Genomic DNA, 144,179 nt, shown 5'->3' with positions numbered 1-144,179 from the left:
ACATATGAGTTTATCTTGTTGGGCAGACTGGATGGACCATGCAGGTCTTTTTCTGCCGTCATCTACTATGTTACTATATTATGTAGGCAGTCGAGGAGTATGGTGTAATCGATGGTACTGACAGGTATTTTAAGTTGCAATTGTACGATCTTCTCATTGAAGTATTTTGCGAGATTATCTGCTCCTGGTGTGTCTTTACTGTTGGTTGTGATTGGTGTGATATCTAGTAGTTTGTTCACGAGTTGGAAGAGTTTATGTGTGTCCTTGTAGTTTGGTCCAATTACAGTTTTGTAATATAATCTTTTAGTTTGTCTTTTGGTATATTTATATTTTCTTTGGAGTTGTTTCCAAGCGTTAAGTGTGGGGTCATCTTTCTTTTTATTCCACGCACGTTCTAACCTTCTATCTTGTGTTTTAAGTTTTTTCAGTTCTTCGTTTAACCATGGTGTTGAGTTCTTTCTGTGTGAAGTTCTGGTTTGGGTTGGTGCAATATTGTCTAATATTGATCTACATCTATCGTCCCATTCTAGGAGGAATTGGTTTGTATCTGCCTTTATTGTCCATCCGTTGTGGTAGATCTGTTGCCAGAATATTATCGGGTCTATTTTTCCTCTCGTAGTGTAGGTTTTTCGTTCTTGTTTGTTGATTGTGTCTTCCATTCGCCGTTGGAGGGAGATATATGCTTTATAGTGGTCTGACCACGGTGCGGGTGTCCAGTTTGTATCTGTTAGTATAAGGTTTGAGTCGGAATCAAATTTGTGTGTGATAATGTCTAGTGTGTGTCCTTTAGTGTGAGTTGGTTTTGTGTTTGGTCCGTATAGGTCCCACAGTTGTAGGAACTCTTTGCATTCTTGAGTGCTTGTTGAGGTAGAATCTTCAAGGTGCAGGTTGATATCTCCTACTATGCTAAGGTTTGAGGTAGAGACACAAGTGTTCGAGATGAAGTCCATGAAGTGTGTTTGGGAGTCTTGCCAGTTGCCTGGTGGTCTATAGAGTAGGACTGCGTTAAGGTGATCCTGCAAATTTGGGTGATTGATTCTTACCAAGGCGATTTCAAGTTGTGGTAGAATGGATTCAGCTGTGGTTGTGATGATGAACTCGGATTTGTATATTATGGCTATTCCTCCTCCTCTTTTTCCGTTTCTTGTCCAGTGGGTAATTTTGTAGCCTGGTGGGCATAGATCTAGGATTATGGGGTCTTTAAGGTCGTGATTCCAGGTTTCAGTGATGAATAACAGATCTAGATTGTCTGCTGTGATCCAGTCTGTTATAATTTCTGTTTTATTAACTACTGATCTGGCGTTTACATATCCCAGTTGGATTAGTTGATAGGGTTCATTTTGGGGCGTAGATGTGTTAATCTCTATTAGTTGTCTGTTATCTTGGTGTTTGATTCTGTTGTGTCCTTTCTTCCCTTTTTGTTGGTTGTTTCCGTGTGTGTTTGTTTTTCCTCTTAGTTGGTTATTGTTCTTCTGGTCCAGTGTGTTGTAATTAGGTTGTCTGTAGGATTTGTGTTCTGTGGGTAGGTTATTGTCTATGTGGGGAGTTGTCCATGCTTAATGGATTAGAGGAAGAATGTAAATTATTAAAAGTAGTCCACTGGTGTTCATGTTGGCTATGGTTAGTGTTGATTGGTGGTGTTAGGTGGTGTTAGTAAATGAGATTTAGTGTGAACATCGATTATTATCAACATCAGGCATCAGAGAGAGCAGATGATTTGCATGTCACAGATAAGCATGAACATTATAGCACTGTATAAGAAAACGTTTTAAAGAGAGGTAGATTACTTACATGCAACGTTATTGTTTATCCCTTATGACTATGCTATGTTACTTAGTATAGTTTAGGCAAAAAAGGAGGTAAAAAATCCTCACGACACCGTGAGGATGAAACAAAAAAGTGAGGAGAATGGATGAGGATACCAACTGTTTTATATTTATTCACTTAAAAATTTTTCAGCATTTTCACAATTTGCCGATAACTCTTAGGAGAGGAGTATTTAGATGCTCGGTTTAAAAAAAAAAAATATATCTTATATATATTATTTTGAAGAGAGGAGACCAGAGAGATTTGTTTCCTGTTATTTCCCTTGGAACATATATTCTAAACTACATCATTCAAGGTTATAAAGACCCCTGAAGCAGGCCATTGTGCCGAAACACGGCCGTGTCGGGTCGCTGTTATGTACATATAAATTTTTAAGTGAATAAATATAAAACAGTTGGTATCCTCATCCATTCTCCTCACTTTTTTGTTTCATCCTCACTTAGTATAGTTTACCATCTTATCGAAGGTATTAGAGATAGCAGATGATTTACATGTCACAAATAAGCATGAGCATTACAGCACTATGTAAGAAAAGTTCCTAAGAGAGGTAAGTAGTTTACAGCTGAGCGTGAATATTAGAGATCTGTAATTGCAGTTTTGTTATAGTTATACAATGCTAGATATGCATATTAACAGTTATACGTACGTAAGAGATTTAATAGACTGGAGTGGAAGTGAACCTGTCCAGTTCACTGTAGGCAGGGAAGCCAGTCGGCTTAATCTTTGTTTCCCCTATCCTGCGCAGCCGTCATCCAGTGCACTCAAAACAAGTATGCAAGCCTATGAGCTGCTGCAGGGGTTTGATAGACAGGAGTGGAGTGAGTCTGTCTGGTCATTGTTGGCTATGAAGCCAATTTGTTCATTTTCTATTTCTACTTCCCTTAGCAGCCGTCATGCAGTTCACTCAGACAAAGTATGTAAACCTCGGTCTCCTCTGGGCTGGGGCACCTCAGCCTGCAGTCGATATGTACCACGTGTGTAGGGTTTGTTTCTGGAGCGGCTCCGTTAGCAATGTGGCAATGGCACGATTAAGGTTGGTTCTCGTTGCCGGTCCGTGGCCACGAGGGTTGCTGGACATGTATGGATGGAGGAGGGGGCAGGGGAGAATGGAGAGTTGCTGGACATGGATGGATGGAGGGGAGGGCAGGGGAGAGAGCAAATTTGCTGGATATGGGTGAATGGAGGAGAGGGCAGGGGAGAATGGAGAGGGGAGGGAAGTCAGGAAGGAGATGCACGTGGATGGAGGAGAGGGAAGAGAGGAGAAATGCTGGACATGGATTGAGGGGATGGAAGAGAGGAGAAATGCTGGACATGGATAGAGTCTGCGTACTCTTTATCTTTTAAAAAATACTGTAAATAAAAATCACAAAAAAGAAAGATTAAAATACAAAAATAACATAGATAAAACAATCTGTATCTCATACCCCTGGAGCATATTACTCATTATACACCCTTCCCAATTATTACTTATCCTGACAGAACATTTCTCCTAATGGTTCCCTTAAAAACATAAGCGCCATTACATGAAAACCTTGCTAGCGCCCGTTTCATCTGTGTGAGAAACGGGCCTTTTTTTACTAGTATATATATATTTATACTAGTAAAAAAGGCCCATTTTGCACTCAAATGAAACGGACGCTAGCAAGGGTATCCTCAGAGTTCCAGCCTGGCCCCCTCCCTCCTCCCTCTGATCTGAGTTCCAGACCCCCCTCCCTTCTTTTAAAACAACATTCTTCTGTTTACCTTAGTCTCCTTCCCAGGCCCGCTTGCCTGCCCCCTAAGGGTATCATAAATTCCAGAGATCATGCAGGCTCATCAATCTTTAACAGACTTCAGAGTCATACATCTCTGACAGACTCCAGAGTTATACAGACTTTATCAATCTCTGACCTTTTAACCCATTCCATAATGCATAACTTGTGCTCATAATTTCTCCAGTGGTTCAGAGGAAGATGACAAAAATGGTATGGGGCTTTTGCCAAAACATGTATAACTTCCATCTGTTGCAGCCAAGTCCAAAATAGAGATGAACCACCATTCACAGTTTGTATGTTACACTTCAGAATATCTGCTCTGCTTAACTGTGGTCTATGTTTGATTTTGTTTTATAGGCTGGGTGTATAAATTAGTTCTCCGTGCACCTGTAGACTACTTGATTGAATTCTATGTCATTTTGCACACAAGTAATGGGCCAACACAGGAATATCGTATTGAAAGGTAAGTGTTAGAGGGCAGTGGGGAATGTGAATCTTGCCATGTAGAGTGGTTAATCCAGATCTTCTCAGCGTGATAATTACCTAATCAGAAACTTGCATCATCATTCCATTTGTTTGAAAAATTGGTCAGCAATCTCTGTCATAAAACATATAGGGACAGGCTCAAGAACTTCAACATGTATATGCTGGAAGAGAGGCAGGAGAGAGGGGATATGATAGAGACATTTAAATACCTCAGTGGCATTAATGTACAAGAGTTGAGCCTTTTTCAAATGAAGGAAACCTCTGGAATAAGAGGGCATAAGATGAAGTTAAGAGGAAATAGGCTTAGGACAAATCTGGGGAAATACTCTTTCATGGAAAGGGAGGTAGATGCGTGGAATGGCCTCCCGGTGGAGGTTGTGGAGACGAAAACTGTGTCAGAGTTTAAGAAGGCATGGGACAGATACGTGGGATCTCTAAGGGAAAGGAGGAATTAGTGGTTACTGAGGATGGACAGACTGGATGGGCCATGTGGCCCTTATCTGCCATCATATTTCTATGTTTCGGTCAGGTATACATACGCAGGAGATCTAGAAGTTCTGTCTCGGTGGGTTTCAGCAACCCCTTTTGTTCTCACCTGTCGGGTGGAGAATTGAACACCTCCCTTTCCAAAGGAGAGCAAGGTAAATTGCATACAGCAGTACATTTCCAAATGAGAGCAACGTAAATTGCATACAGCAGTATTTTCAGGAATTTAGTCTGTGTTCAGTTGTGTTGATCCAGGGTACTGAGGTTCTTTCTGCTGTATTGCCAGTCAGAGGTAGGGATCCCTTTAAGACATCTGCAGTGCAGGGCTGTGGATGTGTGCCTGGGATGGTAATTGTCGGCCATGAGGTCGGGCTGGCTGCAGGGCTGTGGATGTGTGCCTGGGATGGTAATAGTCGGCCACAAGGTCGGGCTGGCTGCAGGGTCTCCGTCTGGGTTGTGATTCATGTTGTTCTTCCGATGTTTTGTATTCCTCTGTTCCGTGGAGTCGCGGTGGATGGTGGGTTGTTTGGCGCTCTTCGGCTTCCAACGAGCGGAGGCCGGGCTCCACCTGTAGCCTGTGGTGTCGGGGTCAAAGGAGGATGTCGTTGTCCGAGCTGCGCTGCTGTTGTCCGAGTCGTTCTGCGTTTATCTGAGCCGCTCCGCAATCCCAGCTGGGGGAGTCGTCTCTGGCGTCGGTTCACCTGGGAAGGGCTGTCCCGAAGTTTTCGGCCGTTCGACCTACGGACTGCAGGTGAGGCCTTCTGTTCGAGCGAGTGGGGTTTAAGTCTGTCTAGGGTCGTGCCTCTAAACATAAGGAGTTAGGAAGACTGGGGATTCCTAATCTCAAAGGATATTACACTGTGGCTCAAACATATGTCATATCTAGGACTGGGGGGGTTGTTTACAATTCACTCAGACTGAACACTATTTTAATCATGTTCCACTTTCAGGGTACCCTGGGGATTTATTTATTTACTTATTTGTTACATTTGTATCCCACATTTTCCCACCTATTTGCAGGTTCAATGTGGCTTACATAGTACCGGAGAGGCGTACGCCGACTTCAGTATGAACAATTACAAGGTGATGTTGTGGTAGAATAAGGATCATTGGAACAGACACATAGGGAATTGTTGAACGGAAGAGTTATGTTATGCCATTACTTGGGTATGCCTTTTTGAACAGGCTAGTTTTTAGTGATTTCCGGAAGTTTAGGTGGCCGTACGTTTTTTTCACGGCTTTAGGTAATGCGTTCCATAGTTGTGTGCTCAAGTAGGAAAAACTGGATGCATAAGTTGATTTGTATTTAAGTCCTTTGCAGCTTGGGTAGTGGAGATTTAGGTATGCTCATGTTGAACCAGATGTGTTTCTTGTTGGTAGGTCTATAAGGTCTGTCATGTATCCCGGGGCTTCGCTACAGATAATTTTATGAACCATGGTGCAGATTTTGAAAGTAATACGTTCTTTGATTGGCAGCCAGTGCAGTTTTTCACGTAGGGGTTTTTGCGTTCAAATCGCATTTTTCCAAATATGAGCCTGGCTGCCGTGTTTTGAGCGGTCTGAAGTTTCTTTAGGATTTGTACTTTGCATCCCGCATAAATTCCATTGCAGTAATCTGCGTGGCTTAGTACCATTGATTGTATCAAGTTGCGAAATGTTTCCTTCGGAAAGAATGGTTTCACGCATTTGAGTTTCCACATTGAGTGGAGCATTTTCTTAGTTGTGGATTTCACTTGGCTCTCTAGTGAAAGGTTACGGTCCAATGTAACTCCAAGGATTTTCAGGCTGTCTGATATAAGGAGGGTATAATCTGGTGTGCTTATACTTGTGGGGTTTTCCGCATTGTATTGGGATGAGAGGATAAGATAGTGTGTTTTTTCTGTGTTGAGTTTTAGTTGGAATGCATTTGCCCATGAATCCATGATGTTCAGGCTGAGCTTGATTTTGTTGGTGATTTCCGTCAGTTCAGATTTGTAGGGAATGTGTATAGTGACATTGTCTGCATGAATGAAAGGGTTGAGGCCTTGGTTGGATAAGGACTTGGCTAGTGGGGTCACCATTAGGTTGAAGAGGATCGGTGATAGTGGTGAACCTTGAGGTACTCCGCAGTCTGCTTTCCACTGTGGTGATATGTTTGAATTTGACTTCACTTGGTATGTTCTGTTGGTCAGGAAACCCTTGATCCAACTGAGTATGTTTCCACCGATCCCAAAGTAGTCTAGTAGTCTTAGTAGTATGTTATTGTTTACCATGTCGAATGCACTAGACATGTCGAATTGGAAGAGTAGTATGCTTTTACCTGTTGATATTTCGTTCTTGACTTTGGCTAGGAGGATTATTAGTACTGTTTCAGTGCTGTGGAGGGTGCGAAATCCTGATTGTGATTCATGTAGTATTGAGAATTTACTTATGTAATCAGTAAGTTGTTTGGTTACCATGCTTTCCATCAGTTTGATTGCCAATGGGATTGATGCTACTGGGCGGTAGTTGGTGATTTTGTTTGTTTTTTTATTGGTGTCTTTTGGTATTGGGGTAAGTAGGATACTGCCATTTTCCTTAGGGAAGAGGCCTTGCTGAAGCATGTAGTTTAGGTGGGAAGTGATGTCAGCGATGAAGCGGTCAGGGGCGGATTTTATTAGGTAGCTGGGACAGGTATCCAATTTACAGTGAGTGTTGGAGAACCTACTAAGCGCCTGGCTGACTGTTTCAACGGTGAAGAGTGTGAAATTTGACCAGGTTCGGTCAGCTGGATATTCTCCAGTGGTTGGGTCCCAACCATTAAGGAAGTTTTCAATATCGGTAGTGTCATGAGGTAGCATGTTGTGTATGTTTGCATAGGATCTTGGGCATTGGTTGTGGGTATCTAAGTTACCGAACCCATGTACCAGACAGAAATCTATTGCAACTTTACAGACTGAATTTCAATTGAAACAATCTTTTTTAAATCAATACTTTCAAATTAGACATTGTTTATCCACTGCGTTGTATAGAGGGGTGTTAAGATGAGGCTTCTCCTCCTGCTCACCAGCAGGCCTCACTGGCCTGTGGCTCCTGAGCAGGACTCCGGCCGGTCTCTTCCCAGCACCCTGAACACACCAACCTTCAGGATCCTAGGTCCCTTGTTCTTCTTAATATGCAAATTAGATGTAGATTAGACAGTTCTCAACAACAGCATATTCATCAGGCAGCTCTTTATTCCACACTTCTTCCAGCTTAAACACCTTCACAGGTCTTCCCACTGAGCCCTCACACACAGACACCTGGGCCCAGTGCTAACAGCCCCTCTGGCCTGAACAGGATGTTCTTCCCTCACTCTGTATCTACACACAGTCCACCAAAAGTCCACAGGGTTCAGCCAGTACTTTCAAAGGGATCATCTTCTTCCAGCTGCGAGGTCTCCAGCTCCTTTCTCTTCTCTCTCCTTTCCAAACTCAGGTAGGTATAATGTGGTTGATTAGCTTATCCACCCCTTTAGGCTCTTTCCCCTAATTCCAGGCAGGACCCAGCCCATAACAACTTCCACCTGTTTCCACCCCAGGACTCTCCCTGGTCCTAGTAACTTCTATCTGGACATTCCCCTACTGGCTCCCTCTAGTGACTCATCCTGGAATTTTCCCCCCATTTCTATGGGAACAGCACCACCTAGTGGCCTACCCAGGATAGGACAGCCCCTTATTCTTCACAGGGGTTATGAGTCAACAGATGCTCCCTATGAAGGGCTTGTGAGTGTACAATCAGCAGTCTAGGAGCTTAGTATCAGCACTTTATAACGTAGTAAAATATTATAGGTTTCATAAACTTAATTATTTAGAGGTATATGAGTGGGACTTAATGACAGAATATTCAGAGAAAGAGTGGGAGGACATTTTTTTCTATTTCAGCTAGATATCTAGGGGGTTACTACAGAAGTACTTGGACTTGAATTCATGATATTAAAGGGGGAATTTGGGGGGGGGTTGTTATATTTCTGGAGGGCTTTGTTTTGTTATTGGTATGCTTCAAAACTTTAATAAAGCTTCAAATTAAAAAAAAGGTACAATGATATGTAAAACATTAATATAAATAACTAAAATAAGAAATAATCTGAATGATTTTGGCATCTCTTCTCCTATCCTTGATGTCAACATGATATGATTCTTACTAAATTCTTTTCCTCTTTTTCATGGGATTACCTTATATTACAGGCTGTGATGTTTCAGCCAATACAGTTCTAGAGAGCTGAAACCAGTTGGCCTAATATTTTAAAGGAATTTAACGGGATATAAAGGCTCTCACCTGATTAAATTGAATTTGATAGCCCTGCTTCTAATATTCACAGTCTCTTAACTGGATAGTGTGGCCAAATATCAGCACAGACCACTGTGGTAGATTTCGGGCCTAGCTGTGATTTAACCAATTAACATCATATTTAGTCCACTAACCAGGTAAGTGCCTGGATAAAGCTGAGGCAGCAGAAATGCCATGCTAACTTTATTCGAATACATATCAGCCAATACCTGGATAAGTCCCAGCAGCCGGCCATACCCAGATATTCAGTGCCAGAATCTGGATAAGATCCAGCACTGAATATCCAGTTATATAAAGCCCTGGCAACTGACATTTAAAGGAAAAATGCCAATTGCTGATGGCTGAATATTGACCTCAGTAATTCTTGTCTAGTTATAAAACAGAAAGCACTGTGATCCCTTTTCTGATTGTTCTTTATGCTTTTCTATTTACAGAAAAAGAAGCTTTCAAGATGACACTGAAGGTAAAATCTTCATTAATTCACAAGAATTCCTTGGGACAATTTATGAAGTTACACTTCGCTGGAAATTTACCATCCCCGGAGCTCCTCACGCTTTCGGAGCAGATTCTGTGACTGTTCAATTTGGGAATGATGAATTTCCGTATGTATATTTCTCAATCCTGGTTTTTATTTTTCAGCATATAAAATGCCACCTTACCAGCTTCTCTGTCAGTGTCCGACTCCTCCTCTTTCGAATTCATTCACTACTACTGTATCACAGTTTGTGAGGAGGAGGAGAAGGCCAGTGTGGTGTCTCAGGATGCCTCCTCCTACCGTGCTTCTTGGAGCTAGCATCAAGCTTTGAACCACAAGGTATAATGTATTCTCCGAGGACAAACAGGCTGCTTGTTCTCACGACTGGGTTGACATCCATGGCAGCCCCTCAAACCGGAGGAAAAAAATCTAGCGGGAGGTCCCGCACGCGTAGCACGCCCACCGCGCATGCGTGGCCATCTTCCCGCCCGTGCGCGACCGTTCCCGCTCAGTTTTTTTCGCTTTCCGTGCTGGAGAGAGACGCGTCTTCGTCCCTCTCTGTGTCAGCCCCGGAAAACCGATTTGCGGCCTAGTCCGCGATTTTCTTTATTGTTTTTTGTTTTCCGCGCATTCGCGCACCCCTTTAAAAAAAAAAAAAGGACTTTCCTTTCCTTTCCATCGAGTTTCATCCACTGTTCTTTATTTTGTGGTGTGCCCTTTTACCGCCACCATCGACGATTTTGACCTCGCCGACGCGATTTTTACGTCAATGTCCTCGAAGGTCCCAAGCGGATTCAAAAAGTGTGGTCCGTGCGGCCGGTAGATCTCGCAGACCGATCCTCATGCTTGGTGTCTCCAGTGCCTCGGCCCGGAGCATAATTTCCCAAGAAGCGCCAACATCGGGAGGAGCGCTCCCCCTCTATCGAAGAGGTGTCGATGCGCAGGTCGTCGGGTACCCCGGTACCGTCTCCTGGACCCGGGCAGCTTCCAGCACCGAAGCCCGCACAGGCCCCCAAGCCCCTCCCGACAGCGGGCCTAGACGAGTGCCTCCGAGCCATCCTCCCGGGGATCCTGGAGGGGCTGATGCGCCAGGCCTTGCCGTCACTGGGGGTGCTTGCGCCCACGGTGCCGTTGATGGAAGCGCCGGCTAGCTCTGGCCCTGTGATGCGGTCTTTGACACCCGGTCTCGAGCGCCACTCAGGTGGAATCCCCGTCGACGTCGATGGAGGGAGCTTCGTCCCCGCCGGCGCGGGAGTCCACCTCTTGATACCATCGTCGAGGACATGGTTCCTCGGGATCGAGATGGGCCCGGTTGCAGTCTGAGCTGAGAGAGCTCATGTCCGACACCGAGGAGGAGGCCTCTTGGGAGGAGGCGGCAGACCCCAGATATTTCTCCTCCGAGGAGTTTGTGGGTCTTCCCTCCGACCCCACGCCTTCACCGGAGAGGAAGCTCTCGCCTCCAGAGAGCCTCTCCTTTGCCTCTTTTGTCAGGGACATGTCTATTAGCATTCCCTTCCTAGTGGTCACCGTGGATGAGCCACGGGCTGAGATGCTCGGAGTTGATGCGGCCTCAGCTGCCACATAACTCAGCGGTCGTGGACTCTGCTCTCAAAAGGGCAAGGAGTTCGAGGGATACCGCCTCGGCGCCCCCAGGGCGGGAGTCTCGCACTCTGTACTCGTTTGGGAGGAAGGCCTACCATTCTTCCATGCTCGTGAATAGGATCCCATCATACCAGCTCTACACGAGCATCCACATGCGGAACAATGTGAGGCAACTGGCGGACCTGGTTGACAAGCTCCCCCCGGAGCAGTCCAGGCCCTTTCAGGAGGTGGTCAGGCAGCTGAAGGCGTGCAGAAAATTCCTGTCCAGGGGTATCTATGACACCTGTGATGTGGCATCCAGAGCCGCGGCCCAGGGTATAGTGATGCGCAGACTCTCATGGCTGCGTGCCTTTGACCTGGACAACTGCACCCAGCCAAGGCTGACGGATGTCTCTTGCTGGGGGGGGGGGGGGGGATAACATTTTTGGCGAGAAGGTCGAGCAGTTGGTGGACCAACTACACTAGCGGGAAACCGTTCTCGACAAGCTCTCCCACCGGGTGCCTTCAGCATCCGCCCCCACTGGTGGACGTTTTTCCCAGACCAGGCAGGCTGCACCTTACGCTTACAGCAAGCGTAGGTACAACCAGCCGGCCCGAAGGCCTCCTCAGGCACAGGGACAGTCCCAGCGCGCTCGTTCCCGTCAACAGCGTGCGCCTAAGCAGCCCCCTGCGCCTCCATAGCAAAAGCAGGGGATGGGCTTTTGACTGGATCCATGGGAACATAGCCGCCATCAAAGTAGCCGTGCCGGATGGCCTGCCGGTCGGGGGGAGGCTGACAGTTTTTCACAAAAGGTGGCCTCTCATAACCTCCGACCAGTGGGTTCTCCAAATAGTGCGGTGCGGATACGCCCTAAATTTGGTCTCCACCCCACCAAATTGTCCACCGGGAGCTCAATCCTTCAACTCCCACCACAAGCAGGTACTTGCAGAGGAGCTCTCTGCCCTTCTCAGCGCCAATGCGGTCGAGCCCGTGCCACCCGGGCAGGAAGGGCAGGGATTCTATTCCAGGTACTTCCGTGTGGAAAAGAAAACAGGGGGGATGCGCCCCATCCTAGACCTGAGAGGCCTGAACAGGTATCTGGTGCGAGAAAAGTTCAGGATGCTTTCCTTGGGCACCCTTCTCCCCATGATTCAGAAAGACGATTGGTTTTGTTCCCTGGATTTAAAGGATGCTTATACTCACATCCCAATACTGCCAGCTCACAGACAGTATCTGCGATTCCGTCTGGGGACACGTCACTTCCAGTATTGTGTGCTGCCCTTTGGGCTCGCCTCTGCCCCACGAGTGTTTACCAAGTGTCTCGTGGTGGTGCACGTGTTCCTGTATCTCGATGATTGGCTGGTGAAGAGCACCTCAGAGGCAGGAGCTCTTTGGTCCATGCAGTGCACTATTCAACTACTGGAGCTGCTGGGGTTTGTGATAAATTACAAGAGAAGATGTCATCCGCCTGCCCACCAGTTGTCGCAATTCGCTGCGCTGGTGGACGATTCGGACCAATTTTACCCTGGGACGCCCGTTCCAAATTCCTCAGCCGCAAAAAGTGCTGTCGACGGATGCATCTCTCCTGGGGTGGGGAGCTCGTGTCAATGGGCTCCACACCCAAGGGGTGTGGTCCCTCCAGGAACACGGTCTTCAGATCAATCTCCTGGAGCTCTGAGCGGTCTGGAACGCGCTGAAGGCCTTCAGGGATTGGCTGTCCTTCCAATTTATCCAAATTCGGACAATCAGGTTGCAATGTACTACATCAACAAGCAGGGGGGCACCGGATCTCACCCCTTATGTCAGGAAGCCGTCAGGATGTGGCGATGGGCAGGCCAGCACAGCATGCTTCTCCAGGCCACGTACCTGGCAGGCGTAAACAACAGTCTGGCCGACAGGCTGAGCAGACTCATGCAACCGCACGAGTGGTCGCTCCATTCCAGGGTGGTACGCAAGATCTTCCGAGAGTGGGGCACTCCCTCGGTGGACCTTTTCGCCTCCCAGACCAATCACAAGCTGCCTCAGTTCTGTTCCAGACTTCAGGCACACGGCAGACTAGCGTCGGATGCTTTTCTCCTCCATTGGGGGAAGGGCCTCCTGTATGCATATCCTCCCATACCTTTGGTGGGGAAGACCTTACTGAAGCTCAAGCAAGACCGCGGCACCATGATACTGATTGCGCCCTTTTGGCCCCGTCAGATCTGATTCCCTCTTCTTCTGGAGTTGTCCTCTGAAGAACCGTGGAGATTGGAGTGTTTTCCAACTCTCATTTCGCAGAACGACGGAGCGCTTCTGCACCCCAACCTTCAGTCTCTGGCTCTCATGGTCTGGATGTTGAGGGCGTAGATTTTGCATCGTTGGGTTTGTCTGAGGGTGTCTCCCGGGTCTTGCTTGCCTCTAGAAGGGATTCCACTAAAAAGAGTTATTTTTCAAGTGGAGGAGTCTGGTGGCCCTAGAACCTCGTTCTTGCCCTGCACAGAACCTGCTTGAATACCTTCTGCACTTATCAGAGTCTGGCCTCAAGACCAACTCAGTAAGGAATCACCTTAGTGCAATTAATGCTTACCATCATCGTGTAGAGGGTAAAGCCATCTCTGGAGAGCCTTTAGTCGTTCGATTCATGAGAGGCTTGCTTTTGTCAAGGCCCCCTGTCAAGCCTCCTGCAGTGTCATGGGATCTCAACGTCATCCTCACTCAGCTGATGAAACCTCCTTTTGAGCCACTGAATTCATGCCATCTGAAGTACTTGACCTGGAAGGTCATTTTCTTGGTGGCAGTTACTTCAGCTCGTAGAGTCAGTGAGCTGCAGGCCCTGGTAGCTCATGCTCCTTATACCAAATTTCATCATAACAGAGTAGTCCTCCGCACTCACCCTAAGTTTCTGCCAAAGGTGGTGTAGGAGTTCCATGTTAACCAGTCAATTGTCTTGCCAACTTTCTTTCCCAGACCACATACCCGCCCTGCTGAACGTCAGTTGCACACATTGGACTGCAAGTGAGCGTTGGCCTTCTATCTGGAGCGGACACAGCCCCACAGACAGTCCGCCCAAATGTTTGTTTCTTTCGACCCCAATAGGAAAGGGGTCGCTGTCGGGAAACGCACCATCTCCAACTGGCTAGCAGATTGCATTTCCTTCACTTACGCCCAGGCTGGGCTGGCTCTTGAGGGTCATGTCACGGCTCATAGTGTTAGAGCCATGGCAGCGTCAGTGGCCCACTTGAAGTCAGCCACTATTGAAGAGATCTGCAAGGCTGCGACGTGGTCATCTGTCCACACATTCACATCGCATTACTGCCATCAGCAGGATACCCGACGCGACAGTCGATTCGGGCAGTCGGTGCTACAGAATCTGTTCGGGGTCTAGAATCCAACTCCACCCCCCTAGACCCAATTTTTTGTCTGTTCCAGGCTGCACTCTCAGTTAGTTGGGTAAGTTTAGGTCAATCTCAGTTATGTCCTCGCTGTTGTGAGGCCCATTTGACTCTGTTTGTTGTTTTGAGTGAGCCTGTGGGCTAGGGATACCCCACATGTGAAAACAAGCAGCCTGCTTGTCCTCGGAGAAAGCGAAAGCCACATACCTGTAGAAGGTATTCTCCGAGGACAGCAGGCTGATTGTTCTCACCAACCCGCCCGCCTCCCCTTTGGAGTTGTGTCTTCCCTTGTCTTTGCTTTTTACTGGACTGACGAACACGCTCGCATTTGGGTGGGAAGACGGTCGCACATGCGCACTGTGCATGCGCACGTGAGGGCTAGCAAACGTTGTTGCTAGTGAAGATCTCCGATCGGAGGGGCTGCCTTGGACGTCATCCTACATGTGAAAACAATCAGCCTGCTGTCCTCGGAGAATACCTTCTACAGGTATGTAGCTTTCACTTTGCGGGTTCGTCAGTTCCGCATGGAGACTTTAAGTGCAGGTATTGCTCCTGTTCAACCAGGCGAGTTTTTAACGGCTCTTGATTTGAGGGAAGCTTACCTGCACATTCCCATTTTGCAGCTCCATCAGAGATTTCTCAGATTTGCGGTGCTGGGTCAGCACTTCCAGTTTCGGGCCCTTCCTTTCGGAATGGCCACTGCCCCATGCACTTTTTCCAAGGTCATGATGGTGGTGGCGGCGTTCCTGCGGAAGGAGGAGATTCGAGTGCATCCATATCTCGAAGACTGGCTGATTCGGGCGATGACAGCAGAGGAGAGTCGAGTGGTCACCGCCCAAGTGATTGCGGTGTTGCATTCCTTAGGTTGGGTGGTCAATATGGACAAGAGTCATCTGGTTCCTACTCAGAGTCTGGAGTATCTTGGAGTGCAATTTGATACAAAGCGGGGGAAGGTGTTTCTCCCCGAGGGGCGATGGATCAAATTGCTTTCTCAGGTACGGACCTTATTGAGTCGTCGCGCTCCCCGAGTGTGGGACTATGTTCAGCTCCTCGGTTCCATGACAGTGACCTTGGAGGCCATTCCATGGGCAAGGGCTCACATGCGGCCTCTTCAGAATTTCCTTTTGAGTAGATGGTTGCCAACGTCGCTGGATTATCAACGATACCTTCCTTGGTCGAGCCGGGAGTCTAGAGTTGCAAGCAGTCGTGAATGCGCTGCAGAGTTTTCAGGACTTTCTGCAGGGGCAGGCGGTTCGTGTATTCTTGGACAACACCACGACGGTGACTTACATCAATCGGCAGAGGGGCACTCACAGTCTTCCCTTGGCAATAGAAGGGTCTTGTCTTCTAGTATGAGCGGAAGCGCATGTTCAGAGTCTGTTGGCAGCGCACATTGCGGGTCAAGACAATGTTCAAGCAGATTTTCTCAGCCGGACTCTTTTGGACACAGCGGAATGGACTGTCAGGCCCCGGAGTAGAATAGTGAGTCCCTGTGTCAGACAAAGTCCAACAGCCGAACAACCCTGACCTTACCTTGGGGAATGGAGATGACGAACCAAGGTACCATGGCACCGTCCAGGTCCAGGCAAAGACAGGCGAAGCACAGTCCAGGTCTAGGCAAGGCTCAAAGGCAGGCTGCTAGCAGAAGCACAGTTCAGGCCCCAGCAAGGATACAAAGCTAGGCAGCCAGCAACACACAGTCCAGGTCCAGGCAAAGGTTCCAAGGCAGGCGGCAAGCAAAACACAGTCCAGGTCCAGGCAAAGGTTCCAAGGCAGGCAAAAGTCCAGGTTCAAGCAAAGGGGCCAGTCTTCCCTCTCTACCCCTAGGGGCTGTGTGAGAGAGCTCCAGGTCTTCTAAGCATGCCTTTGTGACCAGCAGCTGTTCTAGGGGGCTGATCCCTCCTTAATCTACTGTATGTCCATCAAGATTTTTCATCATCTCCCCATGTCTTTCCCTATTAATTTATCCTAAGTTTCTTCCCCTTATTTCATAGTAACATAGTAGATGACGGCAGAAAAAAGACCTGCACGGTCCATCCAGTCTGCCCAACAAGACAACTCATGTGTGCTACTTTTTGTGTATACCCTACTTTGATTTGTACCTATGCTCTTCAGGGCACAGACCGTATAAGTCTGCCCAGCACTATCCCTGCCTCCCAACCACCAGCCCCGCCTCCCAACCACCGGCTCTGGCACAGACCGTATAAGTCTGCCCAGCACTATCCCCGCCTCCCACCATCGGCTCTGGCACAGACCGTATAAGTCTGCCCAGCACTATCCCCGCCTCCCACCACCGGCTCTGGCACAGACCGTATAAGTCTGCCCAGCACTATCCCCGCCTCCCACCACCGGCTCTGGCACAGACCGTATAAGTCTGCCCAGCACTATCCCTGCCTCCCAACCTCCAGTCCCGCCTCCCACCACTGGCTCTGGCACAGACTGTATAAGTCTGCCCAGCACTATCCCTGCCTCCCAACCTCCAGTCCCGCCTCCCACCACTGGCTCTGGCACAGACCGTATAAGTCTGCCCAGCACTATCTCTGCCTCCCACTACCGGCTCTGCTATCCAATCTCGGTTAAGCTCCTGAGGATCCATTCCTTCTGAACAGGATTCCTTTACGTTTATCCCACGCATGTTTGAATTCCATTACCGTTTTCATCTCCACCACCTCCCGCGGGAGGGCATTCCAAGCATCCACCACTCTCTCCGTGAAGAAATACTTCCTGACATTTTTCTTGAGTCTGCCCCCCTTCAATCTCATTTCATGTCCTCTCGTTCTACTGCCTTCGTATCTCCGGAAAAGGTTTGTTTGCGGATTAATACCTTTCAAATATTTGAACGTTTGTATCATATCACCCCTGTTTCTCCTTTCTTCCAGGGTATACATGTTCAGGTCAGCAAGTCTCTCCTCATACGTCTTGTAACGCAAATCCCATACCATTCTCGTAGTTTTTCTTTGCACCGCTTCGATTCTTTTTACATCCTTAGCGAGATACGGCCTCCAAAACTGAACACAGTACTCCAGATGGGGTCTCACCAACGACTTACACAGGGGCATCAACACTCCCTTTCTTCTGCTGGTCACACCTCTCTCTATACAGCCCAACAACCTTCTAGATACAGCCACCGCCTTGTCACACTGTTTCGTCGCCTTCAAATCCTCAGATACTATCACCCCAAGATCCCTCTCCCCGTCCGTACCTATCAGACTCTCGCCGCCTAACACATACGTCTCCCGTGGATTTCTATTCCCTAAGTGCATCACTTTGCATTTCTTGCCATTGAATTTTAATTGCCAAACCTTAAACCATTCTTCTAGCTTCTTCAGATCCTTTTTCATGTTTTCCACTCCCTCCCTTAAGCTTTTCTGTTAGCATGGCTGAAGTTCTGGCCATCTCCTTGCCTTTGGGGTGGCTAGATGCAGACTCTATTGCAGAAGGCAAGAATTCTGTCTAAGCAACTGAACTATAAATTGGACTTTCTTTGTTTTAATATTAGTACTACAATAAAAAAGATTTGCTTAAGAATTGAGAGTCTACTGGTAAAACTTCAACTTGGGGATAGTTTAGCTGGCTGTTTCAGCTACACTATACTTTGCCTAGAGCAGAACACTCTCATTTTGAAGAAACGTTTGATATTCATTCCTGATTATTGTATTTATATCAGATTGATAACATCAATAGTTGTGTTGAGTCCTGTGTTATGATAGTATCATTACTAATAAACTGATGTGACTTTTACACCTTGGAGTCTTATTTTTGTTGGACCTCAGTCCGTTTTGTTCCTTTATGCACCCATTAGGGTTTTGTATCTCCTTGGTTTATTTTTTATATTTTTAGTTTACATACCCAAACTGGTATATATTAACTGCAAAAAACAAGCTTAATGTAATTTATTTATGAAATTTATAACCTGCCTATTAACTAGGGGCCTCTTTTACCAAACCACACTAGTGATTCCCATCGCGACAATGCCGACAAAGCCCATTCACTTTGAATGGACCTCGTTGGCATTGCCATGCGGAAATCACTACCGTGGTTTGGTAAAAGTAGCACTAGGTGAGGAAGAAAAGAATACATGTATTAAAATATATAAAACATAACAAACAACATATTACAAATCGTAAAGCAAATCTAAAACTAAAAACATAATTCAAAATAACAAATCCTTTTTACAGATTTTAATATTACTACTACTACTACTACTTAACATTTCTAAAGCGCTACTAGGGTTACGCAGCGCTGTACAATTTAACATGGAAGGACAGTCCCTGCTCAAAGAGCTTACAATCTAGGAGACAAGTGTACAGTCAATCTGATAGGTCAGGCAGATTGGGGCAGTCTATATGTTCAAAAGGTTAGGTTCCAAAAGCAGCATTGAAAAGGTGAGTTTTAAGCAAGGATTTGAAGATGGATAGGGAGGGGGCTTGGCGTAGGGGTTCAGGAAGATTGTTCCAGGCATAGGGTGAGGCAAGGTAAAATGGGCGGAGCCTGGAGTTGGCAGTGGTGGAGAAGGGTACTGAGAGGAGGGATTTGTCATGTGAGCGGAGGTTACGGGCAGGAACGTAGGGGGAGATGAGAGTAGAGAGGTAATGAGGAGCAGCAGAGTGAGTGCATTTGTAAGTAAGGAGGAGAAGCTTGAATTGTATGCGGTATCTTATCGGAAGCCAGTGGAGTGACCTGAGGAGAGGGGTGATATGAGAATAACGGTTTTGGCGGAATATAAGACGTGCGGCAGAGTTCTGAACGGATTGAAGGGGGGATAGATGGCTGAGTGGGAGGCCAGTGAGGAGTAGGTTGCAGTAGTCGAGGCGAGAGGTAATGAGGGCGTGGACGAGGGTTCGGGTGGTGTGCTCAGTGAGGAAAGGGCGAATTTTGTTGATGTTGAAGAGGAAGAAGCGACAGGTTTTGGCAGTCTGCTGGATATGCGCAGAGAAGGAGAGGGAGGAGTCGAAGATGACTCCGAGGTTGCGGGCAGAAGAGACGGGGAGGATGAGGGTGCCATCAACCAAGATAGAGAGTGGAGGAAGAGGAGAAGTAGGTTTAGGTGGAAAGATGAGGAGCTCGGTCTTGGACATGTTCAGCTTCAGGTGGCGGTTGGACATCCAGGCAGCAATGTCAGATAGGCAGGCCGATACCTTTTTACAGATTTTAATATAACAGCATCCTAGAACCAGTCCCTAGCCTTCTTACTCCATAAAATTTTGAACAAATAGAAGGGTTTTCAACCTTCATTTAAATTCAATAACAGATGTTATCATCTGAATACTTCCATGCAGTTTATTCCATAGGCCTGGACCAGCCAAGGAGAAAACATATCGAACCTTTACTAAAGAAGGCTGCACAAATAGCCAAATTTCTGTTGATCTCAGGGAGTGATCTTGGTTCATAGAGCTTCAGAGAATGCTTCAAAAATTCAGGAACACCACTGGTCAAAGTCTTAAAAGTAATCATCAGTACTTTAAACGTTATCTTGAAGCTTCTTCCTTCTCTCCTTTCCAAAGTGGCTCCTCAGGTTCTGGCCACATAGCCCTCATTGCCAAAACAAAATGACACAAATGAGGATTCAAATCATTTCAGCTCCCCAGTCATTCAGTTCCTCAGTCGTTCAGTTCATTTAAGAAGACACACACTAAAAATGGCCTCACCTATTTCTTCTGAATTTGATTTTAAAAAGAATGCCTGTCCCAAGAGTTTACACTTAACTATCTTGTTTCTTCTCAGGTCTAAATTCTGTAGCGACAAGAATGTGAATGAGGGTGAAATACAGACTCTTACTCCTTGCTGAGAAATGCAGATACGAAGGATTTCAGGTAAAAATCCTTTAGTGGGGCATGGAGAATTCTGAGGTTGAGTCTAGGGTTGTACAACCCAAAAATGTTCATGTTGGTTTATGGGAATTTTTTTGTGTTTTTGTCATTTCTGGAGCAATAACAGCAATATTGTACCATATATTATAGGCTCATTTACTAAAGTGCAGTAAACTCTGGCATTAAGGCATTCTAACAAGGGCTTTACCATACCCTAAGCCCAGATTTAATGTGTCATTTTGTAGGGGCATGTGCTAATGTTCCTATTATCACACACAAGCTGCAAAAACAATTAACATGGGAACACTAAACCTTCTGTTTTGGAGGTACGATAAATGCTCCATTAACCCTGTGCTATGCAGTTAGTGCAAGCTAATAGTAACATAGTAGATGACGGCAGAAAAAGACCTGCACGGTCCATCCAGTCTGCCCAACAAGACAACTCATGTTTGCTACTTTTGTGTATACCCTACTTTGATTTGTACCTGTGCTCTTCAGGGCACAGACCGTATAAGTCTGCCCAGCACTATCCCCACCTCCCAACCACCAGCCCCGCCTCTCAACCACTGGCTCTGGCATAGACCGTATAAGTCTGCCCAGCACTATCCCCGCCTCCCACCACCGGCTCTGGCACAGACCGTATAAGTCTGCCCAGCACTATCCTCGCCTCCCAACCACCGGCTCTGGCATAGACCGTATAAGTCTGCCCAGCACTATCCCCGCCTCCCACCACCGGCTCTGGCACAGACCGTATAAGTCTGCCCAGCGCTATCCCTGCCTCCCAACCTCCAGTCCCGCCTCCCACCACTGGCTCTGGCACAGACCGTATAAATCTGCCCCGCACTATCCCCGCCTCCCAACCTCCAGCCCCGCCTCCCACTACCGGCTCTAATCCTAATGTAATAGCTGGATAATGAAAGAATAGCCACTTTCCACTCATGACACACCCCTTCCAAAAATATTGTTTAAAAAAATCAGTAATGTGCAGAGTAGCGCATACCAACAGGCAAAATACCACAAAATAGCCTCTTAGAATGCACTAACCATGAGTAAAGGGTTGAACGCCCTTAAGTAAAAGGGCTGCTAAGAAAAACTGTACACTCCTCTGAAAATATATACATTATTCACGTAGAATTCACGTTCTTTCTAAAACAGTGTGCACCCTTCACAAATGCAGCACACTCCCCCGGATTTTAAATAGCGCACCTAGCGTTCAGTACCAAAATCCAAGCGTATTCTATAACAATGTGCATAACTTAATTGGCTTAACAAGCTAATCAGTGTTAACAGCACTTAACAAGCAATAATGAGCAGCAATTAACAATTAGAATTTATGCACACAACTCACTGAGCGTATTCTGTAATAAACTGTGTCTAACTTCTAACATGCGTAGGCAAAAGGGGGCATGGTTATGGGTGGAGAAATGGGCATTTTGTAGGCGTTCTAAAATTCATGTGCACTGTTATACAATATGGTCCTCTGTGCCTAAATCTATGCGTTGGGATTTATGCCATATTTTCATTGGTGTAAATGGAGGCGTGTAGATTTAGGTGCTACGATTTACACCTAAGCGTATTCTATATACCGTATCTAAATCTACGCATTGCTTACAGAATACGCTTAGGTGGAAATGTTTTACACATGGATTTTTTAGGTGCCATATATAGATTCCTCCCCCCCCCCCCCCCCCCCCACTATGAATAGTCTGCAGTTTTTCAGAAATGTGAGCAATTTTTTTGGAAGAGTGTGCGCTTTTAACAACACATTTATAAACCTAAACATTTGGGGGTTTCCCTGTTGTTGGACCAAAAAGAAATGACATGAGAAATCTTGTTTCAAATGAATGAACCAAAATAAATAAATAAAAAGAAAATCCTTAAATGAAGCCAAAATAATAATAATAAACATGTGAGAGGGATGAGTCTTAGACTGTCAGAATTACCATACTGACTGCAACACTTTATAGCAAGCTAAGTAGCAAGTATGATCTTAATCGTTGACCACATAAGCATTGCCGTACTGGGAAAGCCTAAAGGTCCATCAAGCTCAGCATCCTGTTTCCAACAGTGGCCAATCCAGGTCACAAATACCTGGCAAGATCCCCAAAAAGTACAGAACATTCTATACTGCTTATCCCACTTATATCATTCCAAATCAATCTGATTGAATTCTTTGACTGGGTGACCAGAGAACTGGATCAAGGACAAGTGCTAAATGTAATCTACTTCGATTTCAGCAAAGCCTTTGACACAGTTCCTCATAGGAGGCTCTTGAATAAACTTGACAGACTGAAGTTAGGACGCTAACTGGTGAACAGGATTAGGGATTGGTTGACAAGACAGACACCAGAGTGTGGTGGTTAATGAAGTCACTTGGAGGAAGGAAAGATGTGTAGTTGAGTGCCTCAAGGATTGGTGCTGGGGCCGATTCTGTTCAATATATTTGTGAGTTACATTGCTGAAGGATTAGAAGGTAAGGTTGTACAGTTTGTTTGTTTTTGCAGATTATACCAAGATTTGTAACAGAGTGGCAATTAAAATTCAATGCAAAGTGATGCACTTAGGGAGTAGGAATCCAAGGGAGACATATATTCTAGGTGAATAGAGGCTGATATGCACAGACATAGAGAGGGAGCTTGGCCATAGCCAGAAGGATGCTAGACTTCATAGAGAGAGGTGTAACCAGCAGAAAAAAGGAGGTACTGGTGAGGCCCCACCTGGAGTATTGTGTTCAGTTTTGGAGGCCATATCTTGCTTAAGATGTAAGAAGAATTGAAGCAGTCCAGAGGAAGACAACAAGAATGATATGAGCCTTGCGCCAAAGGACATATGAGAAAATAGAAGATCTGAATATGTATATCCTAGAGGAGAGGAGGGACAGGGGCGATATGAATCAGACGTTTCAATACTTGAAAGGTATTAATATAGAAACAAATATTTTCCAGAGAAGGCAAAGTGGTAAAACTAGAGGGGATGAATTGAGGTTGTAGGGTGGTATACTTAACAGTATTGTCAGAAAATTATTTTTCAAGGAGAGGTGGTTGGTAACTGGAATGCCCTCCCGATGGAGGTGGTGGGAAAAAAATCTGGTAGAATTCAAAAAGACATGGGATGAACGCAGGGGATCTCTAATTAGAAAATAAGTGATATAAAAAAACAGAACTTAAAGGGTTTCATATGTGTTTGCATGTCAAGTGGTGCTTAGATGGCGACTCTGGCTGCATCAACTAAGGCCGGTGCTGGGCTGGTTTCTACGGTCTGAGTCCAGCATATAGCAATCTGGTTTAGGATGGGCTGGAGAGAGCTTCCACAGAAACTCCAATAATTTGGAACGTGAGGACAGTGCCAGGCAGACTTTTACAGTCTTTGTCCCTCAAATGGCAAGACAGATTCAGATAAGCTAGTGTAGGCTTGGACAGCAACTACAGTAGTTGGAACACAAGGACAGAGCTAGGTGGACTTCTATTGTCTATGTCCCAGAAACACCAAAGAAAGACCATGATCAATTATATAATATCACGTTCATTGTTTTTGTCATTATAAATCTTGAATTGATAATGAATGTGACGGGCAGATGGATGGACAATTCAGGTCTTTATCTGCCAATATGTAATTTATCCTTAAAATCGAGCGTGGTACCGGAAGATTGGAGGGTAGCCAATGTAACGCCGATTTTTTTAAAAGGTTCCAGAGGAGATCCGGGAAATTATAGACCGGTGAGTCTGACATCGGTGCCAGGCAAAATGGTAGAGACTACTACAAAGAACAAAATTCCAGAGCATATTCAAAAGCATGGATTAATGAGACAAAGTCAACATGGATTTAGTGAAGGGAAATCTTGTCTCACCAATCTACTACGTTTCTTTGAAGGGGTGACAAACATGTGGATAAAGGTGAGCCGGTTGATATTGTGTATCTGGATTTTCAGAAGGCATTTGACAAAGTACCTCATGAAAGACTCCCGAGGAAATTGGAGAGTCATGGGATAGGAGGTAGTGTTCTATTGTGGATTAAAAACTGGTTACAAGATAGAAAACAGAGAGTAGGGTTAAATGGTCAGTTTTCTCAATGTAGAAGGGTAGTTAGTGGGGTTCCCCAGGGGTCTGTGCTGGGACCGCTGCTTTTTAACATATTTATAAATGACCTAGAGATGGGGGTAACTAGTGAGGTAATTACATTTTGCTGATGACACAAAGTTATTCAAAGTCGTTAAATCGCGGGAGGATTGTGAAAAATTTCAAGAGGACCTTACGAGCCTGGGAGACTGGGCGTCTAAATGGCAGATGACGTTTAATGTGAGCAAGTACAAAGTGATGCATGAGGGAAAGAGGAACCCGAATTATAGTCATGTCATGCAAGGTTCCACGTTAGGAGTTACAGACCAAGAAAGGGATCTAGGTGTCGTCGTCAATGATACGTTGAAACCTTCTGCTCAGAGTACTGCTGCAGCTAAGAAAGCAAATAGAATGTTAGGTATTATTAGGAAAGGAATGGAAAACAAAACTGAGGATGTTATAAGGCCTTTGTATCGCACCATGGTGCGACCGCACCTCGAATATTGTATTCAATTCTGGTCGCTGTATCTCAAAAAAAATATAGTGGAGTTAGAAAAGGTGCAGAGAAGGCCAATGAAAATGATAAAGGGGAAGAGACGACTTCCCTATGAGGAAAGGCTAAAGCATCTAGGGCTCTTCAGCTTGGAGAAAAGGCGGCTGAGGGGGAGATATGATAGAGGTCTATAAAATAATGAGTGGAGTGGAACGGGTGGATGTGAAGCATCTGTTTATGCTTTCTGGAAATACTAGGACTAGGGGGCATGCAATGAAACTACAATGTAGTAAATTTAAAACGAATCGGAGAAAAGTTTTCTTCACTCAACATGTAATTAAACTCTGGAATTTGTTGCCAGAGAATGTGGTAAAGGCAGTTAGCTTAGCGGAGTTTAAAAAAGGTTTGGACGGCTTCCTAAAGAAAAAGTCCATAGACCATTATTAAATGGACTTGGGGAGAATCCACTGTTTCTGGGATAAGCAATATAGAATGTTTTGTAATTTTTTGGGATCTTGCCAGGTACTTGTGACCTAGATTGGCCACTGTTGGAAACGGGATGCTGGGCTTGATGGACCCTTGAACTTTCCCAGTATTTCTAACAATAGCTCCCCTTTTGGCAAGGGGGTGTGGTTTAGGCATGTTGTTGGACGGGACTAGGTAAGGGCCAAAATATGAATGTCCAAATCAGATTTCAGAAAAGGAAGGGGTGTCTATGTCTAAAAAAAAATGGTTATTGGTATTTAGGCGTGGTATCTGGCATGTCCAGTTTACAAAAAGGTACTCCAATTGAGCAGCTCTCCAGTGGAGGGAGTAAAGAAAGTCACAGTAGGTATTTTTCTGGTCCTGGATGGCTCACAAAAGAAATAAATACAATTTTTAAATAATAAATTTACAAAGAGCTGCAGTGAGATTTGAACTGGGGTCCTATAGTTCTGTGCCTTGATTCTCACCAGGCTGCTCCAACCACATGGATGTTTACTTGGCCATTTTATAACATGGATGGCCCTTTTTTGCTGCAATAATGTCCATGCTCCTTGTCTTGCCCTATTCATAGTTTGGAACACTGTTCCCTTTAAGCTGAGCAGGAGTCCTCCACATACAATCTTGCCAGTGGGAGGTGCTGTTTCACTATCACATTTTCAATAGTGAGGGACAGACAAGCTCTGCAATATTCCAGGGAACCTGCCTACTACTACTACTATTTAACATTTCTAGAGCGCTACTAGGGTTACGCAGCGCTGTACAATTTAACATAGAAGAACAGTCCCTGCTCAAAGAGCTTACAATCTAAAGGACAAATGTACAGTCAGTCAAGTAGGGGCAGTCAAATTGGGGCAGTCTAGATTTCCTGAAAGGTATAAAGGTTAGGTGCCGAAGGCAACATTGAAGAGGTGGGCTTTGAGCAAGGATTTGAAGATGGGTAGGGAGGGGGCTTGGCGTAGGGGCTCAGGAAGTTTATTCCAAGCATAGGGTAAGGCGAGGCAGAATGGGCGGAGCCTGGAGTTGGCGGTGGTGGAGAAGAGTACAGAGAGGAGGGATTTGTCTTGTGAGCGGAGTTTTTGGGTGGGGATGTAAGGGGAAATGAGGGTAGAGAGGTAATGAGGGGCTGCAGACTGAGTGCATTTGTAGGTAAGAAGGAGAAGCTTGAACTGTATGCGGTATCTGATCGGAAGCCAGTGAAGTGACCTGAGGAGAGGGGTGATATGAGTATATTGGTTCAGGCGGAATATAAGACGTGCAGCAGAGTTCTGAACGGATTGAAGGTGGGATAGATGGTTAAGTGGGAGGCCAGTGAGGAGTAGGTTGCAGTAGTCAAGGCGAGAGGTAATGAGAGCGTGGATGAGAGTTCGGGTGGTGTGCTCAGAGAGGAAAGGGCGAATTTGCTGATGTTAAAGAGGAAGAAGCGACAGGTCTTGGCTGTCTGCTGGATATGCGCAGAGAAAGAGAGGGAGGAGTTGAAGATGACTCCGAGGTTGCGGGCAGATGAGACGGTGAGGATGAGGGTGTTATCAACTGAGATCGAGAGTGGAGGAAGAGGAGAAGTAGGTTTTGGTGGAAAGACGATAAGCTCGGTCTTGGCCATGTTCAGTTTCAGGTGGCGGTTGGACATCCAGGCAGCAATGTCGGATAAGCAGGCTGATACCTTGGCCTGGGTCTCCAATGGTGATGTCTGGTGTGGAGAGATACAGCTGGGTGTCATCAGCATAAAGATGGTACTGGAAACCATGAGATGAGATCAGTGAGCCCAGGGAAGAGGTGTAGATTGAAAAAAGAAGGGGTCCAAGGACAGACCCCTGGGGAACTCCAACAGAGAGCGGGATGGGGGTGGAGGAAGATCCATGAGAGTGTACTCTGAAGGTGCGGTGGGAGAGCTAGGAGGAGAACCAGGAGAGGACAGAGCCCTGGAACCCAAATGAGGACAGTGTGGCAAGAAGTAAATCATGATTGACAGTGTCAAAAGCGGCGGATAGATCGAGGAGGATGCGGATGGAGTAGTGGCCTTTGGATTTAGCAAGGAACAGGTCAGTACAGACTTTAGAGAGTGCTGTTTCTGTCGAGTGTAGAGGGCAAAAACCAGATTGAAGTGGATCGAGGATGGCCTGAGAGGAGAGAAAATCAAGGCAGCGGCTGTGAACGGCGCGCTCAAGCAGGGGCGTAGCTACGGGTGGGCCTGGCTGGGCCCAGGCCCACCCAATTTTCGGCCCAGGCCCGCCCAGCGCCCGCCCCAGCACCCATTGCTGGCCACTGCTGCTTTTCCTGTTGAGCAGCAGGGCCGGCGCTACAAAAAGAAGAAGCGCTAACGGCGCTAAGGAAGACGAAAAATGTTTAAAAAAAAAAAAAAGCGCGGCACCGGCACTGGCAGGCACTGTCTAATAGGCAGCCTTGAGGCATTGGCTGCTGGCTCGCAGGCTCCTCCCCTCTCTACGTCACTGCAGTGACGTAGGAGACGGGAGGAGCCTGCGAGCCAGCAGCCAATGCCTCAAGGCTGCCTAGACAGTGCCTGCCGGTGCCGCGCTTTTTTTTCTTTTAAACATTTTTTGTCTTCCTTAGCGCCATTAGCGCTTCTTCTTTTTGTAGCGCCGGCCCTGCTGCTCAACAGGAAAAGCAGCAGTGGCCGGCAATGGGAGCTGGGGCGGGCGCTGGCATGCAGGGCGGGCCTCGTCGAAGAAAAGAGGGAAAACATGGAAGAATGGGGAGAAAAAGAGGGAAAACAGATGGAAGGATGGGGAGAAAAAGAGGGAAAACAGATGGAAGGATGGCAGAGAATGAGGTAAAACATGGAAGGATGGCAGAGAATGAGGGAAAACATGGAAGGATGGCAGAGAAAGAGGGAAAACATGGAAGGATGGGGAGAAAGAGGGAAAACATGGAAGGATGGGGAGAAAAGAGGGAAAACAGATGGAAGGATGGCAGAGAATGAGGGAAAACATGGAAGGATGGCAGAGAAAGAGGGAAAACATGGAAGGATGGGGAGAAAGAGGGAAAACATGGAAGGATGGGGAGAAAAGAGGGAAAACAGATGGAAGGATGGCAGAGAATGAGGGAAAACATGGAAGGATGGCAGAGAATGAGGGAAAACATGGAAGGATGGCAGAGAATGAGGGAAAACAGATGGAAGGATGTCAGAGAATGAGGGAAAACATGGAAGGATGGGGAGAAAAGAGGGAAAACAGATGGAAGGATGGCAGAGAAAGAGGGAAAACATGGAAGGATGGGGAGAAAGAGGGAAAATAGATGGAAGGATGGCAGAGAAAGAGGGAAAACAGATGGAAGGATGGCAGAGAATGAGGGAAAACATGGAAGGATGGCAGAGAAAGAGGGAAAACATGGAAGGATGGGGAGAAAGAGGGAAAACATGGAAGGATGGGGAGAAAAGAGGGAAAACAGATGGAAGGATGGCAGAGAATGAGGGAAAACATGGAAGGATGGCAGAGAAAGAGGGAAAACATGGAAGGATGGGGAGAAAGAGGGAAAATAGATGGAAGGATGGCAGAGAAAGAGGGAAAACAGATGGAAGGATGGCAGAGAATGAGGGAAAACAGATGGAAGGATGGCAGAGAATGAGGGAAAACATGGAAGGATGGGGAGAAAGAGGGAAAACATGGAAGGATGGGGAGAAAAGAGGGAAAACAGATGGAAGGATGGCAGAGAATGAGGGAAAACATGGAAGGATGGCAGAGAAAGAGGGAAAACATGGAAGGATGGGGAGAAAGAGGGAAAACATGGAAGGATGGGGAGAAAAGAGGGAAAACAGATGGAAGGATGGCAGAGAATGAGGGAAACATGGAAGGATGGCAGAGAATGAGGGAAAACAGATGGAAGGATGGCAGAGAATGAGGGGAAACATGGAAGGATGGCAGAGAAAGAGGGAAAACATGGAAGGATGGGGAGAAAGAGGGAAAATAGATGGAAGGATTGCAGAGAAAGAGGGAAAACAGATGGAAGGATGGCAGAGAATGAGGGAAAACATGGAAGGATGGCAGAGAAAGAGGGAAAACATGGAAGGATGGGGAGAAAGAGGGAAAACATGGAAGGATGGGAAGAAAAGAGGGAAAACAGATGGAAGGATGGCAGAGAATGAGGGAAAACATGGAAGGATGGCAGGAAAGAGGGAAAACATGGAAGGATGGGGATAAAGAGGGAAAACAGATGGAAGGATGGCAGAGAATGAGGGAAAACAGATGGAAGGATGGCAGAGAATGAGGGAAAACATGGAAGGATGGGGAGAAAGAGGGAAAACATGGAAGGATGGGGAGAAAAGAGGGAAAACAGATGGAAGGATTGCAGAGAATGAGGGAAAACATGGAAGGATGGCAGAGAAAGAGGGAAAACATGGAAGGATGGGGAGAAAGAGGGAAAATAGATGGAAGGATGGCAGAGAAAGAGGGAAAACAGATGGAAGGATGGGGAGAGAAAGAGGGAAAACGGATGGATGGGGAGAGAGACTCTGGATGGAAGGATGGGGAGAGAAAGGGGAGAGACTGGAAGGATGCAGAGAGAAAGGTGAGAGACTGGAAGGATGTGGAGAGAAGGGACACTGAACAGAAAAGGGTAGAGTGATACAGAGACACTGGTTAGAAAGAGGGAGAGAGAGACATTAGATGGAAGGATCAGGAGAGAGGGTAGATGGATGGAAGGATGGGGAGAGAAAGAGGGAAGACGCTGGATGGAAGGGTAGGGAGAAAGAGGTGACATTGGACGGGAGGATGCAGAAAGAAAGAGGGGAGACTACTGGAAGGATGGGGAGAGAGAGGGGAGACTGGAAGGATGGGGAGAGAAAGAAGAGAGCTGCTGGATGGAAAAGGAGAGTAGTGAAAGACTGGAGAATAAGAGGAAGGGACATGGGGAGAACAAGGGTGAGAAAAAGATGAAAAGCCATAAGTAGATGAAGGAAATTAAAGAATGGATAGAAAGAATGAATTAAATCAGGACAGAGAGAGAGAGAGGCAGAAAAATATTGAAGAAAGCAAAGAAAAAGGAGAGAAAAATGAGAAATGGCCAGGAAACTGTGTCAGAAGAGTTAAGTGAAAACGAAGGAAAGCAGAATCTAGAGACTGGGAGCGACACAATGAGAAAAAGTAAATGGCCATACAAGAAAGGTAAAGAAAATAATTTTATTTTTAATTTAGGATAAAGTAATATGGTACCTGTGTTAATGAAGTTTCAGAGACCAATACTTCCTTCCTTAGGTCAGGCGAGGATACCGTAACAGCATTATACTGACCTGAGGCAGGAGGTTTTGGCCTCTGAAAGTTCACTGAAAAGGGTGTTAGGCTATTAAATAAATTTTCTGAAATCTGATGCACTGAAAAGCAGCACTTTACCCTGTGTGACAAATGCATCTGATTAGCGTGACTAAATTTTGCTGGGGGAGGGGGGTAGAGAGAAAATTTTGTGCCCACCCGCTTTGGGTTCAGGCCCATCCAAAATTGGCAGTCTGGCTACGCCACTGCGCTCAAGTAATTTGGAGAGGAAGGGTAGGAGGGAGATGGGGTGGTAGTTGGAGGGACAGGTAGGGTCAAGAGATGTTTTTTTGAGGAGAGGTGTGACTACGGCGTGCTTGAAGGTGTCAGGGACAGTTGCAGTGGAGAGAGAGAGGTTGAGGATATGACAGATGGAGGGGGTGACAGTATGAGAGATGGTGTTAAGTAAGTTGGTGGGGATGGGATCAGAGGAACAGGTGGTGCATTTTGAGGAGGAAAGAAGGCGGGCAGTTTTCTCCTTGGTGATATCAGGAAAGGAGGAGAAAGAGTTGGTTGGTTGGTTGAGGGAGAGGGTTGAAGGGTGAAGGGGAAGAGGTAACATAGTAACATATAACATAACATAGTAGATGACGGCAGAAAAAGACCTGCACGGTCCATCCAGTCTGCCCAACAAGATAAACTCATATGTGCTAGTTTTTTGTGTATACCTTACCTTGATTTGTACCTGTCTTTTTCAGGGCACAGACCGTATAAGTCCGCCCAGTACTATCCCCCACCTCCCAACCACCAGCCCCGCCTCCCACCACCGGCTCTGGCACAGACCGTATAAGTCTACCCAGCACTATCCCCGCCTCCCAACCACCAGCCCTGGCACAGACCGTATAAGTCTGCCCAGCACTAGCCCCGCCTCCCAACCGTCTCTGCCACCCATTCAAAGCTAAGCTCCTTAGGATCCATTCCTTCTGAACAGGATTCCTTTATGTTTATTCCACGCATGTTTGAATTCCGTTACCGTTTTCCTCTCCACCACCTCCGGCGGGAGGTGGCTTGGTAGTGAATTCAAGGTTGATCTTTTGCACCTTGTCGCAGAAGTAGTCAGCCAGTGATTGAGGAGAGAGTGAGGGGGGGGGGGGGTGGGAGTGGAAGGCACTTTGAGGAGGGAGTTAAGGGTGGCGAAGAGACAACGAGGGTTGGAGCTGAGAGAATTGCTCAATTGGGTGTAGTAGTCCTGTTTGGCAAGGAATAGGGAGGACTGGAAGGAGGATAGCATGAATTTGTAATGAAGGAAATCTGAATAGGTGCGAGATTTCCTCTAGAGGCGTTCAGCAGATCGGGCGCAGGAGCGAAGGTAACGGATGCAAGGGGTCAATCAGGGCTGGGGTTTAGTGCGCCTTGAGGGACGGGAGATGGATGGTGCGAGGGTGTCCAGAGCAGAGGAGAGAGTGGCATTGTAAGCGGAGACAGCCTCGTCGACAGACTCGGAGGACATGATGGAGGGGAGGAGATTAGAAATACTAGAGGATAAGGTGGGAGGGTCAATAGCCTGGAGATTCCTGGAAGTAGTGGTTAATGTTGGGCGGGGCTGGGGGGGTGAAGAAGTGTGAAGGTGTTCAGGTGATGATCAGAGAGAGGAAGAGCTGAGGCGTGGAAATTGGAGGGTGAGCCGGAAAAGGAGAGGACGAGGTCAAGACAATGGCCATTTTGGTGAGTAGGGGTGGTGGAGCTCAGCTGGAGGTTGAAGGAGGATGTTAGAGTGAGGAACTGAGAAGCGTGAGAGTCGGATGGGTCATCAGCGTGTATGTTAAAGTCTCCGAGAATGAGAGATGGAGATGAGAGATCAAGAAAAACAGAAAGCCAGGCATCGAAGTCAGTGAGGAAGGAAGAGTGAGATTTATCAGGGGGGCGGTAAATGACTGCAACTCTGAGTGGCAGCGGGTAGAATAGACGGATGGAGTGAACTTCAAAGGATGAGAAGCAGTGAGATTGCGGTAGGAGGAGGGGTTGAAAACTACAGGCGGGTGAGAGTAGTAACCCGACACCTCCTCCGCGGCTGACTGGGCGGGGAGTGTGGGAGAAAAGATAACCTCCATTGCATAGGGCTGCGACTGAGGCCGAGTCATCGGGGGTGAGCCAGGTTTCAGTTAGGGCGAGCAGATGAAGGGAGCGGGAAATGAAGAGATCATGGGTGAAGGAAAGTTTGTTGCACACGGAGCGGGCATTCCACAGGGCGCACGAGAAGGGGAGGGAAGAAGGGGGAAGGAGGGGAACAGAAATGAGATTGGAGATATCTCGGAAGCGTTTGCATGGATAGGACGAGGGCAAGTGTGGGGGGCCTGGATTGGGATTGATGTCTCCGGCGGATAGTAGGAGAAGGAGCAAGAGAGAGCGGAGGAGGGTGGGGGAGGTAGGGCGACGAAGACGGGATGAGCTTAGTAGGAATGGGGATGGGCTAATGGCAGGAAGGAAGTGTTGAAGGTTGAGCGCTAGGAGGGAGGGGGGATAGGAGAGATGGTGAGGTGGTGAGGGACGGGGGTGGGTAGGGTAATGCAGTAGTGAGTAGGACGGGAGAGGACATGGATGGGCAATGAATACCTGCGGTGGACAGCGGTGGGGGGAGGGAGGAAAGATTAGGAAGGGACAGGGCGATGAAGAGAATGTGTATAGGGGCCATGGTCAGGGAGGCAGGCAGGTGATAGGTGAGCTGGTAGGCTCACAGGTGGGTCAGCAGTTAGCTAGTTGTGCAGGCTTGAAGGCAGGCGGGGAGGCAGTTAGGTAGTTGAGCAGGCTAGATGGCAGGCAGGTAGTTGATGGGTTGATAAATAGGCAAGTTGATGGTCTGGCAAGCAGGCAGGTTGGTTGTTGATCAGCAAGCAAATTGATGGACTGACAGCATGCAGGTTGGTTGCTGGCAGGCAGGCAGGCATGCAGGTAGGCTGGAGTGGATGCGATGGGACTGGAACAGGCTGGACGAAGGACTGGAGACAAGCTGGAACAGATGGACAGACGGATGGACTGGAGCAGTAGGACTGGAACGAGCTGGAGCAGATGGATGGACTGGAACAGTAGGACTGGAACGAGCTGGAACAGACGGATTGGAGCCAACTGGGACAGACGGACAGGAATAGGCTGGAATAGATGGATTGGAACAGGCTGGGACAACCGGAATGGGTGAGCTGGAACAGATGGACTGGAACAAGCTGGAACAGACGGATTGGAACAGGCTGGAGCAGATGGACTGGAACAAGCTGGAACAGACGGTTTGGATCAGGCTGGAGCAGATGAGCAGAAACAAGCTGGAAGGGCTGGAAAAGCTGGAATGGGCTGGAACAAGCTGGAACAAACTGGAACAGACGGATTGGAACAGGCTGGAGCAGAAGAGCAGGAACAAGCTGGAACAAGCTGGAACAGACGGAGCAGATGAGCAGGAACAAGCTGGAATGGGCTGGAACAAGCCGGAACAAGCTGGAACAGGTGGATTTGAACAAGCAGGTGCAGATGGTTACCAGGCAGCGGAATGAGGGAGACGGCTGCCACGTGGATGCGCGGTCCCGGGCTGCACAGCCTCGATCGCCCCGCTACCGCTGCTTTCGACTTCTCACTCACATCGCCTGCCCGTCCGCCGATACAGCCCACGCCGATTTCGTCCAGCCAATCCGGACAGCGACACGAAGCAGCAGGAGGCGCTGATTCCGTGAGCGATTCCCGTGTTTAGTGTCCTCCTGGGGTTCACACTGCGACTGCGAGACGCTGGAAAACCGATCTTCTGATCGATTCTCAGCGGAGTACTACTGTACTACCTATGAAAAGTTATTCCGTTATTATACTTCCTCTGTGTACATCCATATGCTGCACAAGCCAGTTTGTTTGAAAATATAGGTGAGATTAAATACAAATGCTACCAATAATAAAGAGAGACAACGTGGATGCAGCAGTTCATAGGTCTGCTCGCTTTGTTTTGAGAGTACGGCCTGTCCCTAGTGATTGAAAACACAATATTGAAGCACCACCCCGAACTGGCAGCAATGCAGTTGGAGGACTCCTGCTCAGCTTAGAGGGAACAACGGTGGGGAGGATTCTGAAAAATTAAATTTTTTTTTGTTACATTTGTACCCTGCGCTTTCCCACTCATGGCAGGCTCAATGTGGCAGGCTGGGGGGTTAAGTGACTTGCCTAGAGTCACAAGGAGCTGCCTGTGCCAGGAATCAAACTCAGTTCCTCAGGACCAAAGTCCACCACCCTAACCACTAGGCCACTCCTCCACTACATGCTGGATGTAGCTGTTGTGTATTTTAGAACAAGCTGTATTGTTTTGAGATCCTGTACTAAAATACATGCGAAATGGACATCCATATGCGATGTTCTGACTTGAATGTCCTTATTCTGAGTTGGACCTTCTTTCTAAAATCTGCAACCGCATGTCAAAATAGTATGTGTTATTGCAAACAATGTTCACTGTTCTAGTTTTTAGCACACAAACCTTCTTTTTTTTCCTGAAAATTTTCACTGATTGGTATATCAGCTTCTAAAAGTAATTTGGTTGACCCAAATATGTAATACGTAAGAAAATATAGTTTCATAATAAATTACACTTTTTAAATTTATTAATACTTACATTTCTCCTCTCCTTTCAGCTCTACAATCTCCATCATTGCCACTGTAGAAGAATCATTTTCCAGACAAGTTACCCTTTGCTAAAAGATGCTTAAAACTACTTTTGCACTTATTGAAAAATAAAGTGTAGTCATTACCATGCTTGTTGTGACAATATCAATAAAATCTTTACATGCATCAATACAGAATGTCGTCTTCTTTATAAGAACTCACATCACTGAATTCTGGCTAATAAAGATTCATTTCTGAAATCAACTCACTTGAAAACGATTAACGAAATAACTAACTTTTGCAAATCGTTGAAAACCTATCTCTTCAACAAAGCCTACCAATAGAATCCATAACTAACCACAACAAATCACCACTCCTCCCTTATTCCGACTGTCTTCTTTCCATAATTACTTGATTAGATCGACTTGTTAGCCTTGACATCTTTGTAACATCAATTGTATCTCTTGTACCCTGAAATGGTGATGCCATAACAGGTCTTTGTAAGCCACCTTGAGCCTGCAAACAGGTGGGAAAATGTGGGATACAAGTGCAATAAATAAAATAAATAAACATTAGATACATTAGACTATGATTTCCTTTTGGAACCTATGTACAATTGAGACTTTGGCAGTATTTTCTTTTAATGGTTTACCTGAGGACAGCTGTTCAGTTCGCTGGATACTGAATTGTGGGGAACCTGGATTGGCCACTGTTGGAAGCAGGATACTGGGCTAGATGGGACCATGTGCCTGACCTAGCATAGCAATTCTTCCTCTGGGAAATCAGTTCGATACCAATCACAGTTTCTAGTCTGATTATATCCAAATGTACACTGCTATAGATAATTCTCCTGTAGGAAAATAAATTGAAGCCGTTGCCTTTAATGGTACCCAGTTGGTTGCAGGAAGAGAAGCTGAGGTTAAATCTAAATCCAAAATGTTATCAATTAGTGAAATAAAAGGTTTTCTTACCTTTTTTTTTTGTTTGTTTTGTTGCTCTAGTTCTGCTACATTTTCTTTTACTTATTTTAAAATGGCTTTAATGCACACTACTACTACTACTACTATTTAACATTTCTAAAGCGCTACCAGGGTTGCGCAGCGCTGTACAATTAACAAAGAAGGACAGTCCCTGCTCAAAGGAGCTTACAATCTAAAGGACAAAAAGTGTAGTCAATCAAGATTGAGGCAGTCTAGATTTCCTGGATAGAGTTACAATGGTTAGGTGCCGAAAGCGACATTGAAGAGGTGGGCTTTGAGTAAGGATTTGAAGATGAGCAGGGAGGGGGCTTGGCGTATGGGCTCAGGGAGTTTATTCCACGCATAGGGTGAGGCGAGGCAGAAAGGGCGGAGTCTGGAGTTGGCGGTGGTGGAGAAGGGTACTGAGAGGAGGGATTTGTCCTGTGAGCGGAGGTTACGGGTAGGAGCTTAAGGGGAGATGAGGGTAGAGAGGTAAGGAGGGCCTGCAGATTGAGTGCATTTGTAGGTTAGTAGGAGAAGCTTGAACTGTATGCGGTACCTGATTGGAAGCCAGTGAAGTGACTTGAGGAGACGGGTGATATGAGCATATCGGTCTAGGCAGACGATAAGATGCGCAGCAGAGTTCTGAATGGATTGAAGGGTGGATAGATGGTTAAGTGGGAGGCCAGTGAGGAGTAGGTTGCAGTAGTCAAGTCGAGACGTAATGAGAGAGCGGATGAGAGTTCGTGTGGTGTGCTCAGAGAGGAAAGGGCAAATTTTGCTGATGTTATAGAGAAAGAAGCGACAGGTCTTGGCTGTCTGCTGGATATGGGCAGAGAAGGAGAGGGAGGAGTCGAAGGTGACTCCGAGGTTGCGGGCAGATGAGATGGGGAGGATGAGGGTGTTATTGACTGAAATAGAGAGTGGAAGGAAAGGAGAAGAGCAGGCTGGGAGGTCAGCAAGAATTTGACATGTATGAAATCAGCATGGGCACGGGATTTCAGCCAAAGGCATTCGGCAGTGCTGGCACAGGAACGTAGGTATCTGATTCTAGAGGTCAGCCAAGGCTGAGGTTTGGTACATTTTACAGAACGGGGAATGGGAGGGGCGAGAGTATCCAGAGCAGAGGAGAGAATAGTATTATAGGACTTGCCTGCCTGGTGCGAAGGTGGTGGACCTCACGTGCCACCTAGATAGGATTTTTGATAGTGCTGGAGAGGAGTCAGCTGTCTTGCTACATGTGGGTACCAATGACATGTGGGAGAGAGGTTCTGGAAGGCAAATTTAGGCTCTTAGGTAGAAAGCTGAAATCCAGATCCTGTAGGGTAGCATTTTCTGAAATTCTACCTGTTCCACGCGCAGGGCCCAAGAGACAGGCAGAGCTCCGGAGTCTCAATGTGTGGATGAGGCGATGGTGCAGGGAGGAGGGTTTTAGATTTGTTAGGAACTGGGCAACATTCTGGGGAATGGGGAGTCTATTCCGAAAGGATGGGCTCCACCTTAACCAGGGTGGGAGCAGGCTGCTGGCATTGGCATTTAAAAAGGAGATAGAGCAGCTTTTAAACTAGAAACGGGGGGAAGGCCGACAGTCGCTCAAAAGCGCATGGTTCGGGATAAGGTATCTTTCAAAGATATCACCAAAACAGGGAAGATAGGGTATCCTGATAGTGAGGTTGCATAAGAGACCGTAGTAGATCAGGTGTCCTTAAATAAAAATAAGACAAAAGATTGCAAATTAATACTGTCAAGTACTGAGTATGTTGTAAATAGGAACAACAAACATAGTTTGAAATATCTATATGCGAATGCCAGGAGCCTAAGAAATAAGATGGGAAAGTTAGAATAGTTAGTGATAGACATCACTGCGGAGACCCAGGCCAAAGTATCGGCCTGCTTATCCGACATTGCTGCCTGGATGTCCAACCGCCACCTGAAACTAAACATGGCCAAGACCGATCTTATCGTCTTTCCACCAAAACCCACCTCTCCTCTTCCTTCACTCTCTATCTCAGTCGATAACACCCTCATCCTGCCCGTCTCATCTGCCTGCAACCTCGGAGTCATCTTCGACTCCTCCCTCTCCTTCTCCGCGCATATCCAGCAGATAGCCAAGACCTGTCGCTTCTTTCTCTTTAACATCAGCAAAATTCGCCCTTTCCTCTCTGAGCACACCACCCGAACTCTCATCCACTCTCTCATTACCTCTCGCCTTGACTACTGCAACCTACTCCTCACTGGCCTCCCACTTAACCATCTATCCCCCTTCAATCCATTCAGAACTCTGCTGCATGTCTTATATTCCACCTGGACCGATATGCTCATATCACCCCTCTCCTCAGGTCACTTCACTGGTTCCCGATCAGATACCGCATACAGTTCAAACTTCTTCTTCTTACCTACAAATGCACTCAGTCTGCAGCCCCTCATTACCTCTCTACCCTCATCTTCCCTTACGTTCCCACCCGAAACCTCCGCTAACAGGACAAATCCCTCCTCTCAGTACCCTTCTCCACCACCGCCAACTCCAGACTCCATCCTTTCTGCCTCATCTCACCCTATGCTTGGAATAAACTCCCTGAGCCCATACGCCAAGCCCCCTCCCAACCCATCTTCAAATCCTTGCTCAAAGCCCACCTCTTCAATGTCGCCTTCGGCACCTAACCATTATACCTCCATTCAGGAAATCTAGACTGCCCCAATTTGATTGACTGCACTTTTTGTCCTTTAGATTGTAAGCTCCTTTGAGCAAGGACTGTCCTTCTTTGTTAAACTGTACAGCGCTGCATAACCCGGGCAGCGCTTTAGAAATGTTAAGTAGTTGTAGTAGTAGTACCAGGCTTTGAGCCAGCTATTGAAATTTTCAGTACTTTGCAATCTTTTCTCTCCCTTTCCAAAGGTAGGCAGTAATTCAGAAAAAGCTATTGTTTGTATCAAAAGTTTTAATCCCTCTGTACTGCAAGTGGTATATTACTGGACAAGTCATTTGTTCCCAGGTGGATAACAACATCGTATTTGACTCCTTAGTTTCTTCTCTGATAATAGAGATTATTTGCTTGGTACTCCTGGTAGCTGAGGAGCCTGGAAGGCATTTCACTTTGCATGGCCCCTTGAGCTGTGTTTCAAAGTTAATGCCTCTGATAATGGAATCCCCTAGTAGCAACGGTTTCCTGGTATGAGTTTCAATATTAGTGCTATGGGGGTGACTTTTATTCTTTGGGCACCTTCATTGCTTTTTGTTCCACCTTCACCACTTTTTGTTCTGCCTCAGTCCTATTTTCAGGGACATCACAGTGCTGTAATGGAGCAAATGAATTCTGTAGGGGCAACACTTGTACTTCTGAGCTACATAACATAGTCTTCCTGAGCCTACTGTGACCCATCTATTCTTAGCAAGGTTGCCAGCTGGGAAAAATTTTCCCAGCCCAAAACCAGCCGTAAACCCGCCCAAAAACCACCCGCAGCCAACCCCCGCTTCCCGCGTCACTGAACCCCGCCCCCGCGTCACCTAGCCCCGCCTCCCGCATCACTAGCCCCGCCCCCGACGTCACCCCTGACGTCAACCCCGCCCCTGAAAGGCTTCTATTGGTCCAAATTGGACCAATAGAAGCCCCGGAAAAGCTTCAATTGGACCAATAGAAGCCCCGGCAGCGGGAAAACCGGCCAATCGGCGGCCGCGAAAACCCACCCAATCCCGCACCGCGGCCGCTCAAAAACCCACCCAAATCCCTGCAACCCACGCGATTAGGAAATTCCCCGCAGCCATTTCCGAAAAGCCACCCAATTCGGCGGCTTAACCGCAACCCTGGCAAGTTTGATTCTTAGGTGGTTTTATCCTTTGAGGCAGTGGTGAGAAGTTGGTATGATTCTGTGCAGTCTTAGAAGCTGCTTTAAGTGCATCCAATTCCTGCTTTAGTTTACTGAGCTCCTGTTTTAAACTAGCAAGCTGAAGACAGATAGGACAAGCCTTAAGTCTCCAGATGGTTCTAGCACTGCCACCAGCACTGTAGTTCATCACTTATTTACAACCATGCTTTGCTACACAGTGACATTTACTCCATGAATTCACGAGTCATTTGACTTTCATGGACATTTACTGTAACCTATTCAGTTTTAAGTCACTTAGTTACATTTCACATGATTTGCATAGTTGTGTGGTCAAGTATTCTTCATTTTCATGCTTGTATATATGTTACTATTGTGAGCTATGGTTTGACGCTTGGACACATTATTATCTGCAACCCATTTATTAAGCCTACCTAGATGTATAAATGTAGTTGTCATTCTTAGCTTTGTTTCATTATGTGAAACATTGTTAATGGCATTTTATAGTAAGTGAGTAAACGCACTCTGTTATTCTTTAACTAGTGTTTCAAGCATTTCAGCTCCTTTTAGAGCTGAATCCCTTGAAACAAGAGGGGCACATGGGGCAAAGGGCCCATGCTTAAAGCACTATCCCCCAGATTCTATATATAGCACAGAGATTTCCATGAGGAAATCGAAGCATATTCCATAACAATGCATATAACGAAATTGGTAAGCTAATCAGCATTGATAATTGGACATTAACAAACTAATATTCAGCGCTGATTGGCATTAATTTGAATTTACGCGCACTCCTTGCTAAGCGTATTCTGTAACGTGGTGAGCATAAATTCTAAGTCACATAGTTAATAAGGGGCATGGTCATGGGTGTGGAATGAGTGGGTCGTGGGCATTTCTAAAATCTATACATGTTGTTGTGGAATACACCTGATCCTTGCCTAAGTTAGGAGATGGCATTTATACCAAGTTTTGTTTGGTGTAACTGCCCATGACTAAATGTAGTCACACAGATGGACACTCAGCGTATTCTATAAACCACATAGAAATTTAGGCCTATTCTATAAAATTTAAGCATACTTTTGAGAATACGCCAAGGCATAATTTTTGTTCTGCGTGGATTTTTCAGGTGCCATAAATAGAATCTACTTTTATATGCAGTGCTACATGCTACTATATAAAAAAAAGTTATAAATAGGTGTATTTTCAAAGCACTTAGACTTACAAAGCTCCGTAGGCTACTATAGAACTTTGTAAGTCTAAGTGCTTTGAAAATGAGCCCCATAGTGGCATGTAGTGCTACATATAGTGTTTTATGCAGGGGTCCTTTGCCCCCACATAGCAGTTTGTTTTTTCTGCAAAATTTGATAGGGTTACACCATTATTGATTAGAGCTCACTGGCTTCCAATTTAAGCTAGGACGTATTTTAAAGTCTGCACTATCATATTTAAGACATTACATGGTCTTGCTCCTGGGTATGTATTATCATTATTAACTTCTCCCTGTTATGATGTTACTATACAATTAAGAAATAGTCTAGCATTATGTTTACCTTCTTTTAAAGTTGTTAGATACATGTCCTTTCAATCTTCATTTTCTTTCATAGGAATTAAGCTTTGGAATGATCTCCCTGCTGTAATTAGATTTTCTGTTGATCTTTTACAATTTAGGAAATATTTGAAAACATGGCTGTTTGAGAAGTTCTTATACTGAGAGTTGTGATGGATGATATTTTATATTACTGATTTTTATTATATTTCCCAGGTATGCCTGGTCCTCTTTTTTTATCTGTAAACTTCACAGATCCTACAAGGTTATTGCAGTATAAAAACATTTTTTTTTAAAGTTTAGTTTAAGCTAGGGAAAAAGGCGGAGAGACAGAGTCTACTGTATGGACCATATAGGCCCAGTATGAGAGGTAAGGAGAACCATGCCAATGTGAAGTCTTTTAAACCTGTCAGAGTCAGTGAAGGAGGCGGGGATGGTCTCCTAAAGCAAAGGTGACAGCAAGATCAACAGAGGGAAGAAAAGACTGAGCTCTGTCTAGATGATACCAAATATTGGTGCTGAGAACTAAGAGGCTAATTTCCGTACTATGATGTGGATGGAAACCAATCTGGTTTCCATGAGGTGAGGAGCACCAGTAGTGGTAAGGAAATTAAGTAACTGGGCATCAACAATGGACTCTAGAATCTTAGTCACAAATGGGAGCTTGGAAATTAGGCAATAATTATTATAGTCCATTATCAATTTAGCAGGGTCCTTTAGCTTGGGTCTTCCTTCCAGGCTGAAGATACATAGCCAGTCTCAAAATTCTATCAGTCCGAATTTAGTGGAGGACCAGGAGAAATAGAAGCTTTTCTCTCCCCTCTATTGCATCCTAAATGGTCACAAGCAGATAGTAAATTATTATCTAATTTGATTGAAATGAAGGAATTATTGACTGCTCTATCTGATCTTCCATCTGGGAAAGCTCCCGGTCCAGATGGATAGCCAGTTGAGATGTATAAAATCCTCAAAAATTCTTTATCTCCAATTTTGTTGAGTCTATTCAATAATTTATCTCCTAATGAAAGTAGTTTCAACCGCTTTTCTGAAGCTTTAATAACAGTAATACCCAAACCAAATAAGGACCCCCAACTTGTCCAAAATTATAGACCTATATCTCTTCTCAACTCAGATTATAAACTATTTGCTAAAATTCTCTCTAATAGGCTAAAAAAATTATTGGTAAAATAATATCACTCTCACAAGTGGGTTTTATGCCGAATAGGCTCATTACAGATAACTCAAGATTATTTTTTTCATATCGCTCAATTAGCTAAAAATTGCCCAGTCCCTGCCATGGCCATGTCTCTAGATGCAGAGAAGGCCTTTGACAGGGTCGAATGGCTTTTCTTGTTCGCAGTGCATAAATGGTTTGGAGCCCCAGACAGTTATATTGATAAAGTCAGAGTATTGTATACTAATCCATCCGCAAGAATTATTGCAAATAATACCTTGTCAGAATCCTTCACATTATATCGAGGTACCCGACAAGGATGCCCACTCTATTTATTTATTTATGGCATTTGTATCCCACATTATCCCACCTCTTTGCAGGCTCAATGTGGCTTACAATTCGTCATGGATACTGGAAATAGCAGTGAAGATACATTTGGTTTACAGAGGGTTTTGTGTTACATGGTGGAGAAATACATGAAGGTGTCAAGCAGAAAGACATTATAAGACAGTCTGGAAGTTTTAAAGATTATACAGTTACACATGTTGATCTTTGTGATATATCTTGTCGAAGAGATAGGTTTTCAATAGTTTGCGGAAATTGGTCAGTTCATAGACCGTTTTCAGGTTACGTGGCAACGCGTTCCAGAGCTGCGTGCTCGTATAGGAAAAGGTAGATGCATGCATTGATTTGTATTTCAGGCCCTTGCACTTGGGAGGATGAAGATTAAGGAATGTGCGAGAGGATCTTTTTGCGTTCCTGGGTGGTAGATCTATCAGGTCTGACATGTAGGCTGGGGCGTTACCATGGATGATTTTGTGGACTAGGGTGCAAAGTTTGAACGTGATGCGTTCCTTTAGTGGGAGCCAGTGTAGTTTTTCCCGCAGGGGTTTCACGCTTTCATATTTTGGTGTGCCGAATATTAGTCTGGCTGCCATATTCTGGGCTGGGCTCTCACGTATGATTCTAGCTAATGGGAAAACCTCCTCAGTGCTCAATGAACATTTTTGGTGGCAATCTGTTTTAATGTACCACAAACTTGAATTGGCCTCCGCCAGTTTTCACTGGATCAATAATTAAAACAAATATTGTATCTTGAAAAAATAATTATATTTGTATAATTTCCTTGGCACACCTTTCACTACTATGTATTTCCATATTTTACCTTTTTTTGGTTATTGTTATGTACTATATGCATTATATTAAAACCAATAAAAAATCTTGGGGGAAAAAAAAAGGAAAGAGTACATCCAGAAAGCACATGATAAAACTAGATGGGATGGCATCATGAGGAGCAATGATAAATTTCATAGACTGAATAGTTTGTGATAGTTGGCCACATGAGGGGGGATGAAGTGAGAAAGAGAGCCAGTGGGTGTTGTTGAAGCACTAGCCAGATCTTGGCCATTTGGGTGCAGACTACTTGGAAGGGCCTGATGCAGAGCAAGGGATTTTTCCTCAAAATGTCCAGCTAACAGGGAAGCAGAAAGGATGAGTACAAGGTTATCCTTATAGGCAACGGGGGTTGTAAGAGTTCTAAGCACTGAATAGCTGTGTTTGGTGCCTTTATGGTCTTAGTGGTATAGAACTTCTCTGCACCTATGAAGTCTGACGTTTGTATGCAGCAGCAGTACTTTTGTATACAAAAAGGGCTATGGGAGTGCGGAAGCATCTCTGTCTATTCTCAGACTGCCGCAGTTGATGCCTAAGGAGATTCAGGCTGGTAGAAAACCAAGGTTCTTTGTAGGAAATGGGAAGTTAGATAAAACCAGAGATACGGGGGCAAGAGTGGTAAGTGTTGAAGACAAGGAAGTATTTCATGCATCTAACTGTTATCTAAAGATAATGCAGCAAAAGTGGAGAGATCTAATTTAGATTCAGCAAGAAAAGAATTCCCAGTCACCTTACTAAAGTCTCTAGAGGGGAGAGGAGTAAGCTTTTGAGAAAAAAAAAGTCTACGAAGGTATAGTGTAAGTAAACGTAGGAAGAAAGTGGTCCATCCAGGGTATAGGGATGGTAGAGAAATTCAGGGACTATATTTCATCTGCTGGATAGATAGGTATGTGGGACCTGATTGGTCTAGAAAAGTCACCTGAAGACGGGACAAAGCCAATACCGGGCCTAGTGAAGAAGTTTGATTTTGGGTGGGAGAAGAGAAGGAGAGTGGAGAACAAACTGATTTTTCTCTGCAGAGAGGGACTGTCTTATCGGTATCTCCTATGAACGTCACCTCTATATATTTATTTATGTATTGCATTTGTATCCCACATTTTCCCACCTATTTGCAGGCTCAATGTGGCTTACATAGTCTTGTTAACATTGTCATTCCAGGATATCAGATACAGTTAGTATTGTGCAGAGATTAAGTAAGGGAAAAGAGGAGAAGGAAGGAAGGGAGTGATTAGGGTAGTTACAGAGGAGCTTTAGATGATTTTTATGGCTTGTAACACTGTGAGAGCCCAGTGACCTGGAACGTGACTGATAATTCTCTGATACTATCCAGCTTCTAGCTGGTCGACTTGCTGAGACACAGCTGAGCCTGAAAGGAAGGATTCTGTCCATCACTGAGTGACTTGGCTATTAACGACCCTGCTAGCCTCAATGGTGAGAAAAGGGTTCACTCCCATTGTCTTGTGGGAAAGTTAGTTGCTATTGTTAGTCTGCAGAGGATGTGGTATTTGCTCAGGTGCTTGGTCTATGAGACCTATATATTTCTCAGGAATAATCATTCCAGGCTCCGCCCTTTCTGCCTCGCCTCACCCCATGCCTGGAATAAACTCCCTGAGCCCATACGCCAGGCCCCCTCCCTGCCCATCTTCAAAGCCTTGCTCAAAGCCCACCTCTTCAATGTCGCCTTCGGCACCTAATCACTACATCTCAGGAAATCTGGACTGCCCCTACTTGACATTTCGCCCATTAGATTGTAAACTCCTTGGAGCAGGGACTGTCCTTTTTGTTAATCTGTACAGTGCTGCATAACCCTAGTAGCGCTCTAGAAATGTTAAATAGTAGTAGTACTATAACAGAATATATACAGATATCTATTTTCTATAATACTTAGCCATATCTTTGGTATAACCCTTAGTATTTTTGCCAACTTTGTTAATTATCATTATTATCCTATTTTCTCTCTCTATGTATGTATGTATGCATGTCTATATCTTTATTCACATGGGTATATTCCTTCTTTGAGGACAGCCGGGGCTGAACTATAACAGTCTATAATAGTGCCTTCATGCCCATAGCAAAATATGTCCAGAGTAAGTAATTGCTGATCAAAATGGTTTTCTATTTCTGTCCTGCACTATTACTACAGAACCTTACTGTAATTGAGAAATGTGAATTCAGGGCTCATTCCAATGTTGAACAGAACTTTCTGAATGAGGGGGGTGGGGGGGGGGGGGATGTAGATACAAGTAAAGAATCCAGCCAAACTGTTAAACTGCAGACTGCTTCTTTGGGCTGAAGCTGTACTTCTTCCAGTGAGAGATTGCTCGGCACCTAACCACCACACCTCTACTCAAGAAATCTAGACTGCATCAACTTGACATTTCGTCCTTTAGATTGTAAGCTCCTCTGAGCAGGGACCGTCCTTCTTTGTTGATCTGTACAGCGCTGCGTAACCCTAGTAGCGCTCTAGAAATGTTAAGTAGTAGTAGTAGTATTGTAATCTATGGTTGTGATTTTTTTTTTTTTTACAGAGAAACAATAATGATGTGTTTTGTCATGGCCGGTCAAACCCAGTAAGCAGGGTAAGTGCCGTAGGGAGGCACCTGCCTTCAAGGGCGCCGCTGCGGCGCCATACCGCGCCGCCCTTGGTGCTTTAAATCTTTAATTTACCTCCGTTCCAGCAGCCGCATCATTTGAAAGCCCTGTCCCATCTCTAGCCTTCCCTCCCTTTGTGAGTTCATTTCGCAGTCCCGCCTTCTGATGTCATTTCCTCGAGGGCGGGACTGCAGAACGAACTCACGAAGGGAGGGAAGGCTAGAGACGGGGCAAGGCTTTCAAATGACGCGGCTGCTGGAACGGAGGTAAATTAAAGATTTAAAGCATCAAGGGCGGCGGGGGATGGGGCGAAGGAGAATCGCTGGACAGGGGCAGGGTGGGAGAAGAGAGAAAGGAGATGCTGGGGGGGGGGGGGGGGTCACGCGGGCACCAACTCATAGTCTGCAGGGGGGCGCCAGAGACCCTAGGACCGGCCCTGTGTTTTGTTTTTCAAATTGAATGAACAGAATTTAAATAGACATTTGTTTCATTTCATTTTCTGTTTTAAAGTAAAACCATATAATAAGCACTAGAATTAAAACTAAAGTATAAAACTCCAGCAATGAATCAAACAGGTGTGGGGTATGCACAGCAGGTCCTTATATAGAAAGAGGATGGAATAAAAGTATGAAATATTTTCACTCAAAATTAAACACAAGTAAAAGAAAAAAAAGAGAGAACATAGGGGGGGGGGGGGGGGGGGGGGGAGTTTAACCATAGGGGCAACATAAGCACTATGAAGTACTATGTGCTGACCTGCATTTACCTATATGGCCAAATATATGGTTTCATAAACATTTGGCATGATCCAGCATTAACAACCTGATTACAACATGCAAACTCAGAGGCTCAGCTCTAGGACAATACAAAGACATCCAGTCTGACAACAGCAAAACAACCATTTTTAACAACTACTTTTGTTTACTGTACTTGGGATAGAACATTGCGGACAAGGTTCCCAATGTTCCAGGGAACCTTGTTATCAGAATTGACATCATGGCTGGGACAGCCAAGGACAGAAAATACATCAGGAGTACAGACTATGGCTTCTGATTTCCCTATAAAGAGGGACTCATCAGTGATAGGGACTACAGTGTCAACATCCCATCCTAAAGAGCAGACCTGAATTGGACTCGCCTGACCATCTGAGGGACACTGACATCTGAAGGACTGCATCAGTTTATCTGTCACGTATCTTTGTATTAGTGCAGTGGGTTAGAGTGACTCTTTGCATGTCAGAATCTAGTTAGGGATTTATGCCTGTTTACTCTAAATTATTTCTGTCATAGGATTGGCTTTGTTTTCATTTCTATCTTTCTTATACCATGTTTGCTGCTATTGTAACTACAATAATGCTTGATTGTGGAGTTAACTCCTTCTAGTATTTTGAAGCAGTGTGCATGGATCTAAGGATAAGGGGAATATATTTGCATCTGACATTTCCCTCACCAATGTTAGTCTTGTTTGGGACACATTTCTTTCAGAATTTACACATAGAGGGGCATAATCGAAAGGGGCACCCAAGTTTTCCTGAAGACGTCCTCGCAGGACGTCCCGGTAAAGGGGCAGGGAAACCCGTATTATCGAAACCAGATGGGTGTCCATCTTTCATTTCGATAATACGGTCGGGGACGCCCAAATCTTGACATTTAGGTTGTCCCTAGAGATGATCGTCCTTAGACTTGGTCATTTCTGATTTTCGGCGATAATGGAAACCGAGGACGCCCATCTCAGAAACTACCAAATCCAAGCCCTTTGGTCATGGGAGGAGCCAGCATTTAAAGTACACTTGTCCCCCTGACATGCCAGGACAGCAACCGGGCACCCTAGGGGGCACTGCAGTGGACTTAAGAAATTGCTCCCTTACCTTGTGTGCTGAGCCCCCCAAAACCCACTACCCACAACTGTACACCAATACAATAGCCCTTACAGGTGAAGGGGGCACCTAGATGTGGGTACAGTGGGTTTGTGGTGGGTTTTGGAGGGCTCACATTTACCATCATAAGTGTAACAGGTAGGGGGGGGGCCTGGGTCTGCCTGCCTGAAGTGCACTGCACCCACTAAAACTGCTCCAGGGACCTGCATACTGCTGCGATGGACCTGAGTATGACATTTGAGGCTGGCAAAAAATATTTTTAAACTATTTTTTGAGGATGGGAGGGGGTTAGTGACCACTGGGGGAGTAAGGTGGTCATCTGGTCAGTTCAGGCACCTTTTCGTGGTTTGGTCATAACAAAAAAAGGACCAAGTAAAGTCGTCCAAGTGCTCGTCAGGGATGACCTTTTTTTAGATTATGGTTCGAGGACGTCCATGTGTTAGGCACACCCAAGTCCCGCCTTTGCTACGCCTCCGACATGCCCTCAGGAACGTTGGTCATCCCTGCGACGGAAAGCAGTTGGGGACGCCCAAAATCGGCTTTCGATTATGCCGATTTCGGCGACCCTGTGAGAAGGACACCCATCTTCCGATTTGTGTTGAAAGGGCATCCTTCTCTTTTGAAAATAAGCCTGACAGTGTCAGGTACTCCAATAACACCCCAAAAAGAGTGTACCTGTATTGCGCCTACAGGTACAATGCAAAGGAGAATGGTAACCTGCACAGAATCACAGGTACAATGCAAAAGAGGGAGGTTACCACCACAGAGTGGCAGGCACAACGCAAAGGAGGGAGGGTAATAAAATGTAATTCCCATCACTCAATTTGGGTGCACATCCCCGTTATTCTATAACACTGTGTGCAAATTTTAGGAATATTCCTGACCTGTCCATGCACTTACCATGGCCATGCTGCTTTTTAGGTTGCCATCTATGGGTTTTGGCACACATTGGTATAGAATAGTCTATAGAAAGATGTGCTCCCAAATTGCAATTGATGCAAATTAACACCAATTATTGGCACTAATTGACTCATTAGCCAGTTTAGTTGGGTTTACATCATGGATTGGTGCCCAATTTTGGATGCCATATATCGAATCTGGGGGCAAGGCCTCCTTTAGTATTTAGATCTCTCACAATCAATTGTTCTTAAGTTAAAAGGTGTTGTCTCAGAGTTTCTGGAAGTTCCTCCAAGAGAACCCTTGTTAACGTAAGAACAATTGATTGTGAGGGATGTAAATACTACAGGAGGCATTGTATAACAGAATCTGTTGCTGGCAATATGTTGAAACATGGTCTGTGTCAGGTCCTTGGCAAAGTTGCTTTCTTCATTCATTTATTTATTTATTGCATTTGTTGTATCCCACATTTTCCCACCTCTTTGCAGGCTTAATGTGGCTTACAATACATCATGAATAGTGGAAATATGTAAGAAAATAGACATTTAGTACTGCAAAAAATCTTGGGTAAACATGATAATGATAAAGCATGATAATAGTATAACAAGCAAATATCGTAAGGCAGTACTGGATATATGTGTAGGAGTTCACATTTGTTGATCTTTGTGGTATGCCTTGTTAAAGAGATGGGTCTTCAGTAGTTTGCGGAAGTTAGTTAGTTCATAGATCATTTTTAGGTTGCGCAGCAGTACGTTCAAAAATTGTGTGCTCAAGTAGGAAAAGGTTGATGCATGCGTTAGTTTATATTTTAGACCTTTGCAGTTGGGGAAGTGAAGATTAAGGAGTGTGCGGGATGTTTTTTTAGCGTTCCTGGGTGGTAAGTCTATCAGGTCTGACATGTAGGCTGGGGCATCTCCATGAATGATTTTGTGAACTAGGGTACATATTTTGAACGTGATGCGTTCTTTGAGTGGGAGCCAGTGTAGCTTTTCTTGTAGGGGTTTAGCACTTTCATATTTTGTTTTGCCGAATATAAGTCTAGCTGCAGTGTTCTGGGCTGTCTGAAGTTTCTTGATTATTTGCTCTTTGCAGCCAGCATATAATGCGTTGCAATAGTCTAGATGGCTGAGTACCATTGATTGTACCAGGTTGCGGAAGACGGTCCTTGGGAAGAAAGGTCTTACCCTTTTTAATTTCCACATTGAGTGGAACATCTTCTTGGTTGTATTTTTCGTGTGATTTTCAAGTGTTAGGTGACAATCAATGGTAACTCCAAGAATTTTTAGGGTGTCCGAAATTGGAAGATTCAGTTTTGGTGTGTCAATGGTAGTGAATTTGTTTGTGTTATAGCCAACTTCACTTTTTGATGTACTGTTGATACTGTGTTGTTGATTCCCTCTGATCTTGGTAGATTGTACTATTGATTCCTAAATTGCTCAAGGGTTCTAGTGGGATAATGGTCTAATGTGTATGAAATGTTGACTTCAGCATGGAATCATTAGCAACTAAAATTCAGTAGTGTGAGACACTCTGAAGAAGCAGCAGTTTTATATGGATGCATTGAGAGATTTTATTGATAGTATCAAGACACAGCACTGTAATTACTAGATGAATTTCAATCAATGTTGAAGCGGTTTTAACATCAATTTGCAAGGCGTAACGCGGCAGGAGGGCGCTTCTTCCACAGTGTCACTGAAGGAGATTAAACAGCTGCAAAGAGATGAGATATGTAAGTATAAAAACACTTTCAGAAATTAATATGTATTGTAAAGATGCATATTCTAATAAATTTCCTTTTATTAAGAGCTATCAGCTTGCTTTCAGACACTGATGTACTTCCTGCTTCCGGTTCTCACAAACGGTTCCTTGAGTGGTAAAAGTTGGAATAATGCACATTAGAATCAATTTACTAAAGTGTGTTTAATGTGAGATGTGAAGGGCTATTCCAAAAACAGAGCCTAAACTTATACACCAACTATACGCTAAGGGCCAATATTCATCCTGAAGGAGGCAGGCCACATATGTGCTACGATTGGCGCTGACCCCATATATTCAATGCCGGGCCAATTCCTGTGACCGACATTGAATATTCAGGGGTTTTATGGTCACTAAAATGTTAACCAGCTATGCTGATATTCAGCGCTAACCGGTTAACTTTGTAGTTGTCATAGTAGATGACAGCAGACAAAGACCTTTGCGGTCCATCCAGTCTGTCCAACAAGATAAACTCATATGTGCTACTTTATGTGTATACCTGACCTTGATTTGTCTCTGCCATTTTCAGGGCACAGACCGTAGAAGTCTGCCCAGCACTAGCCCCGCCTCCCCCACCGGCTCTGCCACCCAATCTCCGCTAAGCTTCTGAGGATCCTGCTATTTAAGCAGTCTATCTTGAGCACTCAATATAGCTGGTTAGGTACTGAATATCTGCGCCTAACCGGCTATATCGAGCGATATAGCCGGTTACCAGCTAGTTGCTAACTGGGATATTCAGCAGGAGATAACTAGTTATCTCTCACTGAATATCCACTGTTAGGCACTTATACTCTATTTACCCAGCACAAGTTAAAGCCTGTTATTGATAGCTATCACCAGTTCAGTGCCAGTTGAGCCAATTCGTTTATGCGCATAAGTGACCCAATTCTATAACTGCACGCCCAATTGCATGTTTAACTTTGAGTTCCATTTGTAGAATTTGAGGTTACTTTTCTGTATATGTAGAGCTGGCGCAAATGCCCGTGCCTAGATTGGGGAAATCCATGTGTACATTATTCTAATTATTCTAGTTTACCCATGTGAGTGACCTACCCACACTCTGCCCATACTCCTGCCCACATGAATGCCCTCCTGCAAAGTATGTGCCATCAAAGAGAGCCGCATAATCAGAGAATAGCATTTAGCTGGATTATCATCATGGATGTATTTCTCTGTTCACATACATGTGGAAATGACTAGAGTACTGGCATTTCTTTGGCATACATTATTATTATTATTTATTTATTATTATTATTTATTGCACTTGTATCCCACATTTTCCCACCTCTTTGCAGGCGCAATGTGACTTACAAAACATCATGGCTAATGGAAATGAAAAGAGAATAGGCATTTGGTGTTACAGAAGGATGTTGGATTGCATGGTAATGGAATACACGATAGTAATATAATAGAAGGCATTATTAACATTTCTGGAAATATGTAAGAATTTCACATGACTTGATCTTTGTGGTATATCTTGTCGAAGAGAGGGGTCTTTAGTAGTTTACGGAAGTTGGTCAGTTCATAGGTCGCTTTTAGGTTGCGTGGCAATGCATTCCAGAATTGCGTGCTCATATAGGAAAAGGTTGATGCGTGCATCAGGGGCATATCTGGACTCTGGCAGTAGGGGGGGCCAGGGCCAGAGGGAGGGGGCACATTTAGCCCCCCCCCCCGGCACCACCGACCCCCCCCCACCATTGCCAGAGCCCCCCTGCCACCAACGACTCCCCCCCCCCGCCATTGGCAGAGCCCCCCCCTGCCACCAACGACTCTCTCCACCTCCTCTCCCGCCGCCAACCCTCCCCCGCTGACGTTGTTTACCCTTGCTGGCGGGGACCCCAACCCCCGCCAGCCGCCGAGGTCTTCAAAGTTCTTGTTCGTCGTCCTCCTCCGTGGCCATATGCTGTACGCTGCTGATTCGGAGTCTGTCTGATGTCGCACCACGTTGTACACACGTACAACATGGTGCGACATCAGACAGACTCCGAATCAACAGGGTACAGCATGGCCACGGAGGATGACGAACAAGAACTTTGAAGACCTCGGCGGCTGGCGGGGGTTGGGGTCCCCCGCCAGCTGAAGAATTATTTTAAAAGCAGGCAGAAGCGGACCTCGGCTGGTGGGGGTTGGGGTCCCCCGCCAGCAAAGGTAAACAACATTAGCGGGGGAGGGTTGGCGGCGGGAGGGGGTCCAGGGCGAAATCTGCGGGGCCCAGGCCCCTGTGGCCCCACACAGATACGCCCCTGGCGTGCATTAATTTGTATTTTAGACCTGTCACCTAAATCTACACAACTCATTACAGAATTACACCTTAGCCCTGAAATTCTATAAATGGTTCTTAAGTTGCATGTGCAAATTTAAACGTATACCCAACTTGCGTATGCAATTAACTTGAATGAGCCAATTAGCACCAATAACTGGATGCTAATTATCAATTATTGACACCCCAAATGGTATTAATTGAAATTTACATGAGCATTTTTAGTCACGTGGATCTGCGCGGCTCTGAAAAGAGGCCACAGCCATGGGAGGGTCATGGGCAGATCAAGACGTTCCTAGAATTTATGGTACTGTTATAGAATAAGGGGGATCCATGCATGATTTAGATGTGAGGATTTATACCAGGGATTACTTAATTTAAATCTTTGTGCCTAAAGTTAGGTGCTAAAGGGCCACCTAATACAATCTGCCCCCCCACGGCTTCATAATAGATCTCACATCCCACTTAAACTTCATGCTTCAACAGGTTATCTACCCTCAAGAAAAAGGCAACATCCTGCTCACCCCAATACCAAAAGACACCAAGAAAAAAACAAACGACATTACCAACTACCGCCCAGTAGCATCTATCCCATTAGTAGTCAAACTAATGGAAGAACCGGTGACCAAACAACTCAACGACTACATAAACAAATTCACTATACTACATGAGTCACAATCAGGATTTCGACCCCTACACAGCACCGAAACATTACTACCCACTCTCCTAACCAAATTCAAGCAGGAAATGGCAATAGGCAAGAGCATTCTCCTCCTCTAATTTGACATGTCAAGTGCATTCGACATGGTTAACCATAACATATTGCTAAGACTCCTAGAATACTTCGGAATCAGTGGTGGCACTCTCAATTGGATTAAGGGTTTTCTAACCACAAGAACATATCAAGTGAAATAAAAAATAAACATATCGTCACCGTGAAAACCAGGCTGCGGAGTACCGCAAGGATCACCACTATCACCGATCCTTTTCAACCTCATGATGACTCCACCCAAGGCCTCAACCCATTTATCTACGCTGATGACGTTACATTATACATCCCATACAAATGTGATCTGGTGGAAATCACCAATGAAATCAAGCTAAGCTTAAACATCATGAACTCATGGGCAAATGCATTCCAACTAAAACTCAATACAGAAAAAACACACTGTCTCATCATCTCATCCCAATACAATACATACAAACCCACAAACATTAATACCCCAGGATACACCCTCCCTGTCTCAGACAGCCTGAAAATTCTCGGAGTAACAATCGACCGTAACCTATCACTAGAGACCCAAGCGAAATCCACCATAAAGAAAATGTTTCTCTCAATGTGGAAACTCAAATGCATAAAATCATTCTTCCCGAGGGAAATATTTTGTAATCTGGTACAGTCCATGGTACTAAGCCACGCAGATTACTGTAATGGAATCTATGCGGGATGCAAGGATCAAATCATAAAGAAACTTCAGACTGCCCAAAACACAGCAGCCAGGCTTGTATTTGGAAAAACACGTTTTGACAGCGCCAATCCACTCCGAGAAAAATTGCATTGGCTACCAATCAAAGAACGTATCACTTTCAAAATCTGCACGACTGTTCATAAAATTATTTATGGCGAGGCACTGGGATACATGACAGACCTCATCAACCTGCCTACCAGAAACACCACAAAATCTGCATGATCATAACTAAACCTCTACTATCCAAGCAGCAAGGACTCAAATACAAATCCACCTATGCAACCAGCTTTTCCTACCTAAGTGCACAACTATGGAACGCATTGCCGAAAGCAGTAAAAACTACGCTCGACCACCTAAATTTTCAGAAAGCACTAAAGGCAGACCTGTTCAGAAGAGCATACCCCACCAACCCATCATAAAAATACCCGGTCTCTTGCGACACAATGTAACCAAAGACCGTAACGGACATTACCTGACTCTTCTTCCCCCTTTTCCTCTCTAAGTTCTCCCCAATTGTACCTACCATACATGTACCTCATTCTACCACAATATCACTTTGTATTCATTCATACAAAGTATTTGTTCAGACCGGAATCGGCTAACACCGTTAATGGTTATATGTAAGCCACATTGAGCCTGCAAAAGGTGGGAAAATGTAGGATACAAATGTAATAAATAATAATAATAAAGTATTTAAAAATCCACACAATAAAAATTTCCACCTAAGCGTATATTATAAGTGGCACCTAGATTTAGGCACAATATATAGAATATGCTTTGTTGATATCCCAGTGCCTAAAACTTTGCACCTCCATTTATACCAATGAAAATGTGGCGTAAATCTCCGCACATAGATTTACACATACTGGGCTATATTCTATAACTACACGTGTAAATTTGGGAATCCCCATTTCCCCATTCATAGCCACGCCCCATTTGAACTGCATGCAATAGAATTTTAAGTGCAGTTCATCACAGAATACACTTAGCAAGTTGTGCATGTAAATTCTAATTATTCAAGGTAATAACTAAGTTCTCTAACGTGGGTAACACATGAAAGGGATCTAAAACTGGCTTACAAAAATGGCCACTACCTCATGGACTACCGGAAACAAAACAGGGCACACTCTGACCCAGTTAGCAGGGGGAAAAGCACCATGGGAGTAGAGCCCACTACCCTACACCCACCACAATGCATTCCTGATGTGACTCTGTAGTGCGCATAACAGAAAAGGTGTCACACTCACCCGAGAGCCACATCACAACCAGGGAAAGGCTGTCAGAGGATAGAACACATTCTGCTTTCATGGAGGTGGGTACGGCATTTGAGGCTGGCATACAGGCTGGCAAAAAAGGTTTTTATTTTTATTTTTTTGTATGGGAGGGGGTTGGTGACCACTGGGGGAGTATGGGGAGGTCATCCCCCATTCCCTCCAGTGGTCATCTGGTGACTTGGGGCACCTTTTTGAGGCTTGGTCGTGAAAATAAAAGGACCAAGTCAGTGGCAATCCTAGCCGGCATGACACCCGGGGCGGAGCGCCGATGCGCCCCCCCCCCCCCCCCCCCCCCCGGTGAAATGACCCCCCCCCCCCGGGTGCACGCCACTGGGGGGGGGGGGGTGCCGCGGCGCGCGCCTGTCAGCTGAGTTTGCTGACTTTGCTAACTTCGCTGCAGCTCCCTCTGCCCCGGCTGGAACAGGAAGTAACCTGTTCCGGGGCAGAGGGAGCTGCAGCGAAGTCAGCTGACAGGCGCGCGCCGCGGCACCCCCCCAGCGGTGTGCACCCGGGGCGGACCGCCCCCCCCTTGGTACGCCGGTCAAACCTGGCGAAATACTGCTCTACACCGCTTTTTTTTTTCCATTATCACCAAAAGCCGGCCATCTGGTAGCCACGCCCATGCCCGCCCATGTCCCGCCTTCGCTTTGCCGCCGGCACGCCCCTTTCAACTTTCGACGGCTAGGCGACGGGAAAGCGGTGATGCTGTCAAAAAAGCAGCTTTCGATTATACCGATTTTGCCGCTTTTCCGAGATTGCCGGCCATCTCCCGATTTATGTCGGAAGATGGCCGGCGATCACTTTCGAAAATGAGCTGGATAGTAACATAGTGAATGACGGCATCCAGTCTGCCCAACAAGATAAACTCATTTTACATGGTATGTGATACTTTATATGTATACCTGAGTTTGATTTGTCCCTGCCTTTCTCAGGGCACAGACCGTAGAAGTCTGCCCAGCTCCCATTTTGTTTCCCAATTACCGGCGTCGCCACCCAATCTCCGCTAAGATAATATCCGCACCTTCAATCTATTATCTAGGTGAGATTTCTACAGGTTTTACGCTAGAATTTTATAAAGACACATTGGTGCCTATATATTTTTAAAAATTAGCCCCCAGATAGGAACCTATTTACCCTTCCTACTGAGGCACCCGGTTATAAAATTAGCAGCCCTTCATGTGGAATTTTATGTTAACGATGGAAGTTTCAGGGATAGGGCAGGGAGGGAGGGAGGGAAAGCAGTTAACACGTCTTACGATAATGCGCATTAATTGCAAGGCAGGCTGCGACCACAGGATTAAATTATACCAACTCCTTTCTGTGGCTATTGGCTCCTTCCTTCCCTCTTTCTTTCTGCTTGACTTGACTATGGGAGCATTTTTTTTTCCTTCTGGGTGTTGGACTCTTTGGGCCCTGTTTACTAAGCAGCGTTATAGGTGCGTTAACCGTGTATGTGCCTACAATATTTATTTATTTATTTATTGTGAACATTTATATCCCACATAATCCCACCTAGGCAGGCTCTATGTGGCTTACAACGTTGAAGGAAGAGTACAATACTATAAGTCATATGCAAGGTGGAGTAGAGAGTAGAGGAGGGGAAGAGAGGGGGACAACAGGGGGGAGGAATGAGGGAATGCAGGGGATCAAGCAGGAGTGGAATAAGAACGATAACACAGATAAGTCTTGAGAGATTTCTTGAATAGGCTGTGGTCGGCTGTCTCTTTTAACGGTGATGGTAGAGCGTTCCAGAAATGGGGGCAGGTGTAGCTATAGGCGCCTACATGGTTAATGCGCGATAGTCAAGCAGAAAGAAAGAGGGAAGGAAGGAGCCAATAGCCACAAGTCAGGATGTAAAAATCAGGCTCACTTTATTAACACAGTGCTATGTTTAAACCCAGAAATTCAATGTGGGAGCCTGGATATGGTCTGGCAGTTAATTTCCAGGCATAACGCCAGCGGCGGTCAGCAAAACACTGAGCGTTGCTGGTTGAATATCAACCCAATATGTTTTAAGAAGCAGCTGGGGTAAGGGTTAAGTGATTTACTTAGAGTCACAATGAGCTACAGTGGGATTTGAACCCAGTTCCCCAAGATCAAAGTCTTCTGCACTAATCACCAGGCTACTCTTAAGGGGATGATATTTGGGGAGGTGGGGGGGAAGAGTAGCTACAACTTTAATACATGTTACCACACATGAATGCAGTGGTTGTTATTGAGAAAGGAGTTGGTGTAATTTAATCCTGTGGTCGCAGCCTGCCTTGCAATTAATGCGCATTATCGTAAGACGTGAACTGCTTTCTTGAATAGGCTGTGGTCGGCTGTCTCTTTTAACGGTGATGGTAGAGCGTTCCAGAAATGGGGGCAGGTGTAGCTATAGGTGCCTACATGGTTAGTGCGCGATAAGTGTAGGCGCGCTAAAAACACTAACGCACCTTCGTAAACATGGCACTTTGTTTCCCATTGTATCCAGCCTCGATGCTTTATATTATTATCCCATTTTAGTCTGTCTTTCTGAAAATGATCAAGTTGGCTCACAATATTATAAGTCATTTAAATCATTTGAACTGCTGCAAAACATAGTTTAAGAGGTTGGTTCATCCCTGTTTAAGACTGAGATTCATTCATGTCATGATATGTGCAAAAAATGGAGCATAGTATGGGGCTCATTTTCGAAAGATAAAAACGTCCAAAAAGTGTCATAAAGGAACATTAGGATGTTTTTCTACTCAAAACGTTCAATTCGGTATTTTCAAAACCTATTTTGCAGATGTTTATCTATGCGATTTGTCCGCAGCGTGTCCAGATTACAAGGGGGGCATGTTGGGGGTGTTTCAGGGCTGGGATGAGGGTGGGCATAGGGTGTTCCTAACACTTGTACATTTTACAGCCCTAACGGAATAAAACAAGAACGTCTAGGGTTGAAACGTCAACGTTTTGGTCTAGACCTGTTATCAAAATGAATAAAGCACAAAAGGTGCCCTAAATGACCAGATGACCATTAGAAGGAATCAGGGGTGACCCCTCTTACTCCCCCAGTGGTCACTGACCCCCCTTCCACTCCCCTAAAGTGTGATTAAAAATATTACGTACCAGCCTCTATGACGGCCTCAGATGTTATAGCCAGATCCATTAGAGCAGCAAGCAGGTCACTAGAGTAGTCTAGTGGTGGGTGCAGTGCACTATAGACAGGTGGACCCAGGCCCATACCTCCCCCTACCTGTTATTCATGTGGTAGAAACCGTGAGTACTTCCAAACTCACCAAACCCTACTGTACCCACATATAGGTGCCCCTTTCACCCATAAAGGCTACTGTAGTGGTGTACAGTTGGGGGCAGTGGGTTTTAGGTGGGTTTTGTAGGGCTCAGCAGATAGGATAAGGAAGCAATGGTGAGATGTGTAACATAGTAACATAGTAGATGACGGCAGAAAAAGACCTGCATGGTCCATCCAGTCTGCCCAACAAGACAACTCATGTGTGCTACTTTTTGTGTATACCCTACTTTGATTTGTACCTATGCTCTTCAGGGCACAGACCGTATAAGTCTGCCCAGCACTATCCCCGCCTCCCAACCACCAGCCCCGGCACAGACCGTATAAGTCTGCCCAGCACTGTCCCCGCCTCCCAACCACCAACCCCGCCTCCCAACCACCGGCTCTGGCACAGACCGTATAAGTCTGCCCAGCACTATCCCCGCCTCCCACCACCAGCTCTGGCACAGACCGTATAAGTCTGCCCAGCACTATCCCCGCCTCCCAACCTCCAGCCCCGCCTCCCACTACCGGCTCTGCTATCCAATCTCGGTTAAGCTCCTGAGGATCCATTCCTTCTGAACAGGATTCCTTTATGTTTATCCCACACATGTTTGAATTCCGTTACCGTTTTCAAACATGCGTGGGATAAACATAAAGGAATCCTGTTCAGAAGGAATGGATCCTCAGGAGCTTAACCGAGATTGGATAGCAGAGCCGGTATTAAGTCCACTGCAGTGCCCCCTTGGGTGCCCCAGTGCTCTCCTGGGATGTCTGGGGGACCAGTGTACTAAAAATGCTGGCCCCCTCCTACATCCCAGTGGCTGATTTTCTACATTTTTCACTTGGACATTTTTGTTTCGAATATGGCCTAAAAAGATAAGCTCAAACAGCACAAAACCTTGTTACAAATGGTATTTTCGAAGAAAAAAGATAGACGTTTTGCTATATTTGGCAGTCGGCGTCTGGATGTTTTGAGCAATGATTTTGAGCATGCTCAATATGGTGGCTAAGTCAGACTTAGATATCATATCGAAAATGCCCTTCCACATACATCTACCCTAGAGACAAAAATCAGTTCAAGTATATCGCTTCCTTCCTAAAATAATCATTAAATCTTTTATTACTGGATTTTTACCTGAAGTCTTTCTTGTAAGCATCTTTAGCAGGGAAGAAAAGTCTGGAGAACAGCCATGCCCACCCCTTCATGGTTAGTGTTACAGAATTTATTACTAAGAAGAGACAAAGCAGAGAAGGACAATATGTAGTGTAAATACGTATTTGCTAACATTTTCTGTCATAACGAACAGGCAGCCTGATCTGGTTTCCCTTCATTACATATTATGGACTTGTGATCCTTCCTTACATATAGCAACAAATTCCTCCATGCACGGAGGTAAAAGCAGACCTGATTCAGCCTCTCCCATATGACTGAGGTCACCATAAGAAACAATACAAGACCCCATCTGCTATGAATACTGCCCTGTACATTGCAAACAGTGCTTCTATGATTTTGTCATTCTTCCCTCCCTCCCTCCCTCCCTCTCTCCTTCATCCCATTCACTATATAGAAGGAAGTCCAGTCTGTTGATGTCTGGGTGATGGATGGGAGCTCTCCCAAACTCAGAACTCAGTGTTTCTTGAATCACTCATGATTCTGTACGTACCAGCTGTTCCCGGGCGCTCCTGCAGATCAATACTGCCGTATTGCTAAATGTCGATCTTAAATGCATGCAGTGGAGTGGCCTAGTGGTTAGAGTGGTGGACTTTGGTCCTGGGGAACTGGGTTCGATTCCCACTGCAGGCACAGGCAGCTCCTTGTGACTCCGGGGGAAGTCACTTAACCCTCCATTGCTCCAGGTACAAATAAGTACCTCAGCCGCATTGAGCCTGCCATGAGTGGGGAAAGCGCGGGGTGCAAATGTAACAAAAATAAAATAGATACTATTGGAAATTCTACATGGAATGTTGCTACTATTGGAAATTCTACATGGAATGTTGCTATTCCACTAGCAACATTCCATGTAGAAGGCTGCGCAGGCTTCTGTTTCTGTGAGTCTGACGTCCTGCACGTACACATTGGTGATCTGCAAGGGCTGACTTCTGACTTCTACATGGAATGTTGCTAGTGGAATAGCAACATTCCATGTAGAATCTCAAATCATAGCAACAGTGGAGGAGTGGCCTAGAATGATTTCCCGGCAAGCACTGTAGCTAGTTGCTAAGGAGACAGAGAGCGGCCGCTGGCGCCGAAGTTTCAGTTAGTTTGGCCCTGTTCTCGATCAGTCAGCGGATTATGTTTTGGCATCTCTGATGTTTTTTTCAGATCAAATCAATCCTCCGTATTTTTATTGACAGGACATTCTCCATTTGCCTCATATTTGGTAGCAAAGGACTCTTGTATAGCCCCTGAAGCAGCCCAGTTGGGCGAAACACGGCCTGTGTCGGGCTGTTTGTATTTATATAAGTATTGCTATACTGTTTAAAAATAAATTACATTTTAAACAATCTGCTCTTTTTGTTTTCCACCTTGGAGTTTGCAGACCGTCTGCCTTTGTGCTTTCTTGGGTTAAGTGACTTGCCCAGAGTCACAAGGAGCTGCCTGTGCCGGGAATCAAACTCAGTTCCCCAAGACCAAAGTCCACCACCCTAACCACTAGGCCACTCCTCCACTACTATAGTTTTCCCATTTTTCATCATTTCCTCATTATTTCTTTTCACAATATAACCAAAATGACTGCTTTATCGACATTTCATTGGCATTTTCAACTAAAAATTGAATAAAGCTTGGACACTTAGCATTTTGAATTACTCCGCTTTGCTTAACAGAGCGCCTCTGTTTCATGTCACGCTTCCTCAAAAGCAAAGCCAACTTCCATCACACTAGAGTGTCCTACAACAAATTGATAAATTTAGAGTAGCTTCAAAAATCATAGATGCCAATAATACCATTTTTAGAATTTAATTCCGCCCTTAAACCTACCACACCATCCTGCTTCTTTCCAAGTCTTGGCTTGGCAACCAAGATGGCTTCTCTTTTCAAATTGACACCAGCATGGATAACCAATCAAAGTCTTTACTGAAAATAACACAACGATTTTTAAGGAATGCCTTTTTTGAAAAACAAAATCCCAATTCAGAGAAATACTTTCCAGTCTATTCGGATATTCAAACCCTTGGGGCCCTCAAAATATAATTTGTTGATCCACTGTTGTTCTAATCGTACCAATTGTTGACCCCTATCCCCACCTCTTATTGAAGCCAAAAAATTGAAACTACTGAAATCTTCAAATGTATAAATTTGTTTTATACAATGAATCAGTAGCGGAGCTTCCAATTTCTGATGTAGAGAGGTGTGGTAGCCATGTTAGTCCACTTTTAAAGGTAATCAATAGAAATAAAACATGGAAAAGAAAAGATGATAACTTTTTATTGGACATAACGATACATTTCTTGATTAGCTTTCGAAGGTTGCCCTTCTTCGTCAGGTCGGAAATAAGCAAATGTTGGTAGATGACAGTATATATAAGTGAAACATCAAAGCATTTCAGTGGCAGTCTAACAGGATGGGGGTGGATAGGTGAGAGACAGGGAGATATGCATGGAGACAGGAGGATGGCAAACAAAGCAGTACAATTTTATAGTTTATAATGGGCTAGAAAACCCAGGATTAGGGGAAAACAAGGTTAAGAAATGCACCAGAAATGCCCAAAACCACAGCTCTAAGGTAGGGATAACCAGAAATACCAGAACAAGTCTTATCTGTGAGCTTTCAGCACTTGAGGCAGGAGTCAATAGACCTAGTGGTAGCCCTGGGCTCCCTCAAAGCAGAAGTTTTAGCCACACCTAAGCTATACAAAGCTGTCTACAAGAAACCAGGAGGGGGAGGGCTCAACACACTTTAATGAAAAAAAAAGATCTAATACAGAGTTATAGCAGTGTTTAAATCTAGTGCTCAGATTAACAGATGTCAAATAAAAATAGTCAATAAAACTTGTTAGAAAACACAGCAAAGCAGAGCACAAGCTTAGCAGAGCAGATAAAACAGGTTTTTTGTTTTGTTTTTAGTGGCTGATATAAAATCTAGGGTTACCTTACTTCCGGATTTACCCGGACATGTCCTCTTTTTGAGGACATGTCCAGGTGTCTGGACAGGTTTTGGCCAGCCTGCCCATTTGTCCGGATTTCTGGACAAATGGGCGGGCTGATGTGCGTGTGGGCGGCGGACCTCCCCTCCCCTTACGATCTTCCCTGGTGGTCTATTGACTTCGGGGCAGGAAAGAGCCCCCTCTTTCCTGCCCGGCGCGCTGCTCTGCATCCTGTATGCTGCCTGTAACGATCTTGGCGAGATTCAAAATGGCCGCCGAGAATTGAAGTCTTGTGAGGCTGCTTCAATTCTCGGCGGCCATTTTGAATCTCGCCGAGACCGTCACAGGCAGCATACAGGATGCAGAGCAGCACGACAGGCAGGAAAGAGGGGGCTCTTTCCTGCCCCGAAGTGACTAGACCACCAGGGAAGAACGTAAGGGGAGAGGTGGTGACAGGGCCGGGGGGAGGTGAGGTGAGGGGGTGACCAGGGGGAGGGGAAAATGCGACAGGGGGCGGGGCGAGGTGCCACAAGGGGCGGGGCGAGGTGCAACAAGGGGTGGGGTGAGGTGTGGAAAGGGGCAGGGAGAGGGCGTGAAATGGGGCGTGGCATGGGCGGGGCAAGTGTCCTCTTTTTTTAAGGACAAAAAATGGTAACCCTAATAAAATCTTCTATTAGAGATTTAGAAGTCAGGGCAAAATCTATGCAAGAGAAGGTACGATGAATTGAAGAAACAAAGGTGTAATCCTTCTCTTCTGGATTCAGCAACCACCAGGGGTCTACCAAACCCAGAGTGGAAGCGAAGGATCTAGCCTCATTAAGGTACACCCGTGACTTAGATGTATTAGTGACATGAAGGATTGGACCTAGAACTTGATTATAGTCCCCAATTATAATAACCTCACTCAGGGCCAGAGAGGCTACTAATGTGGTCAGTTCTGTGAAAAATTGTGTGGCAGAACGAGTGGGTGCATATATATTCACCAAAGCCAGTTCTCTAGTCCCCGCTTTAAATTTAATGAGAACCCATCTGCCCTTGACATCAAAGGTAGAATCCAGGACTTTTAAAGTATTGGACTTGTTAATCAATATGGCCTACTCCACAGCACCTACCACCAACAGGAGCAGCAAAGCATTCCTTCACCCATCCCTCTTTCAGCTTAACGGCCTCAGCAAGAGAAGCAGGTCTCTTGCAAATAGCAAATATCAGCCTTGGACTTTTTTTTTAGAAATGCCAATGTATGTTTTCACTTGATGGGATGCCTAAATCCATTAATATTTAACAATATGTTTTTCAACCCAGTCATAATTTAGTAATATATTGAACACAAATATGTACATTAGAAAAATAGATATTGCATACATTTGCAGTATATAGAATCAGTGCAAAGTCACCCTCAACAATCAAAAGAAACAGCTCACCTGAAAATCCCATACAATCACATTATACTGCCATCCGCTACCCCATACAAACATTCACTCTCACTCATATCCTCAGACATACGCTAGGCAATATACTTTCATGCTCTCTAGGAGAAATGAAACAGGTAAACATTCCTGCAATCTTGAAACAAGAAAGTAGAAGGAAAACATCAGTATAACAAAATCTCTGAAATACCATTGTGCAACTAAGCGATATGCAAGAGCAGACCCGAGTAACCAGTCTTTGATAATACAATATATGAAACCTGAAAGTACACAAAAGAAACCAGGCTCTGTGGCATTGGGCACGGCTCATAGAGGTGTTCACAGCGATAAACAGAGTGAGCCAACCTCAGCAAAAAGGAAGCAAAGAATTCGGGAACCCTAGAAGGGTCTAGGCAGTTGCTTAACCATTATCCTGGAGAAACTTTTGAAGAGCCTGAGGGATCTCGAAATTATGGGTATGGTTGGTGTATGTAACCCAGAGTCTCGCCAGATAAAGCATTCCATACTGTGCCCTGAGGGCCATAATCTGTGGCCTGAGCGCTAGCATTTCCTTCCGTTTCCTTGCAGTGAGGGGAGCGAGATCTGGTAGAATAGTCAGCTGTGCTCCATTCCAAGAGATGTTATTAAGGGATTTAGCTTTAGACAGAATAGCCAAGGCTTGCAGATATCTCAGGATCTTCAATAGAAACAGTCTTGGATCTTGTATAGTGGTGGCTGGCATACGATGTGCTCTTACCACTTCCAAAGTTTGCTGAAATGTGACGCCCAACAGAGTTGGTAGCATTCGCTCAATAAATAATAGTAATCTACGCAGACGATGTCACAATATATATCCCTTACAAACATGATCCAATAGAAATCATCAATGACATCAAACTCAGCTTGAATATCATGAACTCATGGGCGAATGCATTCCAACTAAAACTTAACACAGAAAAAACACACTTCCTCACCCTCTCATCCCAATACAACACAAATAAACCCACCAACAACACCACCCCAGACTACACCCTCCCGAACTCAGACAGCCTGAAAATTCTCGGAGTCATAATCGACTGAAAACTTACGCTAGAGACCCAAGTGAAAGCTACAACAAGAAAATGTTCCACTCAATGTGGAAGCTCAAACGAGTGAAACCTTTTTTCCCCGAGAGAAATATTTCACAACTTGGTACAATCTATGGTACTAAGCCACCTAGACTACTGCAACGGAATCTATGCGGGATGCATAGAACAAATCATTAAAAACTCCAAACTGCTCAAAACACAGCAGCCAGGCTTATATTTGGAAAAGCGAGGTTCAAAAGCACCAAACTCCTAAGAGAAAAACTGCACTGGCTCCCAATCAAAGAACGTATTGCGTTCAAAATCTACACCCTGGTTCACAAAATCATCTACGGCGAAGCCCTGGGATACATGACAGACCTCATAGACCTACCAACTAGAAACACTTCAAGATTAACACGAACACATCTAAATCTCCACCACCCAAGCTACAAATCAACCTATGCATCCAGCTTCTCCTATATAAGCACACAACTATGGAACGCACTACCAAACGCCGTGAAAGCAACATATGACCACCTAAACTTCCGGAAATTACTAAAAACTAACCTATTCAAAAAAACATACCCTAACAATCCAACTTAAATGGCTTATCTCTGCAACACAACGTAACCAAAGCTCATGCACGACATAACTTAACTCTTCTTCCTTACGATTCCTCAATGTGTCTGTCACACATGAACTCTACTCTGCCAACACATTACTCTGTATTTGTTCATACCGATATTGGCGATCGCCTTTACGGTGCCATGTAAGCCACATTGAGCCTGCAAATAGGTGGGAAAATGTGGGATACAAATAAATAAAGGCTACAGGATCCTGTCCTTCAACACCTTCAGGGAACCCTAATATGTGTACGTTATTGCATGACTTCTATTGTTAGCGTCTTCCAGGTCTGTCTGAATCTGAATCATCATTTTGCATCGTTGTTGTAGGGCTACAATAGCTTGCTTAGACTGCGTGATGCACCCCTCCAGAAATTCCTGATGTTCTCTGATAGAATCAAGTTTTTCTTTAATATTGCTGACATCCGTTTTAAGGTCAGTGATTGCCAGCACGCTATCCCCAGATCATATTTTTAATTTGTGCTAGTTCAGAAAGATTAGGCTCCAATAATTTGTTTACCTCCCTTGGCATTGCCATGCTTATAGGCGTCGAGATATCCTGCTTAGGTCTTTTACTGCTGTTGGCAGGTAGAAATACCGCATCAATTTAATTTTGTTTCACAGTTGACATCTTTCCAGATAAGAATATACCCTTCGAAAACAAGCAAAGTACTCACTGTGAGCAATATGCAGGAGAAATCAGAAGCAGGGCCGCCGAGAGGGGGGGGGGGGCAGGGGGGACAAAATTCCCCGGGCCCGAGCCTCTGAGGGGGGGGGGGGGGGCGGCACCGCCGCCGCAGTCCGGCCCGCCCGCCCTCCGTTGCACCCGGAACTGACCTTAAGCACCTCCCTCACCTTCGCAGCAAGTAGCGGCAGACCACTCCTTCCTTTCGTGTCCCGCCCTCACCTGATGTAACTTCCGCGAGGGCGGGACACGGAAAGAAGGAGAGGTCTGCCGGCGCTTGCTGCGAAGGTGAGGGAGGCACCTAAGGTTAGTGCAGAGGGCCCGGGGGTGGAGAGAGGGCCTGGCGACCTCAGGTGGGGGGGCCCGGGGGCAGCCTTGTCCCGGGCCTGGCCCAGTCTCTCGGCGGCCCTGATCAGAAGTGATCAGCACAGAGCACACATTCTAGGCCATCTTGGTGAGAGCCGAAACTAGAAGTCTGAATTATGTTAAATAAACCAACATTCTAAAAGAAGCTTAAAAATTTTTTTTTCCCATTTATGTTGACTGATTGGTTGATCTATCAGACCATTTGAAGTATAAGGCTAGTGTGATATAATTTAAAAGGTCTTGTACATTTGGTTGTACAAGACAACAGAACAATATAAATCTTTTGTTAAATAAGAAAAGGAGTAAAGTCAAATTTTTCATTTTAATTAAATGAATATATAACAGTAGTAAAGAAGGCCCGTTTCTGAGAGCAATGAAACGGGCGCTGGCAAGGTTCCCGGCTCCCTGCCTCCCTCTGCCATGTTGAAGCTGCTTGCCTCCCTCCCTCCGTCGTGCACGCTGCCTGCCTCCGTCCCTACCTCTGTCGTTGAGGCTTGCTCGCAGTCTCCCTCATTGTCCCGTTCAGGCTGGCTTGCGTCTTCGATTTCTCCCGAGTGTCACTTTTGTTTTGTGATGCGGGGGCGGCCCGATGTAACTACTCCTGGTGCTGCAGGTTTTTCGTGTTGTTTGTGACGTGATGTTGTTTTGGACGTCGCGATTTGTAGATTGTATTTGCTCCGCCCTCGACGTCATCACGTTGGACGCGAGGGCGGGGCAAGCGCTCATGGGCAAGTTCTGGTTTCACCACCATGCATTAGAACATTGGGACTTGTGGAGGCTTCATTAGAACTTTGGGGTTGCGAATTTTGTGAGGAAGGGGCGTGGCTGAGGGCAGGTCTATGAGTGAGAGTGAGTGGTGCACGAGTGACAGTGAGTGGTAGTGCAGGGCTTCAGTGTTTCCCTGCCACAGAGTGAGCTGCAGAATGTTGGAGGTGAGAATTATTTATATAGATGAACCAAAAAAAAAAAAAAAGCAAGAAAATAAGGAAAATTTTGAGAAAATCTGAGACAACCAAACATTTTTATGCCATGGACATTCCCATTATGTAGTGAAAATACAAGCTCAAGAGTGAGAAATATACTTACGCATGTGAATATTGCGTAAACTGCAGAGTCACAGATTCCACTCTGAAGGTCTTAGGTGCTGAAAAGGATGTGTACCCCCATTGAACTGTCACTTTATATACAGTTCCAATGTATTCTTCTGCATATATGAGGGAATCATAGAACAGTGGAGCATTTCTATAATCAGAAAAAAACACAAGGGAAAGTGACATTGTTAGCTGTGAAAACCAGCGGGATCATAATAGTAACATAGTAGATGACGGCAGAAAAAGACCTGCACGGTCCATCCAGTCTGCCCAAGAAGAAAAATTCATATGTGCTACTTTTTTTATTTGTACTGTCTTCTTCAGTGCACAGACCGTATAAGTCTGGCCAGCCCTATCCCCGCCTCCCAACCACCAACCCCGCCTCCCAACCACCAGCTCTGGCACAGACCGTATAAGTCTGCCCAGCACTATCCCTGCCACCCACCACTGGCTCTGGCACAGACCGTATAAGTCTGCCCAGCACTATCCCCGCCTCCCAACCACCAACCCCACCTCCCAACCACCAGCTCTGGCACAGACCGTATAAGTCTGCCCAGCACTATCCCCGCCTCCCAACCACCAGCTCTGGCACAGACCGTATAAGTCTGCCCAGCACTACCCCCGCTTCCCAACCACCAACCCCGCCTCCCAACCACCAGCTCTGGCTCAGACCGTATAAGTCTGCCCAGCACTATCCCTGCCACCCACCACTGGCTCTGGCACAGACCGTATAAGTCTGCCCAGCACTATCCCCGCCTCCCAACCACCAACCCCACCTCCCAACCACCAGCTCTGGCACAGACCGTATAAGTCTGCCCAGCACTATCCCCGCCTCCCAACCACCAACCCCGCCTCCCAACCACCAGCTCTGGCATAGACCGTATAAGTCTGCCCAGCACTACCCCCGCTTCCCAACCACCAACCCCGCCTCCCAACCACCAGCTCTGGCACAGACCGTATAAGTCTGCCCAGCACTATCCCCGCCTCCCAACCACCAACCCCACCTCCCAACCACCAGCTCTGGCACAGACCGTATAAGTCTGCCCAGCACTATCCCCGCCTCCCAACCACCAACCCCGCCTCCCAACCACCAGCTCTGGCACAGACCGTATAAGTCTGCCCAGCACTATCCCTGCCACCCACCACTGGCTCTGGCACAGACCATATAAGTCTGCCCAGCACTAGTCCCGCCTCCCAACCACCAGCCCCAGCACAGACCGTATATGTCTGCCCACACTAGCCCCGCCTCCCAACCACCAGCTCTGCCACCCATTCTAGGCTAAGCTCCTGAGGATCCCTTTCTTTTAGAATTGCAGCCTGGCGAGTGAGTTACTGGTTTAGAACATTGTCTACTATAATTGAATGAAACAGAGGAAAGGAAATCCTATCAGGCTATCTTAAAGGAGAGAAGAGGCTCTGATATCACTCAGACACAGTCCAGTTCATGCAGAAGGCAGGGGTAAAGTTGGGAGAAGTTGCTGTTGTGGAACCTTCCAGAGCAGCTAGAGTCATGAGAAGGCGGCAGTGGGGTTATTGTTGGAAAAGACGGGTTCACGGCCAGCTACCACTGCTGCAGACCTCAGAAGCTTAGCCATCTCTCTCCTCTTCAATCAGTCCAAAACTCTGCTGCACGACTCATTTTCCGCCAAAGCCGCTATGCTCACATTAGCCCTCTCCTCAAGTCACTTCACTGCCTCCCTATCTGTTTCCGCGTTCAATTCAAACTTCTCTTACTGACCTATAAGTGCAGTAACTGTGTCGGCTCCCCAGTACCTCTCCACTCTTGTCTCTTCCTATGCCCCCCCCCCCTCAGGTACTCTGCTCTGTAGATAACTCTCTCTTGTCTGTCCCCTTCTCCTCTATTGCTAATTCCAGACTCCATTCCTTTTATCTTGCTGCACTCATGCCTGGAATAGACTTCCTGAGCCTGTACGTCAAGCCCCGTCTTTAACCGTTTTCAAGTCCAGGCTAAAAGCCCACCTCTTTCACACTGCTTTTGACTCCTAACCTCTACTCACTTGCCCTGTACCCCACCTCTTTAATTCCCTTACCTCTTTGTTGTTCTGTCTGTTTACCTGTCTTATTTAGATTGTGAGCTCTTTGAGCAGGGACTGTGTTTTCGTGTATGGTGTACAGCGCTGCGTATGCCTTGTAGTGCTATAGAAGTGATAAGCAGTAGTAGTAGTAGTGATGTAGAAGCCTGCCCTTACAGATCAGCAACGCGGCCACGCAGGCTTCTGTTTCTGTACGTGCAGGACGTCAGACTCACAGAAACAGAAGCCTGCGCGGCCGCGTTGCTGATCTGCAAGGGCAGGCTTCTAGATGGAATGTTGCTAGTGGAGGAGTAGCTTAGTGGTTAGTGCAGTGGAACATGGGATGTTGTTACTACTTGAGATTCTGGAATGTTGCTATTACTTGAGATTCTAGATGGAATGTTGCTACTATTGGAGATTCTGTTGCTACTATTTGAGATTCTAGATGGAATGTTGCTACTATTGGAGATTCTGTTGCTACTATTTGACATTCTACATGGAATGTTGCTATTCCACTAGCAACAATACATTTTTAGATTGTGAGCTCTTTGAGCAGGGACTGTCTTTTTGTGTATGGTGTACAGCGCTGCGTATGCCTTGTAGCGCTATAGAAGTGATAAGTAGTAGTAGTAGTAGAAGCAATGGCACAGAATACACATGGCAAGGTGGCTGATGGTAGTATTGGAACTGATCATGTGAAGAAGAATGGTGATGGAGAAGTGCACTTTTTAATATTAGGTCTGTGCAGATGTCACAAAAGCAATTTATTTACTTTATTAGTGTCTTCATAAGAATAAATACAGAAACATAAAAAATGACAGCAGATTAAGACCATACGGCCTATTGAGTGTGCCCATTCATGTCATCTGCTATGCCTGCCTCTTCCTGAGAGATCCTATGTGCTTGTCCCATGCTTTCTTCAATTCTGAAACAGTCTTCATCTCCACCACCTCCACTGGGAGGCCATTCCACACATCCGTCGTCATTTCCATGAAGAAGTATTTATCCCCTCACCTTCATCCTAAGCCCTCATTCCTGATCTTCTTTTCACTTGAAAGGGACTTGCTTCCTTGTATTTATGCCATGGAAATATTTAAATTTCTGTATCAAAAACTCCCCTCTCCAGTCTTTCTTCCACATATACATATTGGTGGTGGTGAGATAACACCAGTATCCTGCAGGCTGGTCCGGAGGTGAGGAAGAGGTGGCCTGGAGTAACCAGAGATGGATTTCCCTTAGAACTCTGGGACAGCTGCATAGGTACTCTGGAAATGCAGCTGGCCTCTCCATAACTGGTCCTCAGCTGTGATGGCTCACAGTCCTTTAAGCAATACCCAGAGACGTCATATCCTTTGCAACTTCTATTGTAAACATTAACACTGACCAGGCACATTAGATTATATTAGCCAGGAATTGCCCACAAAGACAATGCCTGCCCACACTGGAGGAGTGCTATTCTCAAAAGTCTGCTAATAACTCACTGGTAGAACATATAGTACTGTCCACCGTTCCTGGGGTTCCAGTGCTAGCATTTGATCTTAGCCACAAATGTCCCCAAATGCAGTTCACAAATAAATCCTAGCTCTACTTTCTCAATGCTTTCCAGCAGTCTTTCCAGATGGGAAGAAATTTCCCAGCCCAACTCGCACCCAAAGGGAGCCCAAAAATAGCCTAAGCTGCCCCCCACCCCCACCCCGCTCGCCAATGTACTCTGCCTCTGTCCTTCGATATGGCCATGTGCTCACTCTCGTCTCCTCTCATTACTCCTCTCAGTGCGCTCACTGCTCCAGCATGAAGTGATGAGTCATCATCATCAGCTGATGACCCCATCACCCACCTCACCTTCTAGTGATCAAATTTGGAGCCGGAATGAGGCCTCAGATAAAGCGAGCCTCATTCCGGCTCCAAATTTGACCAATAGGGTGGGCACAGCACTAGAGACAGAGCCAACCAGCGTGGGCTGTGCGGCCGCTGGACCATCTCAAAGCTGCCCAGAAAATCGCAACCCACAACTTGGAAAAAGTGCCCGCGGCCAACTAGAAAAAGCTGCCCAACCCTGCGGGAAAAATGCAGAGTTGGCATATTTGCTCTCCAGTCTTCTTAGGAACACAAGGCTCTGGTCATTCCTGTAAGTTGTTCTCTTCCTACATGGAGCACCAGTCAAACAGACCTCACCCAGCAGGTCTCTTCTCCATAGTTACCTGTCTGCTTGCACAGCTGGGTTGATCAATGCAGAGCAGCCCTCTCAATCAGCCCTGTGCTACTCACTGTGGCATAACAACTCTCTGCTCTTCTTGACTTACATTAAGGGACCCTTTTACTAAGCTGCGTAAGCGTCTACACGTGCCCAATGCACCACAAAATGGAGTTATTGCTCAACTACCTTGTGGCTCTTGTGGTGATTTCATTTTTGGTGCGCGTCTGATACGCATGTCTGAAAAATATTTTGGCTGTGCGTAACAGACGTGCGCCAAGTGGCATTTGACACGCGTAGGTCATTAACTTCTGGATTCTTTACCACTAGAATGGCTGGTGGTAAGGTCTCAGACCCAAAATGGACGCGCGGCAATTTTGATTTTACTGCATGTCCAATTTCTGCAAAAAAAAGACCTTTTTTTTTTACAAACACACTAAAAAATGGATCAGTGTGCGACCAAAACCCATGATTACACTACCGCAAGCCATTTTTCAGCGCACCTTTGTAAAAGGACCCCTAAATGTTTTGCACTGTATGAGGGAGGGAGTGGTATAGTGGTAGGTGTCCCTCACTTTGGAACATTACCTAATCCACTTATAATCCACTTATAGTTATAATTCTAAATCTTCTGGCCTTGGGCACGTTTCCATAGAAATGGGTCAAATTACCCTTACTCCCATTCACAAATCTCAAGATTTGGATTTGTCCTAGTCCACGTGGGTGTTGTCTACAGACCCCCGACACAATTAGAGGAACTAGATAAAGATCTGATCCAGGGGCGTAGCTACAGGTGGGCCTGGATGTGCCCAGGCCCACCCAGTTTCGTCTCAGGCCCATCCTCACCTTCTCCCACCCCCGCCGTAGCGCTGCCTCCTCTCCTGCACTTCGCGGTGTCTGTCTCCCACCCTCACGGCAGCGCTTTCAATTTGCTATCAGCGCTGCCTGCCTGACAGCTGACAGACGCGACGCGATGTCCTCCTGCTCCGGGGCCTTCCCTCTGCCGCGTTGATTCAACTTCCTGTTTACGCAGGGTGGATTGCATGCGGCAGAGGGAAGGTCCCGGAGCAGGACGTCGTCGCGCCGCGTCTGTCAGCTGTCAGGCAGGCAGCGTCGATAGACCGCTGCCGCGGCAGTGGGAGACGGAGACCATGAAGTGCAGGAGACGAGTCAGCGCCACGGTGGGAGAAGGTGAGTGGAGGCAGCGTCGATAACTTTAAAGGTGCTGTGCGCTGCGTGTGTGTGTGTGTGGGGGGGGGGTTGGGGTTGTAGTGCCCACCCATCCAACCCGCTGGCCCACCCAAAAATTGTCTTCTGGCTACGCCACTGATCTGATCGCAGATATTCAAAAATTAGTAACGAAAAAAGAGGTTCTGTTGATGGGAGATTTCAATCTGCCGGATGTAGATTGGAAGGTTCCGTCTGCCAAATCGGAAAGAAGTAGAGAGATCGTGGATGCTTTCCAAAGTGCTCTGCTCAGACAAATGGTGACGGAACCCACGAGGGAGGGAGCGACGCTGGATCTGGTGCTCACAAATGGGGATAGTGTGTCAAATGTCTGAGTGGGTGCACACCTGGGAAGCAGTGACCATCAAACGGTTTGGTTTGATATAACGGCTGAAGTGGAGGGCGGCCACTCTAAACTCAAAGTCCTGGATTTTAAGCGTGCTGACTTTAGTAAAATGGGGGAATACCTGAGGAAGGAGATGATGGGCTGGGAGGACGTACAAGAAGTGGAAGGGCAGTGGTACAGGCTGAAAGAAGTAATAAATAGGGCCACAGACCTTTATGTAAGGAGAGTAAATAAAAGCAAGAGAAAAAGGAAACCGATATGGTTCTCCAAGCAAGTGGCTGAGAAAATAAATGCTAAAGAGTTAGCGTTCCAGAAATATAGAAAATCTCAAGAAGAGGTACACGGGGAGGAATACCGGATGAAACTGAAAGAAACCAAGAGAGAGATACGTCTGGCGAAGGCGCAAGCAGAAGAACAAATGGCTAGAAATGTAAGGAGGGGCGACAAAAATTTCTTCAGGTATATTAGTGAAAGGAAAATGACTAAAAAGGGAATTGTGAGACTAAAAGATACAGCGAAACGCTATGTAGATAATGATGAACAAAAAGCCAATTTGCTAAATAGATACTTTTGTTCTGTTTTCACTGAAGAAAATCCTGGAGAAGGACTGCGAGGGACTGGCAAAAGTACACCTGAGAACAGAATGGATAGAGCACCGTTCACGGAAGAGAGTGTGTATCAACAACTTGGAAAGCTAAAGGTGGACAAAGCCATGGGACCGGACGGGATCCACCCCAGAATATTGAGGGAGCTCAGAGAGGTTCTGGCGGGTCCTCTTAAAGATTTGTTTAATAAATCCTTGGAGACGGGAGAGGTTCCAAGGGACTGGAGAACGGCGGAGGTGGTCCCTCTTCACAAAAGTGGTGATAGGGAAGAAGCTGGAAACTACAGGTCGGTAAGCCTCACTTCAGTTATTGGAAAAGTAATGGAAGCGATGCTGAAGGAAAGGATAGTGAATTTCCTGGAAACCACCGGCCATTTCCCGACACAAATAGGGAGATGGCCGGCGATTTTGGAAAAGCAGCGAAATCGGTATAATCGAAAGCTGCCTTTTTGACAGCATCGCCGCTTTCCCGTCGTCTCGCCGGCGAAAGTTGAAAGGGGCGTGTCGCTGGCGAAGCAAAGGCGGGACATGGGCGGGCGTGGGCGTGGCTACCAGATGGGCGGCTTTCGCGGATAATGAAAAAAAAAACGGCGATAAGCAGTATTTCGCCAGGTTTACTTGGTTCTTTTATTTTCACAACCAAGCCTCAAAAAGGTGCCCCAACTGATCAGATGACCACTGGAGGGAATGGGGGATGACCTCCCCATACTCCCCCAGTGGTCACCAACCCCCTCCCACACTAAAAAAAAATCAAATTAAAAACCTTTTTTGTCAGCCTGTATGCCAGCCTCAAATGCTGTACCCACCTCCATGACAGCAGAATGTGTTCTATCCTCCAACAGCCTTTCCCTGGTTGTGAGTGTGACACCTTTTCTGTTAGGTGTACTGCAGAGTCACATCAGCAATGCATTGTGGTGGGTGTAGGGTAGTGGGCTCTACTCCCATGGCGGTCTTTCCCCTGCTAACTGGGTCAGAGTGTGCCCTGTTTTTTTTCCGGTAGTCCATGAGGTAGTGGCCATTTTTGTGAGCCAGTTTTAGATCCCTTTCATGTGTTAGCCACATTACAGCACTTAGTTCTTACCTTGAATGTTGCTGAAAGAGGGCATTGTACACCATTCTGCCAGCTCTGACCTACTGCTAATTTCAGTACCAGGGAGACTCTTTGCCAGTGGGGCCCAACCTCTGATCTGCAGTTAACTGTGAGTAAACGTGCTTATTCAAATAAAGGACGTTTTCAGCGACATTAGTCTTCAGGTGTCAACTGGTGTGGCAAGCTTATACAGCAGCAACAAGTCCTGTCCCTGGAGCACTTTTAGTGGGTACTGCAGTGCACTTAAGGCAGGCGGACCCAGACCCTTCCCCCCCCTACCTGTAACACTTGTGCTGGTAATGGGAGCCCTCCAAAACCCACTGTACCCACATGTCTAGGGTGCCCAGTTGGTGTCCTGGCATGTCAGGGGGACCAGTGCGTTACAAATGCTGGCTCCTCCCATGACCAAATGGCTTGGATTTCGCCGGGTTGGAGATGGCCGGCATTTGTTTTCCATTATCGCTGAATAACAAAACCGGCCATGTCAAACCCGGTGAAATCCAAGCTATTTGGCCGGGCTAAACCGTATTCTCGAAAAAAAAATGGCCGGCCATCTTTTTCGATAATACGGTTCTGGCCAGCTGTAGCACCGCCGCCACAATAGATCGCCGTCGACGTTTGATTATGCGCCTCCACGTGTTATGTAAATTATTCCACAGACCTATCTTCCTTAATTCTTACATAGTAATATGTTAATTTAGAACAAACCTCTTACTCTGTTCACAACTATATCTTTTCTAATATAATGTAAGCCACATTGAACCTGCAAATAGGTGGGAAAATGTGGGGTACAAATGTAGCAAATAAAATAAATAAATAAATAAATATTTTGTTCAATTCTGGTCGCCACATCTCAAAAAAGATATAGTGGAATTAGAAAAGGTACAGAGAAGGGTGAGGAAAATGATAAAGGGAATGGGATGACTTCCATATGAGGAAATTCTGAAGTGGCTAGGGCTCTTCAGCTTGGTGAAGAGACAGCTGAGGGGAGATATGATAGAGGTCTATAAAATAATGAGTGGAGTGGAATGGGTAGACGTGAATAGCATATTTACTCTTTCCAAAAATATTAGGACTAGTGGGCATGGAATGAAGCTACAAAGTAGTAAATTTAAAATGAACTGGAGAAAATGTTTCTTCACTCAACATGTAATTAAACTCTGGAATTCGTTGCCAGAGAATGTAGTAAAAGCAGTTAGCTTAGCAGGGTTACAAAAATGTTTGGATGGCTTCTTAAAAGGAAAAATTCATAGACCATTATTAAAATGGACTTGGGCAAAATCCACTGCTTATTTCTAGGATAAGCAACCTAAAATGTATTGTACTTATTTGGGATCTTGCCAGGTACTTCTGACCTGAATTGGCCACTGTTGGAAACAGGATGGTGGGCTTAATGGACCTTCGATCTGTCCCAGTATGGCAACACTTATGTAAATCTGACAATTTTTTTGTTCCTTTCTGTTCCCTGTGCAGAATTCAGCGAGGCAAATACAGAATTCTGCACAAATTCTGCATTGCGCAGTGGCACAGAATTCCCTCAGAAGTAACCTATAAATAGGCTGCACTACAAATATTACACTGGACCCAAAAACATCAAAACATATATAGAAGTAACACAGAACAAGTAGGACAGATCTCAACACAGAAACTATATGCAAATGAATATCACACTTCAGTCACATGCAAAACACAGACGGACCCTTCACTAAATACAGAACAAGGGATCCCAAATTGGAGATAGAGCTATGAAGACAAGAAAATAAACTAGGAAACCCAAGACGTTAAGCTCAGCATATACTGCCACACTGGAGAAACAAATGCCATTTCCTTTTGTACTGAACACAATACACAAACATCTGTGATGCAAATTTCCCAAAGCTAGCATATTTCAATTAATAAATTAAAAATAAAACTCTTTCTTCTACCTGTGTGTGTCTGGCCGTTTTATTTTTCAATCACATTGGTCCCAGTTTCTCTTTTCTGCTTTCTTATCTTCTGTAAATTCTGTTTCCAGTGACCGCTGTCCATTTGTAATTTCTCCTTTCTCCTCCTGTCTTGTTATATTCACTACACCTATCTCTGACATATCAATATTTCTCTCTTAACGCTCTCTCCTCTGACTACGGCACACAGACAAAGGTAACAGGTACTGAATAAACTCTTAGCTTTCTCTGCAAACACGACCGTAGATGGGCGTCCTCGCGCTGAGGACGTCCTTATGGCCCTGTTTCGATTATTGGATTTGGGCGACCTTCTTTCATGGGGATGCCCATGTGCCTTTTTGTTGCTTTTTGGATGCCCTTCTCTTTCGAAAATGAGCCCGATGGTCTGTTTCTGCTGTCATTTTTTACATTTCTATAAGTTGGTCCATATTGATCTTGTAAGGAGTTACATGGGAACCAATATAGACTTTTAGAAGATCTTCTTCCCTAAATGCTCTAAAAGTTTGCATCTTTTCTCTGGGGAACTGAGGAGACACTCCTTAACATCATGGTCTTTTTTCATGACAAATTGTATAACTAAAGACCGGTGTGATAATTTGGTCTTCATGAATCCTGAAGCCCACAGGATAAGATGTTTGAGCAGCTTCATTTTACTTGGAGATTAAGAAAATGAGGTTTTCCATATCTATTTCTTTAAAACCAAGACAAGTTGATTCATGGCATAATCATAAGCTTCTTATGTGCCTCAAGGTACTGAAGGAGTTCAAAAAGAAGTGACTAGGGTTAACTTTCTTCTTGCAATGCAGTCAGAATGACTTTTGTTATTTTCTGAACAAAGAATGGGCAGGTATGGAGTTGCACCTAGCCTAAAGAGGAAAGAGATATGGTGGGAGCCCTGAAGACTCTTGGTTCAGATCCCTTGATGGCACAGAACATATCCCAGGAGTCACTGACTTAGATTCCAAGATCAAAAGTGGATCTGCAGTGCCAACTTCTTCTTCAGTCCTGACTCCATCAGATGCCACAGAATAAAGTTTCTGGAAGCTAATAGTCTTAGTTCTATTTTTGAGCAGATTTCAAGACTAAAGACATCATATGGGTCCAGGAATGATCCCATCCTGGTCCTGTGAGATTGTCACTAAAGGTTATGACAGCCATTTTGAACGCACTGCCACAATGGACAGGAGTGAGTGAGTGAGCATCGCTCCTGCCTGTTCCTCCACTAGACTACCAGTCCTTGTGTATCTCTTTGGAATTCCTTCCCTCTGTGTCTTAGAATAGAACAAAGCTATTTGAAATTTTGGAAAAAGGTCATGACCTTTCTGTTTAACAGATTACATTATATTATCTGAGTGAACATAATGTAAGCCACATAGAACTGAGTCCCTGACTCAGACGTATGTGGAGTGTAAATCCAATAAGATAAAGTAAAGATTATAATTATATTGATTTTATCATTATGCTGATGAATGCTTTTGAATTTTGCTGTAGATTTTATTTTTTATTTTATTTTGAGGTAGATCTGTATTTTGCACATCACTTTTTAAACTTGTACATCATGTTGAACCCTTATAGGGGAAATAGCAGTCAATAAGAACCATATTGATATTGAATAACCAAAGCTAATTTTGCCCGCAGCAGCATTTTAAAAAAACCCACTGACCACTGCAGGCTGAGTATTGATTGGTAAAACTTTTTAAAAAGAAAAAAAGTTATATTCTAAACTTCTCACTGAGGAGGAAGATTGTAGCAGAGGGCTACTTAGTCTGGTCCTTGAGTTCAACAGGCAGGTCATGTTTTCAGGATCTCAATGAGAGAGATTTGCATACCAACTGAGTAGCCCTGTTGCAGCAGAAACATTTCTTAGAAGAGATGCAGAGGAGTCTGCAGCTGTCAAATGGTGGAAGCATACACAGCTTGCAGATCGCAGCTGTCAAATGGTGGAAGCATACACAGCTTGCAGATCGCAGCTGTCAAATGGTGGAAGCATACACAGCTTGCAGATCGCAGCTGTCAAATGGTGGAAACATACACAGCTTGCAGATCGCAGCTGTCAAATGGTGGAAGCATACACAGCTTGCAGATCGCAGCTGTCAAATGGTGGAAGCATACTCAGCTTGCAGATCGCAGCTGTCAAATGGCGGAAGCATACACAGCTTGCAGATCGCAGCTGTCAAATGGCGGAAGCATACACAGCTTGCAGATCGCAGCTGTCAAATGGTGGAAGCATACACAGCTTGCAGATTGCAGCTGTCAAATGAAGCATACACAGCTTGCAGATCGCAGCTGTCAAATGGCGGAAGCATACACAGCTTGCAGATCGCAGCTGTCAAATGGTGGAAACATACACAGCTTGCAGATCGCAGCTGTCAAATGGTGGAAGCATACACAGCTTGCAGATCGCAGCTGTCAAATGGTGGAAGCATACTCAGCTTGCAGATCGCAGCTGTCAAATGGTGGAAGCATACACAGCTTGCAGATCGCAGCTGTCAAATGGTGGAAACATACTCAGCTTGCAGATCGCAGCTGTCAAATGGTGGAAGCATACACAGCTTGCAGATCGCAGCTGTCAAATGGTGGAAGCATACACAGCTTGCAGATCGCAGCTGTCAAATGGCGGAAGCATACACAGCTTGCAGATCTTCCCTGGAAAAAGGAAGGGAGGGTCCTACCCTCTAAGAAGAAGGTACCTAATTTCAGATCTATGTCCATGGAAGTGAAAGAAGTCTCAGATTTCAGTTCACCTCTAGAAAAAAAGAACTTTCAGAAAGAAAAGTGAACAAAAGTAGAGGAGAGAAATGAAGCGCGGCATAGTCCAAGAAAGTTCAGCCTTTAAGATTGGTGTAAGAAAAGAGAAATGAACATAGACCCAGACCAAGGGATTCTATATACGGTGACTCAAGTTATGCGTGCAATTTTAGCCAAATTGCACACTAAATTAATTAACAATCTAATTATCAGCACTAATTAGCATTTACGCTCACTACTTGCTAAGCGTATTCTATAAAGTAGAGCATGTAAATTCTACCATATGGATCTCAAAAGCGGGCATGGCCATGGGAAGAGCATAGACAGGTCTTGAGCATTCCTAAAATTTACATGCAGTGCTATAGAATATACCCAGTTTGCGCCTAAGTTAGGGGTGGACATTTAGTTGGTGTAAGTGGCTGTGCCTAAATTTTGGTCACAGGGATGGGTGCTACACATATTCTGTAGACCACGTCTAACTTTAGGCAAGGTTTATAGAATAGTGCTAAGTGCATTTTTTTGTGGTCTCAATTTTTTTAGGCGTCATGTATAGAATTCCCTCCAGAATGTGTAATGTTCATCTAAAGCCTGCAAGAAAGAGGGAAAAAAAGAATGTCATTCTGAATCTGAGCCAACATTTCAAAATGATTGAGGGTACTAAACTGTTACACTCTACACAAATGACTTCTCTCTGAACATCGTGAAAGAGTTTGCGCAGTACTGAGAGCGCTCAAGCAGCCACTGCACCCACAGAGCTGGCACCCACATCGTGCAGTTATGTTCCATCAATAACATCTGCAGAAGGCCTTATGCTAACGATTGTCTTTGCAGGAAACTGTATGCCAAATTAAATTGTGTAGAAGGTACTAAATGAGCTTCTTCATAAGTACTTTCTCTTGTTCAGAAAGAAAAAAACCCCAATTTATTTTCAGGTGGAGGAATTAACAGTATTGCTTGAAGTACTTTTCCTTGAGGTTTTTTTCTCATTAAACAGACCTGATTTGGGAATCACATACACTGAGTCCCACAGGTGAACCAAGTGGTGTAAAGCAGAGTTTCCCAAGTCCAGTCTTGGAGTATCCCTTGCCAGTCAGGTTTTTAGGACATCCACAATGAATATGTATGAACTTGATTTGCATACACTGCCTCCATTATATGCAAATCTTTTTCATCCTGAAAAACCTGACTGCAAGAGGTATTCCAGGAATGATGGACTGGGGAAACACTGGTGTAAAGAGTCTTCATTTCACCAGAGGGCTCTGGACAATTTTATCATTCTTGAGACATAAACCCACACTAATATAGTCTTCTCTGACCAATAGGATATACATTATACCAGGCTTGTCCAACCTATGGCCCCTCAGGACAAATCCCGGCCCAACAACCTCATTCTCTTGGCCGCAGAAGCTCTGAGTGAAGTCTTCTCATGGGATCCGTTTTTTGCTGCAACTTATTTAACCGGGAGCTTGAGCTACACAGCACCAGAAGTTGAGGTTGTTCAAGTGGTATCAAGTCTTTATGACACTTAATACCGCAATATCAATCTCAACTTCCGGTGCCGCACAGCTTCACTTCATGGTAAAATTAGTCACAGCAGAGAAACATGGATCCCATAGGAGGACTTCACCTGGAGCTTCTATGGACCACTCACTGAGAAGCCGAGAACCCAAGGCAGAGAAGCAGTGTCCATCGAAGCAATCAGTTGAGGGGAAGGAGTCAGAGTGAAGGCAGTGGGGGTGGAGGGGGGGCTACATTTAAGAGAGAAAGAATGGGTGAAAGATGGGGGACATGGGGAAGAGAGAAAGAAAGAGAAAACTAGAGAAAGTATTTTTTTTTATCAATGCAGTATTAATCTGGGTTTAAACATGGTTTGGACTATGTTTTGGAAGGAATTGGATGGATGGAAAGTGAGAGAGAAATGGGACAAGAGCGGATGGGTGGAAATGAAAACAGAAACATGGCAAGGCTGGATGGGAGGGGAGAAAGACAGAGAACAGGGCAATGCTAGATTAAAAGAAAGAGAGAACGTAAGAGTGGCCATACTGGGTCAGACCAATGATTCATCTAGCCCAGTATCCTGTTTTCCAAACAGTGGCCAAGCCAGGTCACAAGTACCTGGCAGAAACCCAAATCGTGGCAAACATTCCATGTAGAACCTCAAAGAATAGCAAGATTCTGGAATCCTAAAGAGTGACAAGATTCCATCTCAAAAAGTAGCAACATTCCATACTACAAATCCCAGGGCAAGCAGTTGCTTCCCATTTCTGTATCAATAGCAGACTATGGAAGTTTTCCTCCAGGAATTTGTCCAAACCTTTTTAAAACCTCTGTTACCACCTCCTCCGGCAAAGAGTTCCAGAGCATAACTATTCGTTGAGTGAAAAAATATTTCCTCCTATTTGTTTTAAAAGTATTTCCATGTAACTTTAAGTGTCCCCTAGTCTTTGTACTTTTGGAACGAGTAAAAAAAATTGGTTTACTTCTACTTGTTCTACACCACTCAGGATTTTATAGACCTCAATCATATCTTCTCTCATCTGTCTCTTTTCCAAGCTGAAGAGCCCTAACCTCTTTAGCCTTTCCTCATACAAGAGAAGTTCCATCCCCTTTATCATTTTAGTCTCTCTTCTTTGAACCTTTTCTAATTCCGCTATATCTTTTTTGAGATACAGCGACCAAAACTGAACACAATACTCAAGGTGCGGATGCACCATGGAGCGATGCAAAGGCATTATAGTATTTTCAGTGTTATTCACCATCCCTTTCCTAATAATTCCTAGCATCCTGTTTGCTTTTTTGGCTGCTGCTGCACACTGAGCAGAAGATTTCAGCGTATTATCTACAATGACACCCAGATCTTTTTCTTGAGCGCTGACCCCAAGTTGGACCCTAGCATCAGGTAACTGTGATTCGGATTATTCTTTCCAATGTGCATCACCTTAAATTTGTCCACATTAAATTTCATTTGTCATTTGGACACCCAGTCTTCCAATTTCCTAAGGTCTTCCTGCAATATTTCACAGTCCGCAAGTGTTTTATCAACCTTGAATAGTTTTGTATCACCTGCAATTTGGATCAGCTCACTCATTCCGATTTCCATATCATTTATAAATATGTTAAATAGTACCGGTCCCAGAACAGAGCCCTGCGGCACTCCACTGTTCACTCTCCTCCATTGAGAGAAATGACCATTAAACCCTACTCTCTGTTTTCTGTCCAATAACCAATTTCTAATACACGCCAGAATCTTGCCTCCTATCCCCTGACTCTTCATTTTTCTTAGGAGTCTCTCATGAGGAACTTTATCAAAAGCTTTCGTAAAATCTAGATATACTAAATCAACCGGCTCACCTTTATCCACATGCTTATTCACGCCTTCAAAGAAATGAGGCAGATTGGTGAGACAAGATTTCCCTTGGCTGAACCCATGCTGACTCTCAGGCTTATTTTCGAAAGAGAAGGACACCCATCTTCCGACACAAATTGGAAGATGGGCGTCCTTCTCACAGGGTCGCCTAAATCGGTATAATCGAAAGCCAATTTTGAGCGTCCCCAACTGCTTTCCATCGCGGGGATGACCAAACTTCCCGGGGGCATGTCGGAGGTGTAGTGAAGGCAGGACTTGGATGTACCTAACACATGGGCGTCCGACCCATAATGGGAAAATAAGGTCATCCCTGACGAGCATTTGGACGACTTTACCTGGTCCTGTTTTTGTTACGACCAAGGCACAAAAAGGTGCTCGAACTGACCAGATGACCACCGGAGAGGATCGGGGATGACCTCCCCTTACACTCCCAGTGGTCACTAATCCCTTCTCACCCTCAAAAAATATATTTCAAAATATTTTGTGCCAGCCTCTATGCCAGCCTCAAATGTCATACTCAGGTCCATCACAGCAGTATACAGGTACCTGTAGCAGTTTTAGTGGGTGCCGTGCACTTAAGGCAGGCAGACCCAGGCCCATCCCCCCCCCCACCTGTTACGTTTGTGGTGGTAAATGTGAGCCTTCCAAAACCCACCAGAAACCCACTGTACCCACATGTAGGTGCCCCCCTTCACCCATAAGGGCTATGGTAGTGGTGTACAGTTGTGGGGCACTGCAGTGGACTTCATAAATTGCTCCCAGGTACATAGCTCCCTTACCTTGTGTGCTGAGCCCCCCAAAAACCCACTCCCCACAACTGTACACCACTACCATAGCCCTTATGGGTGGGGGGCACCTAGATGTGGGTACAGTGGGTTTCTGGTGGGTTTTGGAGGGCTCGCTGTTTCCTCCACAAACGAAACAGGTAGGGGGGATGGGCCTGGGTCCGCCTGCCTGAAGTGCACTGCACCCACTAAAACTGCTCCAGGTACCTGCATACTGCTGTCATGGACCTGAGTATGACCTCTGTGGCTGGCATAGAGGCTGGCAATCAATATTTTTAAAGATATTTTTTTTGAGGGTGGGAGGGGGATTGTGAACACGGGGGGAGTAAGGGGAGGTCATACCCGATTCTCTCCGGTGGTCATCTGGTCATTTAGGGCATCTTTTTGTGCCTTGGTCGTAAGAAAAACACGACCAGGTAAAGTTGTCCATGTGTTCGTCAGGGACGTCCTTGTTTCTTTATGGGCCGAGGACGTCCAAGTGTTAGGCACGTCCAAGTCCCGCCTTCGCTATGCCTCCGATATGCCCCATTGAACTTTGGCTGTCCCTGTGACGGAAAGCAGTTGGGGACGTCCAAAACTGGCTTTCAATTATACTGATTTGGACGACCCTGTGAGAAGGACGTCCATCTTCTGATTTATGTCGAAAGATGGGCGTCCTTCACTTTTGAAAATGAGCCCGTATATCTATCTCATCATTTAGTGCTATATATTCTAACTCTCCAATCTTATTTTTTAGGCTTTTAGCATTTGTATACAGGCACTTCAAATTGTGTTTTTTTTCCTTTGATCTACAAGCTGCTTAAACGTTGAAGGGGATAATGCACATCCTTTACCCTGCTCTCTCATTAAGCACGCCTGGCTTACTTTAAGCATTGTTGAAACCTCTCTACTGGGATTCCCTAAATATCCTGTTTTAATAGTATATCCTGTTTCAAAGGTGCTCCTGGGCGACTGTCAGCTTCTGCCCCCTCTACCCATTCTAGTTTAAAAACTGCTTTATTTCCTTTTTAAAAGTTAGCACCAGCAGCCTGGTTCCGTTCTGGTTAAGGTGGAGCCCATCCTTTTGGAACAGTCTCCCCCTTTCCCAGAATGTCGCACAGTTCCTAACAAATCTAAATCATTCATTCCTGCACCATCATCTCAACCAAGAGATAGGGTAATAGTGAATAGGAGGTGGGGGAGAGAGACAGTTAATGCTGAATAGACTGGAGAGACAGCAGAGAGGGGAAATACTGCATAGGAAGAGAGAGAGAGAGAGAGACAAGGGCAATGCTACCTGCCAGGTGCAGGGAGTACATATGAGAGAGACAGAGAGAGAGAGAGACAGAGAATGGGTGAAGGCAGGGAGATACATATGAGAGAAAGAGAGAGAGAATGGGTAAAGAAAGAGTTGCATGGGGGAGAAAAAGAGAAGCTTGAGTGTGTTCACATGCACACACATATGTCTCGGCCCTCCGAATGTAAAGAAATATCAAAAGGTTGGACATGTTCCAAAATATGCTTCCACAAAGCTTTGGAAAGTTGGTCACTCTAACGTCTACCAAATAAACCAATAATATGAGTTTCTGGTGAAATATTCAGTCTGAGAAGATTTACATTAACCATGGTAACATTGTGAGATCCACATCCCTTGTTGACCTCTCACACTCACCTGTTAACTTTGTATGTCTGTGTTTTCCCATTTTGTCTGTACAAAACCACAGTGAATACAAAGTATTTATCATTTGAACGTATATTGACAGATAATTTATAGAGCCACTCTGGAAAGCAAAATTAAACACAGACAGAAGTTAATAGAAAGTAGTTATCATTTGATCGTATATTGACAGATAATTTATAGAGCCACTCTGGAAAGCAAAATTAAACACAGACAGAAGTTATGCAGAGCAAATTATATTCATCATACAGATTGAGAATGGTGGTCCATTTCTACTTCAGACTTAGTGTTCACAAATTACACGGATTGGCATCAATGGCACTCACAGAAAATGATTTTTCAGAGCTTTTTCATTGAAGATGTAAAGACTTCTTTAAGTATACAGAGCAGTTCTTGCATTCTTGAGTCATGCCTCAGTTCTATTGATCTCCTCCTGAACTGAGTTCAGATACCATTTGAAACAACCAGAGATCTAACATTATGACCCTTGACATGACCTTCCAAGGTTAATTCCGGGGCCCTTTTATCAAGCTGCAGAAAAAAGGGCCCTGCGCTGACGGTGGGGTGGTGGGGTCGTTTTTCTTGTGGGCCAGGGCCCTTTTTAACACAGCTGTCACTAGACTAGCAGGGTGAGCCCATGGGCCGCAATCAGAAAACCACTGTCCTCCCAACCCGGAGGTCAGGAAGATCCTGACTGATGGCAAGCGAGCACTCCTAGAAGACAGAAGGCTAATAAGTAGCTCTGAAAAGAGCCCATGGGAGCAGGCCCATCAGAATCAGGACCTGGGGTGAGCAGAAACAGATGGAGGCAAGGCAGGTCAGGGGGGAAAGGTTTGGGGAACAAGGCTGGGCAGGAGGTGAGGCAAGGCAGGTTGGCACAAGGCTACAGGCAAGGCAAAAAAAGGCAAAGGACCTGTTGCAAAGGCAGCACTGGAGAGTCCAGCACTGCTCTAAATAGATCCGGGCTGATTATGTAATTGCTGGGTGTACTGGCAGGTTTTGCAACGTGGGCCCTTTAAACCTCGGGTTGCGGTGCGCACCTCGAGGCGTGGGAGGAAGCAGTGTGGCTGGCCCTTCAAGCCAGTGGAGGAGCAGAGACACCAGAGGGAGTTATGGAGACAACCCCAGCGCCCCTCAGGAAGCAGAAGGTGAGATAGAGCATGAACAGGAGTTGCGGCAGCAGCGAGAACTGTACCCCTGCACTTAATATTCTGATCCACTCTCACATCATCAGTCGACTCGATTATTGTAATTCATTATACCTTCATCGCTCACAGTTGATGCAGAACACCTCTCTCAGGCTCACACATAACATTGGGAAATATGATCATATCACTCCACATTTAAAAAGTGCGCACTGGCTACCTTTCTCCCACCAGCTCACTTACACAATCCTCCTCGGGGGAACCTACGTATCTTTCTCAATATATCAATTCCTATACGCTGTCTAGGGCTCTCCGGTCGGCCAAGCAGAATAGACTAATCACACCCAACACCTAGGGATGTGGTTTATGCGGGCCACCAGGCGTTCATCTGTTTGCAGTTTTGGGCCTAGAACTGTGGAGCATATTGACCACAGCTCTGAGGGCTCCAGTCCTCCAGGCATTTAAAGCTGATTTTAAAACCTTTTTATTCAAGGATGTGTATGGGTAGTTCCCGTTGTGCACTTTGCAGCAAGCTCTAACTAACTAACTAACTAACTAGTATTTCTAAAGCGCTACTTGGGTTACGCAGCGCTGTACAATTTAAACATAGAAGGACAGTCCCTGCTCAAAGAGCTTACAATCTAAAAGACAAGAGAACAATCTAAAGACAAGTGAACAATCTAGAGGACGAGTGAACAGTTAATCTGATAGGGTGGATAGATTGGGGCATTCTATATATCTCGAGCGGTTAGGCGCCGAAGGCAGCATTGAAGAGGTGAGTTTTAAGCAGAGATTTGAAGATGGGTAGGGAGGGGGCATGGCGTATGGGTAAAGGAAGATTGTTCCAGGCATGGGGTGAGGCAAGGCAGAATGAGCGGAGCCTGGAGTTGGCAGTGGTGGAGAAGGGTACTGAGAGAAGGGCTTTGTCCTGTGAGCGGAGGTTACGGGCGGGAACATAGGGGGAGATGAGGGTGGAGAGGTAGTGAGGAGCCGCAGACTGAGTGCATTTGTAGGTAAGGAGGAGGAGCTTGAATTGTATGCGATATCTGATCGGAAGCCAATGAAGTGATTTGAGGAGAGGGGTGATATGAGTATATTGGTCCAGGCGGAAGATAAGACGTGCAGCAGAGTTCTGAACGGATTGAAGGGGGGATAGACGGTTAAGTGGGAGGTCAGTGAGGAGTAAGTTGCAGTAATCAAGGCGAGAGGTAATGAGAGCGTGGACGAGAGTTCTGGTGGTGTGCTCAGAGAGGAAATGGCGAATTTTGCTGATGTTGAAGAGGAAGAAGCGACAGGTCTTGGCAGTCTGTTGGATATGCGCAGAGAAGGAGAGGGAGGAGTCGAAGATGACTCCGAGGTTGCGGGCAGATGGGACGGGGAGGATGAGGGTGTTATCAACAGAGATAGAGAGTGGAGGAAGAGGAGAAGTGGGTTTAGGAGGAAAGATGAGGAGCTCGGTCTTGGACATGTTCAGCTTCAGGTGGCGGTTGGACATCCATGCCGCAATGTCGGATAAACAGGCCGATACCTTGGCCTGGGTCTCTGCGGTGATGTCAGGTGTGGAGAGGTATAGCTGGGTGTCATCAGCATAAAGATGATACTGAAAACCATGAGACGAGATCAGCGAGCCCAGGGAAGAGGTGTAGATTGAGAAGAGAAGGGGTCCAAGGACAGATCCCTGGGGAACTCCAACAGATAGTGGGATGGGAGTGGAGGAAGATCCATGGGAGTGTACCCTGAAGGTGCGGTGGGAGAGATAAGAGGAGAACCAGGAGAGGACAGGGCCTTGGAACCCAAAAGAGGACAGCGTGGCAAGAAGTAAATCATGGTTGACAGTGTCAAACGCGGCGGAAAGATCGAGGAGGATGAGGATGGAGTAGTGACATCTGGATTTGGCCAGGAGTAGGTCATTGCAAACTTTAGAGAGTGCTGTTTCTGTCAAGTGCAGAGGGCGAAAACCGGATTGAAGTGGATCGAGGATGGCATGAGAGGACAGAAAATCAAGGCAGCGGCTGTGAACGGTGCGCTCAAGTATTTTGGAAAGGAAGGGTAAAAGAGAGATGGGGCGGTAGTTGGAGGGGCAGGTAGGGTCAAGTGAAGGTTTTTTGAGGAGAGGTGTGACAACGGCGTGCTTGAAGGTGTCAGGGACAGTTGCAGTGGAGAAAGAGAGGTTGAGGATGTGACAGATGGTGGAGGTGACAGTATGGGAGATGGTGTTGAGTAGGTTGGTGGGGATGGGATCAGAGGAACAGGTGGTGCATTTCGAGGAGGAAAGAAGGCGGGAAGTTTCATCCTCGGTGATCTCAGGAAAAGAGGAGAAGGAGACCTGGGTAGGTTGGCTGAGGGAGAGGGTTAAAGGGTGAAGAGGAGGTGGTGGCTTGGTCGTGAACTCAAGGTTGATCTTTTGCACTTTGTCGCGGAAATAGTCGGCCAGTGATTGAGGAGAGAGAGAAGGGGGAGTAGGAGCGGGGGGCACTTTTAGGAGGGAGTTAAGGGTGGTGAAGAGATGACACCCTATAGTAAGTGCTCCCCCCTTCCTCTTTGCTTTTTTTATCCATAACGTAGTTCACTCCCCCCTTTCCTTCTGCCATGTCTCATCTTCATGTCTCTCTTGAAACTGTATGAACACCGGCATAGGAGCCGACTCTATGGGTGCTGTGGGTGTTTGAGCACCCCCGATATTGAGAAAATTCCTTGTATGTGTCCAGGGAGGGGTTATTTCCATTGGGCCTAGCACCCCCGAAAAGTTGTCTTCTATGAACACCGGTGTACAGACTGCTCTAAGAAACAAGTACCGAATAATCTGCATGATTCATACCCCCAAGGTTTCTCTTATACAACGGTCTTATGGAACGCAATCTGATAACGAGAAACTTTTGTACAAAACACATATTTAAAAGAAAGTAAATTAAGAAAAGCCTCACGGGAATAAGGTTCATTCGATCTTGTACGTAACTGAAATATCTGAGACTTATTTGTGATACCATCATAGGAATCAGCGTAGTGTCCCATCATTGGGCATCCTCTTTTGGGACATGTGAAGCAGTCCTGCAAGAAACAAAGACACCTGTAGAATGAGTCTATTTCTTTCTGAAAATGTTTCACTAACGGGACAATTCTGCCCATATTGACTGGAGGAGTGGCCTAGAGGTTAGGGTGGTGGACTTTGGTCCTGGGGAACTGAGGAACTGAGTTCGATTCCCACTTCAGGCACAGGCAGCTCCTTGTGACTCTGGGCAAGTCACTTAACCCTCCATTGCCCCACGTAAGCCGCATAGAGCCTGCCATGAGTGGGAAAGCGCGGGGTGGGGCTGGTGGTTGGGAGGCGAGGATAGTGCTGGGCAGACTTATACGGTCTGTGCCAGAGCCGGTGGTTGGGAGGCAGGGCTGGTGGTTGGGAGGCGGGGATAGTGCTGGCCAGACTTATACGGTCTGTGCCAGAGCTGGTGGTGGGAGGCAGGGATAGTGCTGGGCAGACTTATACGGTCTGTGCCAGAGCCGGTGGTTGGGAGACGGGGCTGGTGGTTGGGAGGCGGGGATAGTGCTGGGCAGACTTATACGGTCTGTGCCAGAGCCGGTGGTTGGGAGACGGGGCTGGTGGTTGGGAGGCAGGGATAGTGCTGGGCAGACTTATATGGTCTGTGCCAGAGCCGGTGGTGGGAGGCGGGGATAGTGCTGGGCAGACTTATACGGTCTGTGCCCTGAAGAGCACAGATACAAATCAAAGTAGGGTATACACAAAAAGTAGCACATAGGAGTTATCTTGTTGGGCAGACTGGATGGACCATGCAGGTCTTTTTCTGCCGTCATCTACTATGTTACTATGTAACAAAAATAAATATTTAATATTGACAGGTATGTGATCGGTTTCTTCTGTTCAAGGGCTTATCCAGAATGGACCCACAGTCCTCCTTAAATCCAGCAGTTTGGGGTGGCAAAATGAAGTAAAACGATGTATAGATTTGAACATAAAACCTGTAGTCCCTTGATCCAGTGCCATCCCTGGAAATGCCTCTGTTCAATCAGATTAAATGTATGCGTGATGTGATGGCTTAACTCTTACAAGGTGTGACTGGGCCTGTTTATTAGCAACGTCTGTGAGAGACATGTCTGACATATGTGTGAGAGATGTCTATAATGCAAGAAAATGCTAGTTTACCCATGTAAAAGTGTGGCTTCTATATTGCTCCCTCTTAGGGCAGATAAAAGCTTGCATGCTGTGCATTTGTCTCTTGGGGGAAAAGGATGTAGTAAGGGTTAGGTTTGGGGAGGGACCAGTCATTTCATTTTCATGTGCATACTTTCCAAGGTGTACTTTGCACATGCTCACAAGCAGCAGGGGTGAAGCCAGAACTTGAATTTTGGGAAAGCCTAGGGGGGAATAGAGGACATCAAGTATTTCCTCACAGGTCCCCCCTTCCCCCGCTACCACTCCCCTCCCCCCCCCCCCCCAATCATTCCTTTGTTGCTGAGGATGCTCAAGCCCCACCAGCTAAAGACATTCCTTGCCAGAGCCTGGGGCTGTGCTACATGAGGAGCCTCAGACACCAGCATTTCCGCACATGCTCAGTTTAATTGTATAAACTGGGTATACCTGGACGTGCCGGCATCTGTGGCTGGAGCACTTTGCCGACTTCCTGCTTCTCAGACAGCATGGACTAGGGCTCTGGTGACAAATCTCTTTGGCTGGCAGATCTTGGGCATCCCTGCCAGCCACAATTTTAGTGGTGCTGTCATAAAAGTGTGTGATGGGGCATGCCCCCCCCCCCCCCCCAAGAAACACCCCCCTCCCACACACACACACACGTCTACAGGTTCAGATTAAATGGGAACCAAAGGGCCCACTGTGTGCATTTAATAGAATTTTCACAGAGAAAACTGTGGGGAGTTTCTCTTTGAAAACTGACTTGGAAGATCTATAGGTATAAATTATTTTAGGACCTGCAAACTGCCCACAAGGCCAATTTACTCAAGTAAAACAACAATTTATACAGGTAAAAAGACTTTTTAGAAATGCCCATTCATAAAAAAAAAAAGGTTATACTTTTACGTTCATAGTGTAGGAACAGGCCAATGCAATAGAGGTCGTGGAAGCCATTTTGATGAGGCAGCCACTAAGGGCATGAGAAAGTAAGAATAGCCGTACTGGATCAGACCAATGGTCCATCTAATCCAGTATCCTGTTTCCAACAGTGGACAATCCAGGTCACAAGTACCTGACAGGAACCCAAATAGTTGCAACATTCCATGCACTTTGCTCCTGCTACCAACACCCCCGCTGAATATGGGCCTACCATGATGGCGGGGATATTGCTTAGTTCAGGAGGAAGGGAATCAGAAGGAGATGTTTTGGGATATTTGATGTGGGGACATTCTTGGGGGTAGGAGGGGGATTGGAGGGGCTGGGAGACATTTTAAAAGTTACGCAGATCTCAGCCAATCTTCATCCAAGGCCTGCATAATGGCTGAATACTGGCTGGGACCCACATAAACTCTGATGGCCACTGGTTTTACGATTAGCCCCAGATATTCAGTGTTAATTTGGCCGCCATTGGTCAGTGGTTAAAAAACACTGACCGCTGCCAGCTGAATATTAGTCAAAAGAAATCTCCAGAGGTGATGTTGTACAGGAGCTCTCTTGACCACATCGATCACTACTTCAAAGACTAGAAAGGCAATTCTACAACTGCACACCTGTAGTTACATGCGCCTCCTGTCTGAGATATGGGAGAGACTTACTGTGAGAAAAGCTGATTTTAGACCACAAGGATATCCAAGAAATCCATTTGGGGAAACGATACTCTCAGAATAATAATGCACAGATCGGAAATAATCGCAGTTAAAATCTGTGAAAAGAAAGCAATGTTCAATCAACTTCAACAATAAAGAGAGCAGGGTTAGACAGTAGCAATGACCTAGTGATTGGAGCAAAGAGTTAAGAACCAGAGAAAATGGGATTCAATTTTTACTGCTCCTCCAGATATTTCTTGATACCGTGAGCTAATCATATTATCTCCTGTCACCTGAGGTGCCCAATTTCATGGTAAGCTTTTGACATGGGACTTAGTCTTGAAAAAAAAAAATTGAAACTACCTTGGGCAAAAATTGGAAAAACAGTCTAGGCATTGTGACATCTTGAACTTTTTAGGACCTTTCTCAGGAAGTAATTTATGCTGCAGATAGGGGAGGGAATAATGATTTTCCCTAAGGAGCAAAGTATCCTCAGGACTTCTCATGAACTTTCCTTTTGAAAATATGGCCTAATGCATACAATGCAGGCACAAAATGTCTGTCTACTTTACACATAACTATGCATGTGAAAGGGATTTGAAAATGAAACTCTAACACTATTTCCAGGGCCGGTCTTAGGCAGAAGCGACCGAGGCGGATGCATAGGGCCCTGTGCTTAAGGGGGCCCCTTGTGGCGCGCCTCAACTCTGCCTCTCCCTCCAACCCCCGCTCGCTCAGACCGCATCATCATCATGATCCCGCTCGCTCCTGACTGCATCATGATCGCTCCCGCCACCGGTGCCCCCCCCCCGCTGAGCCTGCCGTCAGCTCCCGCCTCCCAGTCCCAGGACAATGACAGTTGCAGCGACGGCCCGGCCTCGACAGACAGTTGCAGGTACGACGGCTCACCCCAGCTTTTCCCTTCCGCCTTCCCACTCAATGTCCCGCCTCCTTCTGATGAGGTATTTCCTGTTTCCGCGAGGGCGGGCGGGAGTCATTGAGCGGGAAGGGAAAAGGAGCTGGAGCGTGGTCGGAGGTGAGCCATTGATTCGTTGGTGCCAGTGCGAGTGCGACTTAAAAAATAAAGAAAGTCAAGTCAAGTGGAGCGCCTGGAGCAAGTTTGTGCCACTGCCTGGGCCATTCAAAGGCAAGGTATGAATGATGATGTCTTTTCTTATAAAGGAACCAAAGTGCTCTTGTTGATTTGCGAATGGAACTCAACCATTAAAGTGATGATCTGGTGGTTCATTTGTGCAGGTGAGCCATCGCTGGTGCAAGTGCCTTTGTTTTCATGTCACTGTTCAGGAAAGGTGAGCTCTTGGGCCACAGCCAGGTTGATGCTACCCGGTCAATCCTAGGGTTAGCCAGGCCCCAGCTGGCCGTAGGCAAATCACCTGGACTAGGCACAGGACAGATAGGGCTAGGCACTAGGCTCCATAGGAACTGAAGACAAGGCACAGCTAGTAATGAAGGATTGGCTGGAGTTGGAGAAAAGGCTAGGCAAGCAGGTTGAAAGCAAGGCAGGGCTGGAAATAATGCAGGCCAGGCTGGCTGAAGGCAAGGCGGGCTAGGCAGGCTGGAGATGAGGCAGACAAGGCAGGCTGGAGGCAAGGCAGACTAGAGACACGCAGGCAAGACTGGATGGAGATAAGTAGGGCTAGGCAGGCTGGAGACAAAGTGGGTTAGGAAGGCTGGAGACAAGTTGGGTTAGGAAGGCTGGAGACAAGGTGGGCAAGGCAGGTTGGATGCAAGGCAGGCAAAGCAAAGCTGGCTGGAGACAGGCAGGAAAAATCCCTCTGCCTGTCGGTGTACCTCAGGGTTCTGTTCTTGGTCCCCTCCTCTTCTATCTACACTTCTTCCCTTGGTTCATTAATCTCATCCCATGGCTTTTCCTACCATCTCTATGCTGATGACTCCCAAATCTACCTTTCTACCCCTGATATCTCACCTTGCATCCAAACCAAAGTTTCAGCGTGCTTGTCTGACATTGCTGTCTGGATGTCTCAATGCCACCTGAAATTAAACATGACCAAAACCGAGCTTCTCATTTTTCCCCCCAAACCCACCTCCCCACTCCCCCCGTTTTCTATTTCTGTTGATGGCTCTCTCATTCTCCCTGTCTCCTCAGCTCGAAACCTTGGGTCATCTTTGACTCTTCTCTCTCCTTCTCTGCTCATATCCAGCAGATCGCCAAGACCTGGCGTTACTTTCTTTACAACATCCGTAAAATCCGCCCCTTTCTTTCTGAGCACACTACCAAAACCCTCATCCACACCCTTGTCACCTTTCGTTTAGACTACTGCAATCTGCTTCTTGCTGGCCTCCCACTTAGTCACCTCTCCCCTCTCCAATCGGTTCAAAACTCTGCTGCCCGTCTCGTCTTCCGCCAGGGTCGCTTTACTTATACTACCCCTCTCCTCAAGTCGCTTCACTGGCTCCCTATCCGTTTTTGCATCCTGTTCAAACTTCTTCTACTAACCTATAAATATAAATATACTCACTCTGCTGCTCCCCAGTATCTCTCCACACTCGTCCTTCCCTACACCCCTTCCCGTGCACTCTGCTCCATGGATAAATCCTTCTTATCTGTTCCCTTCTCCACTACTGCCAATTCCAGACTTCGCGCCTTCTGTCTCGCTGCACCCTATGCCTGGAATAAACTTCCTGAGCCCCTACGTCTTGCTCCATCCTTGGCCACCTTTAAATCTAGACTGAAAGCCCACCTCTTTAACATTGCTTTTGACTCGTAACCACTTGTAACCACTCGCCTCCACCTACCCTCCTCTCCTCCTTCCTTTACACATTAATTGATTTGATTTGCTTACTTTATTTTTGTCTTTTAGATTGTAAGCTCCGCCTTGTAGCACTATAGAAATGCTAAATAGTAGTAGTAGTAGTGGTGGAGAAAAAACTGTGGCGGAATTCAAAAAGGCATGTGATGAACACAGAGGATCTGCAACTAGAAAATGAAAGATATAAAAAAATAAAACTTAAGGTTGCATATGTTCTTCCATGTCAAGTGGTGCTTAGATGGCAACTCTATCTGTATCAACTAAGGCTGGTGCTGAGCTGGCTTGTATGGTCCAATTTCCGCATATAGCAATCTGGTTTAGGATGGGCTGGAGAGAGCTTTGATGGAAACGAGGAAAGATAGGCTGAGCTGCAAGAGCTGTGGGGGAAGCTGAGTCCTCCACTGAGACCTTGGAGACAGCCAGTTGATTGGATATACAGCAGAAAAGATGCTGGGCTAAAGTGGCAGCTCCTGAAGAAGCTATTTTCAGTGAAACAGAGGGGCTCTGTTGAGCATGAGTGATTGTTGCATTTATAATTTCATTTAAGCTGCTAGATTGGACAGCTGAGAAGCGAACACTATCAGAAGAGATGAACGATGACTTCTATTAAAGCTAAGTTTAACCTTTTGTATTTACTTATGATGTTTTGTTGTAGTAGACACTTTACTCAAGTCTTTTCCTGCTCTACAATAATATACATTGAGTGCCAATAAACAGACTAATTGTTGTTGGTATTTTACTTGTAGTCTGTGAGCCAAATTTATTACAGTTTGAGAATGATCAGATTCCTATTGTGCGACATCTGAGAAATTTGGGTGTGATACTTGATGAAAGTTCATGTAAATAAAATTGTTAGAAACGTGTTGCAATTGGTGAGGAGATTGAGGAATTTATTGAAACCAAATAATTTCAGGACAGTTGTACAGAGTTTGATTACTCCATGTTTTGATTATGCTGATCAAACACTCCACACTTCACCAAACTGACACCCATCAAATTAAAGGAAGACTATCCAAACACGGACAATACCAACAAAACAGAAGGAAAGATCACAACAAACATACACCACCCAAGGAACGACAACTAATAAAAATCCACACGTCACCAAACCTAGCAGCCCCATACCAAAATATCCAAGTGGGCTACATCAATGCTAGGTCCGTAGTTAACAAAGCAACAACAATATTAGATTGGATTAGCTCAGAAAACCTTGATCTTATCTTCATCAACGAAACGTGGATCCACAATCATAAGGACCCCATAATCCTTGAACTATGCCCCCCAGGCTACAAAATCACCCACTGGACCAGAACAGAAAAGAGAGGAGGAGGCATAGCAATAATCTACCAAACCCAATTCACCACTGAAATCATCGCCGAATCCATAACACCCCAACTAGAAATTGCATCATTCAGAATCCAAAACAAATCCCTGATTGATCATCTGAACTGCGTCCTGTTCTACAGACCGCCCGGTAACTGGAATGAAAGCCAGCCTATTTTCACGGACTTCATCTCAAACACTTGTGTAAACAACTCCATTAATACTAGGTGACATAAACCTTCACTTAGAAGACCCCAACTCTACCAACGCACGTGAATGCAAAGACTTCCTACAGTCCTGGGATTCTCAAATGGCCTCACATGCAATCCACCCACATCAAGGGACACACACTAGACTTCTTATCACACAAACTGTCCACAGATCATAACCTATTATTATTATTATAGATGCACGCAGCGCTGAACACCTGACACAGAGAGACAGTCCCTGCTCGATAGAGCTTACAATCTAAAAATACAGACAGACAAGACAATTAAGGGCGAGGAAAGTACTGGGTGAAAAGGAACAAGGATAGGGGAATTGAGTAGTGGTTAGGAGCCAAAAGCAGTGGTGAAAAGGTGGGTTTTCAGTATAGATTTGAAAACAGGTAGAGATGGAGCTAGGCGTACAGGCTCAGGAAGTCCATTCCAGGCATAAGGTGCTGCGAGGGAAAAGGAATGAAGCTGGACAGAAACACCTTGGACCGACCACTACAAACTGAATTTATCTCTAGACTGGCGGAAGAAGGGATTAAACCACATATCAGCTCACACAACTTACACCATGAGAGGGCAAATAGAACCACAAGCATTCTGGCAACTGTTATATGACAACGAATGGAATACCCGAACGGACTCCATACACTACCTCAATCATTGGGAGGATAGATGCAGAAGCGTGCTAAATGAAATCGCACCCTTGAAGACAAGAATATCAAGGAGACAAAACTCGATACCATGGTTCAATGATGAATTAAAAAAACTCAAAACACAAACCAGGAAACTTGAACGAGCATGGAAAAAAACAAAAGATGAACATGCACTCAATGCATGGAAACAAATACACAGAAAATACAAATACACAATAAGACAAACCAAAAGGTCCTATTACAAAACTAAAATAGGACCGGATTACAAAGATCTGAAAAAACTATATCAACTCGTAAATAAATTATTAGACACCACAACCGACACAAACATCCCACCCGCAGACAAACTTGCTAACTACTTTAATGAAAAAATAATAAAATTAGGCAGCAAACTTCCTCAGCACAATACCGACATCGAAAACTTCTTCAATGACCTGAACCTAACCCCTGATGGATGCCCAGCTGACCATATCTGGTCAATATTTACTCTCCTCACCACCGAAACAGTTAAAAAAGTGACTCATAGGTTTGCCAACACCCACTGTAAACTTGATACGTGTCCCAGTCGCCTACTTAAATCTGCCCCTGACCGCTTCATAGAAGACCTAACATCCCACCTAAACTTCATGCTACAACAAGGTCTCTTCCCCGAGGAATACGGCAACATCCTACTCACTCCAATACCAAAAGACACCATGAAAAGTACAAACAATGTAACCAATTACCGCCTAGTCACGTCTATCCCGCTAGTAATCAAACTGATGGAGACCTTGGTGACCAAACAGCTTACGGAATACATGGACAAGTTCTCAATATTACACAATTCATAGTCAGGATTCCGCCCCCACCACAGTACTGAAACTGTCCTAGTCACTCTCCTGGCCAAATTCAAGCAAGAAATAGCCACAGGCAAGAGTATACTTCTCCTCCAATTTGATATGTTGAGCGCATTCGACGTGGTAAACCATAACATACTACTAAGACTCCTCGGCCACTTCGCGATTGTTGGAAATGTACTTACCTGGATAAAGGGCTTCCTAACCACCAGAACTTACCAAGTAAAATCAAACTCAAACATATCTCCACCTTGGAAAGCCACCTGCAGAGTACATCAAGGATCACCACTATCAGATCCACACTTCACCATGATGATGATCTCACTTAGGGCCACTGATAGGGGGGACAGGGGGGACAAAATTCCCCAGGCCCAGGCCTCCAAGGGGGCCCGGCGCAGCACCGACTCCATGGGTGCTCGCTATCTCGCCCCTCCCTCCCTCCGGGGTTCCGAGTTCCAGGGCCCGCCCGTCCTGACGTCCTCCCTCCCTCCCTCCCTCCCTCCGAGTTCCAGGGCCCACCCTCCGTCCGTCCCGCCCTCCCTCCGTCCTAATTTCAAAAGCCTTCTTCTTACCTCGTCGGGGATGGGGTTACGGTGACAGCAGCACGCAGTGAAAAACGTGCAGGCTCGCACTTCAGCCTTCCCTTGTCTTTCTCTGAGCTCTGGTCCTGCCCTCATTTCCTGTTTCCACAAGGGCGGGACCAGAGCTCAGACACTGAAGGGAAGGCTGAAGCGCGAGCCTGCATGCTTTTCACTGCGTGCTGCTGTCGCCGTAACCCCGTCCCCGACGAGGTAAGAAGGCTTTTGAAATTTGGGGGGAGGGAGGGAGGGGGGCCTTGGAACTCGGAGGGAGGGGAGGGCAGGGGAGAGAAAGAAGAGATCGCTGGACAGGAGGGTAGGGCTGGGCAGTGGGGAGAGAGATCGCTGGACAGGAGGGGAGGGGAGGGCATGGGGGAGAGAAGAGATTGCTGGACAAGAGGGGAGGGGAGGGGGAGAGAGAAGAGATTGCTGGACAAGAGGGGAGGGGAGGGGGAGAGAGAAGAGATTGCTGGACAAGAGGGGAGGGCGGGGGAGAGAGAAGAGATCACTGGACAAGAGGGGAGGGGAGGGCAGGGGAGAGAGAGAAGAGATCGCTGGACAAGAGGGGAGGGCAGGGCAGGGGGGAGAGAGAAGAGATCGCTGGATAGGAGGGCAGGGCAGGGGGGAGAGGAGAACTGCTGGACAGGAGGGGAAGGCAGGGGAGAGAAGAAATTTACTGGATATGGGTGGATGGAGGAGAGAAGGCAAAAAAGGAGGTAAAAAATCCTCACGACACCGTGAAGATGAAACAAAAAAGTGAGGAGAATGGATGAGGATACCAACTGTTTTATATTTATTCACTTAAAAAATTCACTTAAAAAATTACATGTGCATAACAGCGACCCGACACGGCCGTGTTTCGGCACAATGGCCTGCTTCAGGGGTCTTTATAACCTTGAATGATGTAGTTTAGAATGTTTGTTCCAAGGGAAATAACAGGAAACAAATCTCTCTGGTCTCCTCGCCTAAGAGTTATCGGCAATTGCAATTTGCCGATAACTCTTAGGAGAGGAGACCAGAGCGATTTGTTTCCTGTTATTTCCCTTGGAACAAACATTCTAAACTACATCATTCAAGGTTATAAAGACCCCTGAAGCAGGCCATTGTGCCGAAACACGGCCGTGTCGGGTCGCTGTTATGCACATGTAATTTTTTAAGTGAATTTTTTAAGTGAATAAATATAAAACAGTTGGTATCCTCATCCATTCTCCTCACTTTTTTGTTTCATCTGGATGGAGGAGAGGCCAGGGGAGAATGGAGAGTTGCTGGACATGGATGGATGGATGGAGGGGAGGGAAGTCAGGAAGGAGATGCACATGGATGGAGGGGAGGGAAGAGAGGAGAAATGCTGGACATGGATGGAGGGAAAATTGCTGAATTTAAGGGCTGGATCGGAACACTTTCAGGGCAGATGCTGAAAGTGGAGGAAGGATAGGGACAGGGCTACAGATGGTAGACAGGACGCATAAGGACACAGGAGGATGGTGGACATGGTGAGAGAAAAATATCAAATGGAAAGAAGACACTGCATAAAATAGAAGACGGGACCAAAGCGAATAGAAAAACTATGATCAGACAACAGAGGTAGAAAAAAGTATTTTATTCAGAATTTATTAATTGGAATATGTTAGCTTTTGGAAATGTGTATCTGTGATATTTTTCATGCAAGTTTCAATTTGTCTAGTATTGCTGCATGCTGAGTCTGACTTCTTGAGGTAACTTTCTAGTTCAGTATTTTGCCTTCATATTTTTTTTATTTCTAGTTCCTTGTGTCATATCTGTTGTCATGTGTTTTTCATGTGTGATCAAGGTACAGTATTCTGCTAGTGTGTAGTATTTGCAGCCCTTTTTGTTTTGTGTTTTTGTTTGTTTCACTAGGTTGTGTACTGGTGTTTAGAGCCCGGTGTAATTATAGTGCTGCCTTTCCACGCATAAGGTTGTAGCTCGTCCTGTCCTTGGAATTAGTGCGGTTTGGTAAGGTTATGAGTGGGTTTTTGCACAAGTTTGTGTATAGTATTTTGCAGTGGAGAGATTGTGTTTTGGCCTTACTGAGGTGGCACCAAAACATCAGAAAAGATGTAGAGCCTAAATCATGACACACTACCTCTTGAAGGATCTACATATGGTGCAGAGGCCCGGCCCGGTGGTGGACGGAGGGAAGCGGGTGGAGGGGGGAGCAGCAGTGACCTCGGGGGGGGGGGGGGGGGAGACCAGGGGCGGCCTTGTCCCGGGCCCGGCCCAGTCTCTCGGCAGCCCTGATCCCACTGGCAAAGTCCTTATCCAACCGAGGCCTCAACCCGTTCATCTATGCAGACGACGTCACAATATACATTCCCTTCACGCATGACTTGTCAGAACTAACTAATGAAATCAATGACACCTGAACATCATGGACTCCTGGGCAAATTCATTCCAACTGAAACTGAACACTGAAAAAACACACTGCCTTATCCTTTCATCTCAACATAACAAGTACAAACCCGCAACCATAAAAACCTCAGAACACACCCTCCCTACCTCAGACAGCCTAAAAATACTCGGCGTCACAATTGACTACAACCTTACCCTTGAGAGTCAAGTAAACTCCAATGTGGAAACTTAAACAAATAAAACCTTTCTTCCCGAGGGAAATTTTTCGAAACCTTGTACAATCTATGGTCTTAAGCCACGCAGATTACTGCAATGGAATCTATGTGGGATGTAAAGAAAAACTCACAAAAAAACTCCAGACTGCCTAAAACACAGCTGCCAGGCTGGTATTTGGTAAAACATGCTTCAAAAGTGCTAAACCCCTCCGAGAAAAGCTGCACTGGCTCCCAATTAAAGAATGGATCATCTTCAAAATCTGCATCTTGGTTCACGAAATCATCTACGGCGTAGTCCCAGGATACATGACAGACCTCATAGATCTACCAACCAGAAACAGAATCGGATCATCACGATCATACCTAAACTTACATTACCCAAATTGCAAAGGACTCAAATACAAAACAACTTACGCATCCAGCTTTTGCTACATAAGCGCACAACTATGGAATGCCAAAAACTGTGAAAATAATCCATGACCATCTAAACTTCAGGAAATCACTAAAAACCAACCTCTTCAAAAAGGCTTACCCCACCGATCCAACGTAAATCCCCACACCCAGCAACACAGCATAATGATCGTACTGGACAATACACAATCTTCACTTCCTCCGACCTTCATGGTACCTGATACACAACTACCTCTTTCGACCACAACATAACCTTGTATTTGTTATCAACCGACTGGCGAACGCCTTACGGTATTATGTAAGCCACATTGAGCCTGCAAATAGGTGGGAAAATGTGGGGTACAAATGTAACAAATAAATAAATTGGAATGTGAGGACAGTGTTCAAAATCGTGAACAAATCCACAAAATATGAAATAACAACAATCAGAGAAAAAGCCTCAAAGAGCTTGCGGACCATATGAAAAGTCTCTACAAGCTAAATGGACAAAAATGTCCTCCCTTCATCACAGGCAAAAAACCCTGAGGCTACAGCTATAAAAATTATTTTTGTTGAAGTCAAAATACTTTAATACTTTATTTTAGTTTTTTTGAAATTTTTTTCATTGATAAATCAATCTTCAATGCATTGATCGTTACACTACGATCCCAAAGGAACATCCATATATAACTGGTTCACTTATCTCTGTTCAATGTTCTCAATCCTGCTCCCGCTCTGCGGTCCCTCGGAAGCTGTCCTGAAGACAGTGCCAGGCAGACTTTTATGACAAAATGGATTCAGATAGGTTGGAGTGGGCTTTGACGGCAACTTCAGTAGTTTGAACATAGGGACAGATCCATGCGGACTTCTATGGTCTATGTCCCAGTTTTGTTTCCGGTAGTCCATGAGGTAGTGGCCATTTTTGTAAGCCAGTTTTAGATCCCTTTCATGTGTTAGCCATGTTACAGAACTTAGTTCTTACCTTGAATGTGGCCGAAAGAGGGCATTGTACAGCATTCTGTCAGCTCTGACCTACTGCTAATCTCAGTACCAGGGAGACTCTTTGCTAGTGGGGCACAACCTGTGATCTGCAGTTAACTGTGAGTAAGCGTGCTTATTCCAATAAAGGACGTTTTCGGAGAGATTAGTCTTCAGGTGTCAACTGGTGCGCCAAGGTTATACATCAGCAACAAGTCCTAGAGGCCTGCGTGTATGCAGGTCCCTGGAGCACTTTTAGTGGGTACCGCAGTGCACTTCAGCCAGGTGGACCCAGGCTCATCCCCCCCTACCTGTAACACTTGTGCTGGTAAATGGGAGGTCTCCAAAACCCACTGTATCCACATGTAGGTGCCCCCTTCACCCCTAAGAGCTATGGTAGTGTTGTACATTTGTGGGTAGTGGGTTTTGGGGGAGGGGGGTTGGGGGTTCTGCACCCGTGGTAAGGGAGCTATGCATGTGGGAGCTTTTTCTGAAGTCCACCGCACTGACCTAGGGTGCCCAGTTGGTGTCGTGGCATATCAGGGGGGCCAGTGTACTACGAATCGTGGCCCCTCCCATGACCAAATGGCTCGGATTAGGATGTTTTTGAGCTGGGCGTTTTTAGTTTCCATTATCGCTAAAAAGAAAACAAACGCCCAGCTCAAAAATGTCCATTTTTTCCAAAAATACGGTCTGTCCTACTTCTTCATGTACCCGTTTTCGGACATAGACGCCCATGGAGATAGGCGTTTGCGTTTGATTATGCCCCTCTATGTTACTATCCAGCTTATAATCGAACGAGAAAAACGCCCAAGTTCCGACCTAAATCGGGAGATGGACGTTTATCTCACAAAAACGAATAAAGCGGTATAATCGAAAGCCGATTTTTGGGCGTTTTCAACTGCACTCCGTCGCGGATGCGGACAAAGTTTATGGGGGCGTGTCAGAGGTGTGGCGAAGGCGGAACTGGGGCGTGGTTATCTGCCGAACAAAGATGGGCGCATTTCACCGATAATGGGAAGAAAGTATGCGTTTTTAGCTAGAATTTAGGACACTTTTCCTGGACCCTGTTTTTCACGAATAAGGCCCCAAAAAGTGCCCTAAATGACCAGATGACCACTGGAGGGAATCGGGGATGACCTCCCCTGACTCCCCCAGTGGTCACTAACCCCCTCCCACCACAAAAAAATGATGTTTCACAACTTTTTATTTTCACCCTCAAATGTCATACCCACCTCCCTGGCAGCAGTATGCAGGTCACTGGAGGAGTTGTTAGGGGGTGCAGTGGACTTCAGGCAGGTGGACCCAGGCCCATCCCCCCCTACCTGTTACAATTGTGCTGCTTAATGCTTATTAGTCGTCCAACCCCCCCCAAACCCACTGTACCCACATGTAGGTGCCCCCCTTCACCCCTTAGGGCTATAGTAATGGTGTAGACTTGTGGGCAGTGGGTTTTGAGGGGGATTTGAGGGGCTCAACACACAAGGGAAGGGTGCTATGCACCTGGGAGCTCTTTGACCTTTTTTTTTGTTTTTGTAAAAGTGCCCCCTAGGGTGCCCGGTTGGTGTCCTGGCATGTGAGGGGGACCAGTGCACTACGAATCCTGGCCCCTCCCACGAACAAATGCCTTGGATTTATTCGTTTTTGAGCTGGGCGCTTTCATTTTCCATTATCGCTGAAAAACAAAAATGCCCAGCTCACACATTGTTGAATAAAACATGGGCGTCTATTTTTTCCCAAAATACGGTTCGGTCCGCCCCTTCACTGACCCGTTCTCGGAGATAAACGCCCATGGAGATAGGCGTTTGCGTTTGATTATGCCCCTCTATGTTACTATGTATTCTGTAAGTGGTGCATGGAAGTTGCTTAGGAGGGAATTCAATAGATGAAAAATTCAGCAATAAGTGCTATTCTATACAGGGCATGCACCTTATAGGGAACAGCATTTAGTGTGGATCCCATGCCTAACTTTTGGGCGCCATAATTACGCGTGCTGAAACCTGGTGTAAATGCCGGTACTCAAGTTAGATGCAGTTAGCCGCTGTTCTGTAATTTCATGTGCAGCTTTTCCAAACAGTCCGACAGGCCCATGGCCACAACCCCTTTTGAGATACACAACATAAAAGTTATGCGTCGTGCCTTATAAATGCACATGCAAATTTTACTGATTACCAATAAACATCAATAATTGGTTGTTAGCACCCAGTTATTGATTTTTCAGAGCTCAGTATCGCATGAGTAAGAAACACCAATACCAGAAAATCAAAAAAGCAACGAAATGTTTCTTTGAGGTATTCAAGGACCAGTCAACAGTGGAGAGAAAAGATCTCAAAACGTAGCACCAATCACACCATCATTGATCAGAAAAAAAAACTCTACCGAACAATACAAAATATTAAAAATTCACATTCTCAATATTATCAGTTATTTTTGTTTAGGTACTTGCATGTACCAAAAAGGAACAGGTCCAAATCAATCATTGAAATTCTCTACTATCTAGTAATAACGCAGTAGAAGTTTTAATACTTAGCTCAATCACTCAGCCTTCAAGAGCCTGGTGTTTCTATATCCAAATGTCAAAACCTTCTTATTCAAAGAGTGCAACTTTGGATGTCAGATAAATAAAATCTGGGCGTTAGTGCACAGCTGCAAGGGGCATGCACATGGGCAACACACACGGCTTTTCAAATATTATCAGCTGTGCATTTTGTATGGTTCACTTAAAGGCCAACTTACACCAACCATTTGTAACCCTGAGTTTGCCGTGGCTCAGTTCCCTCTGAAGTATTGCACTCCAGCCGGAACTGGGTTCACACAAATGATACTTCCTCACACACTCCGATTCGCTGGCCGGATCTCATGAGCTGGGCGCATGCCGGGGCTGGAATAAATCCAGTAGGCCGAGGGTATTCTTTTTCTGGGCACTTTTCCATTCACTCTCACTCAAAAGATTAGTCAGCAATCTCAGTGTTAAATTTCAACATGCTTCACTAATAGTAAGTTGAAAACCCCCCCCAGCTAATAAACATGTCAACTTGGTCTGTACAAGTCAGCGTCTTCAGATGGTCCAGAGGCGTAGCCAGAAAACAGATTTTGGGTGGGCCTAGGCAAGAAGTGGGTGGGCACCAAGTGTTCTCCCCCCACCACCACCAACAAATATCTCAGCTGGTAGGAAAACTCTTCTTTCCACCTTGCGCTGAAAACTTAGCAAGTGCAGATGCCGGTATCATGGAGAGTGGTATTTTCGTTAGCATCAGGGGGAAGTCTTCAGCTGGCAGAGCTTGGGATCCCCTCCAGCTACCGCTAAATGTGTGCTACTGTTGGGTGGGTCTGAGCCCTAAGTGGGTGGGCCCCGGCCCACCCAGGCCCACCTGTGGCTACGCCACTGAGATGGTCAGCACAGTATCAAATATAATCTCCTCTGATATCAAGGCATTAAAAAAAAAAAAATCACAGTTCACTTCTATCTCCATTTCCTCTATTTGCAAACCAGAAAACAATACATGCAAACAGTGGCGTTCCTAGGGGGGCTGACACCCGGGGTGGATCGCCGATGCACCCCGCCCCCCAGGGTGCAGCGCCCCCCCCCCCCCGGAACAGCGCGACGCCCCCCTCATGGCGAAAGAAGCCCCGATCCCCCGGCGAAAGAACCCCCCCCCTGGTTGCACGCCGCTGGGGGGGGGGGGGTGCCGCGCGCCTGACGGCTCTTTGTTTTCATGCTCCCTCTGCCCCGGAACAGGAAGTAACCTGTTCCGGGGCAGAGGGAGCATGAAAATGAAGAGCCAACAGGCGCGCGGCACCCCCCCCCCCAGTGGCGTGCACCTGGGGCGGACCGCCTCCACCGCCCCCTCCCCCTTGGTACGCCACTGCATGCAAATCTCCACAAGATTTCCATTTTTTCAGTCCACAATCATCTCCACACACTTCACTCATCTGTCACATCCCGGAACAGAGGTTGATTGCATACACATTGAAAGTCATGTCATAACTGAGTCACTCCCGCTTCCACTTCTCTTACCTGGGGTTTCTTTTTCCCTAAGCATTCCTACTACTCGTTCCCAAGTCAGGAACACTCTGCAGTCACCCTCTACCTTGTGGCAAGGGCTTCAATCACCACACTGAAAACGTCTTCTGCCTTCCACCTCGGTACAAGGGTCTCGGCGGGGGTGGGCTACTAATCTTCTCCATACCACCTCTGTGTTTATCTCAGGGCCATCCCAAGGGTTGGTTGGGCAGTGACCAAAGGAGACAGGGGAGGAAAAATTGCTCCCCTGCAGCGGCTGCAGTACATTGTGCAGGTCAGAGGCACTGGGGTGGGGGTGGAATGGTTGCACAGGGCGAGATTCCTGCTATGAATGCTCCTGGTTTTGTCACATGCATTGATACATTCTATCACTGTTTTTGTCTCCAGTACCTCCAGTGGTAGGGTATTTCTGTCATAGAGAGCAGCTGAAACTGGGTTGGGGCAGCGGTCAGTTTTGGCTGAAACAGAATCTGCATCTGAAATTCACTGCACAGTACTGGCATGCCCTCCCATCCCCCCCCCCCCCCCCCCCCAACAAATCTGGGTCCCACTCTGGCCTCACTCTACCCGTGAACAAAAATGGACTCCTAAGTGTAGCACCCCCTCCCCTTCCCCTACCTTACAAACCCTAGCAATTTAGTGGCCTCGTCAGAGCCAGAGTGATCCAAGTCACTTGATTCATTTATATCTTGCACATATTGCCCTTAAATCTCTCTCTTCCAGGTTGGTCTAAGGTTTGGCAATTAAAATTCAATGCGAAAAAATGCAAAGTGATGCACTTGAAGAGAAATCCACAGGAGACGTATGTGTTAAGCGGTGAGAGTCTGATAGGTACGGATGGGGAGAGGGATCTTGGGGTGATAGTATCTGAGGATCTGAAGGCGACGAAACAGTGTGACGAGGCGGTGGCCGTAGCGAGAAGGTTGATAGGCTGTATAGAGAGAGGTGTGCCCAGCAGAAGAAAGGAGGTGTTGATGCCCCTGTACAAGTCATTGGTGAGGCCCCACCTGGAGTATTGTGTTCAGTTTTGGAAGCCGTATCTTGCGAAGGATGTAAAAAGAATTGAAGCAGTGCAAAGAAAAGCTACGAGAATGGTATGGGATTTGCATTACAAGATGTACGAGGGGAGACTTGCGGACCTGAACATGTATACTCTGGAGGAAAGGAGAAACAGGGGTGATATATACAGACATTCAAATATTTGAAAGGTATTAATCCGCAAACAAATCTTTTCCGGAGATGCGAAGGCGGTAGAATGAGAGGACATGAAATGAGATTGAAGGTGGGCAGACTCAGGAAAAATGTCAGGAAGTACTTTTTCACGGAGAGAGTGGTGGATACTTGGAATGCCCTCCCGCGGGAGGTGGTGGAGATGAAAACGGTAACAGAATTCAAGCATGCGTGGGATAAACATAAAAGAATCCTGTTCAAAAGGAATGTATCCATGGGAGCTTAGCCGAGTTTAGGTGGCAGAGCCGGTGGTGGGAGGCAGGGCTGGTGGTTGGGAGGCGGGGATAGTGCTGGCCAGACTTAAACGGTCTGTGCCCCGAAGAGGACAGGTACAAATAAAAAGTAGCACATATGAATTTATATTGTTGGGCAGACTGGATGGACCGTGCAGGTCTTTTTCTGCCGTCACCTACTATGTTGGCCACCTTTGAAATCTCTGTTTTATACCAGAGGTAATGGAGAGTGAAAATGGCTAAGTGGGAGGCCAGCAAGAAGCAGATTGCAGTAGTCTAAACGAGAGGTGACAAGGGTGTGGATGAGGGTTTTGGTAGAGTGCTCGGAAAGAAAGGGGCGGATTTTACGGATGTTGTAAAGAAAAAAACGACAGGTCTTGGCAATCTGCTAGATATGAGCAGAGAAGGAGAGAGAAGAGTCAAAGATGACCCCAAGGTTTCGAGCTGAGGAGACAGGGAGAATGAGAGAGCCATCAACAGAAATAGAAAACAGGGGGAGCGGGGAGGTGGGTTTGGGGGGGAAAATGAGAAGCTCGGTTTTGGTCATGTTTAATTTCAGGTGGCGTTGAGACATCCAGACAGCAATGTCAGACAAGCACGCTGAAACTTTGGTTTGGATGCAAGGTGAGATATCAGGGGTAGAAAGGTAGATTTGGGAGTCATCAGCATAGAGATGGTAGGAGAAGCCATGGGATGAGACTAATGAACCAAGGGAAGAAGGGCATTCCAGGCATCAACCACCCTCTCTGTGAAAAAGAATTTTCTGAAATTACTTGCATCTACCACCCCGCAACTTCAATTCATGTCCTCTAGTTTTACCATTTTCCCTTCTCTGGAAAATATTTGTTTCTATATTTATACCTTTCAAGTATTTAAACATCTGTATCATATCTCCCCTGTCCCTCCTCTCATCTAGAGTACACATATTCATGTTTTCCAGTCTCTTCTCATATATCTTTTGGCACAAGCCCCATAACGTATTTTTTTGCCTTCCTATGCACCTCTTCGAGTCTTCTTACATCTTTAGAAAGATATGGCCTCCGAAGGGAGGAAGTGACGTCACCAGATAATATGGACGTCTGAGAGCGGAGCTCCCGCTACCCCGCAAGACTTTTGCTAATAAAACTGAGCGAGCAGCTGCAAACGAAGCTCAGTGGGTCTGGATACCCTCCCCTTCAGCTAGCAATCTTGCTATTATGAGTCAGAAAACGACGGGGTTGGATCTAGCTCGCTTTGCCTACCCTAGCGGAGACGGCGCGCCAGGCTCCAAGATGGCGATGGCCCGCGGAGAGCAAGAGAAATTGGAGGAGAAGCACCAGCACCGAGGCGAGGGATCGCCCGAGCGCCCCGTTTTGGAGGAGGCAGACGGAGAGATCGCTCCAGCGCTAAAAAACTGGCTGCAAGAAATCAGCTCAAACTTGAAAGCGCTACGAGCAGAAGTGGCCACACTTGGGAGCTGACCTCAGAGGTGAAATTCGGGAGCTGGGGGCACGCCTGGAGGAAACAGAAAGATATGGCCTCCATAACTGAACACAATACTCTAGGTGGGGCATTACCAATGACTTGTACATGGGCATCAACACCTCCTTTCTTCTGCTGTTTACTACTCTCTCTATACAGCCCAGTATGCTTCTGGCTATGGACATTGGCTTCTTACAGTGTTTCGTCACCTTCAGATCCTCAGATACTATCACCCCAAGATTCCTCTCCCTGTCTGTGCATATCAGCTTCTCACCACCTAACATATAAATTTCCCTTGGATTTCTACTCCCTAAGTGCATCACTCTGTACTTCTTTGCATTGAATTTTAATTGCCAAACATTAGACCATTCTTCTAACTTTTGAAGATCCTTTTTCATCCTTTCCACTCCCTCCGGGGTGTCCACTCTGTTACAAATCTTGGTATCATCCACCAAAAGTCAAACCTTACCTTCTAGCCATTCATCGATGTCGCTCAGAAATATATTGAACAGAATTGGCCTCAGCACCAATCCTTGAGGCACTCCACTGCTCACCATTCTTTCCTCCAATTGAATTCCATTAAACATCACCCTCTGGTATATGTCAGCCAGTTCCTAATCCAGTTCACCACTTTTGGTCCTAACTTCAGCCTGTCAAGTTTATTTAAGAACTTCCTGTGAGGAACCGTGTCAAAGGCTTTGCTGAAATCTAAGTAGATTACATCTAGAGCACATCCTTGATCCAATTTTCTGCTCACCCAGTCAAAGAATTCAGTTAGATTTGTTTGGCATGATTTATCTTTGGTAAAGTCATGTTCTCTCGGATCTTGTAACCTATTGGATTCTAGGAAATTCACTATCCTTTCCTTCAGCATCCCTTCTATTACTTTTCCATTAACTGAAGTGAGGCTTTCCAGTCTGTAGTTTCCAGATTCTTCTCTGTTACCACTTTTGTAAAGATGGAGACCACATCTGCTCTTCTCCAATCCCATGGAACCACCCCTGTCTCCAAGGATTTATTAAACAAATCTTTAAGAGGACCCGCCAGAACCTCTCTGAGCTCTCTCAGTACCCTGGGATGGATCTCTTCCAGTCCCATGGGTTTGTCTACCTTCAAATTTTTAAGTTGAACGGTGCTATATCTGTTCCATTCTCATAAATACCTTTGCCAGTCAATTGTGGCCCTTCTCCAGGATTTTCTTCCCTAAATTCAGAGCAGAAGTATTTGCTTAGAACATTTACTAATTAATTCAGCAGAAGTTAAACATTAAACTGACCTGATCCGGCTGCACACCTTGACACTTCATGATAACGGTTTGTATAAAAATCCAGATGGCCGACAGTTTGACTTGTTCCATAACCTGAAACTTGAAGTTTAGATGGTGAAGAAACTGCAGATATTAATGTGTATCAGAAACGATCCACAGTATCCTTTAAACTTACCATAACTTAAGTCTGTGTGAATAACATCGACTATTTGTGCATCAGATTTATCCAGTCGCACCTCCGCTGGAGTGTTATCAAAATAGCGACTAATTGGAGTCAGGCCTAAATTAAAGATATAACATGAACATGAAAGACCTGACTTCTGGAAATTCTAGAGATTACAGCTTAAAGACTCAGGGAGCAAAACCAGAAAGGAGGGAAGACAGTGGGGGCAGAAAAGACTGCTGCTGTTTTGGGTGGAAAATAGAGAAATAGTCCTGTGGTGCATGCATTTCTTGGGAAGGGAGAGAAGAAAGAGCTGCAGGCGTATGCTGAGGGGAGACGGGAGTTTGATTCCAGAGAGCACTGAAACCTTACTGGGAGGAGACAGCTCAGGGAGGGATAGGAAGAGGGAACAAATTTGATGTGGCTAGGAGAAAAAAGAATAAGGGGATATAAAGAGAAAGCAGGGGTGTCCACCTTGAAGATGATTCAGGAAAAGCTGGAGGTGAACATGTCTTATAGAGGGGGGGAAGAGAGACAGAGAGCTACAGTGGGTAGAGCCTGAGAAGTGTGAAAGTTAGGGGGGGTCAGGCTTGGGAAGGGGAGAAACCAGACATTATGATGAGTAAATTATGCACACAAAAAATTATTTAATAAAATATGCAGAATTTAAAGAATGTTAAAATATTGTGTGTGTGTAACCTTCAAACGTTTACAGAATTGTTTCATTTTATTTGCACAGAATTCCTCCAGAATAACCTTCTTTTCATGCTTCCACTCCTTGTTTGCCAGAAACACACTTGACAATCACCACATACACAGAGGTCAATAAAGATTCTGTTAAAGGAAACCAGATAACCAGATACATTATCTAATAATTTTAGGACAGCTATTTTTATAGTCCAATTTAACCAGATCAAGTTAAGTAGGTCCAGCACCTTTCTCCCTTTGCTCCAGCCCTCCACATCTCTCTCCTTTCCCTTCAGCCATCCCTTGCATATCTAGCACCTCTCCTCCAGCCCCCCTTGCATGTTCAGCACCTCTCTCCCTTTCATCCAGCCCCCCACTACATGTTCAGCACTCTCTCCCTTTCATCCAGTCCCCCCACTACATGTTCAGCACTCTCTCCCTTTCATCCAGCCCCCCCTACATGTTCAGCACCTCTCTCCCTTTCATCCAGTCTCCCTACATGTCCAGCACTTCAACCCTTCAACCCTCTGCATATCCAGTACATCTTCCCTTTCCCTCCAACCCACCCTACATATCCAGCTCCTCTCCCCTTCCCTCCAACCTCCCTGCAAATCCAGCACCTCTCCCCTTCCCTCTAACCTCCCCCCTGCAAGTCTAGTACCAGTCTCTCTTCTGTTCTCTCCAACCCCCTGCCCCTCGCAAGTCCAACACCTTTCCCTTCCCTTCAGGCCCCTCCCCTCCAAGAACCAACACCTCCACATCTTCCTTACCCCCCAAATGTCCAGCACCTCTCCCCTTCAGCCCACTCCCCTTGCAGGGCCAGCACCCCATTGTCTTCCTCACCCCCACCTGCAAGTCCAGCACCTCTCTCTTCCCTTCAGCCCCCTCCCCTTGCAGGGCCAGCACCCCACTGTCTTCCTCACCCTCTCCCACCCCCGCTGCAGTGCTTGCATTTAACGTTATCAGCGCTGCCTGCTCCTGCACCTCATAGTCTCCGTCTCCCACCTCCACGGCAGCACTTGCAATTTGCTATCGGCGCTGTCTGACAGCAACTCACAGACGTGGCACTGACATCCTGCTCCAGGACCTTGCTTCTGCCGCATCCCGCCCTGCGTAAACAGGAAGTTGCATCAGCGTGGCAGAGGGAAGGCCCCGGAGCAGGACATCGGCGCCATTGCTGTCAGGCAGCGCCAATAGCAAATTGCAAGCACTGCTGCGGGGTGGGATATTGTGGGGTGCAGGAGCAGGCAGCACCAATAGAGTTAAATGCAAGCACTGCAGCGGGGGTGGGAGAGGGTGAGGTCTGAGACAAAACTGGCCCACCCATAGCTACACCCAGGGGTGTGCTGGTAAATTGTTAACAGGGGGCTCTCTCTCGCCAGCAAAGTAAAAGAGAATTCAGGAGGGGCCCAAGCCCACATTTTGGGATCCATTTGTTAAAGTAACATAGTAACATAGTAGATGACGGCAGAAAAAGACCTGCATGGTCCATCCAGTCTGCCCAAGATAAACTCATGTGTATACCTTACCTTGATTTGTACCTGTCTTTCTCAGGGCACAGACCGTATAAGTCTGCCCAGCAGTTTTCCCCGCCTCCCAACCACCTGTCCCGCCTCCCATCACCGGCTCTAGCACAGACCATATAAGTCTGCCCTCCCCTATTCTCGCCTCCGAACCACCAACCCCTCTTCCCCCCACCTGCTCCGCCACCCAATTTTAGTTAAGCTTCTGAGGATCCATTCCTTCTGCACAGGATTCCTTTATGCATATCCCACGCATGTTTGAATTCCGTTACCGTTTTCATCTCCACCACCACTCGCGGGAGGGCATTCCAAGCATCCACCATCCTCTCCGTGAAAAAATACTTCCTGACATCTTTCCTGAGTCTGCCCCCCTTCAATCTCATTTCATGTCCTCTCGTTCTACCGCCTTCCCATCTCCGGAAAAGATTCGTTTACGGATTAATACCTTTCAAATATTTAAACGTCTGTATCATATCACCCCTGTTCCTCCTTTCCTCCAGGGTATACATGTTCAGGTCAGCAAGTCTCTCTTCATATGTCTTGGAACGCAAATCCCATACCATTCTCGTAGCTTTTCTTTGCACCGCTTCCATTTTTTTGACATCCTTCGCAAGGTACGGCCTCCAAAACTGAACACAATACTCCAGGTGGGGCCTCACTAACGTCTTATACAGGGGCATTAAAACCTCCTTTCTTCTGCTGGTCACACCTCTCCCTATACAGCCTAGCAATCTTCTAGCTACGGCCACAGCCTTGTCGCACTGTTTCGTCGCCTTCAGGTCCTCAGATACTATCACCCCAAGATCCCTCTCCCCATCCGTGCCAATCAGACTCTCCCCGCCTAACACATACGTCTCCCTTGGATTTCTACTCCCTAAGTGCATCACTTTGCATTTCTTCGCATTGAATTTTAATTGCCAAACGTTAGACCATTCTTCTAGCTTCCTCAGATCTTTTTTCATGTTTTCCACTCCCTCCAGGGTGTCCACTCTGTTGCAAATCTTGGTGTCATCTGCAAAAAGGCAAACTTTACCTTATAACCCTTCGGCAATGTCACTCACAAATATATTGAACAGAATCGGCCCCAGCACCGATCCCTGAGGCACTCCACTACTCACCTTTCCCTCCTCCGAGCGAACTCCATTCACCACCACCCTCTGGCGTCTGCCCGTCAACCAGTTCCTAATCCAGTTCACCACTTCGGGTCCTATCTTCAGCCCATCCAATTTATTCAAGAGCCTCCTGTGGGGAACCGTGTCAAAAGCTTTGCTGAAATTTAAATAGATTACGTCCATAGCACGTCCTTGATTTAATTCTCCTGTCACCCAATCAAAGAATTCAATGAGATTCGTTTGGCACGATTTCCCTTTGGTGAAACCATGTTGTCTCGGATCTTGCAACTTATTTGCTTCCAGGAAATTCACTATCCTTTCCTTCAGCATCGCTTCCATTACTTTTCCAATAACCGAAGTGAGGCTTACCGGCCTGTAGTTTCCAGCTTCTTCCCTATCACCACTTTTGGGAAGAGGGACCACCTCCGCCGTTCTCCAGTCCCTCGGAACCTCTCCCGTCTCCAAGGATTTATTAAACAAATCTTTAAGAGGACCCGCCAGAACCTCTCTGAGCTCCCTCAATATCCTGGGGTGGATCCCGTCCGGTCCCATGGCTTTGTCCACCTTTAGCTTTCCAAGTTGCTGATACACACTCTCTTCCGTGAACGGTGCTCTATCCACTCCATTCTCAGGTGTACTTTTGCCAGTCCCTCGCGGTCCTTCTCCAGGATTTTCTTCAGTGAAAACAGAACAAAAGTATCTATTAAGCAAATTGGCTTTTTCTTCATCATTTTCTACATAGCGTTTCGCTGTATCTTTTAGTCTCACAATTCCGTTTTTAGTCTTTCTCCTTTCACTAATATACCTGAAGAAGTTTTTGTCTCCCCTTCATACATTTCTAGCCATTTGTTCTTCCGCTTGCGCCTTTGCCAGACGTACCTCTCTCTTGGCTTCTTTCAGTTTCATCCGGTATTCCTCCCCGTGTTCCTGTTCTTGAGATTTTCTATATTTCTGGAACGCCAACTCTTTAGCCTTTATTTTCTCAGCCACTTTCTTGGAGAATGTATAATTATGGAGTCAGATTTAAGGTCACTCCAGCCTTCTTGGGGGTCTCTGGACCCCTCAATTTACAACATTGGTGACTCCGACGTGATTCGAACACGCAGCCTTCTTGTTATTCCCTTTCTAGCTAATGACACACTCTCTATTATGAATGGACAGTCAGAATTGGACTATAATTGTCTTTATTTTCTCTTGTTGTATTGGTTTTGAAACTCTTTTCTGCCATTTCTGTTTATGTAATTTAAATTGAAGTTGATATTGCTCAGACACAGGGGTAACATCAAACCCTAATACTGGCTAAGATATCATAATGTAGGTGTAAACCCTGTTAGTATCAACCAGTTATGCATTTGTTTAACTTTGGTGTAGGCTTACTTAAGTTGCATGACTTTCTGTAGGTTTGACTAAGCTCCAAGTGGGGTAACGGATATATAAAATGCTTCCCATACTTCCAGGTCATTATGCATATGTCAAGATCTATGCATGACCTTTGTTAATATAAATTTTCCTAGGATTCACCATTTTTGCTTTATGAGGCAACCTCATACTTGCTATCCACTTTTTAGTGCTCATGATTGGATGCCAATGATGAGTAATAGTAAGGTCCAGGGATTCTGACCTGTTTAAGGATTCTGAATACCTACAACCTAAAACAGCCTGCAATCAGAGTACTAACCATATATTTGTTGAGCCCATAACAATGCTTAATCAAAACCACTATTCCTTCCGAGGACCACTGAGACAGATACATTAGATTATCTCCCCATGCACTATGCAGCAGATACAATAGAAGCCATAGAAAGACCTGAAAGTGTTTATTAGTATGATCTACCTGAAATTGCTATTACACACATACCTATACTTCATGGGATTTTGTAGATGAACTCATGGATTTGTCCCATTCATAAAACATTTCTCACTACAGGTTTGAGTAAGTCTCAAGAGAGGTGACATCAGGATTAAGGCCCAAGGGATTGGGTAATATAAAGGGAATTCCATATGCCCCAAATAATATATCACCTGAGAATGAAGTTTCCTATCTTGCACCATACCTTCTAGCAATTTGTAAGACCAAAACTCGCCCTCTCGTTTGATAGCTTGCCACCTTCTGGAATGGATGATGACAAGCTTGACGAGCTTTGTGTCACCCCTCCCCAGATGGGGTGACAAGTGGTGAATGTATAATTATGGTACAGCCAGAGACCCCCCCACTGGAATGGTGGCGGGCCCAGTCATAGAGCTCAGGCTATTACAGACCTTGGCTAAGTCAGAAATCTGATGGCTGACATAACTGGGAGCTTACTGGAAAAGTATGGCCTAGTTTGTAGCCCGGATTGAGGCCTAAATAAGCTAAATTAGGAAAAGTTAGGTCAATAGATATGGAAACAAAATGGAGGATTTCAGCACAAAATGGAAGCCGTATCTGTTACAAAGTGGAATTTTCTCTAATGTAAGTTAGAAAAACAAGTTGAGAAATGAGACTTTCCTGTGAGCAGGATTGTGGTCAGCCATGGTGTGAGAAAGGATGCAGGGTCTTGCTTAAGATTTGTGGTCAAGCGAGCTAAAGACAAAACCATGTTAGCAAGATAGAAGCTACTCATTAGCATGAGCCAATCAGTGGTAACCATGACATTAGCATAGATCCAATCAGGTATATCTATTGTCATATTATCCATATCCTGAGGGCACCTATAAAAATCAGGGTATTTCCTGGTTTAAGTTAGAAAGAAGGGTTGCCACTCTCTCTCTCCAAGGGAAACCAATGTGACCAGCAGAATTGACAAATTACCTAATTGCTTTCCCTTGTAAAACCTTTAATTGGTAAAAGAAATTATAAAAGATTAGGAACTAATTAACACCTGTTTGCAGCTGGATTATTATATTCCTATAATTAATTGATTGTACATGCCTGTTGTCAATCACTGATTTGACTTGTATCTTGGCAAATAAACTCCTCATCCCAAATGATGTTCTGTGGACTTCACTTTATGATCAGAGGCTGTAAGTATAAATGCTTTTGCTGTATCAGGTTATCTTTCACTGCATTGTATAACTTGTAATCTAAATCCAGTTTGTCATAAGGCTGGTATCCTTTCCTTAGACCTAACGTCTCTCTTAGTGGCAATTCCTTTTAGAACTTCACAACTTCTTGATTACCCCAGTACTAGTGCTATTTAGAGATGGAGTCAGATTTGAGGTCTCTGAACCCTCATATTAAAACAAAAGGTACAACTGCTCATACTGTGATGTGTGTACACATGGGGCTTGTCCTGGCCTTTCTATGTGTTTATGTTCCAAATGTGCAAGTGATGCTATTAGTCAGTGGAGTATGCAAACAGTAAATCTTGTTAAATATGAGAGGATGGTGATGGTGTCATTGTTGTGTGTTAATCCTGGGGGGGTGTTATGGTAGTGGATGGGGATCCCTCTCCACAAGCACCTGAATGTATTCACCAGCTCCACCTTTGGAAGGTTTAGAGGTGCAAGTCGGGCTTGATTCACTGGATCCTTTCAACAAGCACCCTTCTCTTACTGGTATTTCCAGATGTAGGTGAACCCAAGGGAGTCACAGATTCCAGCAAACTGCTGGAATCTCCACCGAGCGACGCTCCAGGAACTCGCACCTCGGCGGACCTGGAAGCGCCCTGTGCATTCTCTCAATTGGAGGCCGGGGGTGGAGGGGGAGGGGAGGGATCCTTGCATAAGAGCTCAAAGAGCACTCCAGCAGCAGATGTTGAACTAATACCTCCAATAATGCCAATATTGGAGACATGGCGAAAGTTGGTATCAACAGCAGCTTGCCGGCAGAGGGTTTAGGAGGCTTAGATGGGTAGCTCCTAACCTTCTCTTTCAGTTTTGGGGCCATTATCGGCAAAACGTCACTCAGGTAAAAGTAAGAAGAGAACGAGTCCCACAAAGTCTATTCACTGTTGCAGGCAGCAGCTGTCTTGGGTACATAAGTACATAAGTACATAAGTAGTGCCATACTGGGAAAGACCAAAGGTCCATCTAGCCCAGCATCCTGTCACCGACAGTGGCCAATCCAGGTCAAGGGCACCTGGCACGCTCCCCAAACGTAAAAACATTCCAGACAAGTTATACCTAAAAATGCGGAATTTTTCCAAGTCCATTTAATAGCGGTCTATGGACTTGTCCTTTAGGAATCTATCTAACCCCTTTTTAAACTCCGTCAAGCTAACCGCCCGTACCACGTTCTCCGGCAACGAATTCCAGAGTCTAATTACACGTTGGGTGAAGAAACATTTTCTCCGATTCGTTTTAAATTTACCACACTGTAGCTTCAACTCATGCCCTCTAGTCCTAGTATTTTTGGATAGCGTGAACAGTCGCTTCACATCCACCCGATCCATTCCACTCATTATTTTATACACTTCTATCATATCTCCCCTCAGCCGTCTCTTCTCCAAGCTGAAAAGCCCTAGCCTTCTCAGCCTCTCTTCATAGGAAAGTCGTCCCATCCCCACTATCATTTTCGTCGCCCTTCATAAGTACATAAGTACATAAGTAGTGCCATACTGGGAAAGACCAAAGGTCCATCTAGCCCAGCATCCTGTCACCGACAGTGGCCAATCCAGGTCAAGGGCACCTGGCACGCTCCCCAAACGTAAAAACATTCCAGACAAGTTATACCTAAAAATGCGGAATTTTTCCAAGTCCATTTAATAGCGGTCTATGGACTTGTCCTTTAGGAATCTATCTAACCCCTTTTTAAACTCCGTCAAGCTAACCGCCCGTACCACGTTCTCCGGCAACGAATTCCAGAGTCTAATTACACGTTGGGTGAAGAAAAATTTTCTCCGATTCGTTTTAAATTTACCACACTGTAGCTTCAACTCATGCCCTCTAGTCCTAGTATTTTTGGATAGCGTGAACAGTCGCTTCACATCCACCCGATCCATTCCACTCATTATTTTATACACTTCTATCATATCTCCCCTCAGCCGTCTCTTCTCCAAGCTGAAAAGCCCTAGCCTTCTCAGCCTCTCTTCATAGGAAAGTCGTCCCATCCCCACTATCATTTTCGTCGCCCTTCATAAGTACATAAGTAGTGCCATACTGGGAAAGACCAAAGGTCCATCTAGCCCAGCATCCTGTCACCGACAGTGGCCAATCCAGGTCAAGGGCACCTGGCACGCTCCCCAAACGTAAAAACATTCCAGACAAGTTATACCTAAAAATGCGGAATTTTTCCAAGTCCATTTAATAGCGGTCTATGGACTTGTCCTTTAGGAATCTATCTAACCCCTTTTTAAACTCCGTCAAGCTAACCGCCCGTACCACGTTCTCCGGCAACGAATTCCACAGTCTAATTACACGTTGGGTGAAGAAACATTTTCTCCGATTCGTTTTAAATTTACCACACTGTAGCTTCAACTCATGCCCTCTAGTCCTAGTATTTTTGGATAGCGTGAACAGTCGCTTCACATCCACCCGATCCATTCCACTCATTATTTTATACACTTCTATCATATCTCCCCTCAGCTGTCTCTTCTCCAAGCTGAAAAGCCCTAGCCCTAGCCCTAGCCCTAGCCCTAGCCTACTTAACTTGCAGCAGGGCAAGCTGCCTACCTTAAAAGGGTGTGTGGAGTGATTAGCGCACTGTACTACTACTACTACTTAACATTTCTAGAGCGCTACTAGGGTTACGCAGCGCTGTACAAATTAACAAAGAAGGACGGTCCCTGCTCAAAGGAGCTTACAATCTAAAGGACGAAATGCCAAGTTGGGACAGTCTAGATTTCCTGAGTAGAGGTGTACTGGTTAGGTGCCGAAGGCGACATTGAAGAGGTGGGCTTTGAGCAAGGATTTGAAGATGGGCAGGGAGGAGGCCTGGCGTATGGGCTCAGGGACTTTGTTCCAAGCATGGAGTGAGGCGAGGCAGAAAGGGTGGAGCCTGGAGTTGGTGGTGGTGGAGAAGGGTACTGAGAGGAGAGATTTGTCTTGAGAGTGGAGGTTACAGGTAGGAACGTAAGGGGAGATGAGGGTAGAGAGGTAAGGAGGGGCTGCAGACCGAGTGCATTTGTAGGTTAGTAGGAGAAGCTTGAACTGTATGTGGTACCTGATCGGAAGCCAGTGAAGTGACTTGAGGAGAGGGGTGATATGAGCATATCGGTCCAGGCGGAAGATAAGATGTGCAGCAGAGTTCTGAATGGACTGAAGGGGGGGATAGATGGCTAAGTGGGAGGCCAGTGAGGAGTAGGTTGCAGTAGTCAAGGCGAGAGGTAATGAGAGAGTGGATGAGAGTTCGGGTGGTATGCTCAGAGAGGGAAGGGCAAATTTTGCTAATGTTATAGAGGAAGAAGTGACAGGTCTTGGCTATCTGCTGTCTATGCCATTCTGGGTTGGTGGGTTGAAATCCACCTTGTCCTCTGATGCTGGCTGTCTGACTTCAGTGGAGCCCCATTTTCCATCATATACATTCTCAACACATCCCATTTGAACATCTGGCTACTGTCCAAGCTTTCTGCATGTTCCCTGCATTGCAGATAGTAGATGTGGAGTGCTATGGCCACTGGTAGGTGTTTACAAACCATGCTTCCTTTTCAGCCAGACACCTTAGTAGTGTCGCATGGTCTGGTCCTGATAGTTGTCTGCTGTGAGCATCGTTTAAGTGTCTCTAGGACTATGGTCTTGTGTGGTCAGTGCAATATGGAAATGGTCTGCATACGGCATTGGCAGAGGATCCCTATCACTACTATGTACATATCAGAGATGGCTCCATTTGTAGCTGAGACATCATGGATTTTGTTTTGGGGTAGCCTAAGGATGAATGTAGAGGTCAGGCTCTGACCTTAGTTAAGAGATTTGCCTGGAATAGACTTCCCGAGCCTGTACGTCTAGCCCCGTCTTTGACCGTTTTCCAATCCAGGCTAAAAGCCCACCTCATTAACGCTGCTTTTGACTCCTAACCACTACTCACTTGCCCTGTATCCTTTTATCCCCACCTCTTTAATTCCCTTACCTCTTAGTTGTTCTGTTTGTTTGTCTGTCCTATTTAGATTGTGAGCTCTTTGAGCAGGGGCTGTCTTTTCATGTATGGCGTACAGCACTCCATATGCCTTGTAGCGCTATAGAATTGTATGGTTTGGCTCTGTCAGCTTGCCACTAATGTTGAACATCCACGCTGTGGTTGTCAAGAGATGTCCAGAGTACAAAAAGCACCAAGAGCCTTCATAAGTAGGACAAAGGCTTCTTTTTCACTGTGTACAGTGGAACAGAAGCCTTTGTTCCATTTTTCAAGGCTCTTGGGTCTTTTTGTGCTCGGCATCATGTTCAGTAGTTTGAGTCCTCTCTGTGTCATACGTAAAGAGATGTCACCACACACAGCCTGCAGAGTCTTAGGTAGGTAGTAGGCATATGGATTGTCATCACAGTACTCATAGTTTTGAGGAATGTATCATTCACGTGTGCTCCAGCATGCTGGTATTGAAAGCTGGATGCACATATACAGCAATGTGTGATATGATAGAAAGACACCATTGAGATTATTATTATTTATTGCATTTGTATCCCACATTCCCCCACCTATTTGCAGGCTCAATGTGGCTTACATAGATTTGTTAACATTGTCATTTCATGATATCAGATACAGTTAGTAATGTGTAGCGATCAAGGAAGGGAAGAGAGAAGAGGGAGGAGAGTGATTAGGGTAGTTATAGAAGGTGGGCGTTCGTACTTGAGTGGTTGGTGAGGTGACTTAGTGAGGCTATATGTTCTTAATTGTAGGCCTTGTTGAAAAAGAATGTTTTCAGCGATTTTCGAAAGATAGTTGTTTCGTTGATTGTTTTCAGGTCTGTAGGTAATTCATTCCATAACTGCGTGCTCATGTAAGAGAAGGTGGTGGCATGCATCAGCTTGTATTTAAGTCCTTTGCAGCTGGGGAAGTGCAGGTTGAAAATTTGCGGGATGATCTTGTGGCATTTCTGGGAGGTAGGTCCACGAGGTTTAGCATGTAGATTGGGGCGTCTGCATGAATGATTTTGTGTACAATCGTGCAGATCTTGAACGCAATGCGTTCCTTAAGTGGGAGCCAGTGGAGTTTCTCTATTAGGGGTTTTGCACTTTCATATTTAGTTTTTCCAAATATGGCGGCCGTATTCTGGGCAGTTTGGAGTTTTTTGATTGTCTGTTCTTTGCACCCGGCGTACAGTGCATTGCAGTAGTCCAGATGACTTATTACCATTGACTGTACCAGGGTACGGAAGATGTATCTCGGAAAGAAAGGTTTTATTCTTTTAAGTTTCCACATGGTGTAGAACATCTTTTTCGTCGTGTTTTTCACGTGGGTATCAAGAGTGAGGTTTCGATCAATGGTGACTCCAAGAATTTTCAAATTTTGTGAGACCGGATGGGAACAGTATGGTGTGATTATGGTGGTGAAGTTTTTTGTGTTATGTTGTGAGGTGAGTACAAGACATTGTGTTTTTTCTGCGTTAAGTTTTAGTTGGAATGCATCTGCCCAAGTGTGCATTATTTGGAGGCTTTGGTTGATTTCGTTGGTGATTTCATTTAGATCATGTTTGAATGGGATGAAAATTGTGACGTCATCTGCATAGATGTAGGAGTTGAGGTTTTGATTGGCTAGTAGTTTTAGAACCAAGAGTCACATCTACTTGCTCTGGACCTTGTGTGCAGATGTCACCCTGGACTGATTCTGCTCTTACTCCCAATTTCCAATATCTAAACCTATTTACACCCTGAAAGCTGGAGCAGGTTGGGCCTGTATGAATTTCACCTTAGGCCACAGAACATTGACAGTACAGTGTGTACCAAACCTGGACCTGAAGGCACCCATGGCAGTCAGGTTTTCTGGATATCCACAATGAACATTCACGAGAGAGATGTGCATGCACTGGTATGGGTGGCAAGCTATTCAGTTTCTTCTACTATATATGTGATATGGATAGGTATGCGATGCACACAGTTTCTCAGAATATGCATCTGCTGCCAATATTTGACCATGCAATGTACTATGTCCTTAAGACGTAGCTACAGACTGATTTGTGGCTGCACAGAAAGGTTGTGAGAATTTCCAGGCTACAAAGTTACACTAGGGGATGAATGCACACATGGGTTTGGCGTACATTGGGCATCAACTACTTTGATGAGAGGGTTGCAGGAGCAATACACACTGCAACATCTCTGCATTCTAGGCCATTTCACTACAGATCTTGTCCAGCATACAATACCCACTAAAATTCCCGTTAGGTTCCCTTATTGCATACATCTAACTAATCATCAAAAGAGTGGCCTAGTGGTTAATACATTTGGCTTTGCTCTGGGTGTACTGGGTTCAATTCCCCTTGTAGCCTCTGGCCACTTAACTCAAATCACCTCATTAACCTCTGGCCCATATCCCACAAAAGTGTCTCTATATTAGAGAGCTGCCCGGGAACGGGGTTCACAGGAATCCCGTGGAACCCATGGGATTCCCGTGGGGACGGAGGCAGTTCCTGCGGGGTTCCCGCGGGGATGGAAGCAGTTCTGCTGTCTTCTCATAGAAGTGTAAGCTGCACCTGCACCAGCCTCTCATCTACCGAATACCAATTTCTTTGAGTGCTGTCTCCTCCTCTTCCTCCTTGCTTTAACAGCACAAATGTGGAAAGTCTTCCATTAAGGAGGTGGTAGAGTCACAAATGATGGCGGAATTCAAAAAGGCGTGGGATGAACACAGAGGATCTCTGGCTGTGATAAACTAGGGCTGATACCTGGCAGACTTGTATGGTCTGTGTCTCATACATGGCAATCTGGTTTAGGATGGGCTGGAAAGGGCTTAGACAGCAACTTCAGTGGCTGGAACATGAGGACAGTGCTGGACAGACTTTTACAGTCTGTGTCCCACAAATGAGAAGACAAATAGACTGGAGTGGGCTTCAACGGCAACTCCAGCAGTTGGAACATAAGGATAGGGCCAGATAGACTTCTGTGGTCTTTGTTCCAGAAACACGAAAGGAAGACCATAATCAAGTATATAATATCACACTCGTTGATTTAATGATGAATTGATCATGAGTGTGACTGTTGGCAGAGTGGATGGACCGTTCAGGTCTATTTGCTGTCACTTACTATGTTACTATTAATCCTCTTTGCTCCCAGGCTGGTGCACAGACCTCAGCTCTGACACAGGCACGAGAATCAGATGTCACCTGACCTACTGGCGCGTGTATGTGGCGACCTCTCAGCACACAGTGCAAGTGAATCGGAGACAAATCTTACATGTGCGCACCAGAGTGTTCCAACTTCCAACTTCCATTCCTTCCTTGCCTACAGTGCTGTGGCTCAAATCCAGAGAGAGACTGAGGGAGCTGACTGGAATTTTCTTTTATGTACCATTAAATTCTTGTGGGGATGGGTGGGGATGGGTTAAAGTTTTGCGGGGATGGGTGGGGATGGGTAAGATTCCAGCGGGGATGGGTGGGGATGGGTAAGATTTCTGTCCCCGTGCAACTCTCTACTCTATATTGTAGCTATTTTGTTTAGAGTAGGAGAATTGTGCAGCAGTCTCCTCTGATATGAGAGTTGTAGTGACCTTACTTATTTGCCCCAAATCACTCTAATCTTAGTGTGTGTGTCTGTGTCTACTCCCTTCGCCTTTCCCTCCAGGTGTTTCAAAATAGTGTGTATTGAACTGTCTTCATCACAATGTTTCAATAGAATTCCCCTCCTCATGCAAAGATGGCAAGTAAAAATGTTCCTGCATGGCCATTTTGTCCCACTCCTGGGTTTCTAAACACCCCATCCTGGTGCATCATGGACCGGCAAAGACTACAAATCCCACAGTGCTGTGGAATGTAAATTAAAAATGAGACATAGCCCAAAAGCTGTGTTGCAAGTTCCATAATGCACCAGGATGAGCAGGGCCGGTCTTAGGGCGAGGCAACTACATAGGGCCTGATTTTTATTTTCACACTCATTATGCCAAAAGTTCCTCAAAATTAGCCATTACCATCCTGAGAAGAAGATTGTTCTCCTGTTCTAAAAAGTGAATAGCTCTGAGTCGCTCCTGCGCACTGGCATGGCATCTTCTTGATGGTCTGCTTCCCTCTATCTGTTGATCCAGACATTCTCGCAGAGGATGTGAAGGCTACAGCTCACACCACACAGGAGAATGCATCAAGTATCTCCGTACCTCCCGTGTTGTGTAAGGTAAACGCATTGTACAAAACATACCTTACCTGTTACATCCGCGTTTGAAGAAATACGTGGGCCCAAATGTGTTCAACATAAGGATTGTGAAGAGTGTTCAGAAAGGCACCTTCTGCAGGACCGTGTCAACTTTGGAAATTTGTATTGGGAATATTGGCTCATTGATACTTTGCGTGCGCGTAGCATGTGGGTGCGTTATGGTGATGTCTTTTGTACGCACCTACATTTGTCTATATAAAGCACCGCGTGGCACAATCGTGTCCTTTTGACAGAGTGGTGTGTATGCTATGCTGTCTGTCTCCAGGTAAGTTCTCTCTGTCACAGGACAAATCCCTCCTCTCTGTACCCTTCTCCAACACCACCAACTCCAGGCTCCGCTCATTCTGTCTCGCCTCACCCTTTGCTTGGAACAACCTTCCTGAGCCCTTACGCCAAGCCCCCTCCCTGCCCATCTTCAAGTCTTTGCTTAAAACCCACCTCTTCAATGCTGCATTCGGCACCTAACTCTTAACCTTCAGTAAATCCAGACTGCCCCAATTTGACTGCCCCTATCGGACTGTCCGTTGTCTCTTAGATTGTAAGAGACAATCCTTGAGCAGGGACCGTCCCTCTATGTTAAATTGTACAGCGCTGCGTAACCCTAGTAGCGCTTTAGAAATGTTAAGTAGTAGTAGTAGAAACCTTTAGTTAACAAGTCCTGTCTTTGCTTTCTGGGTTTGACTTATACAGGTTGGATGCTTTTGCCCATTACACACCTATATATTTGAAGCTATGCTACTGGAGTCAGTGTTTGCCTCAAGGTTGTGTCCTATGTTTGTAGAACATTGGGTAGAGTAATTTGGTGGTCTAGGCCATTAATGCTTGAGAATGGTGCCATGTTTTAATCCATTTTTTTGTTTTTACTTTCCCTCACCTCACTTTTAGCTTAGGTGGAGTGCTGGTACCTGTGACCTTATGGCTTCTCTGCACAGATGAACTTGTGGGTGTTGAGAGGCACCTACCCAGGTGATATTAATGTTTGAGGTAAAGTGCTTAATTAAATGTTTGGGACAATGATGTCGGTAAGGGGTCCCTTGAGCCTTCTAAACCTCCTCATTCAATCACGTGGGATAGGGACTCTAGCCGTTACTGAGGGTCTACAAAATGTATGGAATGTGTCACACAGTTGTTTGTTCCCCTTAGAAAGCTGGCGTGAGGTTGTGTGGCTCTCTCTTTTATTCCATGTAACATACGTATGAGGTGTCCTCATGAAAAGTGGGTGAGAGTTGTGTGTTTGTAACAGCAGCATGGAGTGATTTATCTATTGGAAGTGAGTGACACAGGTGTACTGTGCTATAGTCTAGAGGAGATGGGAAAAGCTGCCTACTACTGTTTCAACTTCTTTTTTTTACTTAAACTTTGTTAACCTAGTGTAGGAATGAACAGATGTGGTCATAATTATTATTATTATTGTGAATCCACTGTAATAGTTGTTTACACAGGGGTATAGGTAGGAATTACGAGCTCTTAACTAAGTTTTATTGTTCTTTGGGCTTTCGTGTGTCCTCCTCATCAGCACATTCACTTTAGAAACACAGGAGCGTAGAATCATGATGGCAGAAAAAGGCCAGATGGCCCATCCTCTGCAGCCCCCAACCCCTCCTCTTCTTAAGGGATACCACGTGCTTATCCCATGTTTTGGGATACTACTTTGTTTTGAGAAGCTTGCACTAACAGGTGATAAAGGATAACATAGAGGGGCATAATCGAATGGGGCCAGCCATCTATAAGGACGGCCCTGTCAAGCGGCGTACCCGACTGTATTATTGAAACAAGATAGCTGGCCATCTTTCGTTTTGATAACACGGTCGGGGCCGGCCTTAGAGATTGCTGGCGTTAGAGATGGCCGCCATTGGTTTTCACCGATAATGGAAACTAATGGCGGCCATCTCAAACCCGGCCAAATCCAAACCATTTGGTCGTGGGAGGAGCCAGCATTTGTAGTGCACTGGTCCCCCTCACATGCCATGACACCAACTGGGCACCCTAGGGGGCACTGCAGTGGACTTCACAAATTGATCCCAGCTGCATAGCTCCCTTACCTTGGGTGCTGAGCCCCCCAAATCCCCCCCAAAACCCACTCCACACAACTGTACACCACTACCATAGCCCTAAGGGGTGAAGGGGGGCACCTACATGTGGGTTTGGAGGGGGTTTGGAGGGCTCACAGGGGGATGGGCCTGAGTCCGCCTGCCTGAAGTGCACTGCACCCACTAAAAACTGCTCCAGGGACCTGCATACTGCTGTGATGGAGCTGGGTATGACATTTGAGGCTGGCAAAAAAATGTATTTAAATTTATTTTTTTGGGTTGGGAGGGGGTTTGTGACCACTGGGGGAGTAAGGGGAGGTGATCAGCAATTTCCTTCGGTGGTCATCTGGTAAGTTCGGGCACCTTTTCGAAGCTTGGTCGTGAACAAAAAGGGGCCAAGTAAAGTTGGCCAAATGCTCATCAGGGCCGACCTTCTTTTTTCCATTATCGGCCGAGGATGGCCATCTTTTAGCCACACCTCCATCCCGCCTTCGGTACACTGCCAACACGCCCCCTTGAACTTTGGCCGGCCATGCGACAGAAAGCAATTGAAGCCGGCCAAAATCGGCTTTCGATTATATCGATTTGGCCGGCATTAGGAGAAGGCCAGCCATCTCCCAATTTGTGTCGGAAGGTGGCCGGCCTTCTCCTTCGAAAATAAGCAGGATAGTAACATAGTAAATGTCGGTACAAAAAGACCTGAACGGTCTATCCAGTTTGCCCAACAAGATAAACTCATTTTACATGGTATGTGATACTTTATATGTATACTCCAGTTTGATTTGTCCTTGCCATTCTCAGGGCACAGCCCAGAGAAGTTTGCCCAGCACTCTTCTTGTACTAAAAGTTCTGAAGCTAACGTCAGAACCCCTTAAAATTTGCACTCAAGCCCATCCATATCTATTTAGTCACAATCATGGCGTAGACCATAGAAGTCTGCCCAGGACCGTTTTTGCTTCCCAATTACCAGCGTTGCCACCCAATCTCCACTAAGATTCCGTGGATCCATTCCCTCTAAACAGGATTCCTTTGTATTTATCCCACGCATGTTTGAACTCCATTACCGTTTTCATCTCCACTACCTCCCGTAGAAGGGCATTCAAGTATCCACCACCCACTCTGTGAAAAAAATACTTTATGACATTACTCCTGAGTCTGCCCTCCTTCAACCTCAATTCATGTCCTCTAGTTCTACCGCCTTCCCATCTCTGGAAAAGGTTTGTTTGCAAATTAATACCTTTCAAATATTTGAACATCTGTATCATGTCACCCCTGTTTCTCCTTTCCTCCAAGGTATGCATGTTTAGGTAGGCAAGTCTCTCCTCATACAGCATGACTCCTATTCCTATATAGTAACATTATCTGACCCCAGGTGTCATTCCTGTCCTGGTCTCCTAATTGGGCAGTTAGGTTTTCAGAATACACCATAGGAATCTATATACCATTATACAGATTAGCATTACTGAAATGTTGGCCATTCATATCTTTTCATATTGGCTGTAGGGTGTCCTTAAAACAAATTGACTTACTGGTTGGGGTTGCCCAGCCATACCTACTACTACTACTATAAATCATTTCTATAGCGCTACCAGTCGTACGCAGCGCTTCACAATTGAACATGAAGAAAAGACAGTCCCTGCTCAAAAGAGCTTACAATCTAAATCAGGACAGACAGACAGGACGATTAAGGGATAAGGGTAGGACAGACAGAAGGACACATAGGGAAAGGGACTATTGAAGAGAGGAAGACAAAGTTACGAGCTAGTGACAAGTTAAGAATTAAAAGTAGCATCAAACAGGTAGGCCTTTAGCCCGGATTTGAAGGCGGCAGGGATGGAGCTAGACGTAATGGCTCAGGAAGCCTATTCCAGGCATAAGGTGCGGCGAGATAAAAGGAACAGAGTCTGGAGTTAGCGATGGAGGAGAAGGGTGCAATTAGGAGAGATTTGCTTAGTGAACGGAGGTCCTAGGAAGGAGTGTAGGGAAGGATGAGGGTGGAGAGGTAGTGAGGGGCTGCAGAGTGAATGCATTTACAGTATAGGTCAATAAGAGGAGCTTGAATTTTATACGGAAACGGATAGGGAGCCAGTGAAGTGACTTCAGGAAAGGGCTGATATGGGCATAACGACTTTGGTGAAATATTAGTCGTGCAACAGAATTTTGACCAGATTGAAGAGGAGAGAGGTGGCTGAGCTGTGGAAGACCTGTGAGAAGCAAGTTGCAGTAATCTAAGCGAGAGGTGATGAGAGTGTGAATGAGGGTTCTGATAGCGTGTTCAGAAAGGAAAGGGCGAATTGTGGCGATGATATAAAGGAAGAAACTACAGGTTTTAGCAATCTGTTGAATATGTGCAGAGAAGGAGAGGGAGGAGTCGAAGATGACCCCAAGGTTACGAGCAGATGAGACAGGAAGAATGAGCGTGTTGTCGACAGAAATAGAGAATGGGGGAAGGGGAGAGGTTGGTTTAGGTGGGAAGATAAGGAGCTCAGTTTTGGACATATTGAGCTTCAGGTGGCAGTGAGACATCCAGGTAGCAATGTACAGCGCTGCGTAACCCTAGTAGCGCTTTAGAAATGTTAAGTAGTAGTAGTAAAGCTGGTGTAAATATGTGAATGTACTCACCTATTTTGATATAGACATTGTAACACACCCAGGAATATCCACATACAGCATATGAGTAAGTACAACACACCACTTTGCAATTATATAAGTACAAACTTCACATAGAGAAAAACCTTTATAAAATTACTGCCCTGGTTCCAAAACCCTCTCCAAAAATGCATAGCCCAAAACAATAATGCATGTCCCTTGAACTTACTAGCCACCATCAGGGGTGCCATGACACCTATGATGAAGGATGCTGTCTTGTACACAAACACCTCGGAGAGAAAGTGAGCCAAAGCTAAGAAGAAGCTGCAGAGGGTGATGTGATACAATCTGCAAGGACAGGGGGGAGGGAGGAATAGAGAAAGAATAAGAGAGAGACTTTAATTAGACATTATTCTTCATCAATGAGGCTGATCCCACACTATGAGGGGCTCCAAGTCTATGGGAGATGAGTTTTGCTGCTCCATTTTGTTGCTCCCAAAGGTTTGGGCTTGCAGCCCATTCACCAGCTCTGGTTTACCGGTGTAGTTTTTCAGACAGGAAGCTATGGTCCCGAAAGCTTTGCACTGTGTTGCCTATAGCTATGATGGAGACCATGAAAAGCCAGCTACGCAGAATATTTAAAAAGCGGCTCATCTTGCATCAGGGCCAATCAGATGGAGAAGGCAGTTCCGCACCTTCCCCTAACCAGCACTCATGAGAGGCCAGCCCCACCCCCTTTCCTAATCATCAGGACCAATCAGATGAAGAGGGCAGCTCCGCCCCCAGTATCAATCAGTGGGAGAGTGCTGCCTCGCTCTCATCCCATTCCAACACACGCGCTCCCCAGGACCAATCAGAGAGGGAGACGGCAGCTCCGCACCTTCCCAGTGCCAGTCAGTGGGAGTGGAAACACTGTATCCTTGCCCTTTGAGGTCACTACACACTATGTACTGTGGAGAAGTAACCTGGAGGTTGGTGCAGTGGACTTTGATCCTGAGGCACTGGATTAAATTTGCTCTTTTGTGGTGTTGGCAAGCTCACATGTATTATTACTACCCCTGTGTACACCCGAATGTAACTTATTTATTTATTTAGATTTTGCTGACACTTTTTTTCAATAGTAGCTCAAGGTGAGTTACATTCAGGTACTCTGGATATTTCTCTGTCCCAGGAGGGCTCACAATCTAAGTCTGTACCTGAGGCAATGGAGGGTTAAGTGACTTGTCCAAGATCACAAGAAGCAGCAGTGGGATTTGAACCGGCCACCTCTGGATTGCAAGACCAGTGCTCTAACCACTAGGCCACTCCTCCACCCCAAAGAATCTTGTTACTCTTTGGGGTTCTACATGGAATGTTGCAACACTTTGAAATTCTGCATGGAATCTTGTTATTCTTTAGAATTCTAGAATCTTTATTTAGACTTTGCTCACACCTTTTTCAGTAGTAGCTCAAGGTGAGTTACATTCAGGTACTCTGGATATTTCTCTGTCCCAGGAGGGCTCACAATCTAAGTCTGTACCTGAGGCAATGGAGGGTTAAGTGACTTGTCCAAGATCACAAGAAGCAGCAGTGGGATTTGAACCGGCCACCTCTGGATTGCAAGACCGGTGCTCTAACCACTAGGCCACTCCTCCACTAGCAACATTCCATGTAGAATCTCAAATAGTAGCAACATTCCAGAATCTCAAAAAGTGGCAACATTCCATGTAGAATCTTCAATAGTAGCAACATTCCATGTTCCACTGAACTAACCACTAGGCTACTCCTCCACTGGCAACATTCCATGTAGAGGCCTGCCCTTGCAGATCAGCAACGCAGCCGCGCAGGCTTCTGTTTCTGTGAGTCTGACGTCCTGCACATACTTGCAGGACGTCAGACTCACAGAAACAGAAGCCTGCACGGCTGCGTTGGAGGGCAGGCTTCTACATGGAATGTTACTAGTGGAATAGCAACATTCCTTCCATGTAGAATCTCAAACAGTAGCAACATCAACACTCCATGTAGAATCTTCAATAGTAGCAACATTCCATACATTTATTTAGATTTTGCTCACACCTTTTTCAGTAGTAGCTCAAGGTGAGTTACATTCAGGTACTCTGGATATTTCTCTGTCCCAGGAGGGCTCACAATCTAAGTTTGTACCTGAGGCAATGGAGGGTTAAGTGACTTGTCCAAGATCACAAGGAGCAGCAGTGGGGTTTGAACCGGCCACCTCTGGATTGCAAGACCCAAGACTGGTGCTCTAACCACTAGGCCACTCCTCCTCCCCTGATTGGAACAGGGGTACAAAAGATTTCACTCTCACCTCCCTGGAAATGTGCAGGCACATCTTCTCTGTGCACACACTGAGCAGGAAACTTAAGAATTAATCGCTTAAATTAATGTGTTTGATAAAATAACACCTTCAGCAGCAAACATTTTAGCAGGACATCTCTATGTCTGTCAAACCAAAGCAGAAAGTGGGCTAAAAATCCCCTAAGAATTATCCAATTAACTTGTTATACAGATTAAAAAAATCCTTTGGCAAAGAAAATGATTAAGATTTTGTTTCCAAAATTGTTACTGTATTTTGTCTCACCTCTAGCGACGCCAAGAGGAACAACAGTCACAGTCCAAATTGCAAACATCTGCAAGATATTAAAGAATAAAAATGAAGCTCTTTCATGTGACTGAACAAGAATGCAGCTGATCATGTTTTTTTAAATCTAAGGATCTTAGTCAGCAAAACGTTTAAGGGGATACTGTTATTTATGCACTTGACAAGCCATAAAGCCCGTTACTATGGGCGAAATTTCTGTTGTATGTAATGAAAGAGCAAAACGGGGAAGATTTTTTATTTCTGAAATGTAATTTAAAAGTTGATGAACGTAATGTCAGTTGATGTGTATAGTACAGTTTTATATTTTTATTTATTTATTGTATTTGTATCCCACATTAGATCCTTCAGAATTTGAACCTTGTTATTGTTAGACTTATGTGATTTCCCAAGTCCCTTATTGTTCAAATTTTTTCTGTGTGTATGTGTGTGTGTGTGAGAGAGAGAGTGAGTGTGTGAGAGAAAAAGTGTCTGTGTGAAAGAGAGAGAGAGTGTGAGAGTGAGTTGAGAGAGAGAGAGATGGTAGGAGTCCCTGTGATAGTGGAGGGTCAGTCGCTCCTTATAGGCAGTTGTTTATTGTTCTAATATCGTGTGTGTGTGTGTGTGTGTGTGTGTGTGTGTGTGTGTGTGTGAGAGAGAGAGAGAGAGACAGAGAGAAAGAGAAAGTGTGTGTGTGCGCGCATCTGTCTGAAAGAGAGAGAGAGTGAGAGTGAGTTCAGAGAGAGAGAGACAGAGAGTGTGTGTGTATGTGTGTGTGAGAGAGAGAGAGAGAGAGAGCTGGTAGGAGTCCCTGTGGGAAGATGTTTTGCTAATCTTCAAGATGAGTTACCATCGATTCTTATATGTTAATGCAAGCCGTTAAGCCCATTAAAACGGGCAACATTTTTTATTTGTGAAATGTAATTCCCTTATTGTTGTAACATTTTGTGTGTGAGAGAGAGAGAGAGACAGTGAGTGTGTGTGTGTGAGAGAGAGAGAAAGTGTGTGTGTGTGTGTGTGTGTGCCTGTCTGAAAGAGAGAGTGTGAGAGTGAGTTGAGAGAGAGAGAGAGAGAGAGAGAGTGTGTGTGTGTGTGTGTGTGTGTGTGTGCGTCTGTCTGAAAGAGAGAGAGAGTCAAGGAAGGAGAAGATAAATTTCTCCCTGCTTCTGTCTTGTAAAAGTACAGGAGGTAATATTTTGTGTGTGTGTGTGTGTGTGTGTGTGTGAGAGAGAGAGAGAGAGAGAGTGAGTGAGAGAGAAAGTGTTTCTGTGCCTATCTGAAAGAGAGTGTGAGAGTGAGTTCAGAGAGAGAAAGAGAGTGAGTGAGTGTGTGTGTGTGTGTGTGTATGTGTGTGTGTGTGAGAGAGAGAGAGATAGAGAAAGAGTGTGTGTATGCGTCTGTGTGAAAGAGAGAGAGAGTCAAGGAAGGAGAAGATAAATTTCTGCCTGCTTCTGTTTGTTTTGTAAAAGTGCATGCGGTGATATTTGTGTGTGTGTGTGTGTGTGTGTGTGTGTGAGAGAGAGAGAGAAAGTGTATGTGTGTGTGCACCTGTCTGAAAGAGAGCGAGAGAGAGTGTGAGAGTGAGTTCAGAGAGAGTGAGAGTGTGTATGTGTATGGGCGTGTGTGTGTGAGAGAGAGTGTGAGTGTGTGAGAGACAGAGAGACAGAGAAAGTGTATGTGTGTGCGCGTCTGTCTGAAAGAGAGAGAGAGTCAAGGAAGGAGGAGATAAATTTCTCCCTGCTTCTGTTTGTCTTGTAAAAGTACATGACGTAATATTTTGTGTGTGTGAGAGAGAGAGAGAGAGAGAGAAAGTGTGCGTGTGAGAGAGAGAGAGAGAGAGAGAAAGTGTGTGTGTCTGTGCACCTGTCTGAAAGAGAGTGTGAGAGTGAGTTCAGAGAGAGTGAGAGTGTGTATGTGTATGGGCGTGTGTGTGAGAGAGAGAGTGTGAGTGTGTGAGAGACAGAGAAAGTGTGTGTGTGTGCGCGTCTGTCTGAAAGAGAGAGAGTCAAGGAAGGAGGAGATACATTTCTCCCTGCTTCTGTTTGTCTTGTAAAACTACAGGAGGTAATATTTTGTGAGTGTGTGAGAGAGTGAGTGTGTGTGTGAGAGAGAGAAAGTGTGTGTGTGTGCCCCTGTCTGAAAGAGAGAGTGTGAGAGTGAGTTCAGAGAGAGAGAGTGTGTGAGTTTGGATGACCATCTCCTCCTGGCTCTCTTCTCTCCAGGTCCCTTCCCCTCCATGGGCACCATTTCTCCCCTCCCTGATCACAGTCTCCTCCTGTTTTCTCCTCTTTTCCCTTGTAAGCTCTGTCGAGCAGGGACTGTCTCTTCATGTTCAGGTGTACAGCGCTGCGTACGTCTAGTAGCACTATAGAAATGTTAAGTAGTATTAGTAGTACTTCCCCTCCATGGGCACCAGCGTTCCCCTGCCCTCCATGATCACCATTTCTCCTTTCCACTCCATGACCACAGTCTCCCTTGTTTTTTTCATCCCCTATTTCCAGCATCTGTCCCTCTCAAACATCTCTCTCTCTGCCCTCCTTCTACCAGTAACTTTTCCTGCTCTCCTGAATCCCTACCCCTCCCTGTGGTCCCCTTTCTCTCTCTCTCTGTTCACTCCTGAACCCTCACTCCCCCCCCCCCCCAGTCCACATTCTGTCTCTTCTTATACCTGCTCCTCTCAGCCCTCCGACTTCGTCTTTAGTGCTGCAGGCATGCTTCTCCTTTCAATCGCCCAAAACTGCTGTAGCGTCCTGCCCTGAAACAGGACGTGCTGTCAGAAGAGGCAGGACGCTAGAAAGGCTTCGAGCTGCTGAAAGGAACAGCAGAGCTAAAGGCAAAAATCGGAGGGCTGACAGGACCAAGTATAAGGAGAGAGAACCACTGGTGCTGCCTACAGCCTCTCCAGTCTTGCACCGGACCCAGTGGTTAGTTCTGGGAGTGGGAAGGGGGAGCTGTTCCACTGTAAGCACCAGGAGAAAAAAATACAAAAAAGAAGCCACTGCCACACCCCCGTACGTCGTCGGTGAGAGGAAAGCAGCAGGCTGCACACATTTGCCATCTGCAACCTGGGAGAAAAGAGCTGTGCAAAGCCGCAGCTGTTCCCCCTGCACGCCCCCGGAGCTTCAACGTCCCTACCTTTCATTTTCTAAAAATGCAACCCCATCTGACCAGGCTGTTTCGGGGGAGGGGGGAGGAGTTTGGCTTTCACCACCATGCCGCCTTTCTTGTTCTCCGAGTTCTTCGCTCGTTCGGCGAAAACCAACGAACGACTACTGGATGGCCGATCCCCCGCCCAGGAATGCGCGGCACGTCGGAAGAGATGTGTGACGTACCACGCATGTGCAGAACAGCTTCGGCGAAAACCAACGAACGACTACTGGATGGCCGAGCCCCCACCCAGGAATGCGCAGCACGTAGGAAGAGATGTGCAACGTGCCACGCATGCGCAGAACAGCTTCGGCGAAAACCAATGAACGACTACTGGATGGCCGAGCCCCTGCCCAGGAATGCACGTCACGTCAGAAGAGATGTGTGACGTGCCGTGCATGCGCAGAACAGCTGCACTGTTCTGCGCATGTGCGGCACGTCGGTCACTCTTCATTTATGTAGTAGGATATCTTTATTGTCATCATATGAAAAAATAAAGACATACTGTATATCCCTGGATTCTATTTAGTGCGCTTAGATTTAGGTGCTGAAATCTGCATGGATTCTATAAAACTGCGCGTAACTTAATTGACTTAAGAAGCAATAATGAGCACTTATTGGCACTGATTAGAATTTAGGCGCACAACTTGCTAAGCATATCCTGTAAAAATGTGTGCCAAACTTCTAGCGCGTGCAGGCAAAAAGGGGCGTGGTTATGGGTGTGGAATTGGGTGTTTTGTGGGTGTTCTGAAATCTAGACGCCTAGTTAGAGAACATAGCTCATGGCGCCTAAATCTATGCGCCGGGATTAACGCCTTGTTTTAGTTGGTGTAAATGGATGCACACAGATTTAGGTGCTGAAATATTTTATTTTATTTTATTTATTTATTTATTTGTTGCATTTGTACCCCACATTTTCCCACCTATTTGCAGGCTCAATGTGGCTTACATAGTACCGTCAAAGGCGTTTGCCCAGTCGGTTGATAACAAATACAAGGTTGTATAGTGATCGTATGAGGTATAAGTGGAAGGTCAGAAGGGATGAAAATTGCGTGTTGTCCAGTATGGTCAAAGTCATGCTGTGTTGCTGGGTGAAGAGATTTACATGGGGTCATTGGGGTAGGCCTTTTTGAAGAGGTTGGTTTTTAGTAATTTCCTGAAGTTCAGGTGGTCGTGGATTGTTTTCAGGGCTTTTGGGAGGCCCTTCCATAGTTGTGCGCTTATGTAGGAGAAGCTGGATGCATAAGTTGTTTTGTGTTTCAGTCCTTTGCAATTTGGGTAGTGTAGGTTTAGGTAGGATCTTGATGATCTGACTGTTTCTTATTGGTAAGTCTATGAGGTCTGTCATGTATTCTGGGACTACGCCGTATATGATTTTGTCGACTAAGGTGCAGATTTTGAAGATGATCCATTCTTTGATTGGGAGCCAATGCAACTTTTCACGAAGAGGTTTGGCACTTTCAGAGCGTGTTTTGCTGAATATCAGCCTGACTGCTGTATTTTGGGCGGTCTGGAGTTTTTTAATGAGTTGTTCTTTGCAAACCGCGTAGATTCCATTGCAGTAATCTGCATGGCTTAGAACCATTGATTATATTAGGTATCGAAAGGTTGCTCTTGGGAAGAAAGGTTTTAATCATTTGAGCTTCCACATTGAATAGAACATTTTCTTTGTTACAGAGTTTATTTGACTCTCAAGAGAAAGGTTGCGGTCGAGTATGACGCCAAATATTTTCAAGCTGTCTGAGGTGGGGAGGGTGTGTCCTGGGGTATTTATGGTTGTGGGTTTATAAAAAAGGACATACACTAGACATCATCGCTCACAAACTCTCATCAGAACCAAATATTTCACTAATAGACACAAAATGGACAGCCAGGCCATGGTCCGACCATTACAGTGCAAACCTGTCCCTCCACTGGAGAACAAAAAAGACACAACAAAAACAAATACAACAAACTTATATTACGAGAGGCAAAATACACCCACTAACATTCTGGCAACAATTCTATACCAACGAATGGACAACACCTACAGACTCACCCCAATTTCTTCAAGAATGGGAGAACAGATGCAGAACAATACTAGACAATATAGCATCACTTCAAACCAGAACCTCACACAGGAAAAACTCACTACCATGGTTTAACAAAGAACTGAAAGAACTAAAAACACAGGTCAGAAGACTAGAAAGAACATGGAGCAAGAAAAAAGACGAAAACACACTTAAAAACTGGAAACAACTACAAAGAAAATACAAATACTCTCAGAGAAACTAAAAGAACGTATTACAAAACCAAAATAGGACCAAATTACAAGGATACACACAAACTCTTCACACTCGTAAATAATCTCCTAAACACCACCACAGTTACATCCAACAACACAGATACCCCAGCAGCAACCAACCTTGCAAATTACTTCAAAGAAAAAATCATAAAGCTCCGACTCATGATACCTACTAATGCAACGGACTACGCAAATATCCTTGAATGCCTAGACCCAAAATCCGAGGAATACCCAGCAGATCGATCATGGACCAACTTTGACACGATCTCATCAAATGAACTCTCACATTGGCTCAGGAAATACGCCAAATTGCAATGCAAACTAGACATCTGCCCTAATAATCTAATAAGATCTGCACCCAAACATTTCAAAACAGACCTCACGAACCACGTCAACTACAGACTTCAGAATGGGCTCTTCCCCACGGATAAAGGAAACATCCTACTTACTCCGTTACCAAAAGATGCTAAGAAAAGCACAATGGACCTAACCAACTACCACCCAGTAGCATCTATCCCACTTACAACTAAACTCATGGAAGGCATAGTGACGAAACAACTCACTGAATACCTAAATAAACACTCAATTTTGCATGACTCTCAATCAGGATTTCGATCAAATCACAGCACCGAAACTGTTTTAGTATCCGCAATAAACTCATTTAAACAAACAATTGCAACTGGTAACAACATACTCCTCCTACAATTCGACATGTCCAGTGCCTTTGACATGGTCAATCATGAAATACTATTATATATACTAGAATACTTCGGAATAGGAGGCACAGTTCTCAAATGGTTCAAAGGATTCCTGACCACAAGATCATACCAAGTAACAAAGAACACGGATAGATCACCCCCATGGACACCTGAATGTGGAGTTCCCCAAGGATCCCTCCTCTCGCCAACCTTATTCAACCTGATGATGATACCTTTAGCCAAACTTCTAGCCAATCAAAACCTCCACCCCCACATATATGCAGATGACGTCACGTTCAAACACGATCTAAGTGAAATCACCAACGAGATCAACCAAAGCCTCCAAATAATGCACACCTGGGCAGATGCATTCCAAGTAAAACTAAATGCAGAAAAAACACAATGCCTTGTACTGACATCACAACATAACACAAAACACTTCTCTACCATAACAACACCATACTGTTCTCTCCCGGTCTCAAAAAACTTGAAAATTCTTGGAGTCACCATTGATCGAAAACACGACGAAAAAGATGTTCTATTCCATGTGGAAACTTAAAAGAGTAAAACCTTTCTTCCCGAGATACATCTTCCGGACCCTGGTACAGTCAATGACAATAAGTCATCTGGACTACTACAATGCACTTTACGCGGGCTACAAAGAACAGACTATCAAAAACTACAAACTGCCCAGAATACTGCTGCCAGACTCATATTTGGAAAAACTAAATATGAAAGTGCAAAACCCTTGAGAGAGAAGCTTCACTGGCTCCCACTTAGGGAACGCATTACGTTCAAGATCTGCATGATCGTACACAAAATCATTCACACAGACGCCCCAATCTACATGCTAAACCTTGTAGACTTACCTCCAAGATCATCCCGCAAATTTCTCGACCTGCACTTCCCCAGTTGTAAAGGACTAAAGTACAAGCAGATGCATGCCACCACATTCTCGTACTTGGGCACGCAAGTTTGGAATGCACTGCCTACAGACCTGAGAACAATCGGCGAAACAACTATCTTTCGCTAATCTCTTAAGACATATCTCTTCAGCAAAGGCATACAATGAGAACTAATAGCCACAATAATCCACCCGACAATCCACTCAATTAAGATAACTCATCTACTATAGCTACCTAAATCACTCCTCTGCTTCTTCTTTTACCCTCATTTAACCTCTGCACAACATTAAATGTATATGTCACCTTGCAATGACAAAGTTGTTAAAACTATGTAAGCCAAATTGAGCCTGCAAATAGGTGGGATAATGTGGGATACAAATGCAATAAATAAATAAAAATGCTTGTTATGTTGAGAGGAGAGGATGAGGCAATGTGCTTTTTCAGTGTTCAGTTTCAGTTGGAATGAGTTTGCTAAACTTAGGTGCCGATTATAGAATGCGCTTAGTCGGCACTGACTTCAGCGCTGATTTTTTTAGGCGCCATATATAGAATCTCCTCCACAGCGCAGAACTGGAATCCACAATACAACATTGGAAATAACAAAGCAAGCTCTTGAGCGCCGACAAATACATTCTGAATATAACCCTTTCCCCTTCATAGACCCCTCGAAAACGCCCCAAACCTTTCCAACTCCCCTTACATCCCCCCCCCCACCCCCGATCCTCTCCCAAAAGCAATTGTTTTGTTCTGGCCAATATGGTGGCTACGGGGGGGGAGGGGAGGGGAACAGCTTCAACTTTTTCAGGTAATGCCATCTTCTGTCATTAAACCTCCTTGTCAACGCTGGACAGAGCAGCGCAGCAGGCAGGAAAGTGTGGGGTTCTTTCCTTCCCACAGAGAGACCAGGGCCTTTCAAGGTAAGCCCGGGGGGGAGCAACTGAGGCTTGGGGGGCTGTAGTGTGCAGGGGGCGAAGAGGCACTGCCCCCCCCCCCTCCCCAGAGCCTCTGGGCCCTCATGTACTGCGTTGTTAGCCGTATGGTCAGTCTGTCCCTGCTTTAATTCAAACCCTTGCAAAACTTTTAATGATCCTCTGTCCTCAAGTCCAAGCAACATTTCTAGACTGTATCTTTCAACTGATCAAATATAATTGGTAGTTCCAAAAGAATGCAATACCCTCATAAGCCAATATTCTTTAATCAATGCTGAATATGGTCAGACCCTGAACCATGCAAAGCAAAATGCACAAAAAGACAGGAGGCTGAATTCTAAACTTCGCAGTAACCACTGCAAACTTCCTGAAACAGGAGAAAAATGAGGTGATAGTGCCTCTGTATAAATCTCATTTAAAGTATTGTGTATGACTCCATCCTGTTTATATCTTTTTAATGGCAAGGTCTCTTCCCGAGACTGTACGTCTAACCCCGTCTTTGGCCGTTTTCAAATCCAGGCTAAAAGCCCACCTCTTTGACACTGCTTTTGACCCCTAACCACTTCTCACTTGCCCTGTACCCACCTCTTTAATTCCCTTACCTCTTAGTTGTTCTGTCTGTTTACCTGTCTTATTTAGATTGTGAGCTCTTTGAGCAGGGACTGTCTTTTGTGTATGGTGTACAGCGCTGTGCATGCCTTGTAGTGCTATAGAAGTGATAAGTAGTAGTAGTAGTAGTAGTAGTGTAGAAGCCTGCCCTTGCAGATCAGCAACGTGGCCGTACGTACAGGACGTCAGACTCACAGAAACAGAAGCCTGCGCGGCCGTGTTGCTGATCTGCAAGGTCAGGCTTCTAGATGGAATGTTGCTAGTGGAGGAGTAGCCTAGTGGTTAGTGCAGTGGAACTTGGGATGTTGTTACTATTTGAGATTCTGGAATGTTGCTATTACTTGAGATTCTAGATGGAATGTTGCTACTATTGGAGATTCTGTTGCTACTATTTGAGGTTCTACATGGAATGTTGCTACTATTGGAGATTCTGTTGCTACTATTTGAGATTCTAGATGGAATGTTACTACTATTGGAGATTCTGTTGCTACTATTTGAGATTCTACATGGAATGTTGCTACTATTGGAGATTCTGTTGCTACTATTTGAGATTCTACATGGAATGTTGCTACCATTGGAGATTCTGTTGCTACTATTTGACATTCTAGATGGAATGTTGCTACTATTGGAGATTCTGTTGCTACTATTTGAGATTCTACATGGAATGTTGCTATTCCACTAGCAACATTCCATTTTTAGATTGTGAGCTCTTTGAGCAGTCACTGTCTTTTCGTATATGATGTACAGTGCTGCGTATGCCTTGTAGCGCTATAGAAGTGATAAGTAGTAGTAGTAACTAATCTAGAGGATGGTTATTACTAAAACAGTCAGTAATCTTTCTTGTAATAAGCTCAGTTCCTGCAAAATGTGAGTGACACAAGCTACAGAGGCTGAGCTGTCCAGACTTTAGGGTTAGTGATTTGAAGATAACACGTTTGGAAATCTGGGTGTGATGGTATTCCGCACTATCAAATTAAATTTATCCAGCTAATTCAAACCACATAAACAACTATCCTGAAGGTAATGAATAGCATTAGCACAGCACACTCAGTGATCCATCCTCACCAGATAAAACAGCTGAATCACTTTTAAAGGAATCAAAGCTTTTAACTGTGGGTTTTGATTTGCTCAGTAGTAGCTCTAGGTGAGTTACATTCAGGTCCACTGGCTATTTCCCTGTCCCTAGAGGGCTAACAATCTAAGTTTATACCTGAGCCAATAGAGGCTTCTGTGACTTGCCCAAAGATCACAAGGAGCAGTGGTGGGATTTGAACCAAAGCTATCTCTATATTCAGCCAGATATGTCTGACACTGAAAATATATCCAGATAAAAGAATTTGAGGGCTTCTTTTACCACTCACTATACAGGAAGTACTGTCGGGCTACCATAGTAGCCCGGCAGTACTAACCAACAATTCATTTTTTGAGACATTAAATTTCATACACCCTATGCTGCTGAAATTTTTATTGTGTATTGTGTAGCATACTGTGCCGTACTTTGTATGGTTGTTTAAATAGGTTTACTGCTGTAATTGTCTATTCTTAATGCTTGATTTACTCTTGCTGTACACCACCTTGGGTGAATTCTTTCAAAAAGGTGGTCAATAAATCCTAATAAATAATAAATAAATAAATAGTGTGCCTTCATTTGCAGTGCTACAAAAATGTATTTATTTTTGTAGTGCTGGAACCAGAACGTACCTGGTGGTAATCGGACAATGCCGGGCTACCGCAGGAGCCTTTACCACCACCTCAATGGGTGGCGGTAAGGGCTCCCCCCCCCCCCCACAATGGCAGCGCGGCAAGTGCTTTACATGCTGCACGGCCATTTCCTACAGGAAAGCGAGACTTCCCTCTTACCAGCTGGCTTATGGACTTTTCTTTTAGGAAGCTATCCAAATCTTTTTTTTAAACCCCGCTAAGCTAACTGCTTCCACCACATTCTCTGGCAACAAATTCCAGAGTTTAATTACA

At 45.6% G+C, this 144,179-nt stretch overlaps 1 protein-coding gene and 1 pseudogene across 1 annotated transcript; both read right to left on the bottom strand.

The window, feature by feature from the left end:
- Positions 1-50,334: 50,334 nt before the first annotated feature.
- LOC115471041 (pancreatic lipase-related protein 2-like) lies at positions 50,335-126,318 on the bottom strand. Its single transcript, XM_030204709.1, has 9 exons — positions 126,201-126,318; positions 111,922-112,026; positions 111,756-111,845; positions 93,191-93,297; positions 90,376-90,499; positions 86,301-86,409; positions 68,308-68,463; positions 60,125-60,218; positions 50,335-50,685 (listed from the first exon to the last, which is right to left on the bottom strand). The coding sequence occupies exons 1-8, from the start codon at positions 126,316-126,318 to the stop codon at positions 60,149-60,151; spliced, it is 879 nt and encodes a 292-aa protein (XP_030060569.1). The 3' UTR covers positions 50,335-50,685; positions 60,125-60,148.
- A 1,747-nt stretch (positions 126,319-128,065) lies between these two features.
- LOC115471040 lies at positions 128,066-131,712 on the bottom strand (annotated as a pseudogene).
- Between the last annotated feature and the right edge of the window lie 12,467 nt (positions 131,713-144,179).

Source organism: Microcaecilia unicolor, chromosome 5 (genome assembly GCF_901765095.1).
Source record: "Microcaecilia unicolor chromosome 5, aMicUni1.1, whole genome shotgun sequence".
In the NCBI taxonomy this organism is placed as follows: domain Eukaryota; kingdom Metazoa; phylum Chordata; class Amphibia; order Gymnophiona; family Siphonopidae; genus Microcaecilia; species Microcaecilia unicolor.
This window is presented reverse-complemented; position numbering and strand designations above follow the sequence as displayed.

Coding starts and splice junctions, on each gene's coding strand:
- LOC115471041 (XM_030204709.1), bottom strand. CDS start 126,318: ATGTCTGGATCAACAGATAGAGGGAAGCAGACCATCAAGAAGATGCCA. Junction 90,500..93,190: donor TAAAATCAGCTTTTCTCACA/GTAAGTCTCTCC, acceptor TGTTTCTTGCAG/GACTGCTTCACATGTCCCAA. Junction 68,464..86,300: donor CAGACATACAAAGTTAACAG/GTGAGTGTGAGA, acceptor TTCTGATTATAG/AAATGCTCCACTGTTCTATG.